We start from the raw sequence: 141967 nt of genomic DNA on the forward strand, positions 1-141967 counted from the left end.
GCGCCACGAAACTGAAGTGGAAATGATCATTACCCATAAAATGCAAGGCGATTCAGGTGCACTTTGGGGTTCTCAGAGCAGAACTAATGGTGTCCAACATTGGCTCGCATTGTTTTGTGCAAGTCAGTTCTGGGCATCACTCCCCTAGTTTGCATCAGGACCACACATGGACGCCGTGAAGATGGCCATGAACCGAGCAAGTGGCACAGCCATGAACCGGTGTCTGTTTTTGCATCTACACATTGTGTTTATTTACAAACTACAGTTGACATTCAATATTATTTTATTAGTTTCAGGTGTACAGCATAGTGGTTAGACATTTATATAATTTACAAAAGGATCCTCCCAAATTTACAAAACGATCCCCACCAGGCACCATATGTAGTCATCACAATATTGGTGACTGTATTCTCTGGACTGCACAAGGATCAGTGTTTTTAACTGGGTTTCTCAGAGGCAGTACAGACCAGGTGATCCCTTCAAACAGCAATGTCTCAATTCCAAGTGGAGACATTTCTGAAGAAACTATACAGGTAGCATCTGAGGAAAATGACAGGCTTGGAGTTCAGAGAGAATGTTAGGACACCATTTTGGATCTCTCTCTCTCGGGCTAGCTCTTTGTTATGCCAACTTACAGATTTATTAAAATAGACTGCATGCTCTGAACTGAAGACTTGGAGTGGCAAGATAATCCAATGAGGAAGCAGAGGGACCTGGCAGAGTAGAGACAGGGCTCATTAAGGGACCGTGTCACAGATGACAGGAGAACCAGGGCATCGGGGAGCACAGACACAGAAGGGAAACTCATGTCTCCCCAAGTGCTCACTCACACTCTCATTTCATGATTCTCGGGAACACCTGACACCATCAGTCCATCACAAAACACGTCAGACCCCAAGAGTGGTTCAGTGGGAGAAATCCTCAGTCATGGGACTGGGCTCTGAGGGTCATGTCCTGTCAATGAAATGCAGGTGCCTTGGGACATCCAGGGGATCTGGGGTGATTTTGGTCTGCGCTCACCTCTGTGTCCACAGTTCCCAGCCTCCCACCCCCAGAATACACAGTGGGGAATCTCATCCGGATGGGCAATGGCTAGCTTTTGTCTCTTTCTAATCATTTTGTTTAGGCCCTTAATTTTCCCATTTGACCTTGATATGTAACATTTGCGTCACCAGTAGGTAAAAATATGTGTTGATATAAAAGATTCACTTTATCATTTACGTAAAAAAAGTTATGTCTTCATTTGGGGTTTTCTTCTCTCAACCATTGGTTATGTAGAAGTGTATTGCTCTATTCCTAAAAATGTAGAGCTCATAATTATCTTAATCTGCAGAATTAGCTCACTCCTAAGGTCTTGGGATATCCTGTTTGCTTTCACAAGGTCCCCAGGCTTGGGGTCACGAGGTATGTCTCCATGGAGGCAGGTCCTGTGCCTTCCACAGTCCCTGCAGGCCCCTCCCTGGAGTGGGGTCTGGCCCTTCCCGGGCTAGTGGATGGCCAGAGCAGCGTACACGCTGGGCTCATCTGAGGTCTCCGCTGATGGAGAGGAAGGGGGTGCACTTGTCCCCCGTCTGAGCGTCAAGCGGTTCAGCTGGGCATAGGTCACATCCTGGGGGGCATCAGATGGAGTATCCTGGAGGGGTGAGACTGAGAGTCAGGTGCATGACTGGACTGGGGAGAAGCCGGGGCTCTGGGAGCAGAAAAGGTCCACCCGACTGTCCATCTGCCTGTCCTCTCCTACTTGTCTGGCATTTGTGTCAGCAATTCCTCTGACAGATCAGAAGGCACAGTGGCCACCCCCACCCCCGCCTGAGCCCTGAGAGGTTCAGCTGGGTGTACATTACTCCCTGGGGGTCTTTGTTGTCGGGCCTCTGCTCAGCGGAGACAGTGAGGGGGTGAAACTCTTCTCTTTGCTTTCACTTATCCCTCTTTAGTTAAGTTTCTGCCCAGAAGCCAGAGAGATGACTTTAAAACATCCATCAGCTCATGTGACTCGCTTACTCAGATGCGTCTTCATTCTTGTTTACATTAGCTAGTCAGTGACAGAGCCTTGCAAAGATAGATCCCTAGTTAGTATTTGACTCACTGAATAAGTAAATGAACTAATAAGGGGAAACTAGCTTTGATTCATCACTTCACCCAACAGACACATACAAGTATGTCCACATACACGTGTATAGTATATGTATATTGTATATATAGGGGATATATAGATATATAATATATATGCTGTATAGATACATATATATTATTTACATATATGCTGTATGTTGTGTACATCTATTTATCTATAGAGAGAGACATAGAAAAAGATGGAGAGACAGGGCACTTTCCAGGGGTCAAAGAAGACAGATAAGGGCCCTGTGCCCAAGGAATTGATAGCCTCTGGGTTGGGAACAGTTCATAAACAGGGAAACAGATCATTTGGGTTGGTGATAAGTGTTTGGGAGAAAATGAAATAGCGATACCATAAAGAGTGACTGAAGGAAGTACTTTAGTTACGATAATGTCCCTCCACTCAGAAGAGCGGACACGTTTGGCCAGGCGAGTGTTTGTTGGTGGGGCCGACCTGTGACGTGCAGGGTGTTTAGCAGCATCCCTGGCCACTGGGTGCCATTGGCACCTCTCCCTGCTGTGACAAACAAAATGTCTCTTGACATCACTGTGGGGACAAGGGAAAGGAAAGAATTGAGAAAGACTTCTGGATTTTTTGGAATTAGTGAACATTGTGGGAGAAACAACTCTTTGGGGGGATTTAAGAGTTGCATGTGAGATGTTACAGTGCCTGCTGGATGGACAATAGAGACGGCTCACAGGTAGCTGGACATACGAGGCTGGTGCTCAGGCAACAGGTCAGGGCTGCAAATAATTGTGGATTCATGAGCATAGAGAGGGCCTTGCTACACCTGGGGGTAATTATATTTGACAACAGAAAATACAGTGTTTTCTCACGGTGAGGTTAGCTGGGTGGACTTCCTGTGCGGTAGGAGCCAAATGCTAATTGCTGCACCCAAGGTACCTTATTGTGCGGCTCCACTGCGTCTAAATCCATGGGACCAGAGGCAGGAGCATAAACAGAGGAAAAGGAAGGCAGGGGATCCACGTGCCTCGATGGGCTAGTCCATAGGGGCCTTTGTGTGAACAAGAGAAGGCACACCACTCAGACCCCACCGGTAGTGTCTCAAACCCTACGAGTCTTACTGTGCAGGGCACAAGCTACACAACTCTCCATGGCAGCACTATCAGTACAAGTACAACAATTAAAAGGACCCAAGTAGATAATAACCAATTAAATCCATGTGTTGCATTTGGGGAGTTTTGGGGGAAGGGGTTTCCTATGCCATGAAGCAATATTCAGTGAAACTAATCCCCCAGCATAAGATTTCAATAAACTTGATGAAAATACACACACACACACACACACACACACACACACACACACACATATATATATCCAAGTAGGGGAACCAAGAAGGAGGGGCCCACGTGGTATCAGTAAAACCTGCTGAGAAGTGGTCTCCTAGCGGCCTGAATGTATCCTCTTTCAGGAGGAAAGGCAAGGTCAGAGGCTGCTGAGAGTTGAGTGACAGGAGGAGAGAGAAGCGTCCTATGGTTATAGCTTATTAACAAGCCTGTGCAGGGTCCCCGGACAGGGCAGGATTCTTACCCAACTGTCCATCTCTTTGTCCTCCTCAGGCTGGGGATCTCTTATGGGAGCATCTGGAGAACAAGAAGATTATCTCATGCCAAGATTGCTGCAATCCTGCTATCCCACACAGCCCTTCCATCTTAGGTGGGGAGACTGAGGCCCATCAAGGTGCAGGAATGTGCCTAGCATCACACAGCTGTGGAAATTTTCATGTTGCCTCAGCCCTAAGCCCAGAACCCCTCCCAACCACTCATTGCCCCTGTCTCCCAGCAGGCCCTCACCTCCTTCCCTATTACACTGCTTCTCCTCCTGGACACAAGCCGTGGAGCTGGACCTGGAACTGAGGGGAGGAACACAAGGGCATTAGGCAGTGGTGATAGAGCCACAGGTGGGGGAGGGAGGCCGGGGGGGTGTCTCTGGGGAGAGGTTACCTTTTCTGCAGTGCTCTGGCCTGAGCTTCAGGGTGTGAAACACCTGCACAAAGTTAGAGACAAGCTTCTAAAATACCCCAGAACATAGCCTTCAGGGCTGCATTAAGATCTCAGAGACTCTGATCCCCACCCCGGTCCATTTGGAATTCAATGTAAACAAGACTAAACGGTAACACACAAAATTTGCATGGATGATTTCAATAAATTTTTATGAAACTGAAAGAAAAATTTTAAAAGTCTAAGTCTGTCCTTATTAAACCTCTTTATTCTAATAGAGGATGGTACTTAAAAGCCAAGATCGGTGATGGGTGTGCTTATTTCTACCGGGCTGTCACTGTGTGTAGTGGATGTAGCTGGGACACACAGTACAAACACTTACCTGTAACCATTTCTATGTCAATTGATATATACACATTTATTTTTTTAATGAGGTTCTACTGACATTTCTAATTCCAATAGAACACCTCACTTCTTTCTTGCCAACTGCCTTTGCACATTTATAAATCCTTCACAGACATTTATCCCCAAGATATTTACATATTTTCTCAAAGCAACTAAACTCCCAACCACTTCCACATCTTCCCCCCCCTCCCCACCCTGCCCACTCCCCACTGCCCTTGACAATGACACCTTCACGTGGCACCCCTCCCCATCACCAGCGTGGCCCTTCAGGTGCTTGGTACACCCCTGCTACCTCCATGTGGGACCCTGCCCCTCGATGCTACACTTCCATGGGAATCCCACATCTCCACCCCAAGATTTGAGGTGCAAGTTGGGATGGAAAGAGTTTCCTAGAAATTTTGATTTTTTAATTAGGAGAATTTTCAAAAGTGAACATATTTTTTCTATCTTTTTGGTGCCATATTTTGGCTGGTGCCCTAGGAGGCCACTTCATGTGTCTTTAGAAGAAGGTCTCACCTGTCAGTTAGACCAGGTCTCCCCATCTACTCACCTGACTTGCTGCATTTGTGCTGGTGCTTGAGGAGGAAGAGGAAGAGGAGGAGGAAGAGCAGCAGGAGAAAGGTCACCGAAACCCCGATCAGAACTTTCTGGTACATTTGAAGACCTTGGACAAGTGATGTCATGAATGAACCAATGATGCCATTTAACTGAGCACCTACTGTGTGCCAGGCATGTTCTGGGGTCAGTGAATTCATCATTTCTAAACCTCACAACAATCAAGCAACATGGGAATGCCAACCCCACCTCCAAACATTTCACAGGTGAGGAAACTGAGGCTCAGAGATAAATCTGATGACCTAGGTCACCCAGCCTGGAAGTGGCAGAGCTGGGATTTGAACTCAGGACTGTGCTCTCCTCATGCTGCTCCACTGGGCAGACACCAGCTTCATGCTTTGGTGGCTCTTTCTCTGACTGTAATGGCCTGTTCCCTGGTCCCTGTGTGCTCCAGCTCTCTCCTGTAGCTAGAGCTGAATGCACTTCTGCACTGTCACTCCCACTCAGCAACCCATCAGAGACTTTGGGGGATGTAAATAGGACCACTCAGAGCCGCGGCCTGTGTGGGATGGACTGTGACATCCCCAAACCTCATGTCTTGCCAGGATCTATCCTCAGTCCTGTTGACCTCACACTCCCACATGGGACCTGCTTGGACTTTTCCATGTGCATATCTGGGAGGGGACACAAGGATGGATCTGCCATTTCTCGAGCACTAGGTGGGCCCACCCTATGCTGAGGGCTTCCGCTTCTGGGGTCTCACCTAAATCTTTCAGCAAACCTGTGAGGGAGGTGGTAGGGCACACATTCCACAGACAATGAAACTGGGACTCAGAGAGAGAATGTGGCCTGTCAATGGTCCCACAGCAGGAAATCAGCAGAGCTGGGATTTAATATCCTGTACAGCCTGGTCTCCCAGCCCTTGTTTATTTTTGTTTGATTTTGATGTTCCTCCTTCGATAAGAACAGGCTGAGCACCAGAGGGCTGACAGGAAAGTGCTCAGGACATCACCTGTGTCATTGCTCTGATCTTCCCTGTCACCTCAAACACCCAACGTTGCCCGTTCTTCACTTCTGCACACCTGAGGTGGTGTCCTGCATGGACAGGACTGAGATGTCCTTTGAGATATACTGCACTACACAGGGAGAAATGAGACCCAGATAAGAAGGGACCTGTGCAACATCACCACCTCTGGGAGCAGTGAGACCCACTCTGCCCGTGGATCCAGCCCCATATATCTCCCTCTCCCTTGACCGCCCCACCCATCGTCTGTCAGCCTCAAAGCCCCTGGACTCTTCTGGTGCCGCCTGCCCTGGGTCTCTCCCCAACTCGCAGCCGCCCAGGAGACAACCCGGTCCTTGAATATCTGAGGGACATCATATCCTCTGAGAGACTCAGAACTAACCTGGGGTGGTCTGTGCTCACTCTGAGTAACGGGAACCCAGGGACTCGCCAGCTATGGAGGTGGGTCCAGTGAATGAAGGATTGGGGTCCCCTGAAGGTCCTGGGCAAAGGACAAGAGAAGGATGAGAGCCTGGTGCTCCCCACAGAGACGCTGTATTTGTTCCCACTCTTCTGCCCTGTGGCCTCCACAAGGCCCTCACTCTAAGACCTGGAGAATTCTGGTGACAGGTGTGTGGAAGGGGCAGGAGTGGGAGGGCCCCGTTGTTCTCCATCCCTCTCAGGGGCAGATTCCTATTGGGGTGACCCTCCCTTAGAACCCCCTCACTCCCTTCCTAGATGGGGGCTGTCCTGGGTAGGGTCCTGAGCTGACCACACAAACATGAAGAAAACAGGTTTGGGCTCCTCACCTGAGACCAGGAGCTCCAGAGTGTCACTAGGGTGTGACCACACCTGGAGGGTGTTCCTGTAAGAGCCATAGCATCTGAACAACCACCTGTGGCTGGGGGTCACGGGGCCCACAGGGAACAGGGCCTGGAAATCCCCACTGGAGTGTCGCTGTGAGTCCAGTGTCCAGGGGGGCCCATGTTCTCCTTCCTTAGTCAGAATGAACCTGCCAAATCCCTTCTTTGAGCCACACAGGAGGGTCACGTTCCCTCCTGAGGTCACAACAGGGTTCGGCAAGGCTGAGATGTAGGGTTTGCTGTAGAATCCTAGAAGAAGAGGAGGCAGAGTGTTAAATGGGGCTCTTACCTCCCTCATATCCCCTAGGGCTGGGCTGTGAGGAGACACCCTGAGAACAGACCCCCTTCCTAAGGGCAGAGGCTGAGACTGGGACCCTGAGTGTCCTCTCACCTGTCACCACCAGCTCCAGGGGGTCACTGCGCTCTGACCAGCTGGTGGAGCTGAGATAGTAACAGCGATATGTCCCTGCAATGTGCTCTGTCATACGTGTGATGGAGAACGTGGCCTTGTCCCCGGGCTCCAGTGGCTTCTGTCTGTCCCAGGGCTCTGTGCTTCCCTCTTTATCCACACGGAACTCCTGGCCCTTCTGGGCCCCCTGACAACAGATGGTCACAGGGCTCCCCCAGGGGATGACAGAGCCTGGCTCAGCCCAGATGGTGGGCTTGGGGAGGGTCCCTGGAAGGAATGAGAAGCTGGTTAGAGACACTCCCCACTCCCACTTCCCAGCTCTCCACCCCAAACCTCCCAGACACTCCCCATCTGTCAACCCAGATCTGTTCTCCATCTCCAGCTGCCCATGGGATGGCCCCTTGTCCCCAGTGAAGAGATGGGAACGGGGACACCTGGGGACAGACTTACCTGCCTGTACTCGGGTCCTCGGCCCCACACTCAATCCTGCAAGAGAGACCCTGTGAGAGATTTGCCCTGAGACTTGAGCAGAGCCCTCCTCCCCATGAGCCTCCTGAGCCCTGGGGCCTCCTGACTGACCAGGGTCTGGTTGTGGGTGGGGTCCCTCCCAGACAAGGGCTTCCCTCCCCCTTGTCAATCTCACCAAGGTAAAGCAGGGCTGTGAGGGTGGGGATCATGGCCTCTCCTTCCTCTGGTCTGGGCTGTGCAGATGGAGGAAAGCACAGAGCCCTCAGGACAGACAGATGCACAGGGTGTGGTCACTCAGAGGCTGTCCCTCCCTCTCGTGAGGTTGTCATTGCAGCAGCTGCACAGAAAGAGGAACAACCCCTCCTCAGAAGCCTTTTATCATTTCTAGGATGGAATAGCAAATAGACCTAGTGAGTTCCTGAGACACCTCTCCCAGGTGAGGTGACCCAGGGCACGTCCCTTTCCGGTTATAGCCTCTCCCATGGGGTCTCCTTCATCCTCAGCTTGTCCACCAGCACCTCCCTGTGGGGTCTTCACCATGGACTATGGTCACCCAGGCCGTTCCTGCTGCGGAGCTCAGTTCAGCAGAGACACACATTTAACATCTCACTGTGCAGTTCAGGGAGCATCACTGTGACAATGAGCACAAAGGGAAACACAGGGAGATAATGGGAGGAAACGTGACCTTTCTTCTGGCCCAGAGTGTGGTTTTCTTTCTATTGCAGCCCCCGTCATGGACTTCTCCCTTCTCTCAGTGACGGCATGTACCCTGCCTTCCTGGAACAAACCCCTGAGTCATTCCTGCTCCTCAGTGCCCCTTGTTCCTTGGCAGAGCTGTGCCCTCATCCTGTGGTCCCACAGGTAAGGTTTAGGGGACTTATATTTGGCTTAGAGTTTTAATTTTTAAGAGAAAGATGACCTTTATGTCAGTACTTATCTATCACCCACTGCCTGTGTGACCTGGACAATAACACATTATCTACCTCATTGTCTGTTTCCTTGCTTGGATCACATCGTCATAAATCCCACTCCTCAGCAACTCCAGGTGTCACTGGTTCCTGGTTCATGACAGGGGATTAATCACTGTTGACTTTTAGACCAAGTCATTGTGTCAGACTTCAGTCAAGATAGATGTTCGTTGTGTTCACTCCAGAGCCCTTGTCTGCTTCAAATACCAATAAGTGCTACTCAGTCTTTCTGAAATATGTAGAAATAATCATTTGCAGTAAAAGAGAAAAGAAATTTCCCCAAATAGACAGGAGACCACAAGAAAGAATAGAGAACAAAGCTGAGTAGCTGCCTGTACCCGGGACCATCAAAGGGCCATAGAATGGAGGTTTCCAGCCGTGTGGACACAGAGAGGAAACTCAGATCCTCACAGGAAAGGAGGGTCAGGGCTCAAGTGAAGGTTGGAAGCTGTGGTATCCCCTACCTAGTGTTTGTGGGTGGGCACAGGAATATCTCTGCTCACTCATCCAGGCCCATGGTCAGCACTGAGTCACCTTCCTGTGAGTGTGTGTGGAACAGATTCATTGCGACTTCTGCTGACACGTGAGCACGAGGCCAGCAGTGACACATCCCTGTCTAGCCCTGAGCAGGCGCTAAGTCTGAGAGAGTGGACACCACAGAGCAGGAGAAGCTGCAATTTTCCTTCCTGTGCAGCCTGACTCCCAGGGCAGCCCTGGAAGAAACGTTTCTTGGAAGATCATCTGTGTGGGAGGAGTGCCGTCCAACAAGAATGGACAAGAGAGAGTAATCCTAAGAATGACAAACAGGGCTATGGACAACAAGCTGCTGATAATGGGGATTATCATGTGCAACGAAATATAATCAATAGGAAGATATGAGAGTTACTTAGAATTAACCATGTTTAAATATCTGGAAAAATACATGAGGGTACTGAATTTTTGAGACAATACTATGGATTAAATTACAGAAAAGTAGGCAGTTATTGAAATGATTTAGAAATATCAGAGATGAAAAATCGAATACAATGAACACAGTAAAAATGCATTCCAAAAATAAAAATAAATAAAAATAAAAATGCATTCCAAGAGATTCCAATATGAGTAGATAAACAGTGTGCCTGTATCTTTCCATGAACACGTTAAAATTAAAACTAAATTATAAAACAATCAATCTGGAGAACTATCTGAAGTCTAGCTGAACAGAAGTCCTACAATGAAAAATATAAATAAGAAGCCACATAAAAATGGTGTCGTGAGGTGAGCTTCTTGAAATTTACAACAAATTGAACAACTATAACTGCACAAAGGACTCCCTCACAGCAGACAGGCAAGACGAAGAGACCCACTACTGAATTCACCTACAGGTGGGCAAATTGCACGAGTCGGGCAGGAGGGAAGGACAAAGAGCAGAGATTGGGCGCGTGGGCACAGGACGCAGACCTAGCTCAGTGCTCTGTGCTTGCTGCATTCTGGAACTACCCCAGCTGTGGGAGAGGGAAGAATTCAGAATGGTAGTGTAGTGCTCCACTTATGGCCCACAGGGCTGAAAGGGCAGCATATAACACAGCTGAACCCAACACTTATGGCAGAGACCTCAGAGAAAAACTGAGGGAAGAAGGCTGAAAATGGTGGTTTAAGCCCTCACTGCCGAGCAGAGAACGGAAGCCTTAGGCACTGAGCCTAGCCAACCTCTTCCTACCCTCCCAGAGCTCGCCCCGCCCCCACCTACCCAGTGCTAGAAGCAGAACAGTAGCAGTGTCAGATCAAAAGAACAGAATATTTCCAGTTCTGAGAACTGTGGTCCGCAGACAAGGACTCATAGCCCAACTAGTTCCGGCAAAGGGGAGGGAGCTGTGGAAGCAGGACTGGCTGTGGTGGTGGTCGCTGCCATTGCTCTGGGCCACGTTTCACAACACACCATGCCCCTGGCCCCACCTATCTGGGCGAATCCCTGCAGGAATAGACAGAGCTGCTGAAACACATTGTCTCTGAATCTGGTGCAGGAAGAGCTTTGGAACTTCAGAATCTCTCCACATTACACCCAGGAGGTGGTGCCCTATGACCCAGGCGAACGTCACGGAGGAGAAGCCCTCCTTCCAGGGAATCACCCCTTTGTGTGAGAAGCTGGAATAGTGCAGAGAAAACATAACATGAGAGAGAATAAAAGGCTGTAATCAGAGAGAAAATAAAACATTCCCCAACACGTACTGGAAAACAAAAGAAAGATCTCTTCCGAAAAATACCTTAACATAATAAAGGCCATATATGACAAAACCTCAGCTAATCTCATAATTAACGGTGAAAAACTGAAGCCCTTTGCTCTACATTCAGGAGCACGATAAGGCTGTCCCCTATCACCTCTGCTTTTCAACATAGTGTTGGAAGCCCTCGCCAGAGCAATCAGGCAAAAGAAAGAAATAAACGGCATCCAAATTGGGAATGAAGAAGTCAATTTGTCACTCTTTGCAGGTGACATGATGCTGTATATAGAAAACCCTAAAGACTCCAGCAAAAAGCTATGAGAAACAATCAAGAATACAGTAAAGTTGCTGGCTACAAAATCAACGTACAAAAGTCCATTGCATTCCTATATACTAACAATGAAATCTCAGAAAAAGAAATAAAAAACAATTCCTTTTGTAATTGCAGCAAAAAGAATAAAATACCTAGGAATAAACTTAACCAAGGATGTGAAAGACCTATATGCTGAAAAATACAAGATATTTTTAAAAGAAATTGAAGAAGACAGAAAGAAATGGAAAGACATTCCATGCTCATGGATTGGAAGAATCAACATAGTTAAAATGGCCATATTACCCAGGGCAATATACAGATTTAATGCAATTCCCATCGAAATCCCAATGGCATTTTTTAAAGAAATAGAACAAAAAATCATCAGATTTGTTTGGAAGCACAAAAGACCCCGAATAGCCAAAACAATCTTAAGAAAAAAGAACAATGTTGGAGGTAACACACTCCCTGACTTTAGCTTGTACTACAGGGCTATAATAATCAAAACACCATGGTATTGGCAGAAAAACAGACACATAGACCAATGGAATAGAATTGAGAACCCAGAAAAATAGACCTCCATAAATATGGACAGATAATTTTTGACAAAGAAACAAAAAACATGCAATGGAGGAAAGACAGCCTCTTCAATAAATGGTGCTGGGAGAACTGGATAGCCACGTGCAAAAGAATGAAACTGAACTGCTATTTGTCACCATGTACCAAAATTAATTCAAAATGGATCAAATACTTAAGCATAAGACCTGAAACAATAAACTGCATGGAAGAAAACATAGGTACTAAACTTATGGACCTTGGGTTCAAAGATCATTTTATGAATTTGACTCCAAAGGAAAGGGAAGTAAAAGCTAAAATAAACAAATGGGACTATATGAAACTTAAAAGCTTCTGCACAGCAAAAGAAACCATCGACAAAATAAAGAGGCCACCAACTGAATGGGAGAAGGTTTTTGCAAACAGTGCCTCCGATAAGGGGCTAATATCCAAAATATAAAAGGAACTCATGCAACTCAACAACAAAAAAACAAACAACCCAATTGAAAAATGGGCAGACGACCTGAATAGACATTTCTTCAAAGAGCACATACAAATGGCAAATAGACATATGAAAAAATGCTCAACATCACTAATTATAGAAGAAATGCAAATAAAAACCACAATGAGATATCACCTCACTCCAGTTACAATGGCTATCATCAACAAGACAAATAGTAACAAGTGTTGGAGAGGCTGGGGAGAAAAAGGAACCCTCATACACTGTTGGTGGGAATGCAGATTGATGCAGCCGCTATGGAAGGCAGTGTGGAGGTTCCTCAAAAAGTTACGAATAGAATTACCATATGACCCAGCAATCCCTCTCCTGGGTATCTACCCCAAAAATCTGGAAATATTTATCCATAGAGACATGTGAACGCAAATGTTCATTGCAGCTTTATTTACAGTGGCCAAGACATGGAAACAACCAAAATGTCCTTTGATAGATGAATGGATAAAGAAGTTGTGGTGTATATACACAATGGAATAGTATTCAGTGGTAAGAAAAGATGAAATAGTGCCATTGGTGACAACATGGATGGATCTTGAGATTATAATGCTAAGCAAAATAAGTCAGACAGAAAAAGTAGAGAACCATATGATTTCACTGATATGTGGTATGTAAAACTGAAAACAAAAATAGTACAAGACAAAAAATGAAGAAACAAAAACTCACAGACATAGACAATAGTTAGAGGGTAAGGGGAAGGGCTCTAGAGAGGGTAAATGGGGCCTAATATATGGTGATGGAAAGAGAACTGATTCTGGGTGGTGAATACACAATGTGAGATATAGATAATATATTACAGAATTGTACACCTGAAATCTATGTAAGTATACTAACAATTGTCACCCCAATAAACTTTAATAAAAAAAAAAAGAGGAAGCCAAGTCGAGACTGGTAGGAGGGGCAGGAGAATGGCTGAGCCTGAGCTCCCTGGTCATTTCAGCTGTTTCTGGCCCCTCACCTCCTGCAGCATCCACACCTGGCCTCTTTCTCTCCACCGCTCAGTATACATGACGCCGTCTGGACTCCCAGAATAGCAGACAGGGAGACGTGGGAGCACAGGGATGGCACTCTCTCTGCTTCCACTTGGTTGAGGGTCTGGACACCCCTCAGAACATCCCACGCCACCTGTTAAATTAGCACCAAGCAGCTGGTCCCTGGTCCATGGGCAAACAGGACGGGTGGCAGCCACCTCACCAGGCCACAGGGTCAGAGGGTCCTGGAGGCTGACCCCACCTAGCAGGATACTGTACCCACAGTGCCCCAGGTCAGTCACAGGGTCAGGATAAACTACGCAGAAACCCCCCAGGCCTGGACGATGAGGGCCACGATGGACACTGTGCACTGACCCAAGGTATGCCTGAGTTACAGCAGGATGAGTAAAAAAGGGAGAGAAGATACTCAGTGTTAAAGGAAGAAGTTCCCCTCCCACCATCCCTCCATGAGGGGTGTCACCCTCCTCACTGAACCCTGACTCCAGGAGACATCTCAGGGGCTGACCACATACAGGGAAGGGCAGCCGCAGCCCAAAGGGGCCTGAAAGCACTGTCCTACCCTGGTCAGATGGCCCTGGACCATGCGACTTGACCAATTAAGGGTGGACCACACCGCAGGGGACATGTGGCCTAGGCCTCCCACCAAATGGAAAGGAGGGTTTAACACCATCCCGAGCAAAAGGACACATGTTCCCTTGAAGGGGGTCTGTCCCCACCTGATCTCTGGAAGTCCACTCCACACCCAGCCTAGCAGGGCCAGCTCCCTGCCCACCCGATGCTGGGCTGAGTGTCCAGGCCATCATGGTGTCCAGATGGGGCCAGGACACCAGGGCCCTGAGCCTGGTGTGAAGGCCGAGGGACACGTGTGCAGACGGGCAGGGGACCCAGAGGGCTGGGGGTCCCCAGGAGGGCAGGGAGCCTGTGGATAGAGGACACAGCTAGGGACAGTGTCCAGGGACCTGGCACAAACCTGAGGGCAGAGTGGGGACTTCCTCACCTGTCAGCACCAGTTCCAGGGACTCACTGAGCTCAGACCAGCGGGACCCTTTCCTATAGACACAGCGATAAGGCCCAGCAGTGACGTCACTCACTGCACGGATGAGGAATCGGGCCTCCGTTCCCGGGGATCCATGTTGAGACGTGATTTTTCTGATCCATGTATGCAGATCTGTTCTCCTTCTGCTCCAGGTGGAATGTGTGAGCCCCAGCAGGGCCCTGGCACAGAATCGTCACAGGCCGCCCCCGGGGGACCTCAGGGCCTGGCTCGGCTCTGAGGGAGGGTGGGGGCAGGAGCCCTGGGAGGAAGCAGAGCAGGACCTCAGGTGCGGACCTCAGGTGCGTTCTGAGGAAATAGCCTTTCCTTCCCTGTAGGGACAGGAGGGAAACAAGGCCGAGACTGCCGTTGACTCCACATCTGCACTAACATCGTCATTTGAGTCAGACCATCACTTTAGAGCCAGGCCCAGTGCCTCAGGGAACAAAAAACGACACCTGCCCCCTGCCCCCCAGGACTAGTTCTGTGCAGCCATGTGACGATGTCTGCCCGTGAGATGGAAGGAGCCCTGTTGGTGAGGTTCCCAGGAGGGCAGCTTAAAGGTTGGTAATTAAGTCTGGAGGCCCCTTTCGTATTTCGCCCTTCTTTGCCACCCAGCCTGCAAACATAAAATGGTTGGCGCTCTGGCTGCCATGTTGCATCAGGAGGTGACCTTAGTGCTGGTGGCCATGAACTAAAGTTGTGGAGCAGAATGAGAAAGCCTGCAACCCAGGTGACACACTGGGGCTGCCACCCTGTCTCTGGCCAAACTCCACAGAGGCTGCATGTCCACGCACGAGAGAAATAAGATGCCAGACACTTCTATTCTATGCAGCGATGTTGGGGGATAACAGGGAGTGATGAGAGAGGCCTTGATGCAGACAGAGCTGTGATAAGTGCCCTGAGGTATAAGGAGAGCACATAATAAGGAGACTCTTCCCCATCTGAGGAGTTGGGGAGACCCTTGGGGAACAGGCGTCTGAGCTGAGATGTGATGGACAAGTATAATAGCAAGTAGCTCGGCCGAGCAGATCAGGGAAGCTGGGATGTGGGTGGAGAACTCAGCGTGTGAGATGGTCCTGAGTGCGTGGCGAGTACAGCATGTTTCAGAAACGGAAAGAAAACCAAAGCATGTGTGGTGATAAGCACACAAGACAGAGCAGGGCAGGACATGGCCCCAGACAGAGCCAGAGGAAATACTTTGATAAGGGATCTGATGCAGCCTAAATTCAAGCAGTGGAGGGTTTCAGCTGGGAAGTAAAATCATCAGGTTGGAGTTGTCTAAGTTCACCTGCAGGAGAGAACGGGGCAGAGCCGGCAGGAAGAGGCCCCTGGAGGCCCCAGTAGCTGCTGTGGGGGCGAGAGCTGCTGGAGCTCAGACTGGGAGACGGCACCCAGGGGACATGGGCACATGTGAGGACACGTGGGGTTCTGTGATGGAGTAAATATGGGGCGAGCCAAGGGGGACCAAGGAGGACTGTGCTGTCTAGTCCTGGGCCAACGACCTTCACCAAGAGGAGGGGCTGATGAATCAGGTCTGAGAGGGTGAGTGTCAGGGGTCCAGTTTCAGATCTGTGGCTCTCAGGAGTCTGGAAGTCAGTGGTGACGTCCTGTGGGTGTTTGCAGCTGTCAGGAGAGACTGAGGAGGGACCTTCGTGGGGTGGAACTGAGGTTGGATCCCTCTGGGAACCCACATGAGCTGCCCTTGAGGTGGGAGGGTTGGGAATCGCGCAGAAGTGACTCACCGGTCTGCATGTGGATCCTCTGGCCCAGGCAGGGCCCTGCAAGGGAAGCCAGTGAGGAAAACACCGCACCTGGTGGCCCTCAAACGGGGTCAAGGTCAGTGTGCTGCCGGGAAAGCCCTGTCCACTGTAATCCCCACACCACCTTCATCAGCGTGACTCCCAGTGGGCAGCTTCCTTTCCCCACAGCGGGTTCCAGCCAAGTTCCCAAGTGACCTCCCAACCGGGCCCCACCCTGCGACCTTTCTGTATCTGACCTGTGCCCGTCCCTGTGTCCAGGACATGTTAGAGACCCTGGTCCCTCCACGGTCAGCTTAGTGGGAAGGTGACACAGCGTAGGCAGGGCTGCAGGGCTGACTCTCTCCCCAGGGCTCCGAAAGTCTCGGACTAGAGGCTGGATTGAGGCGGGGCCTGGGCCCCACCCAGAGTCTCCCACCCCCTCTGACCCTGTGGTTCTCCCCATGTTCCCACTCACTGAGGCCCAGGAGGGTCGTGGGATTGGACGACATGGCCAGCATCTCGCCGTCTGCTTTGTCCTTGCCCTGGGGATGGGAGGACAGGACCCTGCAGTCAGGAAGAGTGTAGGATGCGTTGGCAGGGGCCACGTCATGAGGCTCATTTCTGTGGTCTCACAGGAAGGGAGGAAGGCTGCTCCCTGACCCAACTCTAGTTTTCCTATTTCGGTCCAGAGAGGACTTGGTTTCTGAAGGCATTTGCAGTGAGATATTTCATAACCATGTCCAGATGAAACCCACAGAGTATTAATTCAAAACAAACAGATAAAGCACTATAAATAGAGAGGTGATAAATAGATAGAAATATAGATACATACATACGTACATACGTACATACATACATACAATACATACTTAGACATATACTTAGATACATAGATATAGAGATAGGTACATATTTAGATACCTAGATACTTAGATATATAGATACTTACATAGATACATATATAGATACTTAGATACATAGATTGGTAGTTACATAGCTACCCAGAAAAATAGGTTGATAATTACATAGATACTTAGATACATAGACACTTAGATAGATACACAATAGACAGACAGAAAATAGGCGAGGAAACTTACTGGCTTGGCTTCTGGTCCTAACAGGCTGACTGCTCCGAAACCACACATTTCCTCATGCAAACACTTCGGTTTCTCACGTGCAAAACAGGGAACCACAAAACTCCCCACAACTTCATGTTACGTGGGCGGTGCACAGAGAGGTGAGTGGCACGTTGGAAGGACACTCAGTTGGGGCTCCTCATGCCGTCCAGGGCAGGCGGCACCTGGCTCAGGCACGATGCCCTTGTCTCTGTGTCCCTCTGTGTCCTGGGACCCTGGGCTGCCCTTCTCTCCCTCCCCCAACTCCCAACCAGTTCTGGTTATTTCTGAACTGAACGCCCTAAGTCTACAGAAGGGAATGCACTAAACAAACAGTTGTGTTGTCCAAATGGTGGGCGGGGCTTCTTGGACTGTTGGCTTTGTGAAGAACCAGACGGGTCTGGGCTGGTGGCTGGATTCCTGTCTGAACCCTGATGGGTGTCCCTGAGTCCGTTTATGGCACAGAACACAGGCACTGTGATAGGGAAGGTGGTCTTGTAGCCCCTGTCCCTGACAACATTGAGTCATACCGTCATGACTTCCCAGGGGAGGGGTCGGCCCTGTGAGGAGGAGATGGATAAGTGAATGGGACATGGAGGGAAAGACCTGAGGCTTCTCAGGGTCACAGCCCAGGGAATGGCTGCTGAGGCCACAGCACCAGGCAGGCTCTCGGGCAGGGCTGGGGTCATTGGGAAGGGACTTCCTCACGGTGCTGGGTCAGCCAGGTAAGGTCTGATGGGGGGGTCTGCCCCTCCGGCTGTTGTGTCCTCCTGGACTGGGTGGGGCTCAGCCTCTCCCAAGGCTCAGACCTGTGGCTCTCCCCGGACCTAGAGCTCAAGCCCCGGGGTGATCCAGCCCAGTGGTCAGTGTTGCTCAAGGAGAGGAGAGTCAGGCTCTTGGTGTCTGCCATCTCTTTGGGCACCAGGGCCATGTGCTTTATGATTCTTGGCCTGAACCCCCAACTGCCCAGACGTCCACGTTCCCCAGCCCAGATGACACAACACCTCTAGGACACGGGAGGTCTGGACCACGAGCTCTGCCCTGGGACAGAACCCAGGAAGTGGCCCTGCAGGTTGGGGACCTTAGCAGTGTGATCTTAGGGGACAGCGTCCCCCACGTGCTGCAGGGAACCTGGGGTCAGTGGTTAGAGCCACTGTCCTCAGAAAAGCACTTCTCTTTCTACGTAAAAACAACGGCCCTTTATTTCCAAAGAAACAGGAAGAAAAGGCGGCAACACCCCCTGTGCAGAGACCAGCACAGCAACCGCCCAGTGCCACTCACTGCCCTCCAAGTGGCCGTACGTGCCTTTGTGGTGTCACCCAGGTGGGAAAGTGTGGGAGGCAGAAGGAGGGCACATTGCGGACGAGCCAAATGTCCATCCAAGAGAGGGCTGTGCTCAGGGCTGAGCTGTAGACCTAAGAGGGTGCTGTGGTCACAGAATGTGTGCAAGGGACGCAGATGTAGCTTAACGGACAGGACAGCTTAAAGGGCCAATGACTTCTCATGCTGGGGAGGAAAAAGTGATACATATGCTCGAAAAATCTGAGAGCAGTAATGACAACAGCCAGCAATTGTCTAGCTTTTTCCAGTGAAAGGATGTTTCTTTGAAATAGGGCCTGGTTAGGACCCCCACAGAACAGGCCTCACTTTTCCCTGACATATAGTCTAGTATTAGATCAGCACCCCCACAGTAGAGGCCTTGCTGCGTCCCCAGCTTCACCTTTCCTTGACCTAGAGCTTAAGAATAGTTCATGCCCATGAGGCTTGAGCTTGGAATGTCCCCTGTTCTACCCAGTTCCCTATTTTACGAAATTACCCTGAAACTTATGATTAATAACCCAATATGGCAAATAGACATATGAAAACTGCTCAACACCACTAATCATCAGAGAAATGTAAATAAAAACCACAATGAGATATCACCTCACCCCAGTCAGAATGGCTATCATCAATAAGACAAATAGTAACAAGTGTTGGAGAGGCTGTGGAGAAAAAGGAACCCTCATACACTGTTGGTGGGAATGCAGACTGGTGCAGCCTCTAAGGAAGGCAGTGTGGAGGTTCCTCAAAAACTTAAGAATAGAATTACCGTATGAACCAGCAATCCCTCTCCTGGGTATCTACCAAAAGAATCTGAAAACATTTGTCCATAAAGACATGTGCGCGCCAATGTTCATTGCAGTTTTATTTACAGTGGCCAAGACATGGAAACAACCAAACTGTCCTTCTATAGATGAACGGATAAAGAAGTTGTTGTATATATACACAATGGAATACTATTCGGTGGTAAGAAAAGATGAAATAGGACCATTTGTGACAACCAGATGGATCTTGAGAGTATAATGCTAAGCAAAACAAGTCGACAGAAAAAGTCGAGAACCATATGATTTCACTGATATGTGGTATATAAAACTGAAACAACAAAAGAACAAGACAAACAAGTGAAGGAACAAAACTCATAGACATAGAGTTTTTGGTTACCAGATGGTAATGGGGGAGGCGGCTCTAGAAGAGGGTAAACAGGGTCTAATATATGGTGATGGAAGGAGAACTGACTCTGGGTGGTAAACACACAATGTGATTTATAGATGATGTAACAGAATTGTATACCTGAAATCTATGTAACTTTACTAATAATTGTCACCTCAATAAACTTTAATTTAAAACAAAACAAAACAAACAAAAACAACTACTCGACTTGGAGCAGATGTGTCCTGGGAAAACACACTTAAAATAAATAAAAGTTTAGGTCCATCCGTATTGTTGCAAATGGTAAGATTCCATTCTTGTTTATGGCCGCGTAATACTCCATTGTATAAATGTACCCGTTTCTTAATCCAGTCGTCTACGGATGGGCATTTCGGTTGTTTCCACGTCTTGGCTATTGTGTATAGTGCTGCAAGACCTAGAGACCATTATGTTAAATGAAATAAGTCAGACAGAGAAAGACAAATACCATATGATCTCACTTATATATGGAATCTAAAGAAAAGAATAAATAAATGAACTAAGCAGAAACAGTCTCAGAGACACAGAAGAAAAACTGAGGTTTGCTACATGGGAGGGGGGGTGGGAATAAGGGGGAAGGAGGGGGATTAGAAAGCACAGTCGGTAACCACACGATTGCCACAGGGATACGAAAGTCAATTTGAGGAATGTAATCCATAATGTTGTAAAGATGTTGTAGGGTATCCGATGGACACTTGTCTCATTAGGGAGACCACCTCAGGGATGATGTAGATTCCTGATCACTGCACTGTACACCTGAAGCTGAAGCTGAACAGTAATGAATGTCAACTACAATTTTATATGCATATATAATTACAAGAAGTGGAGTACAGCATAAGGAATAGAGACAGTGGAAATGTAATGGCTATATGCGATGTCAGAGGGGTAGTAGATGGGGGAGGGGGGTTGTCACTGGGTGAGGGATATAAATGACAAATGTCTAAGTATTACTTTGTTTTGTACACCTGAAACTAATAAAAAATGTAAGAAAAAAATAATAAATACATAAATAAATAAAAGTTTAAAAAAATAAAAAATAACCCCATGCTTACTGATCACAATCTTTATGGCCTAGAATTCTTTCCAGGTTACTGTCATCACTGCTCCTGGGTTGATGACCACATTGAAGAGCCACGTCGCCAGAGGGAAGGCTCCATGCAGACCCCCGGCACCATCACGCAGCCTCTGGAGGAAGGCCCAGATTTCCCTTAAATACCGCAGGCTAGTCTGAGAATGTTACAGCAGTTTTTGGAGGGGTTCTCAGACCACCTTCTCAGACCTTCTCAGACCACCAGAGCTCTGATAATAAACGCTTATTCTATGACCCAACTCCTGTGTCAGTCTATTGGTTGAGCGGTGCAGGCAGCACAAGCCCCGGACTCAGTTGACCTCCAGTTTCAGTTTCTGGCGACTCCACCAGGATAGGCTTGGGGCTCCTCCAGTAAGTCTTTCGGCTTGCGGAGGGTCTTGGGGGCTGACTGGGACTGGGCGGATTCCTTGGTGCAGGACTGACCTTCGGAAGCAGCTGCCGAGCGATTTTACTCACTGAGGTAGTGTTTGTGCCAGGGTCTGCCTGTCACGGACGCCTTTTCTGGTCAGTTGGGATAGAATAAGCATTTGCTCTGTTTCCTGCCTTTACTTACCGGTTCGGAAAGCAGGGTTGCCCCAGTGTGCGCAGCTGGAGGATTTTGCACTCACCATCCAGGGCTCCTGTTTGAGAGCCATTTGGGGGTCATGCTGACCCACTGGTGCCAATAGGTGAGGCTGCAATGTGCAGCAAGGCATAATACCCCCACCAGTAAGGGGCTCTGGTTGCAGGCTCATTCTGGTTCTGGAAGCTCTTGTGGTTGGCAACCTTGTTCCTCGTGAGGTGGGGCCCATCTGCCGCACTGCAAAAGCCACTACGTCCGGTTTTGGCCTTTGGGCATCTGGTGGTCTTATGGCCACATCTGGTTTCTGGTTCTAGTCCACTGGTTGACTGTCTGATGGTTGACAGACCATGTATATGGAGTAAGATAACATCCTATCCCAATTTGGTGCCTGACCAGGTTCAGTTTTGGTTTTTGTATTTGGATCCAAGCTAGGTTTTCTGGTTTTGTCTATCCGATTCAGGGAATAGTTGGCTCTGTGTGTGTGTGTGTGTGTGTGTGTGTGTGTGTGTGTGTGTGTCAAGTGCAGCTGTATCGAGCTCCAAAATTGGATCTAAGGTTTCAGTCTTGGCCGGGAGCCAATTAAGCAAAGTATTGGCAAAACTAAGGCTATAAGCTGTTGACCAAAAATAAATGAATGTTTTATTGCAACACTGTGTAGCCAATGTATATATTAGATTCTGGGGAATGCTGGCTGCTCAATGGTTCATTGAATTATTATACTACTTTGCAACTGGAATTGTTCTGTCAGAGGGCTGGGAAATGGGATGACATACCTTATGTACAGATGTTTATGAGTTTCCATAATTTGGAATGTAGCAAAGAGGGAAACAAGCTGATGGTTCAGAGGCAGACTGCCTCAGTGCCAGAAGCAGCAGCTGTCCCAAGCCCTGATTCTAGGCCAGGGGAGCTAAAGGGTGAGGAGGAACTCAACGTCCTGGCCGCTGAAAATCTATACCCCGGATCTCCGAGCGGCCCCCACTGCCAGGCATGTCTGAAATCGACGGGTTGATGGAATGGTCTCCCCCTCTCCTACCAGACCAGGTACGCAATTTGGAGTAGGGCTAGGGAGCCAAGGGGCCACGGCAGGGCAATACCCAACTCTGGCTGTCAGAGTTGGTCCTGGGGGACCATCTACCAGATATTGTTGGGCACATACTCCTTTTTCTACCTCAGATTTAATGAATTGGAAGAATCTTAACCCCTCTTATCGAGAGAGCCTCCAAAAGATGACTGATCTGAAAGAAGGAAATACAAACTGTAACGCCAAACTGAGGGAGAAAATGAGTCCAGGGCTTTGCTTGAGAGGGAGGATCACAGATAATCAAAAACAAAATTCTGCGGCCATTTTTCTCATAACTCAGTTTTATTTTACATTAAAAAATATTGCTCAAAAAAAAAAAAAAAGATGACTGATCTGATCTCCTCGGCCTCCTCTCACCCACCGCCCCACCTGGGCAGGTTTACAAGCCCTGCTCCACATGCAGCTGACGGCGGACGAGCAAAGGCTAGTGACAGGCAAGGCCACAGAAGAAGCTGAGAGGCTGCACCAGGAAGACCCTAATGGGACCCCGACACCAGACGGGGCGATCCCTCTGGTGGAACCAGACTGAGACCCCGCGGATGGGAATGGTCAGTCCAGATGAGAACACTCCCGGCCATGTCTTATGCAGGGGCTACGGGAAGCGGTGCCGAGACAAAAGAGCTTAAATATGGTGCAGTCTGTCCAACAGAAACCAAATGAGGACCCCTCAGAGTTTTTGGAGAACATTTACTAAGCCTACAGACAGTATACTGATATTGATCCCCCCGTGGCTGAAAAGTCTCGTTTGATCAGTATGAGTTTTGTCTTCCAGAGTACCCCAGACATCCAGAATAAACTCCCGAAGTTAGATGGAGTCATGGACATGCCACATGCCCAGCTTATATTATAGGTATTGCCTACAAGGTGTACAATAGCTGTGGGTACCAAAAGGCTAAGGCCACCACCATTTTTCTAAATCAAATAAAGGGGTATGAGCCATGAAATATGAATAGGCAACGCTTGGGCTCCCCAGTAGAGAGAGAGAGAGAGAGAGCAATGTGCCTATTGCAAAGAGAAAGGACATTGGAAGAAGGAGTGCCGTCACAGAGGGAAACCCAAGGGTCAGGAAGCACCAGTAACCCTGATGGCCTAAAGGACGGCTGGCTCAGAGGAAGAGTGATGGGTTCCGGGGTCTCCTCCGTTCCCCAAACAGACCTTAGCGATCACCCCTAAGGAGCCTCGGGTACAACTGACAGTGCGGAACATGAAAGCAGACTTTCTTTTTGATCCTGGAGTTCCAAATGAGATGATTACTGGACTTTTGCAACAAACTTTTCAGGTCACTGGGGTGACCTGGCAAACTAGAACATGAGCGTTTTCTGCAACCATGACAATGTGTACTAGGAGACACACACCTGCAACATAAGTTTCTATATATGCCTGATTGTCCAATACTCTGCTGGGCCCGGATTTACTCTCAAAACTGCATGCTCAAATAATCTTTGTTCCTAAAGCAAACCAGCTCCATCTACAGATTCCGATTGAAAACGTATATCGACTCCAGAAGCTCCTGGAAGACCTGACTACAACGCTGGAGAACAGGTTAGAAGATTCTGCTTTCTTATTCTGGGTCAATCCCTCCGTCTGGGCAGATGAGAGCCCTGGCAGGGTCAAGAACAGTGAACCAACAAAGATAAAACTGAAGGAGGGGGCACGAACTCCCGGGAAAAGACAGTACCCCCTCAAAACGGAGGCCTTGAAAGGCATCCAAACTTTCATTCAGAAAGTCAAGGATTTGGGCCTTATTCAGCCCTGCCAGTCACCATATAACACCTTCATTCTGCCGGTTTTGAAACCTGAATCTCAGGAATACCGGCTTGTTCAGGACTTGCGAGCAATTAAGGAAATTACGGAGGATATTCACTCAACTGTACCTAATCCATACACCTTATTGACTGGCATTCCCGGCACTTCCCAGCACTACACTGCGCTGGATTTGAAGGATACCTTTTTCTGTACACCTCTGGACCTACAATATCAAGAGTCGTTTGCCTTTGCATGGCAAGACCTGGATTTGCTAGTGAGGACGCAATATTGCTGGACTGTGTTGCCACAAGGGTTTAAGAACTCCCCCACCCTCTTCGGGGAAGCCTTGGCCCATGACTTGTAGGCCTTGCAGCTAGAAAAAGGAGTGCTTCTGCAGTACGTGACTGATCTGTTAATCACTGGTGACTCTGAACAAGATCGACTAAACAATACAGTAGAGACTTTAAACCACCTGGCAGAATGTGGATACAAGGTTTCTTAAGAAAAAGCCCAGATATGTAAAAACTGGGTCACCTTTCTAGGATTTCTTCTTGAGCCCAGAAAGAGAAGCCTCCTCAAAGACCGGAAGGCTCTAGTAACAGGGCCGAGACTCCCACAGGTAGGAGGCAGTTACAAGGATTTTTGGGAATGGCTGGATTTTGCAGGATTTGGATTTTTAATTTCAACCTCATCACCAAGCCCTTAAATAAGGCCCTAAAAGGAGAGGAAAGCTTGCCCCTGGATTGGACTCCTGAACGTCCAATCGCCTTCCAGAAATTAAAAAGGCTCTTAGGCCCTGCTCCTGCTCTTGGGCTACCCAATGTGTCTAAGCCATTCCACCTATACGTTCATGAGAAACGAGGTTTTGCCCTGCGGATGTTAACCCAGATGATTGGGACTATTCAGCAGCCAATAGCTTGCCTTTCTAAGTGCAGGAATGGCCCAGCTGCCTATGGGCCGTAGCTGCCACCTACAAAGGGACTGGTCCAGGAGGTGGAAAAGTTTTCCCATAGATAGCGAATGACCATACTAGTGCCACACCAGGTATTGACACCTACTGGAACAAAAGGGCAGACTGTGGTTAACAGCTGGACGGGTGCGCAAATATCAAGCCATCCTGCTAGATAGTCCGAACCCCCACCACCAGACTGTCTCTGTCCTAAATCCAGCAACACTGCTACCCTTTCCCCACAAACCATTAACTCATGATTGTATAGCAACTGGAATTAGTCTGTTCCAGTCGCCCAGATCTATAGGGCCAGCCCATCCAGGACCCAGATTGGACTGTTCTTGTGGATGGAAGCAGCTTTGTTGACAATGGGAGACAAAAAGCAGGGTATGCGGTGGTTACTCTGGACCAAATGACAGAGGCCTGACCTTTATCGGCAGGTATGCCCGCCCAGAAGGCTGAACCCATTGCACTCAAACAAGCCAAAGGAAAACGAGTCAATATTTACACTGACTGTAAATCTGCTTTCCTAGTATTACGTGCACATGGGGCCATTTGGAAAGAACATGGCCTCCTTACAGCTGGGAAGAAAGAAATAAAACACACCTCAGAAATTTTACATCTACTTGAGGCTGTCCAAAACCCACCCAGGTCGCCGTAATGCATTGCATGGGACATCACAAAGGTGGAGACCAATTGGCAACAGGAAACAGATGGGCCGAGTTTGCAGCCAAGGAGGCAGCCCACCTAGATACAGTTATGGCCCTGATTCCCATGAGAGATCTCCAGAAGCACCAGCCTGCCTATTCCGAAACAGACCTGCAAGAGGCAGCATCCAAGGGGGCTACACACAAAGTAGTTCCACAGGGAACAGAAGATAAACTTGAAAGGGAAAGTCTTCCTCCCCTCCTCACTCCTGCCATTGATTCTCCAAGAAATACATCAGGCCACACGCTTTGGGAGAGATGCTTTACTTGATTATGTAGCCCCCGAATCACTGGAATTCACTTGACACAAACAGCTCAAGATATTATCAATAAGTGCTCAATTTGCCAGAAAAATAACCCAAAAGCACATTCAGACTCCAGAGGCCAAGATTGTCAACACAAAGGCCAGCTGCCCTTTGATGACTAGCAGATTGACTTCACTCAAATGCCCAGGGCACAGGGAAATTACCAGTACCTGCTTGCATGCGTACTTTCTCAGGCTGGGTAGAAGCATTTCCTACTCGAACAGAAAAGGCAGCCGAGGTAGTCAAGGCACTACTCTGGGAGAGCATCCTCAGGTACAGACTCCCCCGAAGTCTGCAAAGTGACAATGGACCATTGTTTATCTCAGCCATCACCCAAAATATGAGTAAGCACCTAAATATTACCTGGAGACTTCACACACCATGGAGGCCCCAATCCTCAGGCAAAATAGAAAAAATGAATCATATCGTTAAAAAGGCCATAGCAAAACTCTGCCAGGAACTCAGCTACCATGGACTTAAGCACTACCACTTGCCCTGCTGAGGGTCTGGGTGGCTCCCCAAAGCAGGGTTAAATTAAGCCCATTTGAAATTGTTTATGGGAGACCATTCCAGGCCCTAAGAGACATAGCTCCATCTGAGTTTAACCACCATTTACATGTTAGGAATTATCTTAGGGAACTTACCCAGGTAGTAGAGATTTTCTCTTAACAGGGAACAGGCCCCATCAGAGGGACCCTACCATCCTTTCAAGATAGGAGACAAAATACTGCTCAAAACCCGGAAACACCAAGGACCTGCAGACCAGCTAAACGAACAGTGGACCGAACCTTGGATTGTGCTGCTGACCACAAACTCAGCCACCAAACTTGAGGGATTAACCACACCAGAATAAAGAAGACAGAACTGGAAGACAGAAGAGAAGATATTGCAACATGGAAATCTACGCCCTTAGAGGACCTCAAATACTTGTTCTCATGGCAGTTCTCCTAGGATGTTCCTTGGAGGGACCAATACCACTTGCAAGGAATAAAAATGTCTGGGCCTATCTGGCTAAACATGTACTTAATAGCTCTGATTTTGCCTTTCAGGAGGGACGTATGTAGCACAGACCTTCACCTCCTGCTTAATAGGAGTTTGTACCCCACTAGGGACTATCAGGAATCACACAATGTTCCAATCTATTGACAAGTGTATATCATACTCTGACATCTATAACTGGGGTCCTGTCGTCACCAGGAAGGACAAAGCTATGTTTTCCTTCAAGGTCTCGGCCGTGACCCCAGCAGAGGACTGTGCGATGTTTACTGGTTGTACCCACTCTTGTTTTGTTGTTACAGCCGACGCAGAACTAAACTGCAGTTCCACCATCTTATCAAGTTATGCCAATGGACATGTTAAGTTCCTCAGCTGTGGAAGAACTGTCTATTCTTATGTGCCTACCAATAGTTCAGGAGGGCCTTGTCCCCTGGGAAGACTTACTGTTTTTCTGCCACAGAGACCCCACCAACCAGACAATCACAGGGAAATTGCTCTAGGCCTTGACTGCAGTAGCGAACTACACTTGTTTAGTCCAGTTGAATATACTGCCTTATCTCTCTTTGTGATGCCAGTTATGACTATTGCCCTGAACATAGAAATAAGCAGAATGGTCTGCTCTACAGTAAAAGCCCTGAATGCCACCTCTTAGGCCTTCCATGCTTTCGGGGAAGAACGAGGACAAGTTAGAGAGGCCGTTCTTGAAAATCTCACCGCTATAGATTATTTGCTGCTAAGTCACAACCATGGATGTGAGGAATTCAAAGGACTTTGCTGTTGTTGTTGTTTTTTAAAGATTTTATTGGGGAAGAGGAACAGGACTTTATTGGGGAACAGTGTGTACTTCCAGGACTTTTTCCCAAGTCAAGTTGTTGTCCTTTCAGTCTTAGTTGTGGAGGGTGCCGTTCAGCTCCAGGTCCAGTTGCCGTTTTCTAGTTGCAGGGGGAGCAGCCCACCATCCCTTGCAGGACTCGGAATTGAACTGGCAAGCTTGTGGTTGAGAGCCCACTGGCCCATGTGGGAATTGAACCGGCAGCCTTTGGAGTTAGGAGCACGGAGCTCTAACCACCTGAGCCACCGGGCCAGCCCAGGACTTTGCTGTTTTAACCCTACCAAAAACTCCCAATTAATTGAGGGAAGGTTAAAAAAATTCATGATCTCGTATCTAATATGAGAGAAGGTTTTTTTTTGGTTTGGGTCTATCCCAGTTTATCTCCTGGCTCCCCAACCTTGCGGTTTAAGGGAAGCATCTCTCATTTTTCTTTTGTTTATAATTGTAGGGCTTATGTCTTGCTTCTGTGCTCAATGTGCCCTCGCTTATAGGTCTGCTGCCAGCTGGCTGCCGAAGGCCCGACAGACACCAGAGGCTTGAGACTTTCTTCAATGTCACAGCAACTAATTTCACCTCAAACTGGTCTCATAGATATGGACCTTGCCTTTTGACAGTGGGGAATTGAAACAGGGCCCAGTTGCAACCCACACAGAACACGCCTCACTTTTCCCTGACCTATAGCTTAGTATTAGATCAGCACCCCTATAGTAGAGGCCTTGCTGCGTCCCCGGCCTCACCGTTCCTTGACCTGCCTAGAGCTTAACATTAGGTCATCCCCCTGAGGCTTGAGCTCACAGTGTCCCCTGTCACACCCAGTTCTCTGTTGTAGAAAATTACCCTGAAATTTATGATTAATGCCCCTTGCTTACTGATCACAATCTCTATGGCCTAGCATTCTTCCCAGGTTACTGTCATCACTGCTCCAGGGTTGATGACCAGAAGGAGAGCCGCATCGCCAGAGGGAAGGCTCCATGCAGATCTCCAGACTATCACTCACACAGCCTCTGGAGGAAGGCCCAGATTTTCCGTTAAATACCCCATGCCCAGTCTGAGCATGTGAAGGCAGTTTTTGGAGGTGTTAACTCACTGCCTTCTCAGACCACTGGTGCTCTGATAATAAACGCTTATTCTACAACCCGACTCCCGTCTATTGGCTGAGCGGTGCAGGCAGCAAGAGCCCTGGGCTCGGTTGACCTCCAGTTTCAACTTTATTTCACTGAAGCATCGTTAAAAGCACTACGGGTATACGCCATTTCTTGGGGAAATGAAACCTGCAGAAGTTACAGAGTACTGCGTGTCAGTAAATAGACCATCACAGGTCTGCAGTGGGTTGTGTAAGTGCATGTGTGTGTGTGTGTGTGTGTGTGTGTGTGTGTGCATGTGTTTGTATGTGTGTGTATATGTGTGTGCATGTGTGTCTACCTATGTGTGTGCATGGGTGTGTGTACATATGTGTGTGTGTGTGTGTGTGTGTGTGTAGCAGAACATGATGAAATGAAGTTCAGCAGAAAAACAAGGCTTTGTTTTGTCCATCATTGATCTGATCCTACTCAGGAACTGCCCCACTTAATAAGAGAGGGCACACACACAGACACACAGACACAGAGACACAGACACACAGACACACAGACACAGTCTCTCTCACACATGCACACACAGCCCTTCCCAATCACTGCAAACACTCCTTCAGTTAAATTCCGTCTTCCAGGGACCCCTCTCCTTGCTGCTTCCCAGGATGCGTCCAGGGTGCAGGGAGCAGGTGGCCAATGTGACCAGTGGGGGATGAACGGCTCTGTGTCCTCCCGCTGGACCCTGGGTCTGAGCTGACTGGGCCTGTGCAGTCTCTTCTTCAGGTTGTTGGAGGCCCCGCTGATGTCTGTGCCCAGAGGTCATGGGGTCCACTCTCCGTCTGCTCCCTCAGGACCTGGGGAACCTCCTGGTCATCTCAACATCCACTGTATCCCAGGGGTTCAGAGGACGTGTCCGAACATTCACTCCTGCCTCATCTGGTCTAGGTCAGATCTTCCCTCCCACCACACGGGACCCCCTGACGCCCCCCTCCCCCCGGCGTTCACCCCAACACACCTCAGGGGATTTGGGGGTCCCAATGCACAGTAGAGCCCCCTCCACCTGGCCATGCTGAGCCACCAGGAGTGCTCATCATGGCTTGTCCTCCAGGTGGCACCTGGGGCCACGGAGCAGGAGGGACGTCCTTCCAGACAGGAATGTCCCTGCATCCCATGGCCCTGTCCTGCCTCCTGTGTCTGGCAGGTCAGAGGGTCAAGTAGAAAAGACTAGTCCTGACCTGGGCTCTTCTGTCTTCTCCCTGAGACCCCTCCTCTCCCCACCAATCCCACGAGATGGGAGAGGTTTCTGTCTTATTTTAAATTTCTCCCAAACCATGTCTCTTCCCACTGTGTCCTTGCTGCCTGGACTCAGGACGTCTTTTCACTGAGCTGTCTGTGCTGTGGGCAGGGGTTGTAGAACTCTCAGGATTCCTCTCTCTATGAATGCAGCCTCTGCAGCCTCTCCTCTGCTCAGGAGCCCTGTACTCACCTGTCTACCTCGGATCTGAAGCAGACAAGCCAGAGTTTAGGGGTGTGACAAAAAAAGGGGTCTAAGGAAAATAACCCCATAGGGTGATCTGATCGTAGATTCCTAGCTGGGCAGGTCAGGGCGGGGAGTCTCGCCCCAGGCCTACACTTGCTTTAGTAGAAGGTTTAGCTTTGCCTCCAGCAAGTCCTTTGTTTCTGTGCATCTCATTTAACACACCTTTGAAATGTCCCCTTTCAGACCTTTCCTTCTAAAGCACTGCCACCCTCAAAAGAGCACATCATCTTAACTATCCTGTAATCTGATCTTCTTTACAGTCCCTCCTAATCTCAAATGCATTAAAGAAGCTGCAAAACTGTCATTCTCTGGAGCATTTGAGATCTTTCTCCCTGAAACATGTCATCAGTTTGGCTCAAATAAACTCATAAAAATTCCCTACAGGTTTGGACATTTCTTATGTTGACACGGGAAATGCACCTGATTATTTTCGTCAATGGACTGGGCGTAGGGCCCTGAGAGCTGATAAAACACTGTTTCTGGGTGTGTCTGGGAGGGGTTTCTGGGGGAGATTAACTTTGATTCTGTGGAATGAATGAGCCACCCTCCCCAGTGTGGGCAGCACTACCCAATCCCCAGAGGCCCCAACAGAACAAAAAGGGGAAGGAGGGAGCATTCTGTCTCTTTTTGAGCTGGGAGAGGGGTAGAAATAGGAATGGCACTGCTTGCTATTACCCCTACTGACCCACTAGCAAAATTTGTGCCTTCTGTACCTGCGACCTTATGCTCTGCTGGCCTAGAGGTCTTAGTTCCAAAGGGAGGAATGCTTCCACCAGGAGACACAATAATTATTCCATTGAACAGGAAGTTAAGATGGCTGCCCAGCCACTTTGGGATCCTCATGGCTCTGAATCAACAGGCAAAGGAGGGAGTTACTGTGCTTGCTGGTGTATTTGATCCTGATTACCAAGGGGAAATTGGATTGCTATCCACAATAGAGGTATGGAAGAGCATGTCTGGGATACAGGCGATCTCTCAGGGCGTCTATGTATAACCATCCCCTGCAATTAAGGTCAATGGAAAACCAAAACAATTCAAGCAAGACTACTAGCAGCCTAGACCCTTCAGGAATGAAGATTTGAGTCACCCCACAAGGTAAGAAACCAAGACCAGCTGAGGTGCTTACCCAGGGCAAAGAGAATATGGAATGGGTAGTGGAAGAAGGTAGTTAATACATTGCAGCTAAAACTATGTGACTAGTTACAGAAACGAGTGCTGTAATTCCCATGAGTATTTCCTCCTTATTTTGTTATGAGTATATATATATATATATATATATATATATATATATATATATATATCCTGTTCTAGGGAACAGGATAGTGCATTTTCGGTTTGTTGTTCGCAGGATAGTAGTATCACATTAGGTGGAAGTATATACCCTGTTATTATCTTTATCTGGAGATTAAGTGTGAATTAAGGAGATGTAATGGGTGCCAAGTTGACAAAGGGTGGACTTGTGATGGTTAACTTTGTGTCAACTTGGCTGGGTGAGGGTCAGCTCTGTGGTCAAACATTATTCTAGACATTTTTGTAATGGTGTTGTGGATGACATTAACATTTAAATTGGCAGACTTTGAGTAACGCAAATTGCCCTCCATAATGTTGGTGGGCGTCATCCAATCAGCTGATGGGCTCAATAGAACAAAAGATTGACCTCCTCTGAGCAAGAAGGAATTCTGCCAGCAGGCTGCCTTTGAACTTGAACTGCAACATCCGCTCTTCTAGGTCTCCAGACTGCCAGCCTATCCTTCAGATTTTGGACTTGCCAGCCTCCATAATTACATATATATATATATATATATATATATATATATATATATATATATATATATATGATTGTTGCACAAGATTGTGAATGTACCCAATGCCACTGAATTACGGGTATGCACTTTTATTTATTTATTATTTATTTATTTTCAACTTTTTTTTATTAGTTTCAGGTGCACAAAACAATGTAATAGTTAGACATTTATCATTTATATCCCTCACACAGTGACAATCCCTCTCCCCCCATCCACTACCCCTCTGACATCGCATTCAGCCATTACATTTCCACTGTCTCTATTCCTAATGCTGTACTCTGCTTCTTGTAAATATATATATATATATATATACACACACAATTATAGTTGACATTCACTATTGTTCAACTTCAGCTTCAGGTGTACAGTGCAGTGATCAGGCATCTACATCATCCCTGAGGTGGTCTCCCTAATGAGACAAGTATCCATCAGATACCCTACAAAATCTTTACAACATTATTGATTTGGGTATCCACTCTTAAATGGTTAATGTTATGTTATGCGAACTTTACTCAATGAGAAAAAGAAATGTAATGATGTAATGTTTGTAAAGCAGGCAGCACTGCCCTGACGTTTTATGAGGGCACTCTCATTGCACTCATAGTGTGTATTCATAACATACGCAGAGAAGACAATATTATGACTAATCCAAGTCCAGGGTGCTTCCATTTGTGCTTCCTCTGTGCCTGTCCCAGTGTAGAGTGGGGGGGGGGGAATTGTCTTTTCCAGATGACAGCATTCTGTGGTCAAGCTGACCCTCATCTATGTGTTGAGCCTCCCTGACTCCTGAAAACTTGTGTCTCCTTCTCTGGGTGTCCCCAACACCTCTGGACCTGTATCTAGATACTCTCCCTAATTCACCCATCAGGACCCAACCCAGGGGGGAGGGGGGAGGGGGCAGTGTCGGCTGTCGCTGTCCATGGTTCTGATGGGGTCTTTTGCTGTTTGAATCGAGTTTCAGCACCACGGTCAGATCCTATTGGGGGGCAACATCATTTTCTCTTATCCCAGCTGGCAATTTTGCATTGGCTGAGCCCCCCCACCTTTGGTTTTCCTATATAGTCTCCATGCAGGAATCTAATAAAAGATATTCAGTCAGAGCAGGAGAATAAGTTGGAAAAATACTAGGGGATGACAGTAGTTGGCATCAGTCCAGACTCCCCTCACAATCCGTGGATCTCAAGTGGGGACAGAATTTGGGAGTTCATGGTGTTGGCTCTACACTTAGCATCACAAGCATTGGAACAGCCCAGGGTGTCCAATAACATTAGTTCTCCCCTATTTACTGCAGAACGTCTCTTACCTGACCAGGTTCAGGATGCCAACCATTGGGTGGCTCCAAAATGTAACAGATGGGCTCACAGCAAACCGGTTTCAAACCTAGATGTGCCTCTTGCTAGCGCTGTGCCCTCGGGAATATCATTTTGCCTTCTGAGGCTCACTTTGCTTTCCTGTAAAATGGCAATAATGATGGTGTCTGTTTCATAGGAATCTTTGGAAGATTCATGGTCAGAGATTATTATATTCTGCCTCACATAGGAAGGAAAGGTCTAGAGCCAGGCAGCCTGGGGTCTGATCACAGCTCTGCACCTTGTTAACTATGTAATTTAGGGAAAGTCACCCACATGCCTCTATTTTGTCCTCTGTAGAATGAGGATCGTGCTAGGACCTCTTCACAGGGTTTTGGTGAGAAACTAGTTTGTATGTGTGATGTGTGGAGTAAAGTGGGCAACATAGAGTTAGCATTCATCAAGAGTGTGAGATTTTGTTACTATTATTGCCATGACCACCAAAATCACCCTAATGGTTATGTGCCTTGACACAGACTGATAAACCTCCTGTGTTCAGTAATGATAGCTACTTTCATGGATTATGGAGAGGACCCTTAGACATCTGACACAGGTGAAGAAACTGACACTAAGAGTTAAAAAGTGACTTGCTTGGGGCCACATGGCAAAGTTGTCGGGACTGGGACTCAAAGCCAAGCCTGTCTGATGCCAATGTGTGGGTTCTTGCCACGATCCCACCTGCCCACATTTACTGTCAAGGCAGGAAGGACTTTAGGAATCTCCTCCACCACCCCCAGATGGAAGACTGAGGCTCATGGTACTATGGTCACAAGTTGCAGCCATTATCTCTTGGTCCTTTCCTATTTCCTCAGCTTTTCTAATTGTACCAAGATACCTCTTTCTTTCACAGAACCTGCAATAGGCCCCCAAGGACTTTTCCTGGTGAGGTTTGAGGGCAGAGGAGAAGGGAACTGCAGATAATCTGAGCACAGGGGGCAGAGTCACTGGGAGACACGGTCACTGTCAGACAGCTCACCTGAAGAAGGAGGAAGCTGAGACACATCACAGGGAGCTCCAGAGACAGAACTCAGCTACTCTTGGACGTGCCAGACTAGCTGCAGTCCACTCACTAGCATGTCGGCTTCTCCTGGGGCTCTCTCTATTGAAATGGTCCTAACTTACTTCCTCTTTTCTGCTTCCCTCTGCATCCCTCAGCCACAGCAGCCACGTGCCTCCCCGACACTCTCCAAGGGCACAGTCCCTCCTCCCTGGTCACCCACTGAGACTCACCTCTTCCCACGCTGTGCCCTGCCTCGGCCGCGATCCATGTGGGCCCCCCTACCCCCCCCCGGCCCTTGGGGGGTGGGTTCCTGCGGCCCACAGGCTGACACTCATTCCCTGAGTAGGAACTGTCAGAGTCTGAGTGGGAGTCACTGTGGAAGAAGCACAAAGGTCAGGCCCCACCTGGCTGCACAGGTCACTCACCCACAAAGCTGGCTCTGCTTCAGTCTCTCCTGGACATGGTCTCTAGCACTTTCAAACACCTGCTCCTCCTCCCAGTTCTCCACCTTTGTGGTGGCCTCACATCCCCCAGGACTTGCCCTCTTAGGGTCATAGGGTAGACAGAATGCACCTCTAAGGATGTCTAGGCATGAATCCCTGAAACCTATAAATACGTTGCATCACCTGGTAAAGGGACTTTGCAGGTGTGATTAAAGTGACAGACCTCAAAATGGGGAGATTATCCTGGTGTGATGGTTCCCTTTTATGTGTCCTCTTGGCCAGGCTATATAGTTTCTGGTCATTGAACCAAACACAAACCCAGGTATTGCTGTGGTTAACACCTACAATCAGTCGACTCTAAGGAAAGGCGATTACCCTTGAGGATGTGGGCAGGACTCCGCCAATTAGTTGAAAGGCCTGAGGATGAAGAAATTTTGCCTCAAGACTGCAGCATCCTTTCCTGCCTGAGTTTCCAGTCTGCCCTACAGATTTGGGGCTTGCCCGCACCTAGCATTGCAAAATCTAATTCCTTGCAGTAAATCATATACACGTGTGTGTGTATATTACTTAGCTATAGGTAATTTACTGATTACCAAGTAATACTTAAATACATATTCGTTACCAAATATATATGGATATGTACTACTTGCTAATCAGTAAAAGTACATATATATACTTTTACTGATATATATATATATATATATATATATATATATACATACATACCGTGGTATATATAATTTTACTGGTATATATATATATATATATATATATATATATATATACACCGTGTTTCCCCGAAAATAAGACCTAGCTGGACAATCAGCTCTAACGCATCTTTTGGAGCAAAATTTAATATAAGACCAGGTATTATATTATAAGACCCGGTCTTATAGTAAAATAAGACCGGGTCTTATGTTAATTTTTGCTCCAAAAGATGCATAACAGATGATTTCCTGGCTAGGTCTTATTTTTTGGGAAAAACAGTATATACACCGGGTGTGCCAAAAACATGTATACAAGTGGACACTGGTCAACGTTGCTCAAGCAGTAGTTCACCATAATCAGAAGTGTCTGGACGCTGATGGTAACCACTTTGAGCACCTCTTGTAATTGCGAAGTCAAACGTGACTTGTATTCATCTTTTTTTTTTTTTAAAGATCTTATTGGGGAAGGGGAACAGGACTGTATTGGGGAACAGTGTGTACCTCCAGGACTTTTTCCAAGTCAATTGTTGTCCTTTTAATCTTAGTTGTGGAGGGCGCAGCTCAACTCCAGGTCCAGTTGCCGTTTTCTAGTTGCAGGGGGCGCTGCCCACCATCCCTTGCAGGACTCAAGGAGTTGAACGAGCAACCTTGTGGTTGAGAGCCCACTGGCCCATGTGGGAATCAAAACAGCAGCCTTTGGAGTTAGGAGCATGGAGCTCTAACCGCCTGAGCCACCGGGCCGGCCCTACTTGTATTCATCTTTTGTTATCTGTATGTATTGAGTATTACAATTTTAATAGTTTTTTCCTTTCCTAAAATGTGTATACATTTCTTGGGGCACCCTCTGTATATATATATATATATACTATATATACATACACACACACACACACACACACACACACACACACACACACACGGTAAGACAATTAAGTTCGCGAACTCACCCTAGAAAAAGTGCCGCATACCTCATTGCTGAATATCACTACAGTCACCTTCGAAGTACTCCCCTTAGGAAGATTTGCACTGATGCCAGCGCCTAGTCCACCCTTCAAAACAATTTTGGAACTCTTTTTCTGGAATGGCCATCAGAGCTGTTGTATTACCCTTGATGTCCTAAATGTCATCAAAATGTCTTCCTTTCAATATTTCCATTATCTTTGGGTAAAGAAAGAAGTCATTGGGGGCCAGATCAGGTGAGTAGGGAGGGTGTTCCAATATAGTTATTTGTTACTGGCTAAAAACTCCTTCACAGATAGTGCTGTGTGAGCTGGTGCATTGTTGTGATGCAAGAGCCATGAATTGTTGGCGAAAAGTTCAGGTCATCTAACCTTTTCACGTAGTCTTTTCAGCACTTCCAAATAGTAAACTTGGCTAATTGTTTGTCCAGTTGGTACAAATTCATAATGAATAATCCCTCTTACATCAAAAAAGGTTAGCAACATCGTTGCAACAATTTCACTAACTTAATTTCCGACCTTGTGTGTGTGTGTGTGTGTGTGTGTGTGTGTGTGTGTGTAGTATATATACATATTATACAAAAAGATATATATCTTAACTAGAGAGATAGCTTCATTCTATACTTAATAATACATATGGAGATACATGTGTCTGTCTGTATGTATATGACTCCCACTGGTTCTATTTCCTGGAGAATCCTGATACACCTGTTATTCAGGTGCACCCAATGTAATCAATCACATAAATCCTAAAAGCAGAGATCCTTCCCTGGCTGGAGGCAGGAGAGAAGGAGCAGACCCGCAAATAAGGGAGATTTCAAGCATAAGAGAAGAGGGACTCAACCCAGTGTTGCTGGTGGAGAGCCACATGGAAAGAACAAGAAGGATGCAGGCAGCCTCTGGAGCAGACCAGCCCCAGCTAAGAGCCAGCAAGAGCCAAGGATTCCAGTCCCATGGCCACCAGGAACTGAATTGAGTCGGGAAGAGGACCGGTCCAAATAAGGGCACAGCTCTGCTGGCACCTTGATTTTGGCCTCCTGAGACCCACAGGACCCACCTGGACTCTGCCCAATAGCAACTGTGAGATAATTAATGTCGGTGGTTGTAACCATGTGAGTTGTGGTGATCTGTGATGGCAGCAATGGAAAACTAGTAGCATTGTCCTTGGCTCCTCTCTCCTGCAACCCCATCCCTTTTCATTCCCAAGTCCGAGTGAGCCTGCCTCCTGAATCCCTTCTGGTCCATACCTTCCTCTCTATCCTTGGGCCCCCACCCCAACTCAGACCCAGGGTTCGAATATGAGGCTAAGTAAATAAATAAATAAATAAATAAATAAAATTCAGGGGGAACCAAAGATTCAGTCACCACAGCCCACAACATTGTAATGCAGCAAATGAATAAATGGAACAAAAAGAATAAGTGACACATCTAAGAGGAGCAAAGTGTCAAACTTTTAAATGAAGACGTGATCTGTGTGATTTTTCCTTTAGCCTCAGGCTCCAATACAGTTCATCGCAACCCTGACCCTGTCTTCATTTGAAGTTTTAGTACTTTGTTCACTATGGACCTTTTTTTTTGCATTCTTTTTAAAAATAATGCATTAAGATATTATTTATCTTAAACAAAATGTGGTCTACCCCTACAATGGAATATGATTCAGATATAAAAAGAGTGAAGCACTGACACAGGCTACAACGTGGCTGAACCTTGAAAACATGAGGCTACTTGAAAGAAGCCAGACACAAAAGACCACATATCAGAGGATTTTATGTATATGAAATATCCAGAACAGGCAAATTCAGAGACAGAAAGCAGACTAATAGTTGCCAGGGGCTGGGGGAGCAGGGAGAATGGGGCATGACTGCTAATGGGGTTTCCTTTGGGGGAGATGGAAATGTTCCTGAGCTGCACAGAGGTGGTGGTTGTACAGCACTGGGAATGGATCAAATAAATGCCACTTTAAAATGGTCAACTTTATGTTCTGTGAATTCTACATCAGTAAAAATAGTTAATAAAAATCTGTTTCTGAAATATATTATTTATCTTGGTTACTGAGTTTTGGGTGACCACCCCAACCCAACCTTAAATTTTGCTCTGGAATCAAGTTCTAACCTTGCTCCTGCCCACCCTGCCTCAACGTGGAAGCCAGGAAGGGGTGGGGCACTTTCCACCACCTGGATCTGACTGCATTATTTCTGTCCCATACATACCCTGCAGCTTTGGTCCCTGCAGCGTCCAGGACAAAGCCTAAGCTCCTGATGGCTTTGGAGTTGATCTCTCTAGGCAAACAACACATCACCCAACACATCACCTTATGCCTCAGTGCCCTCTGCTCCACCTGGCCTTCAGGCCTGCTCTGAATTTTCTTCCTCCTCTCCAGGATTTATAACCCTCCCTCACCACTACTCCTTCAAGAGTTTGTTCAAGCCACACTTCCTTGTTACCTGTTAACTGTACCTCTCTCCTCTCCAGCCCCACAACCCCAGTTCCAGCTCACAACTGAGCCAGCCTCCTCCCTCCATCCAGAGGCCTCTACCTCTCCACCCTCCAGCCAGCCTCCTTCTTGGGGACTCTGCTGTCCTCCGTGTCAGGCCCATCTTCACACTGACCCCTGAGGGAAGTTCCTAACACCTAAATCTGACCCTCTTCTTGTCACCCGTAGGCACAGGCGCTCAGGTGCTCAATGTTGTATTGACCTGACTACGGACAAGCAGCTTCAGGCAGGAACCTTCAGCCAGAGAAGTCTCCTCAGCAGTCTCTCTGTCTCTGTCTCTATCTCTGTCTCTATCTCTGTCTCTCTCTGTCTCTCTGTCTCTCTGTCTCTCTGTCTCTCTCTCTCTCTCTCTCTCTCTCTCTCTCTCTCTCTCTCTCTCTCTCTCTCTCTCTCTCTCCATACACTCCCAGAACAGCTGCAATCTGGAAGAAATTACTGTTCCAAACACCCAGACTTCCCCAGTTTCAGGAAATTCCAAGCTGGGCACGGGGCGGAGCCGGATTGGGGGGCGCGCCCTGTGCATCCCCCACCCCCTCTGCGTGTCCTCCACGCACATCCAGTCACGGCCTCCACCCGCCCCCACACTCAGCCCCGAGGGGCCTCAGGTTTTCCACCACTGCTTTCTAGTCCTTTAAATCCTAGAAGCAAACTTTTGGGGGATAAGGAAAGCTGGGCGGGGCCTGCGCCTTAACCCTGTCTGCCCCAGACGACTGAGCTGGACTGGGCGGTGACGCCGCGCCCGTTTGGGCTTCTACCATGGCCCCCGAGAGGGGCTGACATTTCAGTCCCGGTGCAGGTAAAAAAGGGACCGATGCCAGGGGTGGGGCCCGGATTCCTGGGTCTGAATGGGGGAGACACTGGGACCCCTGACTCCTGGGCTGAAGAGTAAGAGCTGGCAGCCAGGACTCCTGGGACCTGGACAGGAGGGGGGCCTGAGGAGATGGCACCGTGGGCCGGGACGCCTGGGTTCTGATCCCCTTCCAGGTTCCGCGTGACACTTCCTTTGCCAGGTGAGATCCGGCCGGGAGGCAGGAGGAAGAAAGCGCGGGCCTGGGACCAGGAGGCCCAGGCGGGCTCCGAACCCAGGACACCGGGTCCCAGCTTCAACTGAGCCTGAGCGCGCGGGCCTCCCTCAGCGCGGGCCCCCCTCAACGAGGACCACGAGGTAAGTGAGGGCAGTAGTGGGCCGGAGTCCCCAGTCAGGTCCAGAGGGAAGCGGACCTAGGGCCGTAGAGACGGCGGCCGCTGAAGTCTGGGCCGCAGCCACGTGGCCTCAGGAAGCACGTACTGCAGCCCCCAGGGACCGGGGTCTTCCCCTTTAGGGTGCCCCACCGCACCTCGCCGCGTCTCCCACGCGGCTGAGAACCAGTCCGGCCGGATTCGGAGCGGGTTGTTATCTCTGTCCTGGCTGGGCTGGGGCCGGGAGATGACAGAAGAGAACCAGCTGTGCCCCCCACCCCCACCCCTACAGCTGGAGCGCGCTGGAAGGGGAAGAGGCGGATGGGGGCGGGAGGAGGGCCTCAGCCCCGGGCGCGAAGGCAGGAGGCCGGTGTCCCATTTTCGCTATTGCCTCTCTGCCTGCTTCACGTTTGTCACAAACAACGGCCCCTCTGTAGGAGCTTTGGCCGAGTGACGGACTTTTTCTGAGTATGATCTCATTGCATCCAGCACAGAACTCTGCTCTAGGGAGATTAGAGCCTCTCTTTAAGAATACACGAGGCTCAAGGCTAGGAGAAGTGGAGCGACTCGCCCCACGGTCTCAGAGCTGGCAGAAGAGGTGGCATTCAAAACAACAAACAAACTAAAAACATTTACTTCATTGTTCTCATCTGGAATAAATAAAAAGAAAAGAGAACCAAACAGGGTCATGGGTGTAGGAATCCCTGGCCTTTCTAGCAAATCAAAACATTCTTTCCATGGGATGCACAGAGCCTGCCCTATCCTTTGGGGGCTATGAGTGATCAAATATCATCCTTATACTCTGGAATTCAAGTGCTGGCATCCAAATCCGTCCCCCAACATTTGCTACTGTGTGACCCAGGGTGTTACTTCACCTCTCTGTGCCCCAGCCACCACATCTGTAAATCAGACATTATAACACTGGTCTCCTCTTTGGGTCGTTCTGAGGATTACTTGAGTTTGTTCGTCTGTGTAAAGCATGTAGGCGCCCGCCTGGCCCAGAATAAGTGCCTGGGAAGTAAAATGGGAACATCCTGAGTGTACTTTGTGACCACCCCCAGCGTACACGCACCCTGATTCCCGTTTTTCAGCCAAGCAAACTGAGATTTAAGGTTGAGGACGTTCAGGGTGCTACAGAAAGGAAATGGCAGCCCAGGTGTGTTTGATGTCAGAAACCAAGATCTTAATGTGCTGCCAGGTGCTGGAAAATGACGGTGACATCACCTGTTAGGGAAATAGGAGGATGGGACAAGGGGCAAACTACGGCTTTGCCAGGAGAAGCAGTGCCTCAGAGCTTCCCAGAGAGACGTCCCTTTAAAGGGCAGCAGGCAGTGAAAGCAGTGACTCTGGGCTCTGAAGACCCACAGAGCTGGTTTTGTGACCTCCAGCAAGTCACATACTATGAGTGTGTTTCCTTATCAGGAACATGAAAGAATGACCTGAGGTGGGACTCCACTGAACATTTATTGAGCATTTTCTGTGTGCAGGGTACTATGCTAAGACTTTCATGGGCAATATTTCACCTATTCTTTCAAAGAGGTTATGAAGTATCATACTGGTATCATTCCATTTTTGAGATGAGGTCAGAAAGGTTAAGTAACTTGCTCAAAGCCACACAGCAGTGGGGAAAGGCAGATCCAAACCTGGGCAGCTGGCTTTCTGAGTATTGCTCTTGTCACCTATAACTCACTGCAGTGTAATAATGGGCACTGAGAGAGCATTTTTTACTTTAAACTGTGAATTGATATTCATTAATGAATGTCAGAGGTCAGCATTTAAAAAAAATATAAAATAGATTAGAATTGAAAATATCCAAGTGCCTAGCATGTTATAAGAGTAAGTCTTGTTTTGTACAATTTTTGTTTCCCTTATGTGGAGGGCAGGGGGTGATTTTGTGCCAGGTTGCAATAAAAATATAGTTGTTAATCTAGGTGGAGGTCAGAGAAATTTGAGAAACATTGTACAGGTGGTGAAACAAAACTAGTTTTCCCAGAAAAATAAATAAGTGTGTGTGTTTGGGTAGGGTAGAGGGCAGTTCTCACAACTCGTCCATCTACAATTATTTTGAATCCTTTTGGCTTTACTTTTTGTCCACATTATCACTGATAGTGCCCAGGGTGCTTGTTACTAAAAGAATAATGCTGGCTGTTTAGTCTCCCTTGTAGGATTTTATGAAATCTAAATTTTGTTCCACTGTGGTTGTTTGGGAACACTAGCACTCACAATTGGCTGGCACTGTTACAAATATCATTTTCAATATAGTTTTCTTTGACTGAGCTTTTCTGTGTGCCCTGCAAGGAAGCTAGTGCTATTTAAATCATTTTACAGATAGGAAACAGAGAGAGATGACATAATTCATACAGCTGGCAAAGGGTGGGGCCTCAATTCAAATAGAAAGAACGTCGTTCATTATAACAGTGACTGTTATTACAAAGGCACAAGGTCATCAGAGTCCCTCCCAGAATTCCATGAAAACAGGCAAGTTCCAGGATGTGGGCAAAGGTTGGCAGACATTTCTGTTTATCATGAATCGCTGCAGCCACATGGCAAGAGGGCATCTAGTTAGTTTACAGTTCACAAACTGCCAGATTCAAATTTATGCCACTTTGCCATTTTTTAACATAGATAAATCTGCATTATCTTACAAAAAGTGAGACTTTGTTTCTTTCAAAATCAAATAATTCAAATTAAGACATGCTGTGCCTGTATACAGATTCCCAAGTCCACCCTAAAACTCCCGACTTAGAATCTTCAGACAGGCCTACAGTCAAGATTTTTGTGTGCTCCAGCCAAAGCCTTTATGGGCCCCTTCGTATACATGAAATTGTATTTTAAAACTGCACTGTTACAAAGACATTTTATATATATATATATATATATATATATATATATATATATATATATATATATATATATATACATTTAATAAAATAAAAATAATGCACACATTTAAAAATAAATTCAAACATTTCCACGTTTTCGCTGGCCTCTGAAAATGTGTGGGCCCTAGGCATGGTGCCCTTTGCACCCACTGGATGCAGCCAGCCCTATCTTCAGGAATCTCTATGTGTGAGGAGCTGGAGTTTCTGTCAAGTTTGGGAAGCACTCTTGAAGGTTGTTCATTGCCTGGCCTCAAAGAAGCTCAAATGTTAATTCTTAGTGGAATCAGCACAGCATGTGGTGATGGGCAGACCTAAACTTGAGTCTGAGATGTGAATCAGGCAGATGCGACCTCGGGGCCTCTGGGAGCTTGTTTTCCCACCTATAAAATAGTAATAATCCCTCCACCATCATCCTGTCCCTGTGGAGGGCGTCCTGGGAATGGCTGCCTAGACCCCTCGCTGGGGGTCGGCAGGCCTAGGGCTAGGGCGCTCCCTCCGGATGGAGGCCGGGCTGACACGTCCCTACCCTGCAGATGCCTGTGCTGAAGCAGCTGGGCCCCGCGCAGCCCAAGAAGCGGCCAGAGCGCGGCGCCCTCTCCATCTCCGCGCCACTCGGCGACTTCCGGCACACGCTGCACGTGGGGCGAGGTGGCGACGCCTTCGGGGACACGTCATTCCTGAGCCGCCACGGCGGGGGGCCGCCCCCTGAGCCCCGGGCGTCCCCCGCAGGGGCCCCGCGCTTCGCACCACCGCCCGCCGTGCCGCAGCACCCGCCGTCCGCCCTCCGCGCGCCCGCACCCACTGACCCGTTGCTGTCCTTCCACCTGGATCTGGGCCCCTCCATGCTGGACGCCGTGCTGGGCGTCATGGACGCGGAGCGCCCAGGGGCTGCTGCCGCCAAGCCCGATGCGGACCCCGGCTCTGGGGAGCAGCACCCCAGGGCCCGCTGCCGCACCAACGCGGACCTCGAGCTGGACGACGTCATCGGCCTGTAGGCTCCCAGTTCCTCGCGCCCTTGCGGTCCGGCACCCCACTTCTTTATACATAAACGGCCAACTTCTGTGCCCAGATTCTGTCTGTTCACTTTGCACGTGTGAAAAGGGGGTGATGGGGTCCCGGCGCCATTAAGAGTCTGGCATGTCATCTGGAGCTCTGGTCCCCGCAGAAACCAGACCCGCCAGGGCGAGGTCGGATGATGGGCCTGAAGTCATGGGTTGCAGCCCCTTTAAGAGAGCTCGGGGACGTGGTTAGGAGGACCCCTCCCAGGGACCGGGTCCCGACGGGCCGTTCCCACAGCTTCATTCATTCATCCTGTTGACAGTGCCGCTACCGGCCGGAAGCGGTCCTGCGCGGCCTGACTCGCTCCAGGGGCCGGGCCAAGTGCAGTGGACCCTGCCCTTTTCCCTGGGAGCAGCATCACAGGAAAGTGGAAAAGGCGTGGTCCACTGGAGGAGGGCCTTTTGTTCCCCCGAAAGTGTGTCGGCCGGAGGACGAGGGCGGCAGCAGCGTCAACTCTGGGTGACGAAGTTCGGTCTTGAGCCTGCAGTTTGTCTTGTTATCCGAGGGTGACTACCCCGGGGACCAGGGGGTGTGGCAGCACATGCAAATCATAAGGTGGGGAGCAGAGACAGGCTCACTAGGGGTCCAGAGGCGGGGCTTCACATGCAAATCGTTAAACGGGGACGGACCCGGCTCGCTAAGGACCCGGCTCCCTAAGGACCCAGGAAGGGCGGTGCCGCACAGGAAAATCACTAGAGTAGGGTGTGGAGCCAGGCTTGCTAAGGGACCAGGGAAGGCGGTGCCGCAGGGGTAAATCTTTTGGACTGGGGGTGGGGCCACACATGTCAGCCGAATAACCGCCGAGGCGTTGGGCTCAGGCTCCCAGAGGACTTTGGAGGGCGGTCCACTTGGGCCAGAGTCAAGAGCCCCGGGGGTGTAGGAGTGGCCGGAGTGCCTGCCCGCGACGTCACAGTAGAGTAATCGCCTGGGTTGAGGCGGGGCTGCCCACTGCGCCGGCCAGCCAGGGCAGGACCGTTTCGCCAGCTGTTCCCCGATTCCCATGGCGGCGGCCGGAGAGTCCCCGGAGGACCCCGCCGCGGAGCCCACGCCGGCGGCGGCCTGCCGCTTCTTCCTGGAAGGCCGCTGCCACTTCGGAGCCCGCTGCCGCCACCCCCACCCCGGGGCCCCGGAGCCCGCGCGGCCTAGTGGCAGGGCCCGGGCCGAGGCCGGGACCAAGAAGCCCCCGCTGCGCACTGCCGCGGCGGTCATCCAGCGCATCCGCTGGGACCCGCGCCTGGACCCTGCCGACTTCTCGGTGGGCTACGCTGACCGCTTCTTGGGTGTGTGTGAGGAGCCCTTCAGCGCCTTCTGCTGGGACGAGCCGCTGGCGGCGCTGGGGCCCGGTGTGCTGGCCGTCCCGCAGCACCGCGTGCTGTACTTCCGCTTCCGCGACCGAGTCGTGTGGGACCGCGCCTCGCGCTTGGACCAAGTTTTTGGCTCGGGCTCCGCGGAGGGCCGCGGACCCACCATCCTGGACGCACTCGACGGCGGGACCGCGCAAGTGTCCGGAGATGTGCACGATGACGACGCGCAAGGGGCCTGGGAAGCACAGGACTTCGTAGCTGCTGCCCCTGCTGGCGCCCGAGAGCAGCCGGGCGGGCCAGGTTCTAAAGCCGGTCACCTGACACTGGCGTCTGCCAACACCCAGGAAGTGGATGGGACCAGAAGCCTGGATTCCCCGTGGACAGAGCCCAAAAGGGTGCTGAAGACGGCCGTGGAAGCCAGGACTGAGGAGATACAGGCCATGGCAGCCCCAGGAGAAAGCTTCCCTGAGACTAAAGTGTTGTGGGGTCCCGGAGCCTGGCCCGAAGGCGGGGGCGGCGGCGCAGCCCCTCGCCAACCCCGCCCCACGCATTTTGTAGCCATCATGGTGACAGAGCCCAGGCTGCAGCTGGGGGTGGCCAAGGCCCAGGAAGAGCTGGTCCGAACCACGCCTTCCTGCGCTGCATTCACAGTGCCCACAAAGGCCCTGCACCTAACGCTGGCCCTACTGAGGCTGGTTGGACCCGGAGAAGTAGCAGCCGCCGTTGGAGCGCTGAGACGCGTGCTTTCAACCCCCGGAATAGACGCACCCCCGCAGCTGACGTTTAGGCGGCTGGTGCTCCTGGGTTCCCAAGTGCTCTATGCGCCACCTTCCCCCTCCCTGGAAACCGTGGCCCAAGTGCTGAGCCAGAGGCTGGAGGCTGAGGGGCTCAGAGTGCTACAGCCCTCTGGGGGACTGCACCCCCACCTCACGCTGGCCAAGGTGCCCCGGGGCTCCCAAGGCCACCTCCCTGCCACTGGGTTCAGCTCGGAGCAGGAGCTAGGGAGCCAGCCCCTGAGGCAACTCTGGTTGTGTGTCATGGGGAGGGCAGGGGGCGCCTACCAGCCCCTGGCTGAAATCCCCCTGGGGTAACAGTCCCAGACCTATGCGACAAATAGGATTTCAACCCCAAACCAGCCAGATCCAGTCCAGGAGGCACAAAGCTCGCTCTCTCTCTCTTTAATTTTGGTTTCTCTCAAGCTTCCAAACTGTGCTCAGTGCTCCAAGGAAAAGAATGAAGGAAAGAAAGGGGAGGGGAGAGGAAAAGGGAGGGGAGGCAGAGGAGGAACATCTGGAAAAAAAGCAGCCTGACAGTCCAGCTGTTTGCGAACTCATTGCACATCCTCCAGTTACATGGCAGAAGAGGGAGGGAGGGCCGAAAAGAAAAGGGGAGGAAGAAGAAAAAATAACTTAAACACACACAAAAAGAAAAGAGAAGGAAACATGACGTGAGCTGGTGATCCATGAAGGCAGGGAGGGGGAACCGTTTACCTGTGCTGAACCAGGGGGGGGGGAGCAGGAGGAGGAGGAGGGAGGGAAGGGGGAAAAAAACCAGAAGAAACACTGGGGTGGAGGGAGGGGACACGAGACAACTTAATACAACTGCAGACGAGGCGGCCCGGCCGGTGAGGTCCCGCGATGGCCTCCGGAGTCCTCAGTGCGAGGTGGCGGCGTGCTGGTGGTGTGGCGATGGTGTTTCTGGGGTGGGGGCCGAGGGCAGGACACAGTCTCTACGGGCTCCCCTTGCTCCAAACACTGAGGCCCCAGAGGGCTGGGCAACAAGAGTCTGTGGTGAGGCGGGCAGCGGGCAGCGTGCTGGTGCCCCCGCCGAGGCGGGCATGGGCGGAGCAGCCTGTCTTCTCCCGCTGGCCCCCGGCGTGGGACGGCCAGCCAGGGTGCCGGGTTGGTGCCGGAGTACAAGCTCGAGAGAGAGAGAGAAAAAACACTGAGACAGCATTAGTGGAGGTACAGAGTGGACACAGACCATGCCCCCACCCCTCTGCGCCCCACCCCTCCTCCCCGTCCCGTCCCTCTGAGGCAAAAAATAAAAATGTAGAAAAAAATCTCTGTACAGACTCCCCAGTCGGAAAAACGGGGGCAGGGATGGTGACTCTTTCTGGAGCCCACTCCCCACAATTAATTTACAACCCAAGTCCATGGCTCAAAAACAAGATCTGCAGAGGCAGCACTGGGGACTGCAGCCCCACCCCGCCCCGTCGTGCTGGTGCTCAGAAGGCGGACAGCTGCGCCAGGCTGAGGCGGCAGTCGATGCTGGTGTTGTCCGGGCCCGAGTAGGCCAGGCCCAGAGGCTCTAGGAAGGCCCGGCAGGCAGCCTCGCCCTCGAAGGCCAGCTCGGCCTGCAGGTAGGAGACGGGCAGCGCAGGGCGGAAGCTACGGAGACAAGAGGAGAATGTGATGAAGCGGGCGGTGGGCAGGGGGGGCCCCACAAGCCCAGAGTGGGTGCCCCCCCTTCGGACACCCAAAGGGTTTCCTCAGCACGTTACCTGCTGACCTCTAACCCCCCTAACCTCCCCACCTCTGGGGCTTGGGGAGGCCCGGGGTGGGGCTGATGGCCCCAACCCCAGTTGTGCCCCCCCTCACCCTCACTTACCTGTGCGGGGGGCGGGGAAGGAGAGGGGACAGGAGTGAAGGGCCCAGCTGGCTCCTCCATGGCACAAGGGCCTGAGCAGTCCCTTAGAACAGGGCTGCTGTGACCGAGGGGCAGAGGCCAGGCAGAGGTAGTGACCTCGGAACCGCATGGGATGGCAGGGCTGACTGCTACTCTGGGGGCCCAGCCTTCATGAGTCCCCAACCCTGGGCTAGTGCCTTGGAAATGCCCAGACACAGGTCGTCCGCCAGCACTTACTACATACTCAAAACAGGATTTCTGATTGTCCAGAAGAGACACTATTTATGGAGCACTTGGCATGTGACAGGATACAGCTGTTCTAAGTACTGCCACAGTGACTCACTGAATTCTTGCCTGTAAGCTATGTCACCCTACGCTTTATAAACAAACACTGAGCAAACTGTAGATCCAAAGACAGAGCCACTTGACCAGTGTCACCTAGGAAGCAAGTAGTAAAAGATACATGAACCAGTCCTGCCCCAAACTGATGCCCACATGGAGTGGGGGGACACGGGAGAGCCTACTGTCCCCCACATCTGAGCTGGCCTCCTGGCTGCCATGCAGGGACCTGACTCTGGGATGGAGGGACGTGTCTGCCCAGGAAAGGCAGTACCAACTTAAAAGTGGGAAAGCATGAGAGCCTAAGGCGAGTGACAGGCCAGGGCCCCTTCCACAGGCACTCTGCTGTCTGTGTCCCCATAAGGCAAGCACACGGAAGCTTGGGAGCTGCCCTGCAGGAACCTGTCCAGCCACACAGGGTGGACTCACTCGGAGGGGCTGCTGGGTCCTTCAGGCACACCGCCGCCGCCTCACTCCCAGTCATTAACCAGGTTCTGTGCACCCTCACCCTCCACGTTTCTGCCCCGTGTCCTTTATTTCCACGGCCCCTGCCCTGGCTCGGCCTTTCCCTTCAATCCTTTCCACCCAAACTACATCCTAGACTGTCCTTAACCTTCAGGTTGAATGTCCCAAGCTAGCAGACATGGCAATCAAGGCCCCTGGGACCAATTGACCCCTGACCAGGGGTTCTCAAGGTCGGCAACACCAACACGAGGGTAGATGATCAGCTGTGGGGCACCCTGCGCACTGCAGGCTGGGCAGCAGCATCCCTGGTCTCTACCCACTACAGACCAGTAGCACCCCCAACTCGTGACAACAAAAGATGTCTCCTAACATTGCCCTATGTCCCCAGGGGGAGTCTCACTGTCCTGAGAAGCACAGGTCCCCCTCAATGTCTGGCAGCAGGACACAGACTGCGTCAGCACTGCCCATGTCCAGTTTGCCCCGCATCATGCCTCTTTCCCTAACCCTTTTTGTACCCTCGAAGGACTTAAGTGGGAACGTGGCCCCGTCCCATCAGACCAGAAGCTGCCAAGAGCAGGACCATCTTTTCTACTTTGTCTCTAGAGCAGGAGCTCAGTGACAAAAGCCGAGAAAGACAGACAGACACCTTGCAGGGAGGGAGGCTGGGGCCCATAGCAAGGAGCAGACCAGCCAGGGTCCCAGGTGACGTGAGCAAGAGGAAGACAGCAGCAAGGAGTAAAGAAGGACCCCCAGAGCACTAAGACAGAGATGGTGGAGGGAGCAACAGGAGGGCCAGAACAGAGGGTGGGCTGTGCGAAACGAAGCAGGAGGCACTGGAGGGTGCTGTGTGTGGAAAGAGAAGGGGAGAGGGGACCAGGAGGGAGACCAGAGATGACAGGTGATGCAGCTGGAGGCCCGGCGTCCGGGAATGTGCAGATAAGGGAAGAGAGGGCCGGGGCAGAGCTCAGCAGCACATACGTTTTGATCATCGCCTTGAGGGCAGCCTTGCGCTCCCGATCTGCGAACTTGTCTACGAGGTAGCCAGACATACAGGGCGCATGGCAGTAGAGCCGGAAGAAGCGGTGGTAGTTGCCCAGAGCCCAGGCTGCCCTTAGCGCCAAGGCGTGGGCCACGCAGGGGTCTGTCTTCAGCTCCCGTGTCAGATACGCCAGCTCCGTGGTGATGTCTGTAGCCCCAGACAAAAGGGAGTCAAGAAGGGCCCAAGCTGGGCCGTGCCGCCCAGTCCCACAGCCAGGGCCTCACCTCCTGAGTTCTTGGTGAAGATATAATACAGGATCCGGTAGGCAGTGAATTCGCCCACGTTGCCCGGCAGGTTCTCTGCATATAGCGACTTGAGCTGCGTCTGGCACTGGTTGAACTCCTCGTGGTCACCCTGGTGGTGGGGGGCGGAGAAGGGGGAGGAGCACAGTGAGGCCCGGGGAGGGGCCCCGGGGCCCCGGAGCAGCCCGGGGCACGTCACCACTCACCTTCTCCAGGGCGATACGGGCATGTGTCTCGTACACCTCCACGGTAAATTCCGTGCGCACACCTTGCACCTGGGCAGTGGGGACAGGTCAGGCCACAGCAGGGCAGCACCTTCCCCCACTGAGCCATGTCAGCCCCCCCCCTCACCGTCAGGTCCTGCCGGATGGACTTCATCTGTTCGCAGGCGAAGGCGTAATCCTGCTTCTCTTTCCAGTGGGACTTGACCATGCACAGTGATTTCTTCAAGACCTGGGGCAGGAAGGAGACGAAGGCTCGGCATGACAGGCAGGCAGGGCAGGGACGCACCACCTCCCATTCCAGTTCCATTCCCTTGGTGTTTCAAATGAGGGTGTGACACCAGAACCACTCAGTGACTCACTACTGTCATGGGGAAGAACTCACAGCACAGCACAGGTAAGTGTGCCCGGGCCCGGTTCCCACTCCAGCACCCAGCAAGCATGCACCTGGGACACAGTGTTCACTGGATCGTCCCGAGGGCCTCAGCGGAGGACGCTGGGGTCCTTCTCCTTCTCAAAGCCATGAAAGCCCAGAGGCTGAGTGACGAAGCCACACACCCAACACTCAGGTCTTCAGTTCACCTCAGTGCCCACCTGGCCAGCTGGGCTCACACGGATGACCCACCTTTCCCACCTGCACTTACCGGGACAGGGCGCACAGTAGACGGGTCAGGGGCGCAGGTGAGACGCAGGTAGTGCTTGGTGACGTCAGGGCAGGTGCCCACGATCTGCAGCTCCTGCCAGTCAGGGTCAGCCCCGCTGCTCTCCAGGCCGCCCACCTGCAGCACCAGGGGCTCGAGGCGTAGGCGGCGGGAATGTCCGTGCTGGAAGCGGGCCGCCCGCTTCTGCTTCTTCAGCTCGCGCTCAGGGTCCTCACACTCCAGGGCCACCATCCTCTTGCGGCTGCGCTTGGGAGCCAGGTCGTGCCTGGGGAGGGAGGCGGCCAGCAGAGGCATCGACGCCGTCCTCAGCCACAGCAGCCACGTGCCTCCCCCACACTCCCCAAAGGCATAGTCCCTCCTCCCTGGTCACCCACTGAGACTCACCTCTTCCCACGCTGTGCCCTGCCTCGGCCACGATCCATGTGGGCCCCCCTACCCCCCCGGCCCTTGGGGGGTGGGTTCCTGCGGCCCACAGGCTGACACTCATTCCCTGAGTAGGAACTGTCAGAGTCCGAGTGGGAGTCACTGTGGAAGAAGCACGAAGGTCAGGCCCCACCTGGCTCCCCACAGGCCCAGCCCCACCTGCAGCCAGTACGCACCTGCGTCGGAAGTGGCGGCTGGGGGATCGGGAGGAGGAACGGGAGCGTGAGTCGGTGCTGGAGGAGGAGCTGTGGTCCTTCATGAAGACATTACGGTTGCCAAACTTGGCGAAGCTGCTGCCCCTCGCTCGGCTGGCTCCCCCCGCCCCTGGTGTCCCTCGCTGGGACTGGGCGGCCCCGCCCCTGGTGGTGGCTCCCGCCCCCCTGGGGGGGTGAAGGCTGCTGGGGGTCTCCCATCGCTTCTTCTTGGGACTCTCTGCCACAGGATCTCGAGTCAGCCTGAGGACAAAGCAGGTCAGGGCATCACCAACCTGTGCTCCCACCGCCCACCAGCCACCAGCCACCCACCCCAGGGACACAAAGCGGCAGGCAGGAAGGGCACGCGTGTAAATGACTGGGCTGACGTGCTGGGCAGAAACGTAGGCGAACCCAGCTGGATGTGTCTAGCAGGTGCCTTCAGACTGCAGAACCCTGGGCCCGGCCTTTCGTCCCTCCCCACCCGGCACCCAGGCAGCTCTCACCCCGGCAGGGGCTCCCGGCTCCAGTCGATGGTGTAGGCGGAGCCGTCCTGGAGGCGGGCCTGCAGCACCTCCTTCAGCAGCTTCTCCGTCCTGTCCTTGTCCTCCTCCGATTCACAGGCCGTGAAGCAGCGCTCCACATACTCTTTCATGTCCTGTGGCCAATCGTCTGGCTTCCCAGAGAGGCTCCCCCTGGGCAAGCGCATTGCAGGGACTCAGCTAGGGCTCACCCATCGGCAGAGCCCGTTGTCACCACCACTCACTGAGCTGATTTGTGTCCCAGACCTAAGGTGGCGTTTCCTTCTCCATCCCAGTCTGTGCTCCCAACCCCACGGGAGGCCCACTCCCCTCTGAGGACCTGCAGGGAGTTGAACACAGATGCTGAGCATGGGGGCAAGGGAGTGGTCACCTGTGATTCTGGGCCTTCTCGGGGTTGGGCTGGGGGCCGAAGCCGCTGTGCTGGCCCTCGGAGGAGCTGAAGCTCTGGCTGGTGACAGCGAAGGGCCGTTTCTGAATGTTGAACTTGAGACCACCAGTCCCGGGGGCCGCTGTGAGGGCAGTGAAAGCCAGGGTTAGGCCTACCCCGGGAATGGAGAGGTACAGTGCCTGGTGGCTGCCCCAAGGCCCTGTCGATGCCAGCACCCAGAAGTAAGGCCCCACGTCCCGGTTTCTCTGCACTGCCCACTTACGCTTCATGCGGTTCCATAGCTGCTGGCCCTTCTTGGGCTTGGTGGGCTCTGTGTAGGAGTGCGGCCCATAGGCCTGGCCCGAGGCAGGCCCGGCCTGGCTGTGCTGTGACGCTGGGGCCGTGCCGGGCTGGGGGCCGTTGTTCAGAACATGAGCCCCGTGTGGGGGGTTGGAGGGCTGAGGGGGCTGGGCCGCGGGCAGCTGCTGGGGAGGCGCCTGGTAGGACATGCTGTCATCCATGCTGGGGACAGGGGGCTGTCAGAAGAAGTGGTGCTGAAGACAGGAGCAGAGCCTCGGGCTGCTCACAGTCTGTCCGCAATCGTGACAGTACTCAGCTCTCAACTCTGCCACGTCCTTCTTCTGAGGCACGGCCTTTTACCAACCACCCTTCCACAGCTAGGAGAATTCAAGCTCAGACACAGAGGTACTCACATGGCCTCAGCTGTTAAGTGGCATCCTCCCCCCACCAGTGGTTATGGTCCGAGCACATGTCCCGTGCCAGTCAAGATATGTATATGACAACAATACACACTCGCAAGAGCCCTGTAATACGATCACCTTTCCCATTCTAAGTAAGAGCTGGCTGAGCTGTGGAAGTCACGTGACCACACCACCAGGCCCACCCGCCTCCCTGCACTGGTTGTACCACTCCTCCAAGCTGCATATTAAGTGCAAGGCCAGAATATATGTGTGTGACTGCACGTGTGGGGAGATACAGAAGACAGGTTGCTACCACCATCACCCCAACAGCCCAGGCCTGGGCCTTAGCCAAGCCCTAAACCCATCCTGGTTTCAAAACCTCTGCTCTGCCCAGCCTCAGAGCAGGACTTGCTTGGCAGGAGGGAAAAAAAGGGGAGGTGGTCAACTTAAATAACACAGGTGTCCCCATTGCTAGCCCACTCAAAAAACTACATCCCCAGCTGGAACATGACATGGAGCTGGGCTGGGGCGTTACCTGGTTCAGAGTCCCTTGGTGCTGGGGGCCTGATGGCTGCTGGGGTGTGGCTGAGCCATAGGAACCGGCCATCCCGTACTGGGAGGGGGAGCCATAGCTCTGGTACATGCTCTGCCAAAGGCAGGAAGGAGGGTTAGTGGCAGGCCACCCCCACCCCTGCTGCTCAGACACCATATGCAGCCTGTGGCCCTCCCTCCCTCATCCCTCACCCTTTTGTCTCTACCGCATAACGACCTAATTCTCTTACATTAAGGAAAATTATAAGACAAAAATGATTAATTCTATATCCCACTTCCACTAGTCCTCACAAGTTATTTCTCTATTCCACAAGAATTTACTGAGTGCCAACTCTTCTAAGCACTACAAAAGACATAAATCCATGCTCAAATGAAACTGGCACTCAGAACAGCACAGTTGCAGACAAACATGTAACACAACCAGCAGTTAAGAGCTGGGAAAGAAAAGGCCAAGCAAAGCCACAGAGTGCAGAGTGAGGGGACGCTCCTTTACACATAAATTTGGTCAGAGAAAAGTGCTCTTTTTAGGCGCCATCTGTGCAGCCCTCTGGAAGGTGAGGACACAGCGAGGTGTGGGCACGTGGGATGGAGAACAGCAGCAGAGTATGGAATGGACTTGGTGTGGGAACATGGAGCGTGTGGCAACTGGAGTGGGGAGAGGTAACCGGAACCACCAGATAGCACAGGACCTGGTGGACCAGGACGGGCTTGGGAATCGATCTCATGGGCAATGAGTTAGTGGGGCATGTTCAGCAATTGTCATGCCGTCTTCAATCCATCAGCCACCCGGGCTGTGCCCCACTGAGCCCGCCTGCGCCCCACAGCTGAGCACTCACCACAGGATAATAGTAGCTGTAGGGATAGGCGTAGCTGTACTGCTGGTACCACTGGTAGTACTGCTGCTGCTGTAGCACCGAGGCTTCCGCCTGGGGCACATACTGTGGAGACAGCCCACTTGACGTAAGCCTGGGTGCAGGAGCCCACGGGCCCCATGGTCCCCAAAGGGCAAACCTATTTACTGGTTACCTGCCGTGGAACAGAACTGGGCCCACATCTCCCCATGGAGAGCCACCACCTCTACCCCCGGACTCAGACACCTTAGGGACCAAGGGAATGTCTCCCTCTTCAGGTTGGACTCCCAGGGATAAGGACACATGTTGCCTTGGATGTTTCAAGGGAACAGTCCTTGCTTCCCCCACTCTACAACTCCTAGGGTGTCTTCAGAGCCCTATGTACTGGTGATACATGGGGACACCATGAGTGTCTCTCCCCCCAGCAACCCCCCATCAGGGTGCTCAGGCCCATGTGGCCTTCTCACCTGTGCGCTGGCCACAGGCCCATTGCTGCTGGCCTTGGCGGAGCTGCCAGCGGCACCAGCCTTACTGATGCTGGCCAGGGCCTGGCGGGCCTTCTCCCACTCCGGGTTCTCGTGCATGGGCGTCTCCATGCCGTTCTCTCTGCCAGTCCCGGCCACCATGCTGTACTGAGAGGACCTGCACAGAGTGGACCGAGTGAGTCTGCTCTCCCCACTGCACACAGTGTGTGTGTGTGTGGGGGGGGCGGGGGGGTGGTCCAGGCAAACACCAGGGCTGGGATCCCAGATCTCCCTCTATTTATTGGAGCCTAACTTTTCTAATCTATGATATGCTAACAACCAGTTTCTGTTTCATAGTTTTCTGTGAGGAATAAATGAGATTTCCCACCTAAGGTGCTTTTCCAGATGACTGGTACACAGCAGTTGTTAAAAATCAAACAATACAATTAACAGCATCCAGAGAACTTAACATAGCACCTGGTGACCAGTAAGTCTAAATACTATGAATCAACAAATTCTGTCTGACACCAGCCAACTCAGCAGGTTATAATTACAATGTTTTGAAAAAATAAGGAATTAACAAAAAAGTAAATGACTATTAAGTGTTGGAAACTGCCTCCCAATCGTAGCTCACTGAACAAATCACCAGTTTTGTGAAACAAGAACTATACTGTGAAAAACGAAAGCTCAGAAGGCTTGACCTTCTTCACACTACACCCAAATGCTTCCTGTATCCTGTGGCCAGAAGTCCTTATCCTCACCCCCGGGGACAACTGCATCACTTCGCCCCACGCTGTGTGAGGTCCTGTCCCAGACGACAACGCTGGGGCTTGCTTCCTCTGGCCCTCCCCTCTGGCTTCTGTCCCTCTAACCCACTAACCAGTCTGTGCTACGTTGATCACCCACGTTGGCCGCCATCTGGACCTTGGGGTGTAAGGGGTGGACCTCGGGAGCCAGACTGCTTTTTCACTGTCTGTGAGAAAAAGAATGAATTAGGAAGACTCAAAAAGGAGCAACAAACATACCACAATGTGGGGAAAGGAACAGATGGACTCACGAGAAGCCAGGCAGAAAAGAGATGTTTGAGAAAGGAGCCCCTAGGGTAAAGAATCTGGAGAGAATTCTGGGTGTGGGAAAAAAGGTGAGGGGAAGACCTGGGCCTCCCGGTAGTGCTGTGGGTGGAAAATGAAGGATTTGAAAACAGGAAAGTTTGAAGGAATTTCCCATAGGGAAAGAGAAGGATCTGAAACCCATGAGAAAAGGGAAGGATTCGAGGGAACCCTGAGGCACATACGGAAAGGTCAGAGTGGGATGGGGGACCTCGGCCAAGGTAAGAGGTCTAAAAATTCCTGAAAGGAAACAGAAGAGAGAAGTCACTATAATGAGCAAAGTCTGAATGAACCCTCAACACTGGAAGACTTGGAAAGATTTCTGAGAATTCTGTAAAGAATTCAGGGTGCTCTGAAAACACTGGAGAATGGAGAAAAAAATCTGAGAGGAAAAGGACTTCTGGAAGTTACTCCTAGAAGCAGGGAGAAGTTGAGTGTGCGCAAGGGAAATGCCAAAGTGAAGAAATGGGTTCCTAGGAAGCTCTGACAAGAATGATTTCAGGAAGGTTCTCTAAGGGCAAAGAGCCCTATGTGGGAAGTTCCTGGGGTAAAGAAGAGGCAATTGCTTTGGCTGGGGGTCTGGAGAGAAAGCTTGGGGACGCCTAAAGAAGTCCAAAACATGTTTTGGAAGGTAACAGTGGGGTGGAGTACGAGAAGTGAATGGGAGTGTTGGGGGCAAGAATTGGGGGGCCTAACCTTGAGGGGATAACTGACAAGCACGGATGGGCTCAAAGGCGAGTCCCGCTTGAGAACTCGACAGTCCTACAAGAAGTGAGGTGACAGGAAAAGGAGTCTGGGGCTGGAAAACGCCCTATGAAAAAAAGGTCTTAAAAGAACCAGACCAGGGTGAAGCAGAGGGCCATGAGCAGGGTACTGGTAGGGTGGCAGGACAGGAAGGAGATTGGGGGGAAGTTGGGGCCGGAGTGAGGGTCCTGGGCATGTCTAAGGGAGGAGGCAGGAACGGGCGAGGGGCACCTGGCCGTCAAGCAGGCGCGGGGAAGGCGGAGGAGGGCGCTAGGTGGACGAAGAGCCCGCCCAGATCCCAGCGACAGGCCCAGGAGCCACCGCCCCGGCCGCGCCACGCATGCGCACTACGTTCCCGGGAAGACGATGGCGCAAGGCCCACCCGTCGCCCGGGGCAACGCCGTCCTCCGCTTGGAACCGCCTGGTCAAAGGGAGTTGAAGAAAGGGGCGCCGGGGTCTCAAAAATTCCAAGGGAGGGGCGGGAGAGCAGAGACCGACTACACGGAAACGAGCGTGCGCGGCCGCGCGCCCCACCCCGCATGCGCAGGCGCAGTGCCGCCCGTGCCCGCCACACCCAGTAGACGCTCGCGCGCGGTGTCCGTTGGGGTGACGGCCACCAAGGCCTCGAGGCCCGCAGGGCGTAAGACTAAAAGGAGATGCCGTGCTCGTCCCCCCGCCCGCCGCTCCCGACACTCACCCCCGCCGTCCACCCCTGGGACTCAGCAGCAGCGGCCCAAGGCGGCAGCGACACAGCCGCAGAAATGCTCGCGACCCCACTGCCTCTAGTCTTCTTTGGGTATCGACGTCCTGACCGCGGCGTCCTGACGTCACGCGGAGTCCTTGCTCCGCCTCCCTCGGCTCTGCACAGCCAATGGACGCCGCGAACTTCCCTTGAGTCCGCCCTCCCGCCTACGCAATGACGCATGGGCGTGTTAGGCAAGCCGGAAGACCGGGTGGGGATGGTGGCCCGGACGGGCGACGTGCCGCTGAGTTGGGCTCTGCGCCCTTCCACGCAGCCTTGTTTTGGCTCGGTTAGTGGTAGCCATTATTATTATTTCTAGATATAAATGAGGGTGTTGGTAGTTGTAAGACTGCTCACCGTACAGGGACGTGGAAGCCCGGGAAAGAATGACGAGCTCTTAGAAAGAGTGAGAACAGGCTCCACCGGAAAGGGAAGCTTCCCCAGTAAATAAAACTGGAATGGCGCACCTGGTGGAGGGAACAGCGTGCTCAGATATTTGAGGCGAGAAACAAGCCCATCTTGGGGAGTTGGGGTGGGAAGCGGTGGGAGGAGCAGGGGGCTGTGGCAGAATAGAGGGCTGTGAGGTCCTGGAATAAAGAGGTAGGTCCGGAGAAGTGGGCAAGTAGCAAGGCCATTGATGTTACGCTGAAGAATTTGGACTATGTCTGTAAACAGGCCTTTCTATCAACTTTTTGTACCTGTCCTTTCGAGTCTGCCATGTGTTTCCATCCATGATTGACTGATAAAATTACCCAGTCCAGTTCAGGGACAGGTCACTGTAGTTACAGTAGGTGGCGGAACATTAAGGGGCAGCTTCCTTTACATTTTCCATTGTTACAAACTTTTCTATTGATAGCTACATATTATGTTTTTACTGTTAGCATACTTGATCTATCTTTTTACGTTTTTAAATTAAACTTTGCGTTTCAGAATTATTTTAGATTTACAAAAACGCTGCAGAGGTAATTCAGTCTTGCATACCCTACACCCAGTTCCCCCTAATGCTGTCATCTCACATTATTGTACAATATTTGTTAAAACTAAGAAACCAACATTAGCACATTACTATTAACCAAATAACAGGCTTTATTTGAATTTCATAAATTTTTCTACTGAAGTCGTCTTTGAGTCCAATCCAGAGTACCACACTGCATATAGATCCCATTACTTTTTTTTTTTTAATGGGATTTTTTTTTTTTTTTTTTTTTTAGATTTTATTGGGGGAAAGGGAACAGGACTTTATTGGGTAACTTCCAGGACTTTTTCCACGTCAAATTGTTGTCCTTTCAATCTTGGTTGTGGAGGGCGCAGCTCAGCTCCAGATCCAGTTGCCGTTGTTAGTTGTAGGGGGTGCAGCCCACCAACCTTGCGGGAGTCGAACCAACCATCTTGTGGTTGAGAGGATGCCCTCCAACCCAGTGAGCCATCTGGTAGCTCAGAGGCAGCTTAGCTCAAGGTGCCTTCAATCTTAGTTGCAGGGGTCGGAGCCCACCATCCCTTGCGGGAGTCGAGGAATTGAACTGACAACCTTGTGGTTGAGAGCCCACTGGCCCATGTGGGAATCGAACCAGCAGCCTTCGGAGTTAGGAGCATGGAGCTGTAACAGCCTGAGCCACTGGATCCCATTACTTTTAACCAGTATATTTAAGGTGGATTTCTTACTGATAGCATATAAGTGGATCTTGTTCACCCAAAGCATACAACCTCTGCCTTTTAAAAGAGGTGTTTATAACTTTATAAAATGTGATTGTTGGTATGGTTAAGTTTAAACCAATCATCTTGCTATCAGTTTTCTACTTGTCCATCTTTCTTTGTTCCCCTTTTCCTCTTTTTCTGCCTTCTTTTGGTTTGAGCATATTTTTTTAAATCGACTATATTTTAGAGCAGTTTTAGGTAGGGCCTTTGGGAGGTGCTGCACCTCAGGTCCCCTCCCCTGTCCTGTGGTGGGAAACTCATGAATTTCCCAGCTGTGGCGATTTCAGGGCTCACCTGGATGTTTTCCGTCTCTCAGGGATCACTCTCCTTCCTTGCCTAGTGTCCAGAGTCTGAGTACCATTTTTTCACGTATTTTGTCTGGCTTTTTGGTTGTTTCAGGAAGGAGAGCAAATCCCGTCCCTGTTACTCTCTCTTGGTTGGAAGTGGAAGTGCTCATATGTATCATTTAAAAATAATTACCTTTTGAAATGTGCTTTTATCTTGGTTAAAGCTTACCGAGTAAAGATCAGTGGCAGGCTCTTTAGCAGGAAATCAGGCGGCCTGAATCTCAGGGTACTTTGCCAACATCCAACCCATCAGAGCACGCTTCAGTTTCTAGACATGGTCTCAGAGTCACTAGAGGGCAGTGTTTGAGAGCAAAGCAGCCAGAATAGCAGGGCTGGCCCCAGGGTCACACAGCTCATGCGGCCATGAGAAGAAAGCGAGTCAACACAGGTGGCTCCCAGAACCTCCCTACTGGACATCGTAGTGCATTTCTCTTTCCCAGCTCAGGCCCACACATTGAAAACTGCCTTGAACATCCCTTGCAGTGCGCAAGGTGGACATGATTATCAAGCACGGTGCAGTCCTCCGAGGTCGGCTCCCCTGCTACATAGCTGATGTGTGGCACTCTGGGCCAGCAAGCCTTGACCTGAAACCCTTGGTGCCATGTATGTTTTCGGATCTGGGATTTTTCAGTTTTGAGCGGCGACATGGTTTAGAGTCCACACAGTACACTGTACCCTCAGTACCCCATATGACACTTCGAAATAACCCCATCAATGTTTCTGCAGGAAACAGATGAATGTTCCCACCAGGCGGGGACATTGTCTGTAAGTGACCCCATGCCAAGGTAGGTCAGGTTCTGCTGCCCAGTGAGTTGGGGAAGACCTCTGGTATGACAGCTCTTTAGGTTTTGGACTTGACAGGAGGGACTGGGGAGCTGTGTGTGTCACCCGTCTGATAGATGAGGCATCCACGGTCCAACAAGTCAAGGGACTGCCCACGTCCCATAACCACAGCCTCCTCTGTATTTGTCCACTCTGCTGCCATTGTCTGTTATACCCACCTCAAATCTCTCCTCTCAGGCTTTCCCCTAAAATCCCAAACCTAGCCAAGAGCTCCCATGTTTCCAAGAGCTGCCCTGCTGTGCAGTGACGTAATGGATTTGACCTCTTTCTGTGGACTTTAGTTTCCAGAGTTTAGCTGATTGAAATGTTTTTTTTAATTATCCCTCCTCTTCTTCCACCTCCACTCCCCCACTCCAGTTCAAGCCGTTGTTTCTCAGTCTAGTTGTGTAGGACACAGCTCCCTGGCCCCTGCTGGTATTACGAGTCTTGTGCTCCCCTGGCTGAGGCAGTCGGTTGCCATTCGTTGGTCAGCCGCTCATATCAGCTCATGGCAGCTCTCGGCTGCCGGCCACTCATGCTGGCCACCGGCCACTCATGCTGGCCACCAGCCACTCATGCTGGCCACCGGCCACTCATGGCAGCACACGGTAGCCCATGTCAGCATGCAGCAGTTCATGCTGGCTGCTGGCCACACACACTGGCTACCGGCCACTCACGGCAGCACATGGCAGCCCGCAGCAGACCACAGCCCCTCATGCCAACCTCCGGCTGCTCACGGCAGCCCAGCTCCAGGGAGACCTGTTGTTCACAATCTTAGCTGTAGAGGGCACAGCTCACTGGCCTATGTGGGAATCGAATAGGCAACCTCGGCCCGTTAAGAGCATGGCGCTCCAACCACCTGAGCCACCAGGCCTGCCCTGATTGAAGTATTGTTGCAGGAAACAGACCTTAATGGATGTCCTTAAATGCCTCTGCTGTTTTCATAAATTGATTCCCAAAAGCAGGGTCTTATAGTTTTGATTTTACCCCACATGAGATTATATTTTTTGAAGGATTGCAATTCACAGCCTCAGGAATTGCAATTCCTGGGTGGGAGCCCATTTGAGTGCCCAGGTCCTCCCCATCCTTTCCAGTGCAGAATGTTATCACTCCTTTAATTTTATGAGAACTGGGTGGTAAAAAAAGTTTCTGGTAGTTTCAAATTGCACCCCCTAATTATTGGGGTTTGAACATCTTTTCATCTGTTCACTGGCATCAGGATTTTCACTTCGTTGAATGCTCCTGTTAATTGCTTGTTTTTAAGTTGTCTGTTTTCTTGGTTTATAGAATCTTTGCAGGTTATATATGTGTATTAAGAATTGTATATTTCTTTGCTGTATGTGTTAAACACACAATTTTCCTCAGACTATCAATTTCTATTGACTATACAGTATTTGTTTTCATTCCACAATTTGTCAAATAATTGACCTTTTCTTTTCCAGCTTTAGAATATCTTGCTTAAAATCCACCCCTGCAAGCAAGATGTACAATATACAAAATTCTCCTTTCTCTGGAAATACTTTGGTCCCCTTTAGATGTGTCACCCATCTTGTCCATACGTAGAGCATTTTCTTCAGATGGAGAGCCAATTGTGTCAGCAGTGCTGTGAAACCAACCAGTCCTTTTCACCCTGACTTAACATGTTTTCTGTCATATATATACACACACCAAGATCTATTTCTAGGCTGTCTATTCTGTCACGGCGATGGCTGTCTCTTCTGTGTCAGGACACATGTATTGATTTTAGCATTGGGGGGAGGAAAATTTGTTTTTCTAAAGAAGAGCAGTCCCTTTGGAACTGCCACAGAGCCTGGCCTGGAACAGAAATGCTTGGCAGCCAGGAGGTTGAGGTGAGGGGGTCTCCCCACCCCAACCAGGAAGCCAGATCAGGGAGGAGAGAAATAAGAGGTACCCAGCTGCTTGGAAAATAAAGTCTTCCCTTTTATTTCAAACCAACCCATTCCCAAATTAGTGCCACAAGTTGTGATCAAGGGCCCCAAGCCCACCAGAGCATGGTGGGGGTGAGGGAACTCATGTCCCTTCAAGGATGGGCCTGGTGACCAGGGAGGAGGGGCCCTCTCCCCAGCCAGCCCCTGGCCCTGGCCTGCCCCTTAGCCTTTTCCCAGGGTTAAGGACACGTAGGGGGGCAGGGCGGGGAGGCAGTCCTGTTTGGGGTGTCCGTGGCCAGGGGTGATGTTAGTGGTGGGAGCCCACTCAGGCTGGGTTAGTGGGGTCTTCTCCAGCAGCCAGGGAGGGAACTGCAGAGAGAGGCAGAAATAGGGCAACAGATGCTGGCAGGAAGGCCACCACTGTGCCCAGAGTGGGAGAGGGGAGAGGAGGCCGGCTTCGGGAGCTGGGGTGTCACTTTGGAAGCTCACCGGAGAGGGGGGGCAGCCTCCAGTCTGGCATGGAAGAAGGGCTCAGATAGACGACTGCCACTGCACGAAGCGCTTAGATTCCTGCAGGGGATTTGGGGTTAGAGGAGGCCATGATGTAGGATCTGGCTTTGTAGTGTGGGTCCCATCTCCTCCCTCAGACCCCGGAGTCCAGCCTCCAACCCCCTCCCTCAGACCCAGAAGTCCAGTACCTGAGGGTTGAAAGGGTCATCATCGTCTGTGTCATCGTAGTCGTCACTGGGGTGTGAGGGGGGCAGTGGCAAAGGAGGAGGATGGGGGAATCCATCAGGACGCTTCCCCCTCAAACAGGGCCCCTCTGAGAGTCCTCCCCCTGCCATTTCCCCCAGGACCCTGCCTTCTCCCCTCCTGACCTGGTCGGGAACAGGGCCCAGGCTCGTGGCAGGCTGCAGAGGGCTGTGGCCAGGGCCCCTGCGGACAGGAGGGAGAAGAGCAGCAGGAAGAGCAGGCCTTCCAGGGCATCTTCGCACAGTCCCCGCAGGGCTGTGCCATAATCCTGGGGTGGGTGGAAGACAGCATCAGCAGGCATGCCCCTTCTCTCCCCCAACACTGTATGTCTACCTGGCTGCACAATGCGGGACGAGTCACTCAACCGCTCTGTGCCTCCTCATATGTGCTCAGCACCGGGCCTGGCACAGGAAGCACTCAGGGCACACAGCAGGCACTGTGATCACTGTCACTATCATATCCGCAGGTATGAACCCAAATCTTGGCCTCTTGTCTGTCATCGTGCCCCCTCCACCACAGCCTCCAGCCACTGCAGCAGCTTGGCCTTGGTCCAGGGCAGGGCTTCTCAACTTGCACAATGATACCATGAGCCAGGTCATTCTCCAATGTGGGGCCTGTGCACTGCCAGGTGTCGAGCAGCATCCCTGGGCTCCACCCTCTAGATGCCAGTAGCACCCCCTCCCCAGTTGTGACAAATGTCCCCACTCATTGGCCAGTGTCTCCTGCGCAAAATCCCTGGTTTAGAAGTTCTCTATGACAATTCTCAGAATCACTTGCACATAACGCATACTCATACATGCTGGCTGCCATCGCTTCACCCTGGAAATGAGCAGAACACCCATGTACTGACTGCCGGCCACCACTCTTCAGCAAGGATTGGCCCTGGGACACTTCAGTAACCAGGTCCCCAAAGGCCACTTCACACCACACGAGCTGGTGAGAGGCAGTAGGCGACAGCAGAGGTGGCACCTGCAGGACGGAGCTGTGCTGAGAGAGGCTGGTGGGGGCTGGGGTCCAGGAGCCCTGAGACAGGCCTCAGGGCTGCTGTGGCCTCTTCAGGAGGGGATGCAAGGGGGCCCACACAGCCCCTTGTAGGTCAGGTGGGGGGCCATCATCTGTGTGCAGGGCATCACTGGAGGGTTATAAGTGGAGGAAGAACTTGATCACATAGTGTTTAAAAGGCTCACTTGGCTGTTGGCTGCTGCTGAGAGGACAGATAGGGGCGGCAAGCACGGGGACAGGAGAGGCTCTGGCCACTGGGCAGGAGGTGAATAGGGCGAGGCCCGGGGTAGCAGGGGTGGCAGTACTAGTCACCTCAGAGTCCAAATGAGTTTCATAGGAAGGGCCAACAGAACTTGCTGGCGGAATGGTTGAGGGAGGTAAGGACAGGAAGCAGGAGAGATCTTACTAGATTTCTGGCTTGAGCCCCTGTGTGTGGGGTGGGGGTGCCTGGTACTGAGCCGGTGAAGCATGGGGGAGGGGCTGTCAGGGCAATGGGGAGTTCTGCTTTGACTGGATCAGGCACATACACAATGTCCTTTCATCCACCTAACAGCCCTATAAGGCAGAGATCAGCTCCCCCTCACATTGCTGCCTTTTGCAGTGATGGAATGAAGCCCAGAGAGGGCAAGCCACATGCCCAGTATATAGCCTGGAAGGGGCATAGCTGGGATTGGAACCAGGTCTGTTAGGCTCCAGAGCCTACCCTCTTGCCACCTCATCCCTGATGTCCCTTGTCCTGATTTTAATATGTGGGGATCCCAAGATCCAGACAGGAAACCAAGACCCAGGGTCACATGCTGAATCAGCAGAGGGCAGAGAATCTGACCCACTCTTCTCCCTCCCTTCCTTCCCTCCTTCACAATGAACCTTGGGCTGTAATCCAGCCTAGTGTCTTCCTGGACCCCACAGAAATGCGTGGATCCCAGTTTGCCCTTGAAAAGAATAGCACAGCCTTTGAGGATGCGCTCCCTTCTGAGCTCTGTAATGCAGCACTTCTGACTACTAATTCAGTGCCCCCTATGCCCCCATGTTCGAGTGCCAGTTTCAGAAGCGTTGGGGGCAACGGGAGCCATTGAAGGGATGTGAACGCAGCAAGGAGCAGCTCAGACCCATCCTACAGAATAAATGGATCCCTCTGGAGGTCGGGGTGCCAGATGGGACACAGGATGCCCAGGCAGACTTGAATTTCAGATGTCCAACAACATAGAAAACAGTGCAAGTATCTCCCCAGGATGGCATGGGACATACCTACGTAAAAGGGTATTTGTGGTTTGCTGAGTCTGGCAGCCCCAACTGAGAGCCCATGGGGGCATAAGTGGGAAGGGGAAGAGGCCTGCGTCCTCTGGGGAGAGACAAGGCCTGAGCTCCAGCATGCCCTTGGGGGTGGGGGCCGTGGATGCAGACATTGAGGAAGCAGAAGGAATGAGACCACTGGGTGACTGCCTGGCTGTGGGGGCTCGGGAAGTGAGGGGGCAGTGATCCTGCCTGAGGTCTCTGTCACCATAGTGTGCCTGGGCCAGCTCTGCGACCTTGGGCAACCCAACCCTCTGTACATTATCGTCCAAGTGTGTTAGACAGGCAGTAACAGCAGTTCCTTCTTCATCGTGTTACTAAGGAGGGCTTGGCGAGTCACCACCAGAACCCACACTCAGTAAGCTCAAGTGCACGCAAGGTGTCAGAGGGAAAAACTGATTTTCTCCTTCACCCTCACGACTGTCCAGTAAACAGGTACCATCTCCCTCACTTCACAGGTGAGAAAACTGAGATTCAGGGACATGCACCTGCGGTGGCCACAGACCCTGCATCAGACCCCAGACTGGCAGGAATCTGCGGGACACCAGGCACTCTTCCTCCTGGGTGTCCTGCTCACCCCTGCCTCAGCACGGTAACAGCACACTTTACAGATACTCACCTCTGTAATCCCAGTTTTATAAGTGAGGAAACTGAGGCACAGAGAAGTTAGTGACTTGCCTGAGGTCAACAGCTAGGACAGGAACCCAGGCAGTCTTGCTCCAGAATTCACTAAGCTAAATAGCCAATAGGAGGGGCAGAGGGAGGAGGAGGGCGGGAGGAAAGAAGCAGAAGAGGAAGAGAAGGAAGGAAAGAGTAGGAGGGCTGGAAGGGCTGGGAGAGATGAGAATGGAGCCAGGGATATGGTTGGGGAGACAGCGAAGGAGGAAAGAAGGAAGGAATATAGATGGTAGATGGATAGATAGGTAACAGCTAGATCGAGACTACCACCTATATGATAGACAAATAATAGATAAATAGAAAGATTTCTCAGGGGCAATGGAAAGAAGGCTGGCAGGGTTGGAGGAGGGGAAGGAGGCTGTTCAGTGGGTACGGGTCGGGTCGAGGCTCCCCTTGGGAGAAGAATTTGGGGAAGGGGACAGAAGTCACCTTGTGCAGGCTTCGACAGTGCAGTAGTGCCACCAACTGGTGGAAGTTTCCTTCAGTCACATTCAACGTCTCCTCCAAGGACAGCAGAGGCTTCTGAGGTGGGAGGAAGTTTGTTATCCCACGTACTTCTGCCATCTAAGCCTGGGTCCCGCCCACAACCAGAGAGCCTCCCCTTTTCGTACGCCCCACCCACACCCTACGGACCACGCCCATCGAGACGGCCCCTCCTGCAGTCCCCACACTCCTTCCCTGGGAGGCGGGGTATAGGAGGAGCGCCCAACCCGCGGACCTGCGCCGAAGGGAACTGGGGCACAGCTTCTCTCTCCAGGCCCTGTAGCTGGGAGTGGATGTTGGCCAGAGCTCGCTGGGACAGAGTCAGCCTCTGCGGGAAGACAGAGGGAGGGAGGAGGACCCAGTGGTCCACTCCTCTCTAGGGACACAAGACTGAGGCCCCTGGCGCCTTCATCCTCCCCCAGAACCCCTAAGCCCAGGACCCAGCCCCGTCCTCCTCCACCCCGTTCCCTTGCCCGTAGCCCTAACCTGTTGAAAGGGGTTGGAGACGGCCTGATTGCAGAGGAAATAATAGTTCAGGATGTCTGAGGCAGGAGGGGAAGAGGGGGGAGGCCGTGAGCCTGGGCCCAGGGCCTCTCCATGGGGGAAGGCCAAGGGGGTGGCGGGGCCCTGTCTTTCCACCCTCAGGGCCAGGGCCCCTCCCCAGCTCAGGACTCTCTTGTGGTCCCAATGGCCTGGCATTCTGAGACCAGCCACCAACCAGCCCAGTCCCTAAACTCTTCTGCTCAGGCCACAGCCCCAAACACACTGGTCTCCACACTCGGTGGGAACCCTTGACTAAACCGCTCCCCCCAGTTTCTCCAAATGGCCAAATCCTTCATCCCTCAGGCCCTGGCCCCTCTCCTGAGCCCAGCATCTTTATCCTCCCTCTTTTCCATTCCACCAGAGAGGTTCTGAGAGCTTTGGGGAACCAGGCTAGGCCTGGCTGATGGCTGGGCACCCCCATCCCACCCCAGGCAGGGCTGAGGACAGAGGCCTGAGGATCCAGGGTTTGCACTGGGCCGATGGGGTCACCTGAGCCGAGCCCAGTCTCCTCCTGGGTCAGGTTCAGAACATAGGTGTCAGGACTGGAGCAGAAGTCACTGAGGCCCTGAGGGAGGCAGCGGAAAAGGGACTCAGACCAGAAACTGCCCCAGTGCCACTCTCCCACACTCAGTGCCCCCAGCCTCCTCCCTCAGACCCAGGCCCCCAGGCCCCCAGCCCCTCCTCCCTCAGACCCTGGACCCCAGGCCCCCAGCCCCTCCTCCCTCACACCCAGGAGCCCAGGCCCCCAGCCCCTCCTCCCTCACACCCAGGAGTCCAGTCCAGGCCTCCAACCCCCTCCTTCCTTAGAACCCAAGCGTCTAGGACTCCAGCCTCCAGCACCTCAGGATGTAGGACACTAACCCCAAACCTCAAATCCTATGATCCTGGCCCCCAAGTCCTTCCTCTCAGGACCTAAGGCACTGGCCCCCACCCACGCCAGGATTCAGGAGTCAGGGCCTCCAGCCTTGCTAAGTCCCAGAGCCCAAGGACCGGGGCCCTGTACTCACCACAGCTGTGGCTGCCTCCAGGCCCAGGGAGCCCCAGCTCAGGACAAGAACCACAAGACTCATGACAGTCATCCTGTGGGGGGAGGCGATTGGACTTGGGGTTTTTGATCTCCCCACCACACTTCTTCTTTTACCCCACCCCAAATCCCATCACAGCCCACCCCCCACCTCTGGAGCCTGGAAGATCAGAATTAGGGACAGAGAAGTTGATTGGGGGGGTGGACCTGTGGTTGGTGACGTCAAACTGAATATGTGGCCCTGCCCAGGGGGTGGGGGACTAAGAAGGGCCCTGGAGGGCAGGATCCCAGCCCAGCTCTGCCCCCATTTTCTTCTGGGACTCTGGGGAGCTACTGCCCACTGCTGGGCCCCATTTCCCGGCTTTGAATTCTATAGGACCCCGCTTTTCCCAAGCATGGTCCCAGATTCTCCCAGAACTTGGTCGGCCGCCCACTTGCCCAGACTGTTCCTCCCAGGAATGGAGACAACTCCAGGGCTGAAATCACCTCCAGGCTTTTCTCTGGGTATGGGGTTTGGGGGGTCAGCACTGGAGAGTGGTCAGCAAGCAAGAAAGGCACCTGGGGGACCCAAACCAAAGGTCTGACCTCAAGTACCAGACCTGAGTGTCTAGGCTGTGTTACCCTGGATGGGATGGCAGGACCTCTCTCGCCAGGGGGAGTGTGGAGACAGTGGTGGGCACTCATTCACCAGTGCAGCTTCTCCCCCCCCAGGAGCAGGGAGGAAGCAAGGGCTCCTCCAAGTGGGACAGGCTGGCCTGGGTTGAATCCCAGCTCCAGGACTTCCTGGCTGGCTGGCCAGTGGTCCCACCTGTCTGAATGCCATTCTCCCCCTCTGTTAGGGGAGAAGGAAAGTGCCTCCTGATAGGGTTGGTGTGAGGGTTCCATAAGAGCATGGGGCACACAGAATAAGAACGTGGCCCTGCGATTCTGCCATGCCATGTCATGGCCATGCAGCCTGGATGTGTTTGCCTCCTGCCTCAGGTCCCTCATCTGCAGGATGGGCATCTGGCAGGCACCTCCTTTATGAGGATGTGTGACAACTGAAGGAGTCAGCATGCATGGCCTTCAATAGCCGTCAGCGATCACCGTCATCTGCAGTGCATTTAGAATTTCCCGAACTTTCCACTGCTTGGTGGCCTGTTTGCAGGTCTGCCCATCACTCCTGGGCAGCTACAGGTCTGATTTCACTCTATGTGCCCCACCCACACTGGGAACTCTGTGGAGATCGTGGAGGTTCGTGGGACAAAGGAATGCACCAGTGTAAGCCTGGGGAGACCTGTGGTCCCCCTTACAAGAGGGCTGTGGGATGGAATGTGGTTCCCCTGTGCTGTGACATGAGCCCCCTGAGAATGCCCAGACTTACACAATCACCAGCCACTTGCTCTGCTTTGCCAGGCCCAGGAGGGTGAAGAGGCAGACCAGGAGCTCCAGGAGCAGCAGTAGAACATAGGCCAGCCACCTGGGGGTCGGGGGGGGGGGGTGACAGTGGTGCTGCTGAAGCAGCAAATCCAGCCCAGCTCATCTGTGAAATGGGTGCACTGGGAGGCAGGTCATCCTAGCCTTCTAGAAAGAGCTGAGGTCCGTGGGTCTCTGTGACAGAACATGTGTGATTTGGCCACAGAGCCCCAGTCCCCACCCCACCCCTGCAGAATATAAAGCAAGTCTCTCCCAGGCATGCACACAGCATAACATTGCACAACCTAAGGGTGTGGTGTCTGCAGGCAGATACCTGGGTCTCTACTTCCTATGTGTAACTGCCTCAGTAACTTTGCCTCCCATGCCTCATTTACCCAGCCTGTAACATGGGGAGAACGATGGCACCCACCCCAAAAGTTGTGGTGAGGTTAATGAGTGAGAACCTGTAAATTGCTTGGAAGAGGGCCAGGCATGTGGATGCACTTAAATATTAGCTTGAACGTTAAATACTGTTTAACAGTTCAGTATTATCGAATAATTAATTCACTCTGATTGGAGAGGAGAATGCTCATGAGGCCAGAGCACAGTGCCTGCCTGGCATGTAGTAAATGCTCAACAAATAGTAAGTTCTCAGTGGCCCCACATGGCTGAGCAGAGGCTGGGGTACCGGAGTGGCAAGAGAAATGCCACCCCCTCTGCAGCAGCCTCTATTTGAAACTCTGCAGGGGCTCACTCTGCCCTCCTTTCCTGGACCATTGGAGGGTTAAGCTCTCCCAGGGAAGGGGAAGCTGGGCCCAGTGACTCCAGGTGACTTCCATGCTTTTGCTTTCCATGTCCCCACCGCCAGCTCCTGCCTCCAGGCTTCACTTCAGTGAAGGGGCAGGCAGCCCATCCTGCTCTAAGTGGCCATGAACTCCTGTTGTAAGCCTCCATGAACTTGGCCAGCAAAGCTCTCCCTCCCTCAGGGGCCAATTTCCTTCCAATAAACTGGCCATGTTGGTTGAGGGACTCAAAAGTGCCAGGCAGTCTCATACTGGTGCATCCAGAAGGTATTTTCTGTTGATGGTGGGTCTGCTCACCCTGGTGTAGTCTGCATGTTGGCTACCCCCAGCTGGCCTGGAAGGGGGTTAAGCCCACTGTGTGTGGCCCCTGGGCTCGGCCACCACACAGAACCTGGATTCGCTGGGACCCAGGCCTGCCTTATGCCCCACGAGGCATCCTCTTCTCGGCCTGCACCAGCCTGGTCTGCCTCCCTCTGGAGCATAGCATCCAGGACCCAGTCTTCCATCTCTGACTCCACACCTGGGCCAGGCCTTTGGAGGGTGTCAGATGAATGAGAGAAATAATTTCTAGTGGATGAAGCAAGGCAGAATTCATTATGGAGGCTGCCAGGAAGGGTGGTATTCCAGATGTCTGCATAACTTGTTTCTCCCCTCCTCCAAATGTCACCTCCTCAGTGTGACCTTCCCAGACTCCCAATTCAAACCATCAGCCTCTGTCCCCAGCCCACCCCCTCCCTTGCTTAACTTTCTCCAAAGCTCTTTCCAACCACCACCTTCCAACATTGTTTTACTCATGTTTTATGTTTTACTCGTGAGTGTGTTTGTTTCTTATTGGTACACCCTAGAAGCCAGGCGGGAATTGCTGTCTGCTTTGTTCATGGCTCTAGCTTACAAAAACCTACATTTTACAAACAGTTGTATAATGTTAGTCGCTGTTGTAGCCACTGGACCAATGTCAACTCATTGGATCCTCAACAATCCAATAAGTGGGGTTACTGCCCATTATTCCCATTTTACAGATGGGGACACAGGCACAGAGCTGGTGAGGACTGGTTTAAGTCCATGGTTAGGAAGTGGATGTCTAGCTTCAGAGCACGTGTTTCCCTCCCCCCACCCCACCCCCACTGGGCATGCCTTCTCACCAGAAGATGCTGAATAAATGTTTGTTGAATGGATACATGAGTTAGAGGCATGACTGAGGCAGTGAACTAATTAATGGGCTGGTCAGGGAGGGAGCTCAAGAATGAACTAATGAGGAGTAAACTAAGTTGAGGAGGAAATGAATTAATGAAAAAATGGAGGCAGTGGGTGAATGGATGAGTACTTGGGTATAAGGATGGGTCCCTCTCTCTACGTCAAGGTTTCTCAACCTCGTCCCATTGACACATGGGACAGATCCTCCTTGCTGGGGGGGACCGTCCTGTGCACTGTAGGGTATTGAGCCGCAGCCCTGTTCTCCACCCACCAGATGCCAAGAGCACCTCCTCCCCTAGTTGTGACAACCAATCATGTTTCCAGACGTTGTTCGATGCCCCCTGGGGCACAGTAACCCAGGTTGAGAAACCTCTGCCATAACAGGGTAGGAAGAGTGGTCACCCACCTGTACTCCTCCACAAAGGACACATCTTCAGCCACCTGTAGGGGGCTCAGGGGCACTCCCTGCCAGAAGGCCAGCCCCTGGAGCTGCTGGGCCACAGCCTCTGCCTGCCGCCGAGCCCCCCGGGTGGCAGCCACCAGCTCTGTGCGCTGTGTGAACACCTCTTCCAGAGTGGTAAGCTCCGTCCTCACGGCCTCCCCCAGCCTCTCCACCGTCTCCAACACCTGGATGCAGGGGCCGGTCTGGGGTCAGGGGAGGGCACTCTCAAGGTGCACAGGGTTGGGGGACAGGGTTGTGAAGTAGGAGCTAGATCCAGGGCTAGGGCATCTGTGATCAAGGAAGGGGAGGGCTCTGCGGTTTGCTTGTGGGGCTCTATGGCCTCCATCTGTGGCTTTAGCCCTGGGTAGAAATTCAGGCCCCAGAACGGGATTAAGTCTGGGGTCCTAGGTCTGATGCTGACAAATGCCTTCTGAGTCTGGGGTCCTGTCTGGGTTCCATAGTCCGGGATCTGCACGGATGTGAGATCTAAGGTTTGAAGTGAGGCTGGGTCTCATCCTGGAGCTGGGGAAGGGAGTGAGGCCTCTTATCTGCAGCCTGGGTCTCAGCACTGAAGCCCCCAAGCTTGCATTTGGGCCAGGGATCAGGTCTGGATCTGACCTGAGGGCAGAGGCTAGGGTCACTGGTGATTGGGCTATGAGCTGAAGGTCAGGACTGGGGCTGGTTGTGCATTTGCATCTGGGTTTGAGCCGGAGTCCCAGGTCTGGGTTGAGGTTTGAAGGTCCTGATTTGCAGTCAGTGTGAGGGGTTTGCTGTACATTCTGAGGTCTGCAAGTCTGAGTCTGAGATTCTGAGTCTTGGGGTCTTGACTGTGAGTTTGGATTCCGTTTCTCTGGGAGGGGGCCCATTTCCCAGTGTGGGGAACCAGTCTGGGTGTGGGTCTGGGGTCTGGCAGCTGCCTGGCCCCTCACCAGGTGGTCAATGGCGCTGAGCGTGTGGTTGGCGTGCAGCAGTGCTGAGCTGAGCTGGGACACCCCATCACTGGTCTCGCTGTTGCCATAGAAACCGATGCCAATGCCCGCGCTGTGAGGAGGGACGGGAAATCACAACGGATCCTGGGACTGTGGTGGTGGTGGGGGGCGCCGCCTCCCACCTCCTCACACACCCAATCCCATCTCCTACTCCCACCCCATTGGTCCAGTCTGTCGTGGGAAAAGAACGTCTCCAGCCTGGCCCCCACCGGTTGCCACGGTAACGGGTAGGCCGAACACCTCCAGCCCAAAGGACGTCATTGTGATGCTAATAGTGGGTGGAGTGGCAGAGGGGAGTGGGGCCCAGATTTAACTCGCACCTCACCGAGAGGGCCCGGGAACACCCAGCCCCAGATGACAGTCCTCCCCCACTAACGACAGCCGGCCCCGCACCCATCCCCTTCATCCTTTCCCAAGTATTCAGGCTCCTTAGCACCTGTCCCTTCGGGGTCCAGACGTCCCCCTCCTCCTCCCACTTCCACCTCCCCGCATCCTAGGGGTTTCTAAAAGTGCAGGCCCCCAGCCACCACTTCCTGGGGGAACCCAAGCCAGGAGCTCCCGGCCATCCTCCACCCCCGGGACCCAAGCGTCTGGCCAGCTGGGAGCGAAGCAAGGGAATGTGGGACGATGGGCCAGGAGCCGGAGGCCCCGCCCCTCCGCGGCCAACATACAAAGCTCCATTGTGGGGCTTGAATCGAGTCCCACGCCCCCCTCCCCTCGAACTGCGCGTCCTCAGTGGAGGGGCCAGGGCCAGACTGAGGCGGAGGGAGCCGGACGCCCTCTCAGTTCCCAGCCCCGGGGGTGCAGGCCCCCACCCCCAGCCCTGGGACCCGCCGCCCGCCGCACCCCCGCCCATTGTTCGCTGTCCCACAAAGCTGCTCTTGTTCCCAGGCCGCGGGGGACGGCCGTGTCTCTCCCCCACCGGGCCTTTGTCCACCCACCTCGCTGTCCACCCCCATCAGTAGTGCCCCAAGAGGAAACATCTTGGATATAGGCCGCCCAGCCGCCTCCACCACATACAGCCCCAAACACACTGGTGCTCCCTGCAGTGAGGGGAGGTGGCAGAGCCCATCCTGGGTGCGGGTGGGAGTATCGGCTTCCAGACCATTCCCAGGGGCCAGGCACGTCTCTCCCGGTGCCCCAATCTGTGGAATAGGACAGCTGTCCTTGCCCTTGTAGGGGTCGCCCTGCCCGCTGGGGCTGTGCTCAGAGCTGGCCCTTGGTAAAGCTGCGGGAGTGCTCTTCTCCTGTCTCCCTGGGGGGTATCCCAGAGAAAGGTCCCTGGGCTCCAAGGGGTTTGCGCGTCTGAATCTCCACTCTCTAATAGGGCCACATAGCCTTGAAATGTTGCCTTCTCCCTCTCCCTGAACCATCCTCTTTCAAAACTGGGCATGAGAATTCTGAGTCCAGCCGGGTGACTGCAGGAGACAGGGAGAGGGGCTCAGGTCTGGGCCCGGAGGTGGTCTGGATTATAAATACCCATTTGTCTGTCTTCTGGACTAGAACATCAGCCCCATGAAGGCAGGGATCTAGTCCAGCTTTGTCAGTCTATCCTGATACATAGTAGGAACTCAAGAAGTAGTTGTTGAATAAATGAATGAGTTAATGAATGACATCACTGGTTAACATTTACAGCTGGAAGCGGGCACTGCTCCTTTTCTCATTCAATATTATAACTAGGAAGTAGATATTACCATAATATCCATTTTAGAGATGTGGAAACTGAGGCCGGGAGAGACTCTATCACTCTGCCAGGTCGCACAGCTATTCAATGGCAGAGCCACCAAACCCAGGCAGTCTGACCTCTCAACTTTTAACCCCTATCTTGTCCTGACAGGCTGGCTGCCCTAGAAAAGTCATGCCTCTTGAACCTCAGTTTCTCCATCCATCAAATGGGGGTCATTCTTCCTGCTGCTGAAATGGAATTCTAGGACACCATACGAAGACTGACAGAGCATTGGGGGAGCCCTGTCCCCACTCCCCACCCACCCTGGGGCCCCATTACCAGCCGACGAGAAGGGCAGCAATACAGCTCCAGGTGACACAGCCTCCTCCAGGTGGGGGGCTCTTGGAGCCGGGGGGCTCTGGGGGCCGGCAGCAGCAAACGCGGATGAGGTAGGCAGCAATGAGAATGAGGCTGAGGCCCAAACCCAGGCCAGCCAAGGCCACCACCAACAACAGGGCCTGGGGAAGGAGTGACATCAGGCCTCAGAGAGGCTCCGGGCTCTTTCTCTGCTTAGCGGGAGAATCTGCATCTGGGATCTCAGTGGAGGAGGTAAGACATCCTGGCTAGACTGTGGGCCAAGCCCAACCTGTGCTATTCAGGTTTGTAGGAAAGATGAGATCCCTGGCCCCACCCCCAGGGCTGGCAGCTGGGGCTCTGTGATTTAGGACTGGGTCACTGGAGAGAGCTTCCAACTGGAGCGAGGCCCAAGTCTTGGGTTCCAGTTCTGCTCTGCCTGCCAATGGCTATGTGATGTTTGTCAGGCGCCCTCACTTCTCTGAGCCTCGGTTTCCTCCGCAACCAGACAGTTGGATGGAGCATTTCACAGGACCTGCTGAGACCTGGATCCCTGAACTGCAGGATCAGGGCGCAGGTGGGGGTGCCTGTTCCTGGTGAAGTGTGCACAGCTGGGGGTGGCAGGCTTCCTCTTCCCTCCTCCCTACTCATCCTCCCCACTCACTGCTCACTCTCTCTCCCCTGTTGCTGAGCTCTGCACAACCACCTCAGTGTGAGTCTGTCACCCAGAGTCTCATGGGAAGGGGGGCATGTCAGCTGCTGTGACTGTGTGTGTGTGTGTGTGTGTGTGTGTGCGCGCGCGCGTGTATGCACATACACAAGACTCAGGGATGGAGACTGGGAGACTAAGAGAATGAAGACAGAGCAGCAGGGAGGGAGGCTCAAAGAAAGAGATAAGAAAAGTAGAGTCTCAGAAAAAGGAGAGACAGACAGAGACAGAGATGGAGGTGGAACAAAAGGCTGAGAGGACAGAGGCAGGGAGAGAAAGCGTGTCTAAAGTTGGAAAAGGCTTTCAGAATAATGGGGTTCTCCACGAGGCAGGATTTTACACTGGACAATCTGCAGCCCTGTCACCTTCACAGATGCCCAGAGTGGGGCAGGGGTTTACCTGGAGCCACACAGCACGGTAGGGCTCCATCAGGACAGAATCAGACCTCTGGACTCACTAAAGCTGTTTCTCCTAAACCAGTGTCTCTGCCTTTTTCCTCACAGAGGTGTGTGTGTGCACGCGTGTGTGTGTTGTGACAGTGGACAGTGTGTGGAGTGTTTGTGTTTCTGGCTGGAGAATGGATGTAATATCTTTGAGTTTGACTGAGTCTGCCTATTACATGTGTGTGTGTGTGTAAGTGAGTGTGTGAGAGTGTATGTGTGTCTTTATGGGAGCACCTGTATCTGCAGGTGTGAGAGGGATGTGTGGGCATTTGTATGTTTCTGGCACTATTCCTTGAGTCTAACTGGGTGTCTGGTGGTGTGTGTGAAAGAGAGAAAAGGAAAAAGTGTATGTATGTGAGCATAAGTGCGCAAATGTGTGTTTGTGTGAGTGTGTGATCATGTGTATGAGAGTGAGGGTGTGATTGAGTTCAAGAATGTGTGTGTATGTGTGAATGTGTACACGTGTATATGTTTGTGAGTATATATTTGAATGTGCGTGTGTGTGTATATGTGAGTGTATGTGAAAACGTGTGTATGTGAGTGTGTGTCTCAGTGTGAGTGTGCTCCCCAGCTCGATGTTGCCCAGTCCCTGGTTGTTTTTCCAGCTGTGCTCGCAGCAGTGACCTCCCTGGCGTTAATGTCCCCTCCTGGGGTGTGTGACTGTGCCAAGTATTCCAGTGCTGTCACCCTGGCTGTTGAGGCATGGAGGTGGGATAGGAGTGAGCTTGTAAGTGTCTCTGGCAGTGATGGGCTGGCCCAGGGACCCTGCATGAGTGCAGCCGTGTGGGAAGGTCTCCTTGGCCATGAGCAGGTGTTGGGACTGGCTTTGGAGGTTGTGATTGTGTAACAGGGAGACTGTGGGCGAAGGGCTGGCAGTCCCCACTTGGCGGGGAGAGGGCCGCGTGGAGTAGGCAGAGAGGAGTTGCTCAGGGCTGGCACAGCCATGACCCAAATAGCTCAGAATGCAGCACACATCCCCCTCTTCGCTTCTCTGGGACCCCTCCCCCCTTCTAAGCTTTCCAATCCCCAGGCCCCAGTCCTAGGAGCTCCCCAGGACAGGTGGGAGGGGTCTAAGATCCTACAGGCAGGGCCTGGGACCCATCCCTGGCCCCACCAGGACTCCCAGCCCACCCCCTATCCCCCACCCCGCCTCTGCAGCTCAGCCAAGCTTTGCTTATTAATCTCAAAGTCAAGGACTTGACTTAAACTGGGTCAGGGGACAGTTCTTTGGCCCCTATTGGAGCTGACCCAGGCAGGGCCCCATTTCCCAGGGACCCCGGTTTCTATAAGGGTTCCACCCCAGCCCCACCCTCCGGACCCATTTTTGTCATCCTCTGCTCCTTAAACCTCACCTCACTCGCCCCCTTCCACTCCCGCCCCTCCAGTGCCTGGAACATCCTTCTGTCCTGGCACTGGCTCCCAAGCCTCCTCTGCCAACATCTCCACCTCATTTTCCCACCCGGGCCCTAAACCCCTCACCCCCATTCACCATTTCTGGTCTCAGTCCTGTCCCAGAACCAGAACGGGGGGGGGGGCACCCCCAGCCTTTTCCCTCTCCACCATTATCAGCTCTTCTCTCCTGGGCCCCACCTTCACTGGAATGCCCCATCCTATAAAGGGAGAGGTCACCTTTTAGGTCACCTATCCCCCGATGACCCCGGACGCTACCCTCCCAGGCAGCTCTCAGATACCCTAGAATCCAAGGGCCCTAGTCACCTCCCTCCTAAGGGACTCAGGGGCCCAGACCCCTAGCCCTCCTTTATTTAAGGAGCAAGGGGTCTGGTCTCTCAGCGCCCGTCCCAGGGGAACCTCCAGGTATGGGAGCCGCGCGCTCCTCCTCCCTCAGACACCCCAAAGTCGGGGTACGGCCCCCACCCCCGGGGAACGCAGGGATCTGTCACCCAGCCCCCTACCCCCGTGGGAGCCAGAAGCGCTGGCCCCCGGCCCCCGCCCCCAGGATCCCGTGCCCACTCCCACCTGCTGGTATTCCTGCTCCTGGGGCGCGAAACCGCTGGACACCGGGCGGAGCTGAAAGTCGGCGCGGGGCAGCTGGTGGAGGAGATGCACCCAGGCCGACGGTCGGTAGCCCGGGGGCGCCCCCATGGCCCCCGGGGGAGGGCTCGCGGGGCCGGCGCCCGGGTTGCGAGAGCCTGGGTGGCTAAGCGGGGCGCGGGCGGAGCGGGGTCTGGCGGGGCTCAGGGGAGTGGAGCCGGGGGAGGGAGGGGGCGGGGGGCGGAGATTGGGGGAAGGAGCGGAGAGGCGCGGGCCGGGCGGGCACAGTGCTGCCCCTGGCGGCTGCGGCCGGGGACTGCGGCGCCGCGCGTCGGCCCCTGGCATTCCTCCCCTCCAGGGACCGCTCCCACCTACCGCCCGCGCAGGTACCCCGACATCCTCGTCCCCATAAGGCCGCTGATACTGTTATGTCGCTCTACAGCATAACGATCCCTTTATTTTTAGGAAGAACCCTCAGGTACGTGCAAAGGTCGCTAGTATTTGCGCAGCATTTTACAAATAATAGTTGCATCAATAAAAAATCCTCACTTCTGTGTATAAGCGCGCTCTCACCTGTAAACGATGCCTTCATTTCGGCAAAATCCCTCTTCCGCTTAAAAAGAAAAATAAACCAGCATAAGGACACAGCTTCTACACATCAACCTTCCTTTGAGGGTATAGACCACTCCAGAATGCATACCTGCATACCCGTGTAAGGCCCCCTGGCATCTGCATAAGGACCCCTGCCACCCCTGCTCGTCTATACACGACCCCTCTCATCTTCATAAGCACCCTACCCATGTGTTGAAGAACCTCCCCAAAGGATTACTTCCACGTATATAAGGATGCCACTGCCCCTTACCACTCACTTTACGGTTTATAGCCACTACCTATATTGAGTCTCACAGGAACCCACTGATGCCATGCTGACACATGGAGAAGTAGAGACCCTCGGAGGGCATCTGGCCACTTTGATGTCACCACTCAGGCAGTCACTATGGGAACTAAAACTAAGGAGTCTGCCCCAGGGGTTTCCCCACCCCTGCAGAGCAGGGCTATACTTTCCCCTTGGGGGGAATGAGATGGGAGGGAGGAAGAAGGGGAGGTTAGTACTCTGCCTATCTCATCCCAATTTTTTGCCCCAGATTGTTGAGAAAGGGCTGGGGTCACTGCCCATCCCATTACTAGAGAGAAAAATAATGATGGTGGTGATGATGATGGTGGTGATGGTGGTGATGATGCTGGTGGTGATGGTGGTGATGATGATGGTGGTGATGGTGGTGATGATGATGGTGGTGATGGTGGTGATGATGATGGTGGTGATGGTGGTGATGATGGTGGTGGTGATGGTGGTGATGATGATGGTGGTGATGATGGTGGTGATGGTGGTGATGATGGTGGTGGTGATGGTGGTGATGATGATGGTGGTGATGATGGTGGTGATGGTGGTGATGATGATGGTGGTGATGGTGGTGGTGGTGATGATAATGACAATGATGATGATGAGGAGGAGGACGGTAGTGATGATGGAGACAGGACAGAGTGAGTATAACTGCCCCATGAAATGCACACACATAAACCCTCATCACTTCCAGGGGGAGCTCAGTGTTTTTTGTCCCTGCACCCTGCAATATGTGTGCATGCATACACACACACACACACACACACACACACACACATACGGTGTGCACACACACCCCACTCCCTTTCACTTCCCTAAAAAAAAACGTTTGAATGGACTGATTCTCCCTCTCTTTCTCTGCTTCACTCTGGCTCTCTCTTGTGTCCCTCTCTCTGTCTCTCTCACACATAATTTGGGTCCCAGATGCCTGCATTCTGGCCGTTTAGAGAATTACTTTAGCCTGTATTGATTAAGCCCAAGACACCTATCCTCGTGTTGGAGAGACCTGACATGCTGTCTGGTAGAAATTTCCTGGCTTGACTGTTTCCTACCCTTGTTCCCTGGGTCTGTTTCTCCTGGGGGAGACAGATGGTTATTTCAGGGTGGTCTTTGAGCATTTCTAGGGTTCTTGGCTGAATACCATCTCAAGATCTATAGGTGTTAATTCAGGGTTTGGGTGCATGAGAGACTCTCCACCCCCACCCCGTAGAGGATGTCTCGAGCACATGGTTTTTGCTATTTAGTTTCAGCCAAAGCTTACCATATGGGAAGAGGGACACGGCATTGCCAGATGTTCCAAATTTCCAACAGAAGACAGAAATCTGGATATTTTTAAAAGCAAAATCCCTCAGCTTTTAAATGTTAAAACTAATTCAAATACAAAAAATGTACTGTGTGGGCCAAATAAAACCTGTCCGTGGGTTGGAGCTGGCTGGTTTTTAAGATCTAGCCAGACGCTGAGCAGCACCAGCATGGAAGGGGCAAGCAGAGGAAGAGGGGCTCACAAAAAGGCTGAGAAGGAGCAGCCAGGGAGGCAGGAAAGAAGCACTACTGCCTCCTCCAGGAAGGCGCCCTGACCAACCTCTCTTGCCAGAAGACCGGGGTAGGTCCTGGTTCAAGGGCTCAGCATGTTGCTTCCATGTGACTTAAACTCTGGTTCACCTATTCTGTTCTTTAGATTCCACATATAAGTGAGATTGTATGGTATTTGTTTTTCTCCATCTGCCTTAATACTCAGCATAATGTTCTCTAGGTCCATCCATGTCATTGCAAATGGTAAGATTTCATTCTTCTTTATGGTCGAGTAATACTCCATTATATAATATAAATCTACTACAGTTTCTTCATCCAGTCATCTACCAATGGGCATTTCGGTTGTTTCCATATCGGCTATTGTGAATAACGCTGCAGTAAACATAGGGGTGCAATAAACTAAGCAGAAATAATCTCAGAGATATAGAGTAATAACATGATTGCTAGATGGGGGGGAGGTGGACATGGGGGAGAAGGTAGAGGGATTGGAAAGTACAATTCAGTAAAGATTTCGTAGGGTGTCAGATAGGCACTTGTCATATCAGGGAGACCACTTCATGGACAGTGCAGATGCCTGATCACTGCAGTGTACACCTGAAGGTGAAGCTGAATAATATTGAATGTCAACTATAATTAAATATATATAGTCACAGGATGTGGAGTACAACATAGAGAATAGAGTCCTTGGAATTGTAACAGCTACATATGATGTCAGAGGGGTAGTAGATTGGGGGAGAGGGGTTATCACTTTGTGAGGGGTGTGGATATCTAACTATTACATTGTTTTGTATACCTGAAACTAACAATAATAATAATAATAATAATAATAATAATAATAAAAGTATGTAAACTTTTTAAAACCACAACCCACAGTAAAAGTTATATTTTATGCAAAGTAAAAGGGAATCATCCTGGTCCACACCTATCTTGTGTGTACACATAATAAATAGAAATTTTCATCAAAAAATAAAAAAAACAACCAACAAACTGGTTCACAAGGCAGTTGTGAGTGCATATTTTATGAGTGCACTTAAATGGTGTTCTAGAACAGACAAAACTAGTCCATGGTGGCAAAGTAACCAGAACGGTGTTTACCTCTGGGAGTGGGGTGGGGACAGGGCTGATTGGGAAGGGGGCTGAGGGAGCTTTTGGGGTGAGGGTTGTTCTGTATCTTGATAAGGGTTTGGGCTGCATAGGGGTCCATGTTGACGGGACACTTAAGATTTACGCATTTCACTGCAATTTTTACCTTGAAAGACACATAAGAACTCTAGTTAATGATATGCGTGCTTAAATACTGGGGGGAAGTGTAATGGTGTCCTCAGTTTCCTTTGAAATGGATCAAAAAAGAGAATCAGACATATTGACAGGAGATACATATGTAATAAAGCAAAATATCAATGGTAGAGTCTAGATGTTGGGTATCTAGGTACTCACTGTAATGTTCTTTATTTTTTCCAGTTTTACTGAGATAGAATTGGTGTATAACATTGTAAATTTAAGATGTACAACTCAATGATTTGATATCTGTATATATTGCAAAATGATTGCCACAGCAATGTTAATTAACACATCCATCTCCTCGCATAGTTACATTTCACATGTGTGTGGAGTGAGAGCTTTAAAAACCTGCTCTCTTAGCAACTTTCAAGTACACAATATGGTATTGTTAATTATAGCCACCATGCTCTTCATTACACCCCCAGAATTTACTCATCTTACAACTGGAAGCTTGTACCCTGTGACCACCTTCACCAGTTCCCCTCACCTTCACCCCTGGCAACCATTAATCTGTTCTGTTTTTGTGAGTTTGTCTTGTTTTAGATTCTACATGTAAATGAGATCATCTGTATTTGTTTTTCTCTATGTGATTTATTTCACTTAGCATAATGCCTTGAAGGTCCATCCATGTTGTTACAAATGGCAAGATTTCCTTTTTTATGGCCAAATAATATTCCATTGGGTCTATATCACATCTTTATCCAGTCATCTGTTGAAGGACACTTAGGTTGCTTCCATAGCTTGGCTATTGTGAAAAATGCTGCAATGCACATGGAAAGACTAATCTCTCTTTGAGGTAGTGATTTCAATTTCTTCAGCTAGATACCCAGAAGAAGTACTGCTGGATCACATAGTAGTTCTATTTTTAAATTTTTTGTGTAACCTCCATACCATTTTCAGTAGTGGCTGCACCAATTTACACTTCCACCAACAATGCACAAGGGTTCCCTTTTCTCCACCTCCTCACCAAGGCTTATTGTCTCTTGTCTTGTTGATGGTGGCCATCCTGACAGGTGTGAAGTGACAGCTCAGTGTGGTTTTGATTTGCATTTCCCTGAAGATGGGTGGTGTTGAGCACCTTTTAATGTACCTGTTGGCCAATTGAGGGTCCTCTTTGGAGAAATATCTATTTAGGTCCTCTGCCCGTTTTATAATTAGATTATTTGTTTTTTACACTGTAATATTCTTACAACCTTTTTGTATGCTTGAAATGTTTCATAATAAAATGTTGAGAAAAGGACAGGGTTTAATTAGAGAAACAAAAATGGATATAGTATTGGATGATAAACCAAATACGAAATAAATATCCACGGGTTAAAAATGACATAAATAATTAATTGAATAAAGTAATAAATGGGAGGGACTAGACAAACCTCCCAAGCAGAAGAAGTCCAAATAATTTATGTATATATTGTGTCCTCTGGGATGTGGTGTGTCACTCCCCAATCCTTAAGGCTGGGCTGCACGTAATGACATCCTTCTAACAGGAACAGCATGAAAATGGGGGGAAAAGAGAAACTTGACAATTGAGAAACCTGACAGATACTGTCTCAGCCCGGGCATCAAGGTCAATATCAACAGTGGTGAGTCATGGTTGACTTATATATAATATAGTCTCCTGGATGGGATCCTGGAACAGGAGGACATTAAGTAAAAACCAAGGTGATAAAACTGGTAACAGTAACACATCCACACTGGTTCATTCATTGTGACCAATGCACTATGGTCATGTAAGCTGTTGGCAGTAGGGGAAACTGTACTATCCTTACAACTTTTCTGTAAATTTAAAACTATTCTAAAATTTAAAAACTTTACCTAAAAAAAGAAATCCAAAACATTTTTTTAAATGATAGAATTTTTTTTATGTCTGGGCTCACTGGTGCAAACAGGAAACAGCTTCATTCTTTCTCACCCTGCTTTCACGCTCCATCTGTCTGAGTCCCCTTCCCCTTCCCCTGGTTATATCAGGAGCACATCTTCCAGATCTTCTTGCCACTTTGGGTTTTTCCAATGGTCCTGATTTCAGGGGGTCAGGAATCCAGCCTAATTTAATATCAAAATACCCATCTGGTGTCCAGTTCTAAATCACTCCCTTTCTCCTGGGACAACCTTGAGCTAAGACCCCACAGACCAAGGGAGCGGAGGGTATGGCACATGGTTGCTTTGTCCACTTGCCTTTTTTTCCAGTCTCTGAGGGGGAAGGGAATGGAGATAGAGACTTCTCTTACTGGTGCTGTGTCACTCTGGCCACTTTGCTGCCAGGTGTTCCACTGGTATCTCTTTCTGTCATGAAAATCCTGGGAAGAACCTACCCCTGACCCTCCTCTCTCCTGCTCCCCACAGTCCATCCCAGGCCCTCTCATTCAGGCAGTCCTCTGGGGTGTTATTGCCAGGCAGCTCCCACAGTGTCAGACCTACTTCTTTTTTTTTTTTTTTTTTTTAAGTGTATACTTTTTTTTTTTTTTTTAACAGGACTTTATTGGGGAACAGTGTGTACTTCCAGCCTTTTTTCCAAGTCAAGTTGTTGTCCTTTCAATCTTAGTTGTGGAGGGTGCTGTTCAGCTTCAAGTTGTTGTCCTTTCAGTCTTAGTTGTGGAGGGCGCAGCTCAGCTCCAGGTCCAGTTGCCGTTGCTAGTTGCAGGGGGCACAGCCCACCATCCCTTGTGGGAGTCGAGGAATTGAATTGGCAACCTTGTGGTTGAGAACCCACTGGCCCATGTGGGAATCGAACCGGCAGCCTTCGGAGCTAGGAGCATGGAGCTCTAACCACCTGAGCCACCGGGCCGGCCCTATCAGACCTACTTCTGCTGTGTGTGCACTGTGCCAGTGGCTCAGCTTTGTGCCCCGCTTCCCACCCCCATACCCTCAAACTTTAGAGACTCACACCCTCTTCTGTCAGCTAGCTCCAGCTCAGTACTAGGAGGCACCAAGATGGTTTAAAATATAGGTGTAATTACTATCCAGGTACAGTGAGGCCAACAGATCAGGAGGTGGTGGTTTGTTATACTCACAGATTCAGGGGGGCACTCTCTTTTCCTGGCTTGCAATTGACCACCTTGTTCCTGAGTCCTCACATAGCAGAGAGAGAGAGAGAATAAAAAATGCCTCCAGACATTTCCTGATGTCTGTATTTGGGATCCTTCTATTATTCCTGCTGATTGTATGACCCATGGTAATTATCCTGCAGATTCCAGGGTCTCTACTGTAATTACCCAGCTGCTTCTGGGAGCTCTTGGTGCAATTTTCCAGCTAGTCCCTAAGACTATGCTATGATTCCCTAGGTGGTTTCAGTGACTTTACAGCCTTCAGTGACCTCACATAATTATGGGCCAATCCCTAGCACTCTGTCATAACTATGGCCTTATATAGACATCCAATCATAATTTCCCAATTTGTTCTATTTATTAAGTAGAGTGTTATTGAGACCTCCAGTATTTCAGCGCCTTTTCTGGGTACCAGGGACAGAGATGGAATTCTGATTCTTGTGCTCAAAGAGCTTACAGTGTGTTGGGAGAAAAGGAGAGACGTGAAGACATTTTATCACCCAGAGGAAATGATGTAGCCGCACGACGCTTCGTGGGAGCACACGGGAAGCACAGCAGGCCCTCCATGTACAGCTGTGTAGGTTCTGCACTGCCCAACTCTGGGGTCATCATCCCACAAACTCCATTTTCAGTAGAGCCCCCTGGAAACTTGGAGTGTGAGGAGCCTTGTTAAACCTCCAGGACGGGTCTTCAGGGATCAGGGAGGTAACGGTTTGGAGCAGTCCTGACTGCCGGAAACAAGGGAGAAAGCTCCTACGGATGTTTGAAGGCCTTGGGATGAGGCCTCCCCTGCTGTGAGAATGGCTTGTCTTTCTAGTGAGGATTCAGGAGAAAGAATCACTGATTAAGGTGTGTTCCATCTGGGGTCATTCACATCACTTTCAACCTCAGGGTAATTTAAGTGACTCACCTGGGCCTGGCCTACATATACATCTGTTGCCTCCTGCCCTTACCTCTCTGATTTAACCCCTGCTCTTCCTCTCCCCATGCCTCACTCTACACCATCCACCCTGTTCTCCCGGCTGACCACCAACCAACTTCACCTCTCATTCTAATTGTTGCTCAGATGCCACATCCTCAATGCCTTGACCGACCTCCTTATTAATGTCACAGCCTGTCCCCACCTCCTCAGGCTTTCCAGAATCCCTGAACCTCCCTCCACGTTCTCATTTTTCCAAATCACTGTTCACCTTCTAGTAGACTATGAACTTATTATGTGGATGGTGTATTGTCCGTCTCCCTCCGCGAAAAATAAACTCCTCGAATAGAGGATCAGCAAATAGTTATTGAATGAAAAACTGAATTTTTCAGATGTAAGAGCTTTTTTCCCTTCGATTTAGAAGTCTTTAAAAAAAAAAAAAAAGATTCTTTCTCCACAGCGGCCACAAGAGGGCGCGCAAAATACATGTTAATTCTTTGTAGTTCTAGATGGGTGGTCTCTAGCCTGAGCCTCCAAGCCAGGGGCCAGGTGACTGTGCGTGACCACATCCTCTCCCCTCGGCGAGCGTCCACCTCTCCGTCTGTACCGTGGGGATACAAATGCCTGATGTGGGCTGCTGTGAAGAGCAAAGGGGGCAATGCATGCAGGTGAAGGAGCCTTTAAAAGGCTATTGCATGGTTATTTAATGACTTATTCAAACTCATTAAATGATAGACATTAAACGTGCAGGTTTTAATAAATGTATCCATTATACGTCAATAAATATGTTCATAAATAAATAAAATTTAAAAATTACATTGAACAACAAAAAGTCATTAGGCTAGCACAAGAAACTTGGACAGCCCAATATATCAACAAAATAAGAAATGTTAATCAGAGGAACTGACAACAGTGCTCTCTCTCAAAGCGGTAATGCACTTTAGAAAAAACTTACTGACCATGTACTTCTTTATTCGTAGAAAAGGAATCGCTCATAAAGGTGAACGTGTGGCATTGTAATTGTGCCCAAATTGCAATGAATGTGAAAATAGTAGGATAAACTCCACTAAAAATAAGAAGAGCAAGAAATAAGGAGGAGCTTAAGGTTAAATGAGACCACAAGGGTGGGACCTGTCTGATAGGACTGGGGTCCTTACAAGAGGAAGAAGAGACAGCAGACATCTATCTGTGTGCAGAGAGGGACGACCATGTGAGGACACCGCGAGAAGGGGCCACCTGCAAGTTAAGGAGAGAGGTGTCAGGAGGAACCAGCCCTGCCCATCCCTTGGCCTCAGACTTCCAGCATCCGGGACCGTGAGACAATAAATATCTGCTGTTTAAGCAACACCACCACCCCACCCCTCAGTCTGTGGTGCTTTGTTATGGCAGCCCTAACAGATTAATATAGCATAGAAAAATCAAAGGTCAGCCAGCACAAATGCTACCTCTGCCTTTAGCTCTGTCACCTGGGCTGTGACAGGTGAGTGAGCATCTAGGGTCACATAATTGTTCCCACCTCTCTGGTTAGCCTCTCCCCTAACAGGCTCTCTCCCTACCATAGTAGGGGCTCCTCCAGCATGAAAACTGTGGTTAGGTCATCAACATGTTGCTGCCCTCTGTGCCCAGATGGTCAGAGGAAATGTCCTGATGGTGGTCAATTTTGGTGATTCCATTGGATTACTCTAAACATCTATATGAGTTTTCTATGGCTGCTGTAACAAATTACTACAGACATAGTGGCTTAAAACAACACAACTTTGTTGTCTTACAGTTTTAGATGCAAGAAGGCCGACACAGGTCTTTCTGGACTAAAATCAAGGTGTCAGCAGGATTGCATTCCTTCTGGAGGCTCCAGGAGAGACTCTATTCTCTTGCCTTTTCCAGCTTCTAGAAGCTCCTGCACCCCTGCTCACGGCCCCATCTTCCATCTTCAGATCTATCTATGACTCTCCTGCCTCCGTATTTCACTTGTGAGGATGCCTGTGATGACATTGAGCCCACCATGTTAATTCAGGGTCATCTCCCCATCTCAGGATCACCTGAATACCAAACTTGATTCCATCTACAACCTTAAATACTCCTTGCCATGTAATGTGACATAGTCACAACTTCTGCGACTTTGGAAGTGGACATCTCTGGGGTCCCATTATTTCGCTTATGATAATCCATAAGAGGGCCCATTACCTGGAATAGCTGGTACGTGACCTAATACTGTGTTTCCCCAAAAATAAGCCTTAGCCAGACCATCAGCTCTAATGTGTCTTTTGGAGTAATAATTAATATAAGACCTGGTTTTATATTATATTGTATTGTATTATATTATATTATATTATACCTGGTCTTATATTATATTAAAGTAAGACCGGGACTTATATTAATTTTTGCTCCAAAAGACATATTACAGCTGATGGTCTAGCTAGGTCTTATTTTTCGGGAAACACAGTACAGGTGATATTTTCCCTCTGGGCCCCAATTTCTTCCTCCAATCTGGACAATAACTGTTTTAGTCATGTAAAGCAATTTTTAACAATTAATAGAATACAAAATGTCATGAACCTAGCACAGACCTAGCACAGAAATTGCTTAATAACTGCTAACTATTATTGTCATTACTATAGTTATCCTACTCTCTTGATTAGATTTCCAGCACCTCACCTGCAAACACCCCCATACACCACTAACCCAAAGCCTTGAGGCTCATCTTCCGTCACTCCTCATCCACGTGGGCTGTGAAAGACCCAACTTGCCCAAGTCTGCCCAGAATTCAGAAGGTCCCACTCCCCTTTCCCACATGAACTGAAATGGGACAGGTCTGAAAGGAATGATGATATTCCCAATAGGCACCTGCTCCATTTCCTGGATTCTAGCCCCTCTTTGAAGCATGGGTGACACAAACTCCCAATGCGCTTGTCTCCCTGTGCTTGGGAAGGGGGTCCAGCTATAGCAGCAACCTGGAGGAGAAGCAGATGTCCACCCAACCCATCCCTGAACCATCGCACCACCTGGAAGTCATCAAAAGTCCGCAGGATGAGCTCAGGAGGGGAGGACTCTCATCCAGCATTTTGATATTTTAAAACAAACTTAAACAGTGGGTAATAACTGCCTTGCACCCATTAGGATAGCATATATATATATATATATATATCAATGTTGGCAAAGTTGTGGAGGAGCTGGAGCCCTTGTGCCTGCTGGTGAGCATGTAAGATGTGCAGCCACTGCGGAAAACAGTATGGCAGTTCCTCAAAAAAAATAGACACAGGGTCACCATGTGATCTGGCAACTCCACTTCTGGGTATTTACCCAAAAGAATTAAAAGCAGAGTCTTGAAGAGATATGTGCACATTCGTGTTCACTGCAGCATTATTTCACAACAGCCAAGAGGTGGATGCAACCCAAGTGTCCACAGAGAGATGAACAGAGAAACAAAATGTGGCACATACATACAAAGGAATATTCAGCCGTGAAAAGGAAGGCCATTCTGACCCGCGCTACAGCATGGATGAGCCTGAAACATTATGCTCAGTACATTCTAGGATATCTTCTTATTGGTACGTAGGCTATTTTAAAATGCACTTGTCCGTTACCAACTAACTTCCAGAGTGGTTGATGAAACGTCTAATGTGATTGTGACAATTGAAACTTCGTATAGAATTGCCTTTTTTCTCTCACCTAGGAAGTGTTTAAATTATTTTCTTTTCCCTCTCTTTTTGGAAACATTCACTTTGGTGAATGCCTTGACACCTAGATATTCTCTCTCTCTCTCTCTCTCTCTCTCTCTCTCTCTTTTTCTCTCCCCTCTTCCCCCCCTCCTCACACACACTCACACACAGACACATATTCACACACTTCTTTTTTCCTTTCTAGCTCCACAAGTTGCAAGCTCAGCAATTAGTTTCCCAAACCTCATATTTTCTTTAAAAAAAAGTATAAGACCACAAAGTTTTTCCTGTCAGTTTATTGCATCTAACAAGTTTCGATATGAACCTCTATGTATGTTCCTTTCTAAGATCTAGAAAGCAATACTTTTTAAAAATAATTTTACAGAGAAGAAAGAGAGGCATAAGGAGATTCATTAACTTGCACAAAATTACAGAGCTTGTAACTGGCAGAGCCAGGATTCAAACAGAGAAATGCGGCCTCTAGAATTGTATTCAATGGTAATGCATTACATGCTTCCCTAGACTGCTTCTCTCCCATTCCTTCATACCTCAGCCTCTGGCAACCACCACATTACTCACGACTCACTCTCTGCGTTTACGATGTTGGCTTTTTAAGATTCCATATACAGGAGATATCATACAGTATTCATCTTTGTCTGTCTGACATCTCACTTAACATAGTGCCCTCAAGGTCCATCCACGTTGTCACAAATGGCAGGATTTTCTTTTTTCTCATGGCTGAATATATATACCATATCTTCTTTGTCTATTCATCCATCAATAGATACTTAGGTTGTTTCCTTAGCTTGGGCTGTCACGAATAATGCTGCAATGAACATGGGAATGCAGATATCTCTTTGATATTCTGTTTTCATTTCCTTTGGTTATATACCCAGAAGTGGGATTGCTGGAGCCTGGGGGGGGGTTCTAGTTTTAATCCCCCCCTTTCTTTCGCCTCCCCTCCTCCAGTTCAAGCCGTTGTTTCTCAGTCTAGTTGTGTAGGACACAGCTCCCTGGCCCATGGTGGTATTATGAGCCTTGCACTCCCCCCTCTCCCCCCGGGCTGAGGCAGTCGGTCGCCAGTCATTGGTCAGCCACTCACAGCAGCTCTCGCTGGCTGCCAGCCACTCACGCTGGCCACCGGCCACTCATGGCGGCCCACGGTAGCCCACCGTGCCCACCGCAGCCCAGCTCCAGGGAGAGCTGTTGTTCACAATCTTAGCTGTAGAGGGTGCAGCTCACTAGCCCATGTGGGAATCCAGCCTGTGGCCTTTGGTGATAGGAACACGGTGCTCAACCACCTGAGCCACCGGCCGGGCCCTTAATTTTGTAAGGAGTGAGAGATACTGGTTTTCATGGGAGCAGCAGTGCAGGTGGAAATGAAGCCAACATTCTTAGGAGAGCTGCCTTCGGTCCTATCTCTTGGACATCACCTGTGTGAATACCTAGACGTAGTCCTTGCACTTCCACTCTGGGAGCTGGTAACTAGCAGCTGGTGACTTGTGTCTCAGACCTTCACTCTCAAAGGAGGCGGACTGGGGTGCACCTGCCCTTGTTCTAGCTGTGTGTACAGGGACCTTTTCGCCCAATGAGCTCTCTTGTTCCTCTTCTCAATGGAGGGCTCTGCCTGAAGCCACAGTCTTATTTTATCCACTAATTTCACAGGAATAATAAAACATTCCATAGGAACCCGCTCTTGCTGGCTTTCCCTAGTTGCCTCTGCATCGTTTCAGCCATTCACTGTTTCCTCTCTTGCAGGATCCACCTTCTTCTTTTGACAAAGCTTTGCTATCAAGGAAATGATTTTCTAGAATGCCAGCTGTATGTTGGCTGGGTGTTTTCTCTCATCTAGATCTGCCCAGACTCCAGAAATGACTTTGGCCGGGGCATGGGTAGGCAGGCATCCCCATGGCAGCCATGGCTGTGTCTGCTGCCCTCCTCTATCTGCCAGGCAGCGCCCCAGTTCTTGGAGGAGTTGTTATGTTTAACACAATGACTCTGCCGCTCTGTTCACAATAGATTGAAGGTTATAAGTAAGAAAAGTTATCAGGAAGCTCCTGCAATAATCCAGGTGACAGCTGACAGTGGTTCAGACTAGGATAGTATTAGTGAAGGTGATGAGAAGACATTGAAATTCTGCAGCTCTCCCCCCATCCCACCACTTCTGAGGTCTTGCTAATACCTAGTTCACTTTTATCCCAGTCGATGGGCCTTCAGGATCCCAGCCCAAAGCCGGGGGTGTTTATGGTGTCCTTTATCCAAGATGGACCCTTCTGCTTCATGCTCCAATTTGAAATTTTTGCTGAACGAGACTGCCAAAAGTTCCACTCAGCCTTTCGGTCTGTCATCTGATGACCTTACTTTCAGAATCAGCAAATTGTACGTGTAAAACTACCCCCAAATAATAAATTCCTCTCTCTCAGTTTCCTTCCTGTTTTATATCTTAGAACCCAAACTTCTATCTGCCTTGGAGGCTCTCAAGGCCTAGAAACAGAATGTTCTTTTCTTTTTTTTTCTTTTTTTTACAATGCAAAGTTTAGTCTAAAACAACCTAGTCAGACATTTCTGGGAACCATTTCTTTTGAACCTACTTCCCTGTCCGATTGTTTAAGCCCCTGTGGTCACCAGTAAGGCACTCATCTCTCTCCAGGAGGGTCAGAGCTCCTGAACTGCTCTATCTACACCATTTTTATTTTCTTTAATATTATTTCTTTAATATTATTTTACCTTGTTGCTATATATAATATAGCAATAATAAGAACATAGGACTGCCCAGGTTGAAATCCAGCTCCACATCGTCCTTGATGCACAGTGCTGATCAAATGAGTTAAGCCTCTGAGCCTCAGTGTTCTCATCTATAAAATGGGTCTAATAAAGAAAACTCCTTCACAGAGTCATTGTGAGAATTAAGTAAACTGTCCCTGTGGAGGACTCAGAATTGTGTCTAGCATATAATAAGTGCTCAGAGCATGTTAGCTGTTATTTTTATTGCTTCCTCCAATTCTGTCTCTGTGAACTGGTCATACAGATATATTGTAGACAAAAGTATGATTATGCTAGACTTATGTTTAAAACCTTTTCTATTACCTTAAAGATAAAATCTCAAACCTTTACATGGCCTTTCAGATATCCCTACACATCCAATGCATATTGAAGTTTCTCTTCATTTTTTTTCATATCCAGCTCTTCTGGATTTGCCTCAGCTTCTTAGAACTGGCAAAATTATTTCCTGACTTAGTGATTGTGGTCACACAGCAGCCTAGCCGTTTGTCCCCCCCAACCTTTCCCTAAGGAAAGAAGAAGTTGTGGAACTGTGCCTCTCTGGGATTGAGTTTATAATATCCTGAGTCTCTCCATCTGGTCTTCAAGAGAAGGGTCTGCGGTCAACAACGAGTAAGATTCCTCAGGGGAGGGACAACTCAAGCCTGATGGGACCCCGTTGAGACCCCAATGAGCTGCTATAAGAAATAATAAAACGGAGGCTTGCCCCTCCTTCTTGTTCTTGTGGGAAGCTGCTGCTTGCCTCTGCCTCTCCCTCTCACCTTATTGTGAGAGAGGCCCATTAGCGCGTTAAGATCAAACTCTTTCTGCTCAGCTCATGGGACAGTTTCACCCCAGAGACTCTTTCCCCCAGGGTGGTGCATATCACACCTTAGTCATTTTGGGACAACATGCTTCGGCTGCTTTGGGACAAATAATTGGGTATTGAAATCTTTTTTTTTTTTAAATGGTGTAAGTTTCACAGACCCTGCCTCTAATCATGTGATGCTCATTGTTTGTAATCAATAAATACTGTCAGTGACCCGATTCGGGGCTCCAGTCTCTTGAGGCTGCGAGTACTTGGTCCTCTGTGATTTAACTGTATATGAGTCTCTGTCTCTTTATTTTTATTTTTTATTTTTAAAGATTTTATTGGGGAAGGGGAACAGGGCTTTATTGGGGAACAGTGTGTACTTCCAGGCCTTTTTTCCCAAGTCAAGTTGTTGTCCTTTCAATCTTAGTTGTGGAGGGTGCTGTTTAGCTTCAAGTTGTTGTCCTTTCAGTCTTAGTTGTGGAGGGCGCAGCTCAGCTCCAGGTCCAGTTGCCGTTTTCTAGTTGCAGGGGGCACAGCCCACCATCCCTTGCGGGAGTCAAAACCGGCAACCTTGTGGTTGAGAGGACGCGCTCCAACCAACTGAGCCATCCAGGAGTTCAATGGCAGCTCAGCTCAAGGTGCCGTGTTCAATCTTAGTTGCAGGGGGTGGAGCCCACTATCCCTTGTGGGACTCGAGGAATTGAACTGGCAACATTGTGGTTGAGAGCCCACTGGCCCATGTGGGAATCGAACTGGCAGCCTTCGGAGTTAGGAACATGGAGCTCTAACCGCCTGAGCCACCAGGCTGGTCCCAAATCTCTGTCTCTTTATTATAGTTTAACCCTCACCGCCTTCCTCGCCTTCCCACGGCTTGTGTTGTGCAGGTCATAACAAGTGGTGACTTTCACAAAAGCTGTTCCCTCTGCCCAGATTCTCCCCAACCCTCCCCTCTGCTTCCCCATGTGGACAGTCCCTCAGTCCTCACACTCCTGCTTAAGCTCAAGGTCATCAGGGTGGTTTTTCCTGAGGTCTGCACTCAAGGTCAAGTCCACCCCCCTTTTTTTTTAAGGAGGGTGCTTGCTGGGATTGAACCGGCAACCTTGGTGTTACTAGGACCACGCTTTAACCAACTGAGCTAACCTGCCACCCCCAAGGTCAAGTCCCGTTTACACAGGGTCGTAGCCATTTTTTCCCCTTAGAAGACTTACGACATGAGCAGCTATGGCTTACAGTGCATTAACAGTTCATGGTTTTGCATATATTGTGTCGCGTTACACATTATATGATGCAGCAGCCCCAAACGGGCACTTTATGACCAACTTTTCTTGTAGCCAACGGAGGGTTCATGACTGATTCTCACCACTGGAGTGTGAGCAGACTTGATGTGTGCCATTTGGGGATTTTTTTTTTTTTTTTAAAGAAACAGATATACCAGTTTCACTCTTTCTCCTTCCCCTTTCTGGTGACACAGTGTCCTAAGGTCTTAGGTTGCTGTTGGAACCAAAAGTTGAAAGAATCCTGGGAACATGAGTCCCCACACGGAAGAACTCCAGCTGGCAGCCTGAGACACTCACCCTGAGGTGTTGCACGAGTGAGAAGCAAACGTCCCATTGTGATAAAGTACTGATATTTTGAGGTTGACTTGGTTTAAAATACCTAGTGTTACTGCAAGTTACGTATCACCACGGCAGTTAAATAATTTTTGAACAGTTCAACGTATGTCTTCCTTATTAAAATATGAGCTCCATTGATTTGTGCTTCCCAAATATTGGGCACAGACACAGGCCCTTAATAAGCACCCAATATATATGTGTATGTGTCAGTTGAGGAAAAATAAATAAATCCACCAATCACATTTATTAAGGTTCTTTGGGGAGGTGGCTTGTTTAAGCTCCCATATTCCACATGACACAGGGCCAGCGTTACAGTATCATTTATGCCTGACTCCCAAGGCTGTGCTCAGAATCTCCTAGGGCCAGCATTGCCAAACTGGATTTGGTTCTTGGGTCAGAGACACGATCCAGGAGGGGATGAATGTGAATGGGAAAGTGGACAGGGGACAGTCCTTTCCTGTAACCCCAGTCGAGGGGAAGAGAAGCTGGAGCTTGTGTACGGCCCGTCTGTAAAACACTCAGTAAGTTGGGGCTGACTCTGGGACTGCCACACGCTTCCTGTACGTCTGTCTGTCTGCATGACTATGGCTGAGGGAAGCAACACGTACCTGCTATGTTTGCTCCTGGCTTTTCCTGGGCGAGTCCTGACATGGCAGGAGGGGACCGCTGCGTTAGGGGCCAGGACGTGGGAATGCAGGTCTCTCCCTAGACCCAAGTCCTGGTTGGGTCAGTGCTATGACACCTTAATGAGTGAGGGGGGATACAGAGACGATGGAAGGAAGGCACTATCTACCCAGGCATCAGGCTTTCCTGCCCCAGGCTTGAACCAGGAGCTTAGAGGCTTAATGAAGTGAGTGGAATAGAGAGTATTTAAACCTGGATTTTTCCTCTAGGTCTGAGTCTGAGCCACAAGATCTAGACATGGGAGGGTAACTCCTTCTCTTAAACTGCTGAGGTCTGTCTTCTTGGATCAACACCATGGACTCCCACCAGGAGCACTGAAGTTGGATAAGGAAGGAGGGGCCTGATGGGGTTACTTTGGAGAGTGTTTTTGGAGTCTAAACTCTTAAGTGTTTGGAGTCCACGAGACTGTAGATTCAGATCCCGTTCTGGAGAACTGCTCCAGACTCATCGTCCTGGAGATCCAGACTCAGTGTCCCAGTGAGAGAGTTCTGTGACCCTCTGGGGCTGGGAGCCACCTGGATCTGATGAGTTCTGGAGGGAGATGGAAATCTTGAGCTCTGGGATAAAGATTTCATTGGAGTTCAGGAAAATGTCCAAGTTACCCATCATGTCCATGGCAGCAGACTTTGCCATGGTCACTAGGGCGGCGAAAGCCACAGCTGGAGGTGATTTCAGGTTGGATGCCTGAGTTCTGCCTCTCGTGCTCAGAGGAAGGGGGAAATGAATGGGCCATGCAGAGCCCTTCACAAAGTCAAGAACAGAGGGAATGTGAGAGGAGGAAGCAACCCTGTGTCACACAGCTACCTGCCTTTCTTCTAGTCATCTGTGACCACGATCTTCACATCAGCGAGACTCGTGCTGGTTTCTGGAGGAAATGTGGGGCTGTGTCTCTCTGACGTTATTCAGAATTCCAGTCTGCCAAGTTCCTTCCATGTATTGAGGAGTTAATCACCCCAGATGGTACCTTGGTTGGAAGGTTGGAAGAACATGTTCGTGTGTATTTCCTCTTTACATTACTTTCCGTGTGAGGCAGATGTCTAGCTGCTCACTAGATAAGTGTTTTTCCTGTCACAGTGGATTAGTGTCTCTGGGAGGTGCCTACCCACCTGGGGCTTTATTTTCTAGTCCTCCTTGCATCCACCTGTGACTGTAATAACTACTCAAAGTGGAGAAATGTGAGCAAAAATCATGTGAGTTACTTCCAGGCCAGTGACTTTTATAAGTAGACATACACTCTCTGCCCTTTCTTTCTCTTTCTGTTGGTTGGAAGTACAAGACCCTGTTGCCCAAGAGGATGGTGGCACCACAGAGGGAAGAAGCTGGTGTTCTTGAATCACCTTAGAGAGGAAATGCAAAATATGCCCAGAAAAAAACCCCACGTTGGTTATTTATGTGAGTGAGAAATAAACTCCCTTCATGTTAAAACACTTATGTTTTAGGACTGCTTGTTACAGTAGCTAGTGTTACCTGCCTTACATCACAGTGGTAGTTAAATAATTTATGATTAGCTGTTTGAATGTGTGTCCTCATCAGATGGGGGCTCTGTTGAGGGTGGAGACTGTATCTGTTTTGTTAACTCCTGTACCCCAACACCAAGCACTGATAGGCAATTGATAAATATTGCATGATTAGCTTCTGAAGAAAGGCAATTCACAAACTCATATTTACACAATTTATAGGGGAATTTTCTTGTCCAAAGTCACTGAGTCTGTGGGAGGCAGGATCCGAGGATGATCTCATCCTGTCTGACTTCCCAGCCAGTGCTCTCTGCCTCTTTCGACATCTTAACCAAGTTTTGACGACGTACCATTAGAGTGACCAAACTTGCAAACACTGACAGCACCGCGTGCTGGTGAGGGTGTGGAGCAGCAGGAGCCCTGCTGGGAGTGCAAATGGTACAGGCCCTTTGGAAGACAATTTGGCAGTTTCTTACAAAACTAAACATACTCCTATCACATGATCCAGCAATTGTGCTACTTGGTATTTCCCCAAAGGAGTTGAAAACTTACGTCCACACAAAAAACCTGCACATGGATGTTTATAGCAGATTTATTCATAATTGCCAAAACTGGGAGGCAACCAAGATGTCCTTCAGTAGGTGAATGGGGAAAAAAAAAAAAAAAGTAAACTGGTGCTGTCACAGAAATGGCAGTGTGAGGAGTGCTTCTTGAAATTCCCCCAGGAAGTTACAAGAAATTGCACAGCTATAATTCAACAAAGGACTCTTTGCTCATCACACAGGAACAGCTAAGAGACATGCACATCAAACTACTTGAAATTGGGCAAGCAGGGGAGAAGGGAAGGGGAAGTGTGGAGATGCAGACTGCAGGCTACAGGGCCCCAGGATGCAGATCAGAGACCACAACAGCTGCAGGAGAAGGAAGTAGCCAAGCTTTGGGCTCTCTCCTTGTGGCCCGCAGTCCTGCCTGAGGTATCAGCATACGAGTGGGTGGTACCAGCATTCGAAGAAGAGACCTCAGCTGTGAACTGCAGCTTAAGCCCTCACAGCAAGGCAAAATGACATGGAGACTGGACACCTTTTCCCCACCCTCTCAGAGCTCACCCCACCCCTGCCATCCCAGTGTTAGACTATGGAAGAAGCAGGAGCGCTGTCAGATTACAGAACAGAACAGCATCAGCCATTGAGAACTGGCAGCACTTGTTCCAGGGCTGGCCCCGGATCCACATTCCAGTGGGGAGAAGGAGCGGAGGGGTGTGGCAGTACTGGGCTAGTTGGAGCCCCAGTCAGGAAGCACCAGCTGGCCTCTCGCGGCCTGCCCAGCCCAGACCTTTCTGGGCAGATCTGGGCAGGACAACAGGAGCTGTGACACATACATAGGTTTAGTACTGGGTTGCAAAGGCAGCTGAGTTTTCAGAAGCTCAGAACACTTTCACACTCTACATGCCTCCACAGAAGAGGGACCCTAAGACCCAGGCGACTTGCTCACAGAGAAGCAGCCCAACTTCTGGTGGCTGGCTGTGGTGCTCTCAGTACATGTTTGTCTGGGAGAGAGCAGAAACTACACTGAATTTGTAGAAACCACTGACCACATGCCATAGCCTCACCCACCTAGAGCTGCATTGCCAGGGGCACTGGGCACCTGGTGGCTAGCCCCACCTCCACAAGATGTAGAAGAGTTTTTTTATAGTAGTAGACAATCTGGAGATAGCTGGTGGGCATTAAGCCAGGACCAGTGCTATGTATATATATATATGTGTATATATATATATATTTTTTTTTCTTCTTCTTCTTCTTCTTGTTCTTTTTTTCCCTTTTTTCTCTTCTTTTTTTTATTTTCCTTTCTTTTGTTTTTCTTTTTTCTTTTTGGGGTTGTTTGTTTGTTTTTGTTTTGTATTTTTGTTTGTTTTGAGTATTTGGTGTTGCGCTGTGTGTGTGTGTGTGTGTGTGTGTGTGTGTGTTTTGTTTGTGTGTGGTTGTTGGTTTGCTTTGTTCTGAAATTGCACTGCATGAGAGCCCCACCTAAGAGGCACCAGAATCAACACACCCAGAGGCCAGCTTCAGACTAAACCACAGCACTACTACAAGCAGCACATGCAAAGGGAATTCTCAACTAGCAGGGGCAAAGCTGCGACTGATGGGTCAGCCCTCACACAGCAGCTCATATGCTGTGACCATTGCCAATCCTCACAGTCAGTCAGTCTGGGAGCCAATCACACCCACTGAAAAGTCAAAAACAATCAAGGCTCAACTACAACAGGAGAGCACACACAACACAAGGGACACCTCTGGAACATATGCACAGGAGATTAGGGAGACTGAGCAATTTGACTACAAAGGAAACATAGGACATAAGTCCACCCAGCAAAGACTGAGAAACATAGGTGATCTACCTAATACACAGAAGCAAACACAGAGTGGCAGCCAGAATGAGGAAACAAAGAAACATGTCCCAAATGAAAGAACAGAAGAAACTTCCAGAAATGGAACTAAATGAAATGGAGGCAGTCAACCAACCAGAAAAGGTGCTGATGATAAGAATGATTAAGGAACTTAGTGTGAATTTCAACAAAGAGATAGCAATCATAAAGGATATAGAAACTATGAAAAATAACCAGTCAGAAATAAAGAATACAATAACTGAAGTGAGGACTACATTAGAAGGAATCACCAGCAGATTAGATGAAACAGAGGATTGAATCAGCAATTTAGAAGACAACATAGTAGAATTCACCCATTTAGAACAACAAAAAGAAAAAAGAATAAAAAACAATGAAAATAGTTTAAGAGATCTGTGGGATAACATCAAGCACAACAACATTCACATCATAGGAATACCAGAAGGAGAAGACAGGGAACAAGGGATTGGACATATTTGAAGAAATAACTGAAAACTTCTATAATCTGGGGAAGGAAATCGATATACAAGCCCAGGAAGTGCAAAGAGTTCCAAACAAGATGAACCCAAACAGGCCCACATCAAGACACATTATAGTTAAAATGGCAAAGGTTAAAGACAAAGCAAGAATCCTATAAGCAACAAGAGAAAGACAGCTAGTTACTTACAAGTGAGCTTCCATAAGACTATCAGCTTACTTTTCTACAGAAACTTTACAGGCCAGAAGAGAGTGGCAGGAAATATTCAAAGTGATGAAAACCAAAGGCTTACAACCAAGATTGGTTTACTCAGCAAGACTAACATTTAAGACTGAAGGAGGGATAAAGAGCTTCCCAGAAAAGAATAAGCTAAAAGAATTCATTACCACCAAGCCAGCACTTCAGGAAATGTTAAAAGGGCTTCTTTAAGCAGAAAATGGTGAAAACAAACTAACATAGACCAGAAATACAAATAATAAAATGGCAATAACTATGTATCTATCAATAATCACTTTAAATGTAAATGAAGTAAATACTCCAATTAGAAGACATAGGGTAGGGCCAACCCAGTGGCTCAGGTGGTTGGAGCTCCATGCTCCTAACTCCAAAGGCTGCTGGTTCGATTCCCACATGGGCCAGTGGGCTCTCAATCACAAGGCTGCCAGTTCGATTCCTCGACTCCCACAAGGGATGGTGGGCAGCGCCCCCTGCAACTAAGATTGAACACGGCACCCTGAGCTGAGCTGCCGCTGAGCTCCCGAATGGCTCAGTTTTGGTTGGAGTGTGTCCTCTCAACCACAAGGTTGCCGGTTTGACTCCTGCAAGGGATGGTGGGCTGCGCCCCCTGCAATTAGCAACAGCAACTGGACCTGGAGCTGAGCTGCGCCCTCCACAACTAAGACTGAAAGGACAACAACTTGAAGCTGAACAGCACCTTCCACAACTAAGATTGAAAGGACAACAACTTGACTTGGAAAAAAGTCCTGGAAGTACACACAGTACCCCAATAAGGTCCTGTTCCCCTTCCCCAATAAAATCTTAAAAAAAAAAAAAAAGACATAGGGTAGCTGAGTGAACAAGAAAACAAGACCCATGCATAAGCTGTTTACAAGAGACTTACCTCAGATCAAAAGACACACACAGACTGAAAGTAAAAGGATGGAATAAGATATTTCACACAAAAGGAAATGACAAAAAAGCTGAGGTAGCAATACTTATATTGGACAAAACGAAGACTATAATAAAAAACAAAGAAAGGCACTACATAATAATAAATGGATTGATCCAACAAGAGGACATAATCTAGTAAACATCTATGCACCCAACATAGGAACACCTAAATATATAAAACAGATATTGACTGACATAAAGACAGAGATCAACAGTAACACTATCATAGTAGGGGACTTCAACATAACTCTGACAACAAGGGACAGGTCTTCCAGACAGAAAATCAATATGGAAACAGTGGCCTTAAGTGACACATTGGACTGGTTGGATTTAATCGACATTTTTAAAGCATTTCACCCCAAAGTAGCAGAATATACATTCATTTCAAGTGCACAAGGAACATTTTCTAAGATAAACCACATGTTAGGCCACAAAACAGGTCTCCATAAATTTAAGAAGATTGAAATCATATCAAGCATCTTCTTTGGCCACCATGCTATGAAAGTAGAAATCAATTAGAAGAGGAAAACCAGAAAAACTCACAAACACATGGATGCTGAATAACATGTTACTAAATAATGAATTGGTCAACAATGAGATCAAGGCAGAAATCAAAAGATATCATGAGACACTATGACATCATAGAAATGGTGGTGTGAGGTGAGCCTCTTGGAATCTCCCCTGGAATTTACAACAAATTGAACAGCTATAATTCCACAAAGGACTCCCTGTGCAGAAGACAGACAAGACTTACATATGTGCAATTAAAACCATCTAAAGCTGGTCAAAGTGGGCGAGCAGAGGAGGAGCAAAGGGAGAAATGCGGAGACGCGCAGGCTGAGTGGCTGCAGAATGCAGAACAGAGCTCGGAGCTCCAAGGTCCCTGCATCCCAGAGCTACCACAGTCATGGGAGAGGGAAGAACTCGGACTGCTAGTGCTCCCCTTAGGCCCACAGTCAGGCCTGAGGGATCAGCATATAACACGGCTGAACCCCCTCATCACAGCAGAGACCTTGGGGCAAAGACTGAGGGAAGAAGGGTGAGAACGGTGGTTAAAGCCCTCACTGCAACGCAGAGGATGGAAGACATAGACATGGAGCCCAACCACCCCCTCCCAGCCTCCCAGAGCTCACCCCACCCCCACCAGCCCAGTGCTAGAAGCGGAACAGTAGCAGTGTCACATCAAAAGAACAGAATATTTGCAGTACTGAGAACTACAGCCCACATCTAAGGACTCATGGCTCAACCTGTTCAGTGAAGAGGAGGGATCCTTGGGTGCAGGACCGGCTGTACTGGTGGCCACAGCTGTTGTTCAGAGCCACCTCTCACAACCTATCCCGTCCCTGTCCCCACCTATCAGGGCAGATCAGGGATAAACAGAGCAGCTGAAAGACACAGGCTCTGAAACTGATGCAGGAAGACCTTTGGAAATTCAGAAGCTCTCCACATACTGATGGAGGCAGTACCCTGAGACCCAGGTGACCTGCTCACAGAGGAGAAGCTCACATTCCAGGGAACACCCCCCACATTGTGTGAGAAGCCAGAACAGTGCAGAGAAACTATAACACTACAGTGTGAGAGAGAATTAAAGGCTGCAGTTGTAAAGAAAATAAAAATAAAACATTCTACCAACACCAAATGGAAAGCAAATTAAAGGCCTCCTCCTATCAACCTGTTGCAGAACCCACTCCTGTAGATGCCTTAGGGAGAGAAAGAATAATTCATTAATTGCCATGAATAACCAAGGTAACAAGGCTGCTCAGAAAAAAAATGAAAAGTCTCCAGAAAATGAACTTAAATATATGGAAATATGTAACTTAAATGACAGAGAATTCATGATTACAGTTCTTAAAAAACTCAATGAGATGCAAGAAAACACAGACAGACAGTTTAATGAACTCAGAAACACAATAAAAAAACCCAAAATGAACATTTTAACAAAGAGATTGAAGTTTCTACAAAGAACCAAACAGAATTTCTGGAAATTAAGAACTCAATAAAAGAAATGAAGAATGAAATAACCAGCTTAGGTAGTAGAGTTGACCAGATGGAGGAAAGAATCAGTGACATCGAAGATAGAAACCTGGAAATGACATGGATGGAAGAAGAAAGAGACTTGAGACTTAAAAGAAATGAAAGAACTCTACAAGAACTTTCTGACTACATCAGAAAGAGCAACATAAGAATAATGGGCATACCAGAAGGAGAAGAAAGAGAGAAGGGAACAGAGAATATATTCAAACAAATTGTCAATGAGAACTTCCCAAATTTGTGGACAGAACTGGACCCTCGAATCCAAGAAGCAAATAGAACACCTAGCTACCTCAATCCCAACAGCCTTCTCCAAGGCACATTGTATTGAAGCTGTCTAAAATCAAAGACAAAGAAAGAATCCTCAAGGCAGCCAGGGAAAAGAAGACGGTAACTTACAAAGGAAAGCCCATTAGATTATCATCAGATTTTTCAGCAGAAACTCTACAAGCCAGGAGGGAGTGGAACCAAATATTCAACTATTGAGAAAAATTATGCCCCAAGAATAATATATCCAGCAAAGGTATCCTTTAGATATGAAGGAGGAATAAAGACCTTTCCAGACATACAGAAGCTGAGGGAATTTTCTAATACTCGACCTGCACTAGAAGAAATACTAAAGGAGGCTATTCGACCACCATCAACAGGGACACTTTGTGGCAAACAAAACATAAAAAGGGGGAGAGTAAAAGCCTGAACCGGAATATGGGAATGGAGAAAGTAAGCGTGCTGAAGAAATTGGAATACTCTAAATATCAAACTTTCTTTTACATAAACTTAAGGGTAACCACTCAAAATTCAGAACTGAAATATATACTGTAATAAAAGAAGAAACAGAGGGAAACATCATAGAATACCACCACACAGAAATAATAGACAACAACAAAAAGGCAAAGAAACAATGGAGACACAGCCTTACCAGAAAACTAAAGATAGAATGACAGGAAATCCTCATATATCAATAATCACCCTAAATGTAAATGGACTGAACTCACCAATATAAAACCACAGAGTAGCAGATTGGATCAAAAAACTAAACCGAACCATATGCTGTCTCCAAGAGACACATCTCAGCTACAGGGACAAGCATGCACTCAAAGTGAAAGGGTGGAAATTGACACTCCAAGCAAATGGTACCCAGAGAAAATCCGGTGTAGCCATAATGATATCAGATGAAACAGACTTCAAGGAGAAAAAGATAACAAGAGACAAAGATGGACATTTCATAATGGTGAAGGGGACTGTACAACAAGAAGACATAACAGTCATCAATATTTATGAACCCGATCAGGGAGCACCGAAATATACCAAGCAACTAGTAACAGAACTAAAGGGAGAAATTGACCAAAACACAATTATACTAGGGGACTTAAATAAAGATTAACAAAATTGACAAACCCTTGGCTAGACTCACTAAGACAAAAAGAGAAAAGACACTAATTAACAAAATCAGAAATGAAAAAGGGGAAGTTATCACAGACACTACAGAAATACAAAGGATCATCCAAGAATACTATGAAGGACTATATGCCACCAAATTCAATAACCTAGAAGAAATGGACAAGTACTTAGAAACATATAACCTTCCTAGGCTGAACCATAAAGAACTGGGAAATCCAAACAGACCGATCACCGGTAACGAAATTGAATCAGTCATCTAAAACCTTCCCTCAAGCAAAAGTCCGGGACCAGATGGGTTCACTACTGAATTCTACCAAACCGTCAAAGAGGATCTAATACCAATCCTGCTCAAACTCTTCCCAAAAATTGAAGAAGAGACAGTACTCCCTAACTCATTTTATGAGGCAAACATTACCCTGATACCAAAACCTGGTAAGGACAACACAAAAAAAGAAAATTACAGACCAATATCTCTGATGAATACAGATGCAAAAATCCTAAACAAAATTCTAGCAAATCGAATGCAACAATGCATTGAAAAGATTATTCATCACGACCAAGTGGGGTTCATCCCAGGGGCACAAGGATGGTTCAACATACACAAATTGATCAATGTGGTTCATCACATAAACAAAATGAAGGACAAAAGTTATATGATTATATCAATTGATGCAGAAAAAGCATTTGACAAGATACATATCCATTTATGATTAAAACACTTAATAAAATAGGTATAGAAGGAAAATACCTTAACATAATAAAGGCCATATATGACAAGCCCTCTGCTAATCTCATAATTAATGGTGAAAAACTGAAGCCCTTTGCTCTACGTTCAGGAACATGACAGGGCTGTCCCCTATCACCTCTGCTTCTCAACATAGTGTTGAAAGTCCTTGCCAGAGTAATCAGGCAAGAGAAATAAATAAAAGGCATCCAAATTGGGAATGAAGAAGTTAAATTGATACTCTTTGCAGAAGACATGATGCTATATATAGAAAACCATACAGACTCCACCAAAAAGCTATGAGAAACAATCAACGAATACAGTAAAGTTGCCGGTTACGAAATCAAGGTACAAAAGTCCATTGCCTTCCTATATACTAACAATGAAATCTCAGAAAAAGAAATAAAAAAAAAAACTCCTTTTGCAATTGCAGAATAAAAATAAAATATCCTGGAATAAACTTAACCAAGGATGTGAAAGACCTATATGCTAAAAACTATAAGACATTTTTAAAAGAAATTGAAGAAGACACAAAGAAATGGAAAGATATTCTGTGCTCATGGATTGGAAGAATCAACATAGTTAAAATGACCATATTACCCAAAGCAATATACAGATTCAATGCAATCAATCCCCATCAAAATCCCAATGGCATTTTTAAAAGAAATAGAACAAAAAATCATCAGATTTGTTTGGAACCACAAAAGAACCTGGATAGGCAAAGCAATCTTAAGACAAAAGAACAATGCTGGAGGTAACACTCTCCCAGACTTTAGCTTGCAGTGCAGGGCAACAATTATCAAAACATCATGGTATCGGCAGAAAAACAGACACATAGACCAATGGAATAGAATTGAGAACTCAGAAATAAAACCACATAAATATGGACAGATAATTTTTGACAAAGAAGCCAAAAACATACAAGGGAGGAAAGATGGCCTCTTCAATAAATGGTGCTGGCAGAACTGGAAAGCCACATGCAAAAGAATGAAACTGGACTGCTATCTGTCACCATGTACCAAAATTAATTCAAAATGGATCAAAGACTTAAGCATAAGACCTGAAACAATAAACTGCACAGAAGACAACATAGGGACTAAACTTATGGATCTTGGGTTCAAAGAGCATTGTATGAATTTGACTCCAAAGACAAATGGAAGTAAAAGCTAAAATAAATGAGTGGGACTATATCAAACTTAAAAGCTTCTGCACAGCAAAAGAAACCATCGACAAAATAAAGAGGCAACCAACTGAATGGGAGAAGGTTTTTGCAAACAGTGCCTCCGATAAGGGGCTAATATCCAAAATATACAAGGAACTCATGAAACTCAACAACAACAACAAAAAAAACTACCCAATTGAAAAATTGGCAGACGACCTGAACAGACATTTCTCCAAAGAGGACATACAAATGGCAAATAGACATGAAAAAATGCTCAACATCACTAATCATCAGAGAAATGCAAATAAAAACCACAGTGAGATATCATCTCACCCCAGTCAGAATGGCTGTCATCAACAAGACAAATAGTAACAAGTGTTGGAGAGGCTGTGGAGAAAATGATCCCTCATACACTGTTGGAATGCAGATTGGTGCAGATGCTATGGAAGGTAGTGTGGACGTTCCTCAAAAAATTATGAATAGAATTACCATATGACCCAGCAATCCCTCTCCTGGATATCTCCCCCAAAAATCTGCAAACATTTATACATAAAGACACGTGTGCCCCAATGTTCATTGCAGCTTTATTTACGGTGGCCAAGACAATCAAAATGTCCTTCGATAGATGGATGGATAAAGAAGTTGTGATATATATACGCAATGGAATACTATTTTGCCGTAAGAAAAGATGAAATAGAAGCATTTGTGCCAACATGAATGGATCTTTAGATTATTATGCTATGCGAAAAAAGTCAGACAGAACAAGCAGAGAACCATATGATTTCACTGATATGTGGTATATAAACCAAAAACAACAAAAGAAAAAGGCAAACAAATGAGAAACAAAAACTCATAGACACAGACAATAGTTTAGTGGTTACCAGAGGGTAAGGGGGGTGGGGGGTGGGAGATGAGGGTAAGGGGGATCAAATATATGGTGATGGAAGGAGAACTGACTCTGGTGAACACACAATGGGATTTATAGATGATGTAATACAGAATTGTACACCTGAAATCTATGTAACTTGACTAACAATTGTTAGCCCAATAATCTTAAATAAATAGATAAATAAATAATAAAATAAAATAACATAGCATAAAAACAAGAAAACCCTGAAGACTCCACCAAAAAGCTATTTGAAACAATAAGCGAATACAATAAAGTTGCTGGATACAAAATGAATGTACAAAAATCCATTGTATTCCTATACACTAACAATGAAATCTCAGAAAAAGAAATTTTGAAAAATTCCTTTTGTAATTGCGACAAAAAGAATAAATTACCTAGGAATAAACTTAATCAAGGATGTGAAAGCTCTATATGCTGAAAACCATTAGACATTTTTTCTTAAAAAAGTAAAGAAGACACGAAGAAATGGAAAAACTTTCCATGTTCATGGATTGGAAGAATCAACATAGTTAAAATATCCCTATTACCAAAAGCAATATACAGATTTAACAATCCCCATCAAAATCCCAATGGCATTTTTTAAAGAAATGGAACAAAAAATCATTGATTTTTATGGAACCACGAAAGACCCCAAAGAACCAAAGCAATCCTAAGAAAAGAGAACGATAATGGAGGTATCTTGGCTTGTACTACAGGGCTACAATAATCAAAATAGCATGGTATTAACAGAAAAACAGACACATAGACCAATGGAATAGAATTGAGAACCCAGAAATAAAACCACATAAATATGGACAGATAATTTTTGACAAAGAAGCTAAAAACATACAATGGAGCAAAGACAGCCTCTTCAATAAATGGTGCTGGGAGAATTGGATAGCCACATGCAAAAGAATGAAACTAGACTGCTATCTGTCACCATGTACAAATATTAACAAACTGGATCAAAGACCTAAACATAAGACCTGACACAATAAAATGCATAGAAGAAAACATAGGTACTAAACTTATAGACCTTGTGTTCAAAGAGCATGTAGGGAAGATGTTAAAGAAAATTTGTCTTCATTAGTTGATGTGAGCTGTTGTCTATTAGCTTTTATCTCTTCTTGTATGTGAGGTGATTTCTGTGCTGTGATCAGGGGTTGAGTAAATTCCCCCTTTGGTCTCATTCTCCCGAGCAGGGAAGACCTGAGATGAGGTTTTCTGTTTGGTTTCATTCTCTCGAGTAGGGGAGATATGAGATGATGTTTGCTGTTCTGTCTGTGCTGTGAGGTGATGATTAGCTTAGGGTTAAAGAAACTGTTGATCAGGGGTTGAGAGAGTTTCCTCTTTGTTCTGTCTGTTTCACCCACATAAGCAGATGGAGTGAAGAAGTAGCTAAGTTATATCAGGACGACGTGACAGGCATATTACCAGGCTTTGGAAGACCTTGGGCTGATGGTCCTGAGCAAGAACAGTAGATGTTGCTTATCCGGATGAATTGGCCCTTTGGCCGGATGGGCAGCATTCATATCAGTAACTGCCGGACCCTCCCAGAACTGGCCATTCCTGGAGGGGGAGGCAGGAACAGGAAATTTGGCTCTAAGGTACATCTGAGAAAATATATAAGACAGACCTCAGTTAACAGTATTAATTATTATTTCATCATTTGGTCATTTGTCATTGGTGATTCTTCATCATTCTAACATTTTGAAGACTCCCAGCAACATGCAGCTTACAACACCAAGGGATGTCCTGACTTCCAGCTGCGAACCTGGTGAGGTCTGGCTGGTTCCCGGCCTCTCCAGTGTTGTTCCCCACGGTTAGCCTTCTTGAGAACTTGTTAGCATCTAGAAAACTTGTGTGCAGCTTGCAGCTTATAGCATCAGAAGACGCCTTGACTTCTAACAACAAAGACAACAATAGCAGCATTCTTGGAAACTTGTAAGCAGTGGTGTGGGAGACACCTGAGATTCTCTCAGCTACAGACCTGACAAGGTTTTGATTTATGACTTTTCCAGTGCTGTTCTCCCCCAGTTTGGTGAGCTTTTGACATCTACTGTAATAGTTACTATTCTATAGAGCTTATGACTGGTGTTGGATAATCCTTACTGATGTTATTTGTGTATTTAGCCAAGTGATTTTTGATCAATAGTAAACATATGTTGGGATCTCTTAAACTTATAAGTATGTGTACTCCTTTGACATGACACTGTTATCAATGTATATAGTTTAGTCTTAACCACCTTCACTTTCTGTCATTAACACATTTTATTAATTGCCTTTGTCTTTTGCTATTGCATATTGCTAAATAAATTGATTAGATATTGCTAAATAAATTAATTAGCCCCACTCTAGCATTTGTTCCTCCTCCTTCTTTTCCCCACTTATCATTACAGAGTATTTTATGAATTTGGCGTCAAAGGCATGGTAAGTGAAAGTTAAAATAAATGAATGGGACTATATCAAACTAAAAAGCTTCTGCACAGCAAAAGAAACCATTGACAAAATAAAGAGGCAACCAGCCGAATGGGAGATTTTTGCAAACAATGCCTCTGATAAGGAACTCCAAAATATATAAGGAACTCATACAACTCAACAAAAAAACCCCAAACCAATGAAAAATTGGGCAGAAGACGTGAATAGACATTTCTCCAAGAGGACATACAAATGGCCAATATACATATGCAAAAGTGTTCAACTTCACTAATCATCAGAGAAATGCAAATCAAAACCACAATGAGATATCACCTCACCCCAGTCAGAATGGCTATCATCAACAAGACAAATAGTAACAAGTGTTGGAGACTGGAGAAAAAGGAACCCTCATACACTGTTGGTGGGAATGCAGACTGGTGCAGCCGTTATGGAAGGCAGTGTGGAGGTTCCTCAAAAAATTAAGAATGGAATTACCATATGACCCAGCAATCCCTCTCCAGGGTATCTACCCAAAAAATCTGAAAACATTTATCCATAAAAATACATGTGTTCTGATGTTCATTGCAGCTTTATTTACAGTGGCCAAGACATGGAAACAACCAAAGTGTCCTTTGATAGATGATTGTATAAAGAAGATGTGGTATATATACACAATGGAATACTATTCTGATATAAGAAAAGATGAAGCAGTGCCATTTGCGACCACATGGATGGATCTTGAGATTATTATGCTAAGCAAAATAAGTCAGGCAGAAAACGTTGAGAACCATATGATTTCACTGATATGTGGTATATAAAACTGAAAACAACAAAGGAACAAGATAAACAATTGAAAAATCAAAGACTCATAGACACAGACAATAGTTTAGTGGTTACCAGAGGGTAAGGGGGGAAGGAGGTGGTAGATGATGGTAAAAGGGATCAAATATATGGTCATGGAAGGAGAACTAACTCTGGGTGGTGAACACACAATGGGATATATCGAAGATATATTACAAAATTATACACCTGAAATCTATGTAACTTTACTAATTGTTGTCACCCTAATAAACTTTAATTTAAAAGAAAGGTATCATGAGATGAATGAAAATGAAAACAGAATGACCCGAAAATCTATGGCATGCAGCGAAATCAGTCCTAAGACGGAAATTGATAGCAATGCAGACCTATCTCAAGAAACAAGAAAAAAGGGGCCGGCCTGGTGGCTCAGGCGGTTGGAGCTCCATGCTCCTAACTCCAAAGGCTGCTGGTTCGATTCCCACATGGGCCAGTGGGATCTCAACCACAAGGTTGCCTGTTTGACTCCCACAAGGGATGGTGGGATGTGCTCCCTGCAAATAGCAATGGCAACTGGACCTGGAGCTGAGCTGTGCCCTCCACACCTAAGACTGAAAGAACAACAACTTGAAGCTGAACAGCACCCTCCACCCCTAAGATTGAAAGGACTACAACTTGACTTGGAAAAAAGACCTGGAAGTACACACTGTTCACCAATAAAGTCCTGTTCCCCTTCCCCAATAAAATCTTTAAAAAAAAAAAGAGAGAGACAAGAAAAATTCCAATCAACAGTCTATGTTTACACCCAAGGGACCTGAAAAAAAAAAAAAGCAAAATAAGCCCAAGGCAAATACAAGGATGGAAATAAAAAGATCAGAGTGGAAACAAACGAAATGGAGACCAAAAAGAAAACAAAACAAAAACCCCCCAAAAAACAAAAAACAAAAATTACAAAAGATAGATGAAACCAAGAGCTAGTTTTTGAAAAGATAAACAAAATTGACAAATCTTTAGCCAGACTCATCAAGAAAAAGAGAAAAAGGACCCAAATCAATAAAATCAGAAGTGAAAGAGGAGAAGTGACAACAGGCACCACAGAAATACAAAAAAAAAAAAAAAAAAAAAAAAAAAGTTAAGAAAATAATTATGAGCAACTATATTTCATCAAATTAGACAATCTGGAAGAAATGGATAAATTTCTGGAAGCACATAATCTTCCAAGCCTGAATCAAGAAGAAAGAAAACCTGAGCAGACTGATTACTGCCAACGAAATCAAATCAGTAATGAGCAAGCTCCCAACAAACAAAAGTCCTGGACCAGATGGTTTCACAGGTGAATTTTACAAAACATTCAAAAATGAATTATCACCTATTCTCCTCAAACTATTCCAAAAAATCCAGAAGGAGGGAAGGCTCCCAAACTCATTTTACAAGGCTGCTATCACCCTGATCCCCAAATCAGACACAGACATTACAAAAAAAGAAAACTACAGGCCGATTACCCTAATGAACATAGATGTAAAAATCCTCAACAAAATATTAGCAAACTGCATTCGACAATACATTAAAAAGATCATACACCACCATCAAATAGGATTCATTCCTGATATGCAAGATTGGTTCAATATTCGCAAATCAATTAACCTGATACACCACATTAACAAAATGAAAAATAAAAATCATGATCATATCAATAGATGTAGAAAAAGCATTTGACAAAATCCAGCAGCTATTTATGATAAAAAAAACTCTTAGCAAAGCGAGACTAGAGGGATCATATCTCAACATAATAACGGCCATATATGATAAACCCATAGCTAACATCATACTCAATGGGGAAAAGTTATAACCACTCCCCTTAAGATCAGGAACAAAACAAGGTTATCCATTTTCTCAACTTTTATTCAACACAGTTCTGGAAGTTCTAGCCATAGCAGTCAGACAAGAGAAAAAAAATAAAAGGCATCCAAATTGATAAGAAGGACGTAAAATTGTCTTTCTATGCAAATGACGTGATACTACATATAGAGAACCCCAAAGATTCCACCAAAAAACTATTAGAACTGATAAATGAATTTAGTAAAGTAGCAGGATACAAAATTAATATTCAGAAATCAGTTGCATTTGTGTACAAACTATCAGAAGGAGAAATTAAGAAAACAATCCCATTTACAATTGCTTCAAAAACAATAAAATACTTAGGAATAAATTTAATTGGTAAAAAAGTAAAAGACCTGTACTCAGAAAATTATAAGATATTGGAGAGACATAGGATGGTGGCAGTGAGGTGGTCTTCTTGAGTTCTCCTCAGAATTTACCACAAATTGAACATCTATAATCCATTGAAGGACTCTCTGCTCATCACACAGAACAGCTAAGAGACTCCTATGAGGATTATTTGAAGGTGGGCAAACCGTACGAGCAGGGGAAGAGGGAAGGGAGCGATGTGGAGACGTGGCCCGCATCCGCGGCTACCTAGACGCAGGACGACCCAGGACAGAACAGAGATCACAAGAGCCAGGAGGTGGGCTCTTTCCCTGTATCCCACAGCTGATCTCTCCTTCCTAGAGAGCAGCGTATCCAGTGTTTGAGGCAGTAACCTCAGCTGAGACCTCCAGCTGGGCCCTAGGTCAGACAAAGAAGTAAATGCCATACCTGGGCCCCTCCCCACACTCTCCCACAGCAATCCTACCTCTACCCTTCCAGAGTCTCAAGCTGGAGGCCCCTGAACTGAGGAGTAGTGTCGGATTACAGAGGAGCCTTAGAGCTCAGGATCTGGGAAGACCGGCAAACCGCTGCTGTGACTTAGGGAAGAGGCTGGGAAGAGTCTGACACCACTGGGCTGGGAGACAGAAGACTCCTCCATCCCCAGCCCCCACCTTTTCTGGCCTTCTTAGGGCAGGGCAATTACAACTGAGGAGACACACCCAGGGGTCAGAAGCAGGTGGCAGAGGCAGCTCTGGGCTTTCAGCAGCTCAGAAATCTCGCACCTTCCACAACCTGCCGAAGAGGGAAGAAATGCCCTAAGACTCAGGAGACCTAGGCACAGGGCTGGCTGTGGTACTCTCAGCACGCGTATGTGCAGGCGAGAGCAGAAACTGCACTGACTTTGTAAAAACTACCATCCACACCCCACAGCCCCACTCATCTGGAAGTGCAGTCCCAGGGTTACTCTGGGTGCCAGGTGGCCTGCTTTGCTTCCACGAGATGCAGAGGACTCTTTGTGCAGCAGAGGACAACCTGGAGTTTGCTTGGTGGGTTTAAGCCAAGACTGGCGCTGCTGTTTTGTTTTTTTTGTTTTTGTTTTTTTTTGTATTTTTGATACGTTTGCCTGTGTTGGGTGTGGGTTATCGGTTGTTTTCACATATGAGTGTATTTGGTTTTCTGAGCTTCTTTGTTGTTGTTGTTGTGCTTGGTGATTTGCTTTGTTCTGAAATTGCCCTACACCAGGGCCCAGCTTAAGAGGCACAAGATTCAACACACCCAGAAGCCAACTCCAGATCAAACCAGAGTACTACTGGGTTTGACCTACAAGTGACACACGCAGAGGGAATTCTCTACAGGCACAAGAGTCCACAGGGGCCAAGCCTCATTTGAGCGGTCAACCCTCATGCAGCAGCTCATCCACTGTGGGCAGAGCCAATTCTCACAACTAGTCAGCCTAAGAGTCAATCCCACCTACTGACAAGCCAAAAGCAATTAAAGCTCAACTTTAACAGGATAATACACACAACACAAGGGTTATTGCGTCCAGTGCGAAGAGGGTTGTGGGGAGCGGGGAGGGCGGCACAGGGTTAAGAAAAGGCAGTAGCCATGAATAGAGTTTAGCGGGGCCAAGGGTCGTGCAGCCTCAAGGACTGGACACGCCCAACACATTAGCTTTTATTAATTAGCTGGGGATAAAGCTTGTCAGTCTCAAGATCTGTGAATTCCATACACTGTAATAGGAAACTGATTCAAACCAATCACCCTTGCCTGCAGGCAGCTTAACTGTAAATCTCAGGATGTTTGTGCTTCCCCAAGGGACAAAACCTATATGCATATGAATAGATGGAGAGCACATCATTGAATTTCTCCCCATGCAGGTTGTGGGAAGGAATGCAGCCACAGAGGCAGAGGCTTTTCTTAGCCTGGGAAAGGTGGGGGGCTGTGCCCACCTCAACGAACCCCGTGGGTTCTCCTGTTGGTCCCCACTCGACTGCGTCTGGCTTGAGTTGTCTCCCCTGTGGGGAATCTTACTCATCATTGGCTGACCAGCCATCTTTTGGGGGCCAAACAGGGAGACATGAGGTGCAAACACAAAGGTAAAGCAAAGTCCCTGAAAGGATCCCTCTCACAGACTCTCCTTTCTTTGGGGGCAGGTACAAGGAGACTGATGGGTAGGCTGCTGCGTGGCCACAAAGGGTCACCTGTGGAGCACACGCACAGGAGAATAGGGAAGTGGTGCAAGTCAAACATAAAGGACACATACTACATAAGATCACCCAGCAAAGACCAAGAACCCCAGGGGATCTACCCAATACATCGAAGCAAACACAGACCAGTCAGCTAGAATGGGGAAAGAAAGAAACATGTCCCTGTAAGGCTTGCAGCGAGATAATGAGGCTAAGAGAGTCAGGCGGGTTGAGAAAGGTGAGTGCTTTATTTTGCGCTACCGGATGAGGCTCACGGTCCGCAGACAGGGCCGGTGAAGTCGCACCCAGGGCAGAGTGAGGGAGGCATATATGCGATTTTTGGGGTGGGGGTTGGCTGAGTGACGTGGCAGATGAGCAGGCCCCCCCAGTGCAGATCGGGCGCGAGCGGCTGCATCTGGAGTTGTTTATCGCACCAGAGGTCTGCTGCCTTTTCTGGGAAATGCCAGGGGCCCCAGTTTCTGTCATGCAAGGAGGGGTCTGACTTGGCAGAAGGGTATGACTTGGCTCCCGGCCGCTTTGACCATGCCCGCAGCTGACCTAACAGTCCCAAATAAAAGAACAGCTTCTTTGTTGCTTCTTTTGTTCCAGAATTGGAACAAACTGAAACAGAGCTAACCAACCTATCAGAGACAGAGTTCAGAACACTGATGATAAGAATGTTTAAGGAGCTTAGAGAAGACATCAAGAAGGATGTAGAAATCGTAACGAACAACCAGTTAGAACTAAAGAACACAATTACCGAAATAAAGAACTCACTTGAAGGAATTACCAACAGGTTAAATGAGGCAGAGGATCAAATCAGCGACTTAGAAGACAAGTTAGCAGAGATCACCAAAACAGAACAACAGAAAGAAAAAAGAATAAAAAACAATGAAAATCATTTAAGAGACATCTGGGATAACATCAAGCGCAACAGCATGCACATCATAGAAATACCAGAAGGTGAAGAGAGGGAGCAAGGGATCTAAAACATATTTGAAGTAATAATGACCGAAAACTTCCCTCACCTGGTGAAGACATACATGCCCGGAAGTGCAGAGAGTTCCAATCAGGATAAACCCAAACAGGCCCACACCAAGACACATTATAGTTAAAATGGCAAAGGTTAAAGACAAGAGAGAATCCTAACAAGAGCAAGAGAAAGACAGCAGGTTACATACAAGGGAACTCCTACAAGACTATCAAATGATTATAGTTTCTATAGAAACTTTGCCAGGCCAGAAGGGAGTAGCAGGAGGTATTCAAAGTGATGAAAAACAAACACCTACAACCTAGATTCTTTTATCTAGCAATCATTTAAAATTGAAGGAGAGATAAAGCGCTTCCCAGAAAAGAATAATCTTAAAGGAATTCATTACCAACAAGCCAGCATTGCAGGAAACATTAAAAGAGCTTCTGTAAGCAGAAGAACGATGAAAACCATCTAACTACAAATAACAAAATGGCAATAACTATGTAACTATCAATAATCATTTTAAATGTAAATGGATTAAGTGCTCCAATCAAAACACATAGAGTGGCTGAGTGGATAAGAAAACAAGACCCTTGCATATTTTGTATACAAGAGATTCACTTCAGGTCAAAAGACACACACAGGCTGAAAGTAAAGAGTCGGAATAAAGTATTTCATGTAAATGGAAATAAGAAAAAAACTGGAGTTGCAATACTTATATCTGACCAAATGACTTTAAGTGAAGAACATATTAAAAGACAAAGATGGGCACTATATAATAATAAAGGGATCGATCCGACAAGAGGACATAACCCTAGTAAACATCTATGCACCCAACATAGGAGCACCTAAATATATAAAACAGATATTGACTGACATAAAGACAGAGATCAACAGTAACACTATCATAGTAGGGGACTTCAACACACCTCTGACAATAAGGGACAGGTCTTCTAGACAGAAAATCAATATGGAAACAGTGGCCTTAAAAGACACATTGGACCACTTGGATTTAATCGATGTTTTCAGAGCATTTTACCCCAAAGCTGCAGGATACATGTTCTGCTCAAGCGCATATGGAACATTTTCCATGATAGATCACGTTAGGCCACAAAAAAGTCTTGATAAATTTAAGAAAATTGAAATCATACCAATTGTCTTCTCTGACCACAGTGCTATGAAATTAGAAATCAACTACAGGAAAAAACTGGAAGACACACATATACATGGAGGCTGAATAACATGTTACTAAATAATGAATAGGACGACAATGAGATAAAGGAAGAAGTCAAAAGATATCTCAAGACAAACGAAAATGAAAACTCAACGACCCATAATCTATGGAATGCAGTGAAAGCAGTCCTAAGAGGGAAATTCATAGTATTGCAGGCCTACCTAAAGAAACAAGAAAAATTACTAATCAACAGTTTATCTTTACATTTAATTGATCTGGAAAAAGAACAGCAAAATAAGCCCAAAGGGAGTACAAGGAAGAAGATAATAAAGATCAGAGCGGAAATAAATGAAATAGAAACCAGAAAAACAATACAAAAGATCAATGAATCCAAGAACTGTTTTTTTGAGAAGATAAACAAAATCGACAAACATTTAGCCAGACTCATTAAAAAAAAAGAGAGAGAGAGAGAGAGAGAAAGAGGACCCAAATAAATAAAATCAGAAATGAAACGGGAGAAGTGACATCAGAAACCACAGAAATACAAAAAATTTTAAGAAATTACTATGAACAACTATATGACAACAAATTAGACAATCTGGAAGAAATGAACAATTTTCTAGAAGCATACAACCTTCCAATGCTAACTCAAGAAGAAACGGGAAACCTGAATGGACTGATTACTACCAGGGAAATTAAATCAGGAATCAACAAGCTCCCAACAAACAAAAGCCCTGCACCAAATGACTTTACGGATGATTTTTTTTTTAAATTTATTTGGGTGACAATTGTTAGCAAAATTACATAGATTTCAGGTGTACAATTCTGTAATACATCATCCATAAATCCCATTGTGTGTTCACCACTCAGAGTGAGTTCTCCTTCCATCACCATATATTTGATCGCCCTTATCCTCATCTCCCACCCCCCACCCCCCTTAACCTCTGGTAACCACTAAGCTATTGTCTGTGTCTATGAGTTTCTGTTTCTCATTTGTTTGTCTTGTTCTTTTGTTGTTTTTGGTTTATATACCACATATCAGTGAAATCACATGGTTCTCTGCTTTTTCTGACTAATTTCGCTCAGCATTACACTCTCAAGATCCATCCATGTTGTCACAAATGTTCCTTTATCATCTTTTCTTACCACCGAATAGTATTCCATTGTGTATATATACCACAACTTCTTTATCCATTCATCTATCGAAGGACATTTTGGTTGTTTCCATGTCTTGGCCACTGTAAACAAAGCTGCAGTGAACATTGGAGCACACGTATCTTTATCTATAGATGTTTTCAGATTTTTTTGGTAGATACCCAGGAGAGGGATTGCTGGGTCATATGGTGATTCTATTCTTAATTTTTTGAGGAACTTCCACACTGCCTTCCATAATGGCTGCACCAGTCTGCATTCCCACGAACAGTGTATGAGGGTTCCTTTTTCTCCCCAGCCTCTCCAACACTTGTTACTATTTGTCTTGTTGATGATAGCCATTCTGACTGGGGTGAGGTGATATCTCATTGTGGTTTTGATTTGCATTTCTCTGATGACTAGTGATGTTGAGAATTTTTTCATATGTCTATTTGCCATTTGTATGTCCTCTTTTTAGAAATGTCTCTCTGGGTCCTCTGTCCATTTTTCAATTGGGTTGTTTGTTTTTTTGTTGTTGAGTTGCATGAGTTCCTTGTATATTCTGGATATTAGCCCCTTATCGGAGGCACTGTTTGCAAAAAATTTCTCCCATTCAGTTGGTGTCCTCTTTATTTTGTTGATGGTTTCTTTTGCTGTGCAGAGCTTTTAAGTTTCATATAGTCCCATTCGTTTATTTTAGCTTTTACTTCCATTGCCTTTGGAGTCAAATTCATAAAATGCTCTTTGAACCCAAGGTCCATAAGTTTAGTACCTATGTTTTCTTCTATGCAGTTTATTGTGTCAGGTCTTATGCTTAAGTCTTTGATCCATTTTGAATTAATTTTGGTACATGGTGACAAATAGCAGTCCAGTTTCATTCTTTTGCACGTGGCTATCCAATTCTCCCATCACCATTTATTGAAGAGGCTGTCTTTCCTCCATTGTATGTTTTTAGCTTCTTTGTCAAAAATTATCTGTCCATATTTATGTGGTTTTATTTCTGGGTTCTCAATTCTATTCCATTGGTCTATGTGTCTGTTTTTCTGCCAATACCATGCTGTTTTGATTATTGTAACCCTGTAGTACAAGCCAAGTCAGGAAGTGTGATACCTCCATTATCGTTCTTTTTTCTTAAGATTGCTTTGGCTATTCGGGGTCTTTTGTGGTTCCAAACAAATCTGATGATTTTTTGTTCTATTTCTTTAAAATATGCCATTGGGATTTTGATGGGGATTGCATTGAATCTGTATATTGCTTTGGGTAATATGGCCATTTTAACTATGTTGATTCTTCCAATCCATGAGCACGGAATGTCTTTCCATTTCTTTGTGTCTTCTTCAATTTCTTTCAAAAATGTCTTATAGTTTTCAGCATATAGGTCTTTCACATCCTTGGTTAAGTTTATTCCTAGGTATTTTATTCTTTTTGCTGCAATTGCAAAAGGAATTGTTCTTTGTATTTCTTTTTCTGAGATTTCATTGTTAGTATATAGGAAAGCAATGGACTTTTGTACCTTGATTTTGTAGCCAGCAACTTTACTGTATTCGTTGATTGTTTCTAATAGCTTTTTGGTGGAGTCTTTAGGGTTTTCTATATATAGCATCATGTCATCTGCAAAGAGTGATAATTTAACTTCTTCATTCCCAATTTGGATGCCTTTTATTTCTTTCTCTTGCCTGATTGCTCTGGCAAGGACTTCCAACACTATGTTGAAAAGCGGAGGTGATAGGGAACAGCCCTGTCGTGTTCCTGAACATAGAGCAAAGGGCTTCAGTTTTTCACCATTAATTACGAGACTAGCAGAGGGCTTGTCATATACGGCCTTTATTATGTTAAGGTATTTTCCTTCTATACCTATTTTATCAAGAGTTTTAATCATAAATGGATGTTATAGCTTGTCAAATGCTTTTTCTGTATAAATTGATATAATCATATGATTTCTGTCCTTTATTTTGTTTATGTGATGTATCACATTGATGGATTTTCGTATGTTGAACCATCCTTGTGCCCCGGGGATGAACCCCAGTTGGTCATGATGAATAATCTTTTTAATGCATTGTTGTATTCGATTTGCTAGAATTTTATTAAGGATTTTTGCATCAGTATTCATCAGAGATATAGGTCTGTAATTTTCTTTTTTTCTGCTGTCCTTACGAGGTTTTGGTATCAGGGTAATGTTGGCCTCATAAAATGAGTTAGGGAGAACTGTCTCTTCTTCAATTTTTTGGAAGAGTTTGAGTAAGATTGGTATTAGATCCTCTTTGAAGGTTTGGTAGATTCACTAGTGAAGCCATCTGGTCTTGGACTTTTGCTTTTGGGAAGGTTTTGGATGACTGATTCAATTTTGTTACTGGTGATCAGACTTTTTAGATTTTCCAGTTCTTCACGTTTCAGTCTTGGAAGGCTATATGTTTCTAAGAACTTGTCCATTTCTTCTAGGTTATTGAATTTGGTGGCATACAGTCCTTCATAGTATTCTTGGATGATCCTTTGTATTTCTGTGGTGTCCGTGATAACTTACCCTTTTTCGTTTCTGATTTTGTTAATTAGTGTCTTCTCTCTTTCTATCTTAGTGAGTCTAGCCAAGGGTTTGTCAATTTTGTTAATCTTTTCAAAAAACCAGCTCTTTGCCACATTAATTTTTTCTGTGTCTTTCTGTTCTCTATTTCATTTAGTTCTGCTCTGTTTTTTGTTATTTCTTTTCGTCTGCTGACCTTGGGCTTCATTTGTTCTTCTTTTTCTAGTTCTTTAAGGTGTAACATGAGGTTATTTATTTGGGATTTTTCTTGTTTCTTGAGATAGGCCTGTAATGAGATAAATTTCCCTCTTAAAACTTCTTTCGCTGCATCCCAAAAATTTTGGTAGGATATATTTTCATTGTCATTTGTTTCTATGTATCTTTTGATCTCTCCTCTAATTTCTTCTTTGACCCAGTCCTTCTTTAAAAGTATGTTGTTTAATCTCCATGTATTTGTGTTTTTTCCTGCTTTCTTTTTACAGTTGATATCCAATTTCAAAGCCTTGTGATCAGAGAATATGCATGGTATGATTTCAATCTTCTTAAATTTGTTGAGACTGATTTTATGTCCCAATATATGGTCTATCCTTGAGAATGTTCCATGTACACTAGAAAAGAATGTATAGTCTGATGTTTTAGGATGAAGTGCTCTATAAATGTCAATTATGTCCATTTCATCTAATGTGTCATTTAGGGCTGCTATTTCGTTATTTATTTTCTGTTTGGATGATCTATCCATAGCTGTCAATGATGTATTTAAGTCCCCTAGTATAATTGTGTTTTGGTCAATTTCTCCCTTTAGTTCTGTTAGTAGTTGCTTGGTATATTTCGGTGCTCCCTGATTGGGGGCATAAATATTGATGACTGTTATGTCTTCTTGTTGTACAGTCCCCTTCACCATTATGAAATGTCTATCTTTGTCTCTTGTTATCTTTTTCACCTTGAAGTCTGTTTCATCTGATATCATTATGGCTACACCTGATTTTCTCTGGGTACCATTTGCTTGGAGTGTCAATTTCCACCCTTTCACTTTGAGTCTATGCTTGTCCTTGTAGCTGAGATGTGTCTCTTGGAGACAGCATATGGTTGGGTTTAGTTTTTTGATCCAATCTGCTACTCTGTGCCTTTTTATTGGTGAGTTCAGTCCATTTACATTTAGGGTGATTATTGATATGTGAGGATTTCCTGTCATTCTATCTTTAGTTTTCTGGTAAGGCTGTGTCTCCATTGTTTCTTTGCCTTTTTGTTGTTGTCTATTATTTCTGTGTGGTGGTATTCTATGATGTTTCCCTCTGTTTCTTCTTTTATTACAGTATATATTTTAGTTCTGGATTTTTTTGAGTGGTTACCCTTAAGTTTATGTAAAAGAAAGTTTGATATTTAAAGTATTCCATTTTCTTCAGCACACTTACTTTCTCCATTCCCTTATTCCGGTTCAGGCTTTTACTCTCCCCCTTTTTATGTTTTGGTTGCCACAAATTGTCCCTGTTGATGGTGGTTGAATAGCCTCCTTTAGTATTTCTTCTAGTGCAGGTCGAGTATTAGAAAATTCCCTCAGCTTCTGTATGTCTGGAAAGGTCTTTATTCCTCCTTCATATCTAAAGGATATCTTTGCTGGATATGCTATTCTTGGCTCATAATTTCTGTCTTTCAATTGTTTGACTATTTGGTTCCACTCCCTCCTGGCTTGTAGAGTTTCTGCTGAAAAATCTGATGATAATCTAATGGGCTTTCCTTTGTAGGTTACCGTGTTCTTTTCTCTGGCTGCCTTGAGGATTCTTTCTTTGTCGTTGATTTTAGACAGCTTCAATACAATGTGCCTTGGAGAAGGCCTGTTGGGATTGAGGTAATTAGGTGTTCTGTTTGCTTCTTGGATTTGAGGGTCCAGTTCTGTCCACAAGTTTGGGAATTTCTCATCAACAATTTGTTTGAATATATTCTCCATTCCCTTCTCTCTTTCTTCTCCTTCTGGCATGCCCATTATTCTTATATTGCTCTTTCTGATGGAGTCAGAAAGTTTTTGTAGAGTTCTTTCATTTCTTTGAAGTCTCAAGTCTCTTTCTTCTTCCATCTGTGTAATTTCCAGGTTTCTATCTTCGATGTCACTGATTCTTTCCTCCATCTGGTCAACTCTACTACCTAAGCTGGTTATTTTGATCTTAATTTCTTCTATTGAGTCTTAATCTCCAGAAATTCTATTTGGTTCTTTTTTTAAAGTTCAATCTCTTTCGTAAAATGCTCATGCTGTTCTTTGATTGTATTCCTGAGTTCATTTAACAGCCTATCAGTGTTTTCTTGCATCTCGCTGAGTTTTTTCAGAACTGCCATCTTGAATTCTCTGTCATTTAAGTCACATATATCTGTATCTTTAAGTGCCTTTTCAGGAGACTTTTCACTTTCTTTCTGAGCTATCTTGTTGCCTTGGTTATTCATGGCAATTACTGGTTTCCTATTTCTCTTCCTAGACATATACAGGAGTGGCTTCTTCAACAGGTTGATAGGAAGACGTCTTTCTTTTGTTTTCCAGTGCTTGTTGGTAGAATGTTTTATTTTTTCTCCGACTACAGCCTATTTTTCTTCTCCCACATGGTAGTGCTATTTCTCTGCTCTATTCCAGCTTCTCACACAATGGGGGGATTCCCTGGGAGACGGGCTTCTCCTCTGTTAATAGTTCATCTAGGTCACAGGGCGCAGTGTCTCGGTGGGTATGCGGAGAGCTTTTGATGTTCCAAAGCTCTTCTTGCTCCAGATACAGAGCCTGTATGTTTCAGCAGTTCTGTTTACTCCTTCAGGGATCCACCCAGATAGGTGGGGCCAGGCGGGGTGAGTTGTGAGAGATGGCCCAGAGCAATGGCAGGGACCACCACCACAGCCGGTCCTGCTTCCGCAGCTCCCTCCCCTTTGCCGGAACTAGTTGGGCTGAGAATTTGTGTCTGCGGTCCACAGTTCTCAGAACAGCAAATATTCTGTTCTTTTGATCTGACAGTGCTACTGTTCTGTTTCTAGCACCAGGCAGGTGGGGGCGGGGCGAGCTCTGGGAGGGTAGGCAGGGGGCAGCTAGTCTCAGTGCCTAAAGCTTCCGTTCTCTGCTCGGCAGTGAGGGCTGAAACCACCGTTTTCAGCCTTCTTCCCTCAGTCTTTTCTCCGAGGTCTCTGCTGTGAGTGTTTCATTCAGCTGTGTTATATGCTGCCCCCTCAGGCCTGTGGGCCATAAGCAGAGCCCTAGCAGTCTGAGTTCTTCGCTCTCCGGCAGCTGCAGTAGTTCCGGGAAGCAGCAAGCTCGGAACTGAGCTAAGTCTGCATCCTGCACCCTCGCCGCTCTGTTTCTGCACTTCTCCTTTCCCTCCTTCCCCGCTCGCACGATTCGCCCACCTGTAGGTGACTTCGGTAGTGGGCCTCTTCGTCTGGCGTGTCTGCTGTGCAGGGAGTCCTTTGTGGAGTTATTGTTGTTCGATTCATTGTAAATTCCAGGGGAGCTTTACAGAGGCTCACCACCCGCTGCCATTTTGAGGACGTCTCCTACGTATGGTTTTTACAAAACATTCAAAATAGAATTATCACCTATTCTCCTCAAACTATTCCAAAAAATCCAGAAGGAGGGAAGGCTCCCAAAGACTTTTTATAAAGCCACTATCACCCTGATCCCAAAATCAGACTAGGACATTACAAAAGTAGAAAACTACAGGGTGATATCCCTAATGAACATAGTTGCAAATATCCTCAACTAAATATTAGCAAAGATAGTTGAGCAATACATTAAAAAAATCATACACCATGATCAAGTGGGTTAATTCCTATTATGCAACAGTGGTTCAACATCCACAAATCAATTAAGTGATACACCACATTAACAAAATGAAAAATAAAAATCATATGGTCATATCAATAGATGCAGAAAAAACATTTCACAAAATCCAGCAGCGATTTATGATAAGAACTCTTAAGAAAGTGGGAATAGAGGGACCATATCTCAACATAATAAAGGCCATATATAATAAACCCACAGCTAACATCAAACTCAATGGGGACAAGCTAAAACTATTCCCCTGAAGATGAGGAACAAGACAAGGTTGCCCACTTTCTCCATTTCTATTCAACATAGTGCTGGAAGTTCTAGCCACAGCAATCAGACAAGAAAAAGAAATAAAAGGCATCCAAATCGGTAAGGAGGAAGTAAAATTGTCATTATATGCAGATGACATGATACTATATAGTGAGAATCCTAAAGACTCCACCAAGAAACTATTAGAGCTGATAGATGAATTTAGTAAAGTAGCAGGATACAAAATTAATATTCAAAATCAGTTGCATTTGTATATACCAATAATAAACTCTTAGAAGGAGGAATTAAGAAAACAATCCCATTTACAATTGCTTCAAAGATTATAAAATACCTAGGAATAAATTTAACCAATGAAGTAAAAGACCTGAACTTAGAAAATTATAAGACATTGAATAGAGAAATTAAAGAAGATACAAATAGATGGAAACACATACCATGCTCATGGATAGGAAGAATTAATATCGTTAAAATGTCCATACTGCCTAAGGCAATATACAGATTCAGTGCAGTTCCTATTAAACTACCAAGGACATTTTCACAGAAATAGAACATATAATCCTAAAATTTATATGGAACCATAAAAGACCCCAGATATCCTCAGCAGTCTTGAGAAATAAGATCAAAGTGGGAGGTATAACGATACCTGACATCAAATTATACTACAAGGCTACAGTAATCACAACAGCATGGAACTGGCATAAAAACATACATATAGATCATTAGAACAGAATAGAGAGCCCAGAAATAAATCCATGCCTATATGGTCATTTAATCTACAACAATGGAAGCAAACATTTACGTTGGTGTAAGGACAGTGTATTCAATAAATGGTGCTGGGAAACCTGGACAAACACATGCAAAAAAGATGAAGTCGACCACTTCTTATACCATATACAAGAATAAATTCAAAATGGATTAAAGACTTAAATGTATGCTCTGAAACCATAAAACTCCTAATGAAAACATAGGAAGGAAGTTTATAGACATTAGCTGAGTAAGATTTTTACTGATATGTCCCCTCAGGCAAGTGAAGCAAAACACAAAATAATAATATGAGATTACATCAAACTAAAAAGTTTTTTTCACAGCACAGGAAACCATCAATAAAACAAAAAGGCATCATACTGAATGGGAGAAGATGTTTTCTATTGATACATCTGATAAGTGGTTAATATCCAAAATTTATTTTAAAAAATGCGTACAACTGAACACCAAAAAGACAAACAACCCAACTAAAAAATGGGCAGAGAACATGAAGAGATATTTCTCTAAAGAGGACATACAGATGGCCAACAGACATATGAAAAAATGCTCAATGTCACTAATCATTAGAAAACTGCAAATAAAAAGCACGATGAGATATCACCTCACCCCGGTGTGCACTGTTGGTGGGAATGCAGATTGGTGCAGCCACTGTGGAAAACAGTATGGAGGTACCTCAAAAAAATGAAAATGAAACTACATTATGACACAGCAATTCCACTCTTGGGTATCCCTCCAAAGAAATCTAAAACACTAATTCGAAAAACTATATGCACCCCTATGTTTATTGCAGTGCTATTCACAATAGCCAACATATGGAATCAACCGAAATGCCCATCGGTAGACAATTGGATAAAGAAACTGTGGTACATTTATACAATGGCGTATTACTCAGCGATAAAGAAGAATGAATTCTTACTATTTGCAATGATATGGATGGACGTAAAGAATATCATGCTATGTGAAACAAGACAGATGGAGAAAGACAAATACCATATGATCTCACTTATATGTGGAATCTAAAGAACAGAATAAATGAACAAACAAAACAAAAATATACTCAGAGATACGGGGAGGGACTGATGTTTGATAGATAGGAGGGTAATGGGGAAGAAGGTAAAGGGATTAGAAAGAACAAATTAGTAGTCACAATATTGTCAGAGGCTTATGAAATACAGTATGAGGAATATAATCAATAATGTTGTAAAGATTAGGTAGGGTGCCAGATTGACTCTGAACTTATTAGGGAGACCACTTCATGGACGATGTAGATGCCTGATCACTGCACTGTACACCTGAAGCTGAAGTTGAATAATATTGTATGTCAACTATAATTAAATTATATGTATAGAGTCACGGGATGTGGAGTACAACATAGGGAATATAGTCAATGGTATTGTAACAGCTATATACAATGTCAGATGGGTAGTAGATTGGGGGGTTATCACTTTGTGAGGGGTGTAAATGTCTAACTATTACATTGTTTTGTACACCTGAAACTGAAGAGAAAAAAAAAAAAGAAGTAAACTGTGGCACATCCAGACAATGGGACATGATTCAGTGCTAAGAAGAAATGAGCTATGAACCATGAAAAGACATGGAGGAAATTTAAATGCATATTACTAAGTGAAAGAAGCCCATCTGAAGGCCACATACTGTATAATTCCAAGTGTATGATATTCTGGAAAAGGCAAAAGTATGGAGATAGTAACAAGGTCAGTGGTTGCCAAGGGTTGTGGGGAGGAAGGGTGGCTAAGGGGAGCACCAAGGATTTTTAGGGCAGTAAACGACTCTGTAAGACACTATAATGATGGATATGTCTCATACATTTTCCCAAATCCACAGAATGTACAACACCTGGAGTGATCCCTGAGGACACTATGGCCTTTGGGTGATTACAAAGTGCCAATATAAGTTCATCTATTGTAACAATGCACCCCTCTGGTGTCAGCATGTTGATAATGGGGGAGGCGGTTGGTGGGGGGGCAGGGGTGTACGGGAAATCTTTTCCTCCTGCTCAGTTTTTCTGTGAACCTAACACTATTCTAAGAAATAAAACCAAGTTTTTAAAGAACAGGAACCAACTTATTCATCTGAACTTGATGTCGGGGTCATGGGTGGCGGTCAGGATGGGTGAGCAGTGGCTTTTGAAGCAGTTGAGACATCTGTCATCCTATGAAACACCCCTCACCACTGCTGAGATTGGCAGTGAGGAGAACCGAGCTCAAAGAAGAGAGTTATTTCCCTTTCTGAGAGAAAATCAACAAGGAAACAAAAACAAGCTTGGGGTCAAGCTCCCCGACGTGACTTCCCTATCTGTCCCTTGGGCTTCATAGTTGCCACTGTTCGCATGGGCTGGCCCCAGAGGAGCACATGCCTGTCTCAGTCCCTCCCCTGCTCCTCTGTAGAGAGCCTCTCTTGGTGGAGAGACAGCCCCTAATCATGTAGACCAACTCCGTCCCACGACCTAAGGCTTGGCTGAGTGCAAGGCCCTAGGACTCAGGTGATTCCAAAGGGAGCTGAGACAATCAGGGAAACACAATATTACCTCCCCAAGCATCAAGCTCTCCTGCCCCAGGCTGGCGTCCACAGCTTAGAGACTTAACCAAGAGTGGATTCTGAGTCAAGTCAGGAGCACCTAAACTGGATGTCTCTTCCAGGGCCCAGTCTGGGCCACTCAGGTATCTCCAAGTCAAGGGAAGAGTCCCCCCAGCTGCCCAGCATGGTAGCCACTAGCCATGCGTGGCTATTGAGCAGGTTACATGTAACCAGTCTCAATTGGGATGCATTGTATGTATAAAACACACACTGGATTAAGAAGATCTGGTATAAAACAAAGGGCGCAGTAGGTAAACACTGTGTTTACCTTCTCTCACAACCACATCAAAATTACAACTAATCTACAAAACAACCATTACGAGAATCGCCTAAAATCAAACTGAACTGAAGCCTTTCAACTAAGGTCATGCAGAAGAACGTGCACCTCTAGACTGGTAGGAAGGTCAGAGATGCTGAATGGGCTGGTCCCACACCTGCATGTGACCCTTAAAGATCGGGAGGCCTATTTCAGCTGTGGGGGTCTCCTCCATCCTCTAAAGGAGCGAGAGATTCCAGCCCAGGGTTCCAGTGCTGGGGAGAGAAGTCCCCATAATTTCTGGTTGTGAAAACCAGCAGAGATTGTGACTGAGTGAGACTGAGGGCAGCTGAACTCCCAGGCGCCCCTCTAAAGGGACTGTGCTTGGACTTACTCACCAACGGAATCACTCACTCTGAGCTCCAGTGTTTGGGCAGCAGCTGAAAGGTGACAGGGGTAAATGGTGGGGAATTGAGTTGTCTGGCTTGGAACGGGGGATAAAGAGGCATCTTTCTCTAGGACGGGGGAGCTGGCAGAGGCCATTGTTTCTTTGTTGAGCCCTCCCCATTCCTGGCATGTGGACGCAGGTGGCCACCATATCTGAGTCTGCACCGTTTGTTCACCATGCCCTGCAAATTTGGGACCTGGCCCTGCCCAACTATCAGGCACACCCAGGCTGCTTTCAGTGACTTTTTGTGTGCAGACCACCTGCCATGGCTGAAGCTGCAGACTTTCCTAGGGTCTCTCAAATGTTCTCAGAAACCAGACAAGTAGCACCTGGCTGAGCGTGTCCTGTATATCTGGCCAAGCAGCAATAAGCCAGCACCAGCGGCAGCCAGGCTTGGATCGCGGCTTGGCCTCTCAAGGCACTTCCAAGCCAGCACCGGCAGCAGCCATCCGTGGATTGCTTTCTGGCTCCTGCTGGGTAGCCCTGAGTGGGGCACAAGCTGTGAAGTAGACCTACAGCGAATCCCCTCCAAAGTGGTCCTAGGGTTCCTCTCCCTGTGGCCAGTGTCAAAAGAAGCTGGAACATTACCCACCCGTGTCCAACTACAACACACCCAAAGGGCAGATTGGGCAGGCACCAGAGTCCTGCTGAGGCAGATCCTGCTCTGTAGGATCAGCCCCTGCACAACAACTCTTCCACTGTAGTAAGGCCAGTCCTCACAACCAGTGAGCCCAAGGGTCAGTCCCTCCCATTGATGTACAATTATCAACCAAGGCTCAACTATAGGAGGAGGGCACACACAACCCACATAAGGGACACACCTGGAATGCATGGCTCAGGTGACCAGAAAGACTGTGCCACTGAGCCCCTCAGCACACCTACTACATAAGGCCACTCTACTAAGACCAGAAGACATAGCAGCCCTACCTAATACATAGAAACAAACACAGGGAAGCAGCCAAAGTGGGGAGACAAAGAAACACGTCCCAAATAAAAGAACAGAACAAAGCTCCAGAAAAAGAACCAAGCGAAATGGAGATAAGCAAACTGTCAGATGCAGAGTTCCAAACAGTGGATATAAAAATGCTCAGTGATGTCAGGGAGAACTTCAACAGAGAAATAGGAAGCATAAAAATGGATATGAAAACCACAAAGAGAACCAGTCAGAAATAAAGGATACAATAACAGAAATAAAGAATGTATTACAGGGAAGCTACAGTAAATTAGATGAAGCAGAGGATCCAACCAGCAATGTAGATGATAAGGTAGCAGAGAACACCCAACCAGAACAGCGAAAACAAAAAAGAATCCAAAAAATTGAGGAGAATGTAAGGAGCCTTCAGGGCAATATCAAGTGTACCAACATTTGCATTAGGGGTACCCAAAGGAGGACAGAGAACAAGGAATTGAAAACAATTTGAAGAAATAATGACAGAAAACTTTCCTAACCTGGTGAAGGAAATGGACATACAAGCCCAGGAAGCACGGAGTCCCAAACAAGATAAACCCAAAGAGGCCAACACCAAGACACATAATTAAAATGCCAAAGGTTAAAGGCAAAGAGAGAATCTTAAAAGCAGCAAGAGAAAAGCAGTTAGTTGCCTACAAAGGAGACCCCAAAAGACTGTCAGCTGATTTCTCAACAGAAACTTTGCAAGCAAGAAGGAAGTGGCAGGAAATATTCCAAGTGATGAAAAGCAAGACCAAGATTGCTCTACCCAGCAAGGCCGTCAATTAGAATTGGACAGATAAGGAGCTTCCCAGACAAGAAAAAGTTGAAGGAGTTCATCACCACCAAACCAGTATTACAAGGAATGATCAACGGACTTTAAGATCAGAGGGGGGTAAGGATGGGTGAAAGGGAATGGGATTAAGAAATACAAATTGGTTGTTACCCAGTAGTCATGGGGATGTAGAGTATAGCATAAGGAATATAGTCAATAATATTGTAGTAACTAGATATGGAGCCAGATAGGCACTAGATCTATCAGGGTGATAGATGGGAATGGGGCGGGGGTCAGGGTGAAAAAGGTGAGTTTAGTAAGAAATACAAACTGGTAGTTAATACAGTGTGGGGAATATAATCAATAATGCTGTAAAGACCATGTAAGGTGCCAGATGGGCACTGGACTTATCAGGGGGATCATGTCATAGACTGTGTAGATGCCTGATCTATGAGCTATACACCTGAGGTGAAGTAGAATAATACTGAATGTCAGTTATAACTAAATATGTAGGTGTATACAGTCATGGGATGTGGAGTACAACATAGGGAAGGTAGTCGATGGTATTATAACAGCTACATACAATGTCAGAGGGGCAGTGCCTTGGGTTATCATTTCATGAGGGGTTTAAATGTCTAGCTATTGTGTGGCTCTTTACACCTGAAACTAGATTTAAAAAATTTTAAAAAAGAAGACATGGTACCAAAAAAAGAATGTAAGCTATCTCATTGATCATTTTTTACATTGAAAATATAACATTTTAAAATAGGTTGGGTTAAAAATAAAAACAGACTCAAAAATACAGAGAACAAACTGATGGTTTCCAGATGGGAGGGGCTTGGGGTGGAAAAGGGGAAGGAATTAGGAAATACAAATTGGTAGTTACAAAATAGTCACAGGATATAAAGTACAACACAGGGAATATAGTCAGTAATATTGCAAGAACTACGTGTGGTGCCAGGAGGGTACTAGACTTATCAGGTGATCACTTCATAAATTATGTAAATGTCTAATCACTGTGCTATACACCTGAAGCTGATATAATATTGATGTCCACTATAATTGAAAAATAAAAATAAAACAGGTTGAGTTAAAAAAAACACATTATTATAACCAATTCCCACCAGTTTCTTTTTGCTTTCTTAATGTGGATGCTAGGAAATTTAAAACATGCATATGTGGCTTGTATTTGTGGTTTAAATTATATTTTTCTTGGTCAGTACTGGTTTAGAGTCAACTTACCACTTTAACAGCACACACGCTTTCTTTCTAAGGAAGACACAGGAGAATGGACAGCTCCCCTAAAGCAGACTCCAATCTCAGGAGAGAATATGACCAAGAGGCGTTCCTCAGAGACCTGGTCTGACCTATGTTTTCATCCCAGGAGGGATGAGCTCACTTTCCGTGTCTTGCTTGACAGACTGTGCTAGACTGGCTTTCTGTACACTGTGATTTCAGCCACTGGAGACGTACACAGTGCAGTGGTTTGTCTGACACCATCCTTTCGTGTCATTTCTTTACGTATTTATTTATTCTTATTGAGATATGATTGACAGATAACATTGGGTAAATTGAAGGTGTGTTGACCTAAAAACAAAAGGCCCTTCACAGTGAGAGGCCTTATGCTTAGGAGAGGTGGAGTGTAGCATAAGGAAGGCAGTCAATGGTACTCTAAGCAATGTTTTTAGTTTTCAGTCCAGTAGTCATCAGTCATAATACCTGCTTTCTTGTTGTCCTGGCAAACAGTTCTTTGGGACACAATGTTTCTTTAGGCCCAGTCCAAATTTATTTTGCCGCCTCCCCCCCTTTTTTTTTTAACATTCCAAAGGTTTGAGGCACAAGACGTGCAAGGCAGTTCCTCTGGATGGCACCCCCGCTCCATGTTGAAGTGGCTCCGTTTATATTATTGTTTACAGGTCAACGCCGTGGTTATTTGATACACTTACATACTGCTTGTGGCGAGCCAGCCGCCACGAGTCGAACAGTTCCTGACAAGGGGAGTGGGAATGAAAAAAGGCACTCACACATATGCTAATGCGGCCGGTCTTCAGTGGTCCTGAAGCACCAGGTTTATTTTCTCTGCTGAATTTATACCTTTTGAGTACGTGCAAGCTCACAATCACAAAAATGCATTACATCATTAACAGTTGATTTTTTAACTTTTTCACAGAAACTTACTTAATCACTGAAACTCCCCAAAACGATTGTCCCATGACAGAATCCATCAATTACCCTGATTAGCATCACTATGTCTTGAAACTGGTTGTTCCCACTTCATACCTTAGCAGTTCGTAAGCACCCTCCAGGTGCAGGCAAAGACAATGCCTCAGGAGCACAAACCGGTTATGCATTAGCAGAGCCATTAAGGCTTGCAATTAGCTTTAACCATGGCTCCCCACATCTCCCCCTTTTTTATTTTATATTTTTGAGATCGTGTCTGGCTTAGGTGGTCAGTACAGACATTTTTACTTACCCGTCATTGGATATCAATCATCAAAGCGATCGACTCCTGTCTTAGGTTGTAAAAACGCTTACTGATCATTACCCGTCATTGGCTACCGATCTCCTTTGAGGAAAGCCAGAGACAGCAGAGGCTTTTCCCAGGCAGGGGGAAGGGGAGGCAAGGCCTCTTCCCATATTTTTCTAAGGCAGCTCATTGGGGGTCCCCACTCGGTTTTGCCTGGCTTAGGTTGTATCTCCCTTGAGATATCTTACCCGTCTTTGGCTGCAAACCATCTTTTGGGGACCAGACAGAGAGACATAAGGTGTAAAACATAAAGATAAGCAAAGTTCTAAAAAGCCACAGTCTCACTGAGTTTTTTTTCCTTAAGGAAAGACATGGGGGGGACAGTCGGCTAGGCTGTTGTGTGACTACATCTCCCCCTTTTTTGTTTTTGAAGCATGAGAAACACAGAACATGTAGTTATTTTATTTACAGCCTGTCGGAGGGCTATTTGTCCACATCTGAGGACTATGTAAAACAAACAGAACAATAAACAGAATAGCAATATCCCCAGCAAACCCTCTACCCAAAGTCTTTATCCATTTAACAGGGTCTGAAGTGGAAAGTCCTTTTGCAGCTGTGGAATGTGAGAGCTTTTTTACACCCTAGGGGCGTGGATGGGTATCTATAGATGTCTTTTCTTCTGTGGGCTGTCGCTCATGGTATGGTTTAACACCGACCAGGAATTTACAAAGGTTTTTTTTTCGGACCTGGAGAAATACAAGCAAAGCCTCTTCCCCGTGTTATCTCGCGGGGAGAAGTAGGATCAGTTTCCCCACGTAATATTTTAAACAAAGGTTGTAATTTACCAGTTGTCAACTGCAACTGAGGTCTAATCCAGTTAATGTCTCCCAGTAGCTTTTGGAAATTATTTAATGTTTTTAAACAATCTCGCCGGATTTGTATTTTTTGAGGCACAATGGCCTGAGGCATTAAACAATATCCCAGATAAGAGTAAGGAGGCACTTGCTGAATTTTTTCTGGGGCTATCACTAGCCCATAATTGTGGAGTTTTTTTGTAAATGAGCAAAAGCAGCAAGCAACTTTGGTTCACAAGAGTGGGCAAGAAGTATGTCATCCATGTAGTGGATGATGTAAATATCTGAAAATGACCTTTGGGTAGGTTTTATTGCAGCTGATACAAATTTTTGACATAATGTAGGGCTATTAGCCATTTCCTGAGGTAGCACTAGCCAATGATATCTCTTAAAAGGTTTTTGTAAATTAACAGAAGGAACACTGAAAGCAAATCTAGGGCAGTCATCAGGACTTAAAGGTATAGTATAAAAACAATCTTTTAAGTCCAAAACAATTTTATATGTGTTTTTTGGTATAGCTGCAAGACAGGGCAAGCCTGTCTGTAAGGCTCCCATTAATTTTATGTTTTTATTAACCTTTTGTAAATCTTGTAATAATCTCCACTTACCAGATTTTTTATTAATAACAAAAATGGGAGAATTTTAGTGGAATTAGAGGAAGCAATGTGTCCCTTTTAAAGTTGCTCCTGTACTAGCATCTTGTAAAATCTTTTGTAGGGGGGACCTTTGATCTTTTACGCCTGATAATTGTCTGATAGTCACAGGGGCTACAACAGGGGCCTCAGGCTGTGGATCCAGCCCTGCTTGTGAGCTTTTTCACAAGCCATTTGAAGAGGGGATCGTACAACAGAGTCCGATCCTGGATTAACATAACCTGGCGAAGGCTCAGCAGGCATTTCCCAAACCGAAGACTGCAGCGGAGGTCCCCACCTACGGGGCTCCTCAGGAGGAGGTTCAGAGGGATTAACTGTAGGGGGATCTTTACCCCGAGGATTTCATTGATCTCTAAAAGGAATCTGGGGACTCCGAGGACAATTTCCTCCATCCACAGCAACTTTAAGCTCAATCAGCTGTCCCTGAATCTTTTTTAGCTGATCTGCAAAAGAAAGTGCAGTGCCTGCAGGCTGCTTGTCTTCTTGAGCCATAGCCACTAAAGGAGGGTTTTTGTCCCTATCATAATTGGCTACTTCATCTTTTAATTTTTTCTGATCCTGAGGGCTCAAATCTTTCCATATGTCGTCTGGAAACTCTTGAGCAACCGGCTCTTTGTTAACTTTAAGAACTCCTTCTAAAAACTTTGCGCCTCCTCCCTCCTCATCGCCGGCTTGTTTTACTTTTTTTAATTTACATTTCTCATGTTTAAGGTTTATACAGTCCCGGATCAAAGTCCACAGTCCAAATGTTTCAATCGGAACCTGCTGAGGCCCGTGGACAGTGTAAAAATTCTTTAATTGTTCTCCCACTTTCTGCCAGATTTCCAAGCTGACTGTTCCTTCCTCAGGAAACCACGGACAGACTTCTTTTATAAAATCTATGAATTTATCTAACTGCTCTCGGCTTACACGACTACCGCGAGCGGCAAGCAACTTCCTAAGTCCTCTAACATACAGGTCCTTGCTGGTTGCGAGACCCATCCCTTTTTCCTGACTCGGTCCTTCTTTCACACAGAAATCACCCAGGTGCCCGTCTGGCCGTGTCCCTTGTGGGGCTAAATCCGTCTTAGCTAGAGGCGCTCCGGTATAATCCCCCGGACAGGTGGGTTGTAAAGCCCAGTTGCCGTTATGCCGTATGACAGAACCGGAACCGCAGATTGGGGCCCAATCAAGCTCCGTAACACAAAGTCGTGGAGCTATCACTCACTCACACACTCATTCGACCGAGGGGACAGTGCCGTACTCACCACGCATCTACTGATAAGCTCCAATGAGCCAGGCCCTTCCCACGCGGTGTTCCTCACTATTACCCCTATATTCAGGTCCCTGTTCGGGCGCCACTTGTGGCGAGCCAGCCGCCACGAGTCGAACAGTTCCTGACAAGGGGAGTGGGAATGAAAAAAGGCACTCACACATATGCTAATGCGGCCGGTCTTCAGTGGTCCTGAAGCACCAGGTTTATTTTCTCTGCTGAATTTATACCTTTTGAGTACGTGCAAGCTCACAATCACAAAAATGCATTACATCATTAACAGTTGATTTTTTAACTTTTTCACAGAAACTTACTTAATCACTGAAACTCCCCAAAACGATTGTCCCATGACAGAATCCATCAATTACCCTGATTAGCATCACTATGTCTTGAAACTGGTTGTTCCCACTTCATACCTTAGCAGTTCGTAAGCACCCTCCAGGTGCAGGCAAAGACAATGCCTCAGGAGCACAAACCGGTTATGCATTAGCAGAGCCATTAAGGCTTGCAATTAGCTTTAACCATGGCTCCCCACAATACTGCAACATGGTTACCCCGCAGCGTGCGCTCACACCTCCAGCACATCCTATGATTATCATTTCTTTCTCTGTCGTGGAGACACTGAAGATCTGGTCCCTCAGCAACTGGGAAGTAACACCACAGTTTTCTCGACTGCAGCCCCCGTGCTGTGTTAGAACTCCAGGACTTGGGAGGCACACACAGCGTTTCTTCCTGCTTTGCTACAGGCAGTTATTTCTCAATCAGAACACCAAAGAAAGCACTAAATATAAAATAGAAATATAGGTCAACTGGGCTATAATGAGATTTGGAAATTCTGTTCTTCAAAATTGGCCAATACAAGAGTGAAATTTCCCATCCCCAAATATGTAATCCTGTTTACCCTCATGTACCACCCACTCCCCCGCACAATGTGAGATATAGATGATGTATTACAGAATTGTACACTTGAAACCTATGTAACTTTACTAACCATTGTTACGCAAATAAACTTTAATTAATAAAAAGAGAGTGAAACCTCAGCTAGAGTGATATTCACAGTGACTGTATCTGGCAAAGAACTCACACATATAACAAGAAAAATAGAAATCTTCCTACTGTTTAGTTAAAAACACACAGTCAACCCATTTTTTAATGGGGAAGTAAGAAAAAAACTCAAACAGACATTTCACAAAAATAAGAACAATATCCAAATAACCCAAACCATATGAAACGTCCCCAATTGCATTAGTCATCAGAGAAATGCAAACTAAAACCACAGGATACCACTACCCACACCAGCGTAGCTAAAATAAAAAGGTGACAGCTTGATGAATTGGTAAGGACACTCAGGGCACTCAAATGAACTGGATATAAACTGACACAGTCACTTTGAACAATGCTTGGCAGTACCTACCAAAACTGAATGCTTGCACAGCACGAAACACAGCAATTACACTACTAGGTGTATTCCAGCAGAAATGCTCATATCCACTCATCAGGAGGTATGCAGTAAGACATGCAAAGCAGCACTATGCCTCAGAGCCTAAACTAGAAACTAAAGAAAGCCCAATAACACTAGAACGAAAGTGTATGTTGTGGATATCCACACACCAGGATACTCGAAAAGAAGGAGGATCCATGGCCGACACCTCCACATGCATCACTATGGATAAACTTCACAAACCTTTGTTTGAACAAAAGAAACCACACAGAAAGACAGAGTATATTCACATCTATGTAAAGAACCCAAACAGGCAAATTTAAGCCACGCTGTTAGAAGTCAGGGTAGCCATTGCCCTTGGAGAGAAATTACTGGAAAGCAGAATAAAGGGGGAGCTGGAAATGCTCCGTTTAGGAACCAGGGTGGTGCTGACATGGCTGTGCCCAGGTAGGGAGCCTTCATCCAGCTGGGCCTCTGACTCGGGCGTCTTCTGTCTGTTATAGTTCAGCACACACACACACACACACACACACACACATACACACCCTGAGACACACCGTAGTGAAACTGCTGACACACAAAGACAAAATCTTAAGAGTGCTGAAAGAAAAAGAACACATTCTCAAATGAGGAATCAGAAGATTTACATTTTACTCACAACGAAAATGATTGACGCTGGCAACCACATGAGGTTGTATTTAAAGAGCTGAAAGAAAGTGTCAGCCAAGAACTCTACAGCAAGAGAAAGCACCCTTCAACAATGGGGGTGAAATAAAGACATTTCAGGCAACAATAAGCTGTATTCACCACCAACAGACCGGTGCCAAAAGCATAAAATTTCAGGAAAAAGGAAAATCATACCTATGGAAACAAAGAATGCAGGAAAGGAGGAAATCAGTGGAAAGGGCAACTATTTGACAAAGACAGAAATTCCAAACGATTATTTCATCATTAATGAATTAATAAAACATTGGCACGTGATTACTCTATAATTGACAAAATTTAGAAAATCATTTTATTTTGTCATAAAGTTAAAAATGACATTGGATATATATATATATATATATATATATATATATATATATATATATATATACATACATGCATACAAATACTCGTATACATGTGGTAACACTGTATCTACACACAGGCAATGGAAATTTGAGCACGAGATTTCAGATGCTGTTTACTCGAGGAGGAAGGAATGGGGCAGGATGGGGTACACCACAGACACAGATATGACTTCATGAGTTTTCTAGTTCTCCTGAAGGATGTTGATTTCACAGGGGTTTTCTTTACATGCTCCGTTTAATTTTCTCTAAATTGGCCTTTGGACATTGACCGGCAGCACGGTGGTAAATGTACAACAGTCAGATTTCTGAGAAAAATATCTGATTTGTAGCATTTGCCAATTTCTGTAGTGTAAATACTTACATCATGGCTGATTTCCAGTTACAAAGGGGCACCATTGAACGTGGCATTGGGAGCCGGTTTGAGCTGGCTGGCTCCAGTACACCACAGACTGTAGCATTAAGTCAAGGAAAAATTGTGTTAATCCAAGGGCCCAGAGCTGTAGGGCTGTCCATAAGGAAAATAAAGTTTAGGAACCGGGGAGAGGGAGGAAAAGGGGGAGAAAGGGAGGGAGGGAGAAAGGGAGGGAGGCAGAGTGGGAGAGAGAGAGAGATATGCTAGATATAGATGATAGATAGATAGATAGATAGATAGATAGATAGATAGATGATACATAGATATATAGACAAATGATACTTAGATGACACATAGATATTGATACATAAACACAATGTAGATAAATGTGAGCTAGATGAGAGACAATAATGATATTTAACACATAGATGCAGATAAATGATAAATACATATAGACACATGAGAGAAAGCTAGACAGACGATGAGAGAGAGAGAGGTGAGGGGAGGAAGAGGGACGAGAGGGAGAGGGAAATCTTATTTGGCCAACAAACAAGAGGATTTTTCATAAAACCCTCAAGAAACAGTTTCTATATGTATCATGCTTTTTTATTAAGTGGAATTCTAAGGTACATTCAGTGATTCACTGAGCTCCATAAGGAACATTAATATCTTTATAAGTGACACTGAGTCAAACTTCTAGTGGGAGTAATCATTTGAATTTGTGTGTTTCAAATGTTTCCCTTTATTTTACAAGAATAAAATATTTACATATTTAGTTGGTAGAGGAATATTGTGTATTATAATAATAAGACCTTGTAGTTAAGGAAAGTAAAAATATTTGAGCTTCGATGTGAGTTTGGAAAAACCACAATGTGAGCATTTGGGATCTGAGGCTTGGGGCACAAATGCATTTGTGCTGGGTACTAATTAGGTGATGGGGTTGCCTAACACGGCCTTGGGTCTCCTGTAGAAAAATGTCAGGAAGCTGTGCTCCCTTCTCTGCTCTAATCTGGGGAAGATCAGAGACCTATATAGACTGGGAGGGAAACTGCTCGCTTTTATGTATGGTTGTTATTTAAAATGCAATGTGTTAGCACGCCACATCCTGTGCGCTTTCTAGTTTGGATTGGCTCCTTCTTTGGGTACAACCAAAGCCTTTCGCGTCTCCCACATTCATTGCCTGTGTGTTTGTCTCAGTGAGTCCAGAAAGGGATGAGAGGAGAGGGTTATAGTGGAAAATCCTGTCCTGTTGACATGGCCTTCCACAATGCAGAGCTGAAGGTGGGACCCTGTGGAAAGCCAAGTTCATCCACTGTCCAAGCCCAGACCAGGCTGCCAAGGGTTACAGCCAAGACGACAGGATCCAGATGAAGGAGCATCACCGGTCATGAAGGCTTCCTTCCAGGGTTCCACCAAGGCCAGAGGATGCAGGTGCAAGTAGGTGAGTCCAGCCCTGCCCTAGGTTGCTTTCTGGGCTGAACACCAAGGTCTTCTAGCAGGAGGAGTGGGGCACAGAGGCGTGGGCTAAGGCAGACAGCTTAGGGAGGGCTTTGCAGTTGAACTGGACACATTCAAAGCAGAGATCCCTGGGCGTTCTAGGCCCAGTCAGATTCTGTCCTGTAGACCACACTGCAGACACTCCCGTTTGGCTGAGCCAAGCTGGGGATGCTCAGAAACAGGGGACTTTGAGATGTGATCAGTTACTCCATGTAATGAGGGCAAGACCATTACTCCATGTAATGAGGGTAACATGCAGATGGGTCCAGGGTCCAGCTCAAGAACCCAGTCTACCCATGAGAGACGACGGCAGGCCCATCACATCCCAGAAGGAGGACTTGTCAACATGGAGTGACCATGCCAGAGTATCTCTGGAATATTTCAACTATTCTGATGTCAACTCACCTTTTTTTAAAATTGAGATATGATTGGCATAGAAAATTGTGTAAGTTTAAGGTGTACAACATATTGATTTGATGCATTTATCTTGCAATGTCATTGTCATTGTAGTTCTGTGATGCACAAACGCCATCACCAGCCCTGGTCTGGACTTTTATCCCAACACCCAGCTGGGTGCCCCATTGGCCCCAACCCCGGGGCCCTTAGGATTCTCATATGCTGACGGGCCACCCTATTCCTCTCATTCTAATGCCACTGGGAGAAGGTGGGGAAAGAACCCGTGTTAGTAGGATATTTTTAGTGCACTCTGTACCTTGCTGGGAATTTAACATGTAACATAACATTAAATACTTGAAGGGAGAGTTTAGACTTCCATTTTAATATGAGGACAGGTTGGCATAAAGTAGCATCGCCATGCCCAAGAACAGATGGTTAGTTTGCAGGGTTGGGACTGATGGTAAAGTCACTTTGTGGCACAAACCCACGCTCTTCCTTGCCCAGTAGATGGCAATGAGGTCCACACCCAGGGGGTTCATTGGAGATGAGATCGGCCTCATTTGAGCATGGAGGAAAGAAACGGAAGCCAAGGTCCTCCCTCTGTCTCATCAGCAGGAAGAGTGGACAGGATGGGAGAGTGTGCTTCCCCTTTGGGTGAGGTAGTTGATGTAGAAACCCCTAGACGGCCTCTGGCCAACACATCCTGTCCTCTTCTGTCAGCTGCAGGCTCCGTCCTTGCACCCACTGGCTCCAGGACAGCACAGGCAGCAGGGGTGGCCATGACCCCTCACCCCACCACCATCCTGGGCCTGGGTGAGTCTGGAATGGAGGGGCCGCTTTCCAGGGACAGAGGGGGTGGGACTTGGGGAAGATTCTGTGTCCTTGTTCAGTCCTCAGTCCAGTCCAGGAGACTCTGGGACCCTGGGGGAGCAAAGTGGTCCCCTCCATGGGTCTGCCCCCTCAGCTGTGTCCCAGACCTAAGTCTGACCATGGAAGGTTCAGCCCTAGATGCTGGTTTCTGGGTGTGGAGACTAGTTCAGATTGGAAGAAGGACTGGGGGAGGAGGACCTGCTTGGAAGAGGAGACTGGGGGTTCATCCTGAGACTTTCAGGGCAAGGAGAAAGACTGTGCTTAGATATGATGTTGAGGAGGGTGGTTTGGAAGCTACGGGGGGCTCACGTCCGGCTCCATCAAATGCCCCTTGTCCGCAGCCCTGTGAGGAAACCAGGGGC

The 141967-nt window shown here is 47.7% G+C and overlaps 6 protein-coding genes across 21 annotated transcripts in view; 3 read left to right on the forward strand and 3 right to left on the reverse strand.

Annotated features, from left to right (window-relative positions):
• Positions 1-265: 265 nt before the first annotated feature.
• LOC109439953 (leukocyte immunoglobulin-like receptor subfamily A member 5) lies at positions 266-19250 on the reverse strand. Its single transcript, XM_074315985.1, has 14 exons — positions 17190-19250; positions 16568-16656; positions 16096-16164; positions 14288-14612; positions 13284-13682; positions 7956-8117; positions 7763-7798; positions 7295-7579; positions 6850-7152; positions 5033-5146; positions 4081-4123; positions 3931-3989; positions 3668-3720; positions 266-1633 (listed from the first exon to the last, which is right to left on the reverse strand). The coding sequence occupies exons 6-14, from the start codon at positions 7987-7989 to the stop codon at positions 1487-1489; spliced, it is 1074 nt and encodes a 357-aa protein (XP_074172086.1). The 5' UTR covers positions 7990-8117; positions 13284-13682; positions 14288-14612; positions 16096-16164; positions 16568-16656; positions 17190-19250; the 3' UTR covers positions 266-1486.
• Positions 19251-39887: 20637 nt separating this feature from the next.
• On the forward strand, positions 39888-44481 carry CDC42EP5 (CDC42 effector protein 5). Its single transcript, XM_019718648.2, has 3 exons — positions 39888-40146; positions 40361-40515; positions 43945-44481. The coding sequence occupies exon 3, from the start codon at positions 43945-43947 to the stop codon at positions 44404-44406; it is 462 nt and encodes a 153-aa protein (XP_019574207.2). The 5' UTR covers positions 39888-40146; positions 40361-40515; the 3' UTR covers positions 44407-44481.
• Positions 44482-45292: 811 nt separating this feature from the next.
• Positions 45293-47220, forward strand: LENG9 (leukocyte receptor cluster member 9). The gene has a single exon (XM_019718647.2). It carries the CDS (start codon positions 45471-45473, stop codon positions 46863-46865), a length of 1395 nt encoding a protein of 464 aa, XP_019574206.2. The 5' UTR covers positions 45293-45470; the 3' UTR covers positions 46866-47220.
• On the reverse strand, positions 46937-58149 carry LENG8 (leukocyte receptor cluster member 8). Of its 5 annotated transcripts, XM_019718645.2 has the most exons (16): positions 58012-58149; positions 56342-56434; positions 55465-55639; positions 54983-55084; positions 54130-54240; positions 53177-53429; positions 52897-53035; positions 52491-52679; positions 51970-52248; positions 51755-51895; positions 51353-51635; positions 50839-50940; positions 50694-50762; positions 50470-50599; positions 50185-50392; positions 46937-48164 (listed from the first exon to the last, which is right to left on the reverse strand). In XM_019718645.2, exons 2-16 carry the CDS (start codon positions 56377-56379, stop codon positions 48002-48004), a joined length of 2382 nt encoding a protein of 793 aa, XP_019574204.2. In that variant the 5' UTR covers positions 56380-56434; positions 58012-58149; the 3' UTR covers positions 46937-48001. The 5 variants fall into 5 exon arrangements, with proteins under 5 accessions (XP_019574204.2, XP_074172089.1, XP_019574202.2 ...); XM_074315988.1 differs by lacking the exon at positions 54130-54240; XM_019718643.2 differs by lacking the exon at positions 46937-48164 and having other exon boundaries at positions 49664-50392.
• A 4691-nt stretch (positions 58150-62840) lies between these two features.
• On the reverse strand, positions 62841-78801 carry TTYH1 (tweety family member 1). 4 transcript variants are annotated; one of them, XM_074315989.1, is made up of 15 exons: positions 78558-78800; positions 75414-75592; positions 73349-73460; positions 72384-72604; positions 69949-70044; positions 68569-68641; positions 68051-68126; positions 67505-67560; positions 67254-67346; positions 66965-67057; positions 64353-64531; positions 63688-63830; positions 63508-63553; positions 63299-63379; positions 63007-63178 (listed from the first exon to the last, which is right to left on the reverse strand). In XM_074315989.1, exons 1-15 carry the CDS (start codon positions 78681-78683, stop codon positions 63145-63147), a joined length of 1608 nt encoding a protein of 535 aa, XP_074172090.1. In that variant the 5' UTR covers positions 78684-78800; the 3' UTR covers positions 63007-63144. The 4 variants fall into 4 exon arrangements, 3 of the variants coding, with proteins under 3 accessions (XP_019574209.1, XP_019574208.2, XP_074172090.1); XM_019718650.2 differs by lacking the exon at positions 64353-64531 and having other exon boundaries at positions 62841-63178; positions 78558-78798; XR_012490532.1 differs by lacking the exon at positions 63508-63553 and having other exon boundaries at positions 63111-63178; positions 78558-78801.
• Positions 78802-140051: 61250 nt separating this feature from the next.
• Positions 140052-141967, forward strand: part of LOC109438650 (leukocyte-associated immunoglobulin-like receptor 1) — an 11166-nt gene continuing 9250 nt past the window's right edge. For 2 of the 9 annotated variants that reach the window (XM_074315996.1, XM_074315992.1), the window contains exon 1: positions 141336-141548. In XM_074315996.1, the coding sequence (XP_074172097.1) occupies positions 141365-141548 (184 nt within the window). In that variant the 5' untranslated portion in view covers positions 141336-141364. Of the gene's footprint in view, positions 140284-141306; positions 141549-141946 lie in introns of those variants that run through there. The other 7 variants (XM_074315993.1, XM_074315997.1, XM_074315998.1 and 4 more) reach the window with 7 other exon arrangements.

Source organism: Rhinolophus sinicus, linkage group LG11 (assembly GCF_036562045.2).
Source record: "Rhinolophus sinicus isolate RSC01 linkage group LG11, ASM3656204v1, whole genome shotgun sequence".
NCBI classification, from domain to species: Eukaryota; Metazoa; Chordata; class Mammalia; order Chiroptera; family Rhinolophidae; genus Rhinolophus; species Rhinolophus sinicus.

What these genes read in the sequence shown, in the direction of transcription:
- TTYH1 (XM_074315989.1), bottom strand. Translation starts at nt 78,683, where the DNA reads ATGGGGGCGCCCCCGGGCTACCGACCGTCGGCCTGGGTGCATCTCCTC. An exon ending in AGGAGCAGGAATACCAGCAG is followed by an intron (nt 75,593 to 78,557) that starts GTGGGAGTGGGC and finishes CTCCTTCCCCAG; the next exon opens with GCCCTGTTGTTGGTGGTGGC. An exon ending in ACTGTCGAAGCCTGCACAAG is followed by an intron (nt 64,532 to 66,964) that starts GTGACTTCTGTC and finishes TCCGTCCTGCAG; the next exon opens with GTGCCACCTCTGCTGTCGCC.
- LOC109439953 (XM_074315985.1), bottom strand. Translation starts at nt 7,989, where the DNA reads ATGATCCCCACCCTCACAGCCCTGCTTTACCTTG. An exon ending in GAGGACCCGAGTACAGGCAG is followed by an intron (nt 7,580 to 7,762) that starts GTAAGTCTGTCC and finishes CATTCCTTCCAG; the next exon opens with GGACCCTCCCCAAGCCCACC. An exon ending in GCACAAATGCAGCAAGTCAG is followed by an intron (nt 4,124 to 5,032) that starts GTGAGTAGATGG and finishes AACTTTGTGCAG; the next exon opens with GTGTTTCACACCCTGAAGCT.
- LENG9 (XM_019718647.2), top strand. Translation starts at nt 45,471, where the DNA reads ATGGCGGCGGCCGGAGAGTCCCCGGAGGACCCCGCCGCGGAGCCCACG.
- CDC42EP5 (XM_019718648.2), top strand. Translation starts at nt 43,945, where the DNA reads ATGCCTGTGCTGAAGCAGCTGGGCCCCGCGCAGCCCAAGAAGCGGCCA.
- LENG8 (XM_019718643.2), bottom strand. Translation starts at nt 56,379, where the DNA reads ATGGCGGCCAACGTGGGTGATCAACGTAGCACAGACTG. An exon ending in GGCCTGTGGCCAGCGCACAG is followed by an intron (nt 55,085 to 55,464) that starts GTGAGAAGGCCA and finishes CTGTCTCCACAG; the next exon opens with TATGTGCCCCAGGCGGAAGC. An exon ending in GAGAAGGCCCAGAATCACAG is followed by an intron (nt 52,680 to 52,896) that starts GTGACCACTCCC and finishes GCGCTTGCCCAG; the next exon opens with GGGGAGCCTCTCTGGGAAGC.